We start from the raw sequence: 144,179 nt of genomic DNA, 5'->3' as shown, positions 1-144,179 counted from the left end.
GACTTTAGCTGCATATGACTTGCCACTCCTGGTTGATTTAAGGCTCTTCTTGCCAAGATCAGTAATTGTCTTCCCACAGATAGAGATATCATATTCAAGCTCAAAGGTAGCTTCATCAACCATAGTTTGTAAGTATTCAATCTGTAACATCATCAGTTCTTCTCTGCCAGGCATCAATCCACCATAAGCTCTCCTTTTACTTTTAACTCTCTTCTTCAACTCTAGCACATCATGAGGAAGCATATTCTGTTGCACAATAGACAGAATATCAGTAGATCCATAAACATCAGTAATCTCATGCCTGGTAGCCATCTGGTGCAGACTAGACAATTTGTGTTGCACATTAATAGCCCAATTTCTCCTCTCAATATAACCTGTAGGACACCTACCAAACTCTTCAATTTCAGCAGCCTTCTGACTAAAGAGAATCTTTGGCTGACCATAAATTGACTCCAGCAACTCCATACATTCCAAATATGTTGTCAATCCAGCACAGGCTTCCTTTGGAGTTTTGTGCAAGCACTCAGTTGTTAGCTTCAGGTACTTCTCATGATCACTAAAATCTCCTTGACAATCAAAGTAATCATTCAGCTGAGCAGAGAATGTGAAGTAGTCATTTCCTTCCTTATAGTTGCCAGAGAATACAGGAACCTTGAACTTGATATCTGCCTTACTCTTAGTGCTTCCTGGTGTGATTCCAAGCTTCTTGGCTGCAGCCTTGAGAGCAGTTTTAGCATCCTGTTTAGCATTCTGAACTTCAACAGACTTCAGATCTAATCTATGAACAGCTTCTCTCTTACCAGCAGCAATAGCATGTTTAACAATGTCATCAATCTGATTCTTTACTTCCCTGGCTTCCATTTCAGCTGCCTCATAACTAGCCTCCATAGACTTATAGTTAGCCATTGTCTTGACAGATGTCTCCTTCACAGCTTTCAACTCTGCAAGGACATTATCAACCAATTTCAAGACTGGGGCTTCCAAAGCCAAGGCTCTTTCACCAGAAATCTCATCAGATATGGAGTTTGAAGAAGTGTTTAAGGAAGAGGAAGGTGTGGCATGCTCTGCTTCATTAGCTGCTTTGATAAAAGTAGAGAACTTCTTCCTCAGCAGGTTAGCTTCCTCTAATTTGTTTTCAAGGAACTGATCAGAAGGATTCTCATTGAAGAAAGTGATAACTTCTCTGGTCTTAGTTGCTTGGTCTCTTGCAATTTCAACCAAGCCACTTCTAGCAGCTGCTGTAATCTTAGTAGGATCAACATCCTCAAAGTCATCTTCCCAGACCATAGAGGCATCAAGCAGTTGGGTGAGATGCTTCTTAATTGTTTTTGCCATAGTTTTGGAGACTGTTTTCTTTACAACAACTGTATCTGTGTTTTGTAGAGAAAGAGCTGAGTTGTTGGTTGAGGGTACTGGAGTTGTAGGAGCACTAATATACCTTTCAAGATCCCTAATGGTAGCATTAGCTTCATCTTCCTCAGTACCATCAGTATCAGAGACAAAAGCTATTTGTAGAGGAACACTTGTTTTATTACCATAATTAACAGGAGGATCTTCAACAATATACTCAGTACCAGTAAGATCTATATCATAATCATCTAATCCTGAGGCACTTCCAACAGATGATTCTGGTTCTGTTTCAAGAGCTTCAATCCTTCTTGATAATTCCAGTGATATGTTGATTGCTGTTTCAGTTGATGATAGGCTAAATCCATGTGATTCAGAAGCATCAGATTCAGACATTGGCTTATAGTAACTGGTCCACTAGATTTACTATGTTTACTGTTCTGACCTGCATAGTATTTCAGCTTGACTGCCCACAGGTAGAATTTTAAAGTTTGTTTCTAGCCATTCTGTGTTGACTTCTGCAAATATTTGAACTTTATTTACACACAGTTTCTTATTCTTATTCAATAGTTTCTTACATCAATGGTGCGGTAAACCTAAAAAGAATAGACCATTAGACTAATCCAGATATCCTTTACAATAAATATATGCATTTGATTTAAAATTTAAAATGTTTAAAATTGATAAAAATAAAACTTTTGGAATGATTTTGAATTGAATATTTTTTAGTGACAGAAGGTCAAACTTTATCTGCTTTTGTAAAAGAAATTGATTGAATTTGAATTATTGAAGAAAGAAATTAAAATAAATTGGTTTACAATAATAATTAAACTTACATAGTCTTTCTCAAGCATCTTTTACTTCAACATTTCTTGGCTGTCAACATCAATAACTTCATCACTCATAGCTTCTTCATCATTACTTTCATCATCATCTTTGGTATCATCATCAACTATATCATCATCTTTGGTATCATCATCAACTATATCATCATCTTGATCAGATCATCAGCAATCAACTCTTATCTCATCCTCTAGTACTTCTTTGTCAATTGGTGCTCCTTGTCAGCTTGTGATTGTCAGCAGCTGCAGCTCTAAAAAAGATATACTTGAGGAGCTGGAAGATGATGATAATGAATCATCAGTTATTTTAAAGACTTGACTTAAGATTCTTTTGTTCAACACTATTAAAGATGACTTACAGGACTCAATTGCTGATATTTATGAAATTGCTAGTTTCAAGGCTCTTTAAATTTGACTCTTAAATGTATGTACCTTTTTCAAGTGGCAGTTTTGCTTGTAGGCCACTTCTTGCAGGGTTCCCTCTCTACTGGGCTGGCTCCACTCCAAGCCACTCCTAAAGATCATCAGATTAGGATTGAATGGATACATAATCATCAGACAATTTAAACTATTCAGTGCCAGATTCAATTTTAAGGAGATCAACTTTGCTTGCATGAATTTGATTGCTTTAAACATCAGATAGCATTAAATTAAACTTTACACACCTGCAAGCTTCCCAACCCAAGCTCAACCCTTGTTTGGTAGGGTGTTGGGGATTTGAGTGCCAGACATTTATCCACAGTTGACCAACTCTAGTGTTGCTTGATCCTCCTCTCTGAACTCTACCAGATCATCTCTGTCACCATCACCATCAGCAGCAACAGTCCTTAACAAGACAAGATCAGGATCAACATCAACAATGCCTCAGCCCCACCTCTCTTGGCTACTGAGCAAATTGTAAAAAAGAGTCAAAATTCTACCTTTTTAAATCTTTGGTTTCTTTCAGATTGTTTCATACATTCATTTTAAATAAAACACTTAGGATATCTGGAAATAAAATTAACAATTAATAAGGTCTATTCATAGATTATCTTTCCTGCCTATGACTGCTAATTTAAGTTAATTTAAGGGAATTAAATGCAGCAAAAGCAAAATCAAGAAAAGAATCATTTAGACTTTTACATTTACAGTTACATAGAATCATTAAGATTGGCATCCTATTTACATAAAGCCTTACTCAAGCTAAACAAGTTTAAATAATAATTTCATAACTAAATCTTCTTGATCTTTGGTGGAAATAATCATCTGGAGGATCCTCTTGACAATGGGGACTCTTCTGCCAATGATGATCTAGAAAATTCAGAAGATTAAGGTGAAATTCCATTTTGCTGCTCTAGATGTACATTCTGTACACTACGGTAAATAATACATTTACATAAGGCATTAGCAAATTTAATGTTCAATAGCTAACTATTTTAAATAATTTCTAATATGACACTAGGAGTTGAATGTTGGTTGGTTGAGAGAAAATATTGGTATTGTGAGTCAGGAACCTGTTCTCTTTGATTGTACAATTAAGGAAAATAATTGGATACAAGATTTGCAACATAGATATCCTTGTCAAAACTGGAATTTGCAATTTATTTCATCAAGCTTCAGCAGCTACGCCTTTATCCGCTCGGCTTCTGAGGAAGGCCACGGCTAAGTTTGGCTGCTGATGACTTTGGCCAAGTTTGTCCTAGACTGATTCGTCAAAGCTACTGCTGAAGCTTACGTCCAAGGGGGGGTAGGGGGTGGGTAAAAAAAACTTTAAAACTCCTTTTTTACCTCCATAAAAAAATAGATATTAGATTACTCACATCAAACCCCCCCCCCCCCCCTAACAATAAAAGCTTGAACGTCCCTGGGCTGATGGTGGCTATAGCTAAGGGTGGATTATGCTAGCTGAGTATAGCTGTAAAACGCGCGGCTAACGATAAAGCTTCTGTAAGCCATGCAACTGAAGCTCTGTTTTTTATACATTTTTTTATATCTAAGCATATTGAGTAGAATTACTAAAAGTGAATATTTTAGATGGGTTAACACACACATCTCTGTTAAAACGGCTGACATTATGTTGATATGCAATTACAACTGTTCATATCGACATCGATAACATGCTGTCATGTTAGCTACACATTTTTGCACAGGGGTCTATTAGCTTGACATGCTAAACTGGGTTTGATAGAGGTATATCAATCAATATATGATTACTTGGTTGTTGCATCAGATTTTTATGTAATCAGATAAAGTAATGCTTGCATTTAGCTAACAATATTACCCCCCATTACCTCCCCTCCTACTGGATGAACAAAGTGACAAAATAAGGTCCATATTAACAATCTAAAATGTTTGCCCCTGTCAATATATCCCCGAATATCCTATATTTTCCATTGATATATGAAATAAATGAATGTATCCATTATTTATAAAATTATTAGGAAAACATATTGTTTGGAAAACCTACAGCTACGGACGCAGAAATAGAACAAGCTTGCCGGGATGCTAATGCTCTGGATTTTATCAAAAAGTTGCCAAAAAAGCTTGAAACTATGGTTAGTATGTCTTTCATCATTTTCTACAGGAGCGAAGCTTTGCTGTATTAGTAGAATTTGGCTATTCGTCTGTCTGTAAAAGTTTATTAACCTATGATACTAGAAATAAGTTTTGAAATCATACTGAGATATAACATTGGGGAAATATTTTTTGACAAAACCTCACAACAGAATATTATATGAATCTAGTGACTATAAAAAATGACATACAAGAAAATTACCATTGGCAGGCCAGTATACATTTTAATTAACCAATGGTAGGCCAGCATGACGTCATTTGTTATAGGCACTATAAAAAGCTTCATATTATAACCATATATCTAATGTTTATAAAAAATTTTTTTGAAATTAGAATTATCATTTATTTCATTTGATCCCAAAATAGATGTTAATTAGAAATCATGATTTAAAGGGAGGGGGGGGGGGGGGGTCTTTGATTTTTTTTCTTTAGACAATTGGATTTTGGGATATAACTGTACTATTGAAGCATAAAATTCTGTTAAAATATTTAATTTGTACAGGTTGGTGAGCGTGGTGCCCAACTGTCGGGCGGTCAGAAGCAACGTATTGCCATTGCGCGTGCCCTCGTGAAAAACCCGCCAATTCTTTTGTTGGACGAAGCGACATCCGCCCTGGACAATGAGAGTGAGAGTATTGTGCAGGCAGCATTGGACAGGGCTAGGGCAGGCAGAACTACTATTGTTGTGGCACATAGACTCTCCACTGTCAGGACTGCGGATCTTATTGTGGCGTTCAATCAGGTAAATTAGTATGTAGGCATACATATTATTTTTCTCTAACGAAAGAAGTTGTATGTTTATGTTATTAACAGTAAAAGGACTATGCTGTTTAGATATTCAGAAAATGATAAGGAAAAATCATAAAGTAACCATAGCAAAAGAACAGTGTACATATTTTTTTGTAATTCTTATATAAAAGTAACAGGATCTGTGTTTGAAAGAATCTCTGTAACCGCTGAACCTATATGTTTTTCCATTACAGTGTAGATTCTTATAGATCCTAAGTTTGTATATATAGACATCTTTAATGATCCGTTTCAACAAAAAACTTTATCATTTAGGGTGTTGTTGAAGAACAAGGTACTCACAACGAACTGATGGCAACCAAAGGCCTGTACTATAGCCTGGTAATGCGACAGCTGACTGGAAACGAAGATGATGACACAAATAAGGTAAAACTGTTTTTTTTTTGTTAATTTTGATATGCGCAGCTACTCCAGAATAATCCTTATGCAATTCCTTTTATTACACTAAGGTAATAAGCTGTGAAATTCAATGATTTTATGGCATTTATGTCAAAACACACTATACTGTTTGTTCTAAACACAACTTGTTAGCCCATTTAATGCTGTGCTATGCTTTTGTTTTTATTTCGAGGTTAACATGAAACAAATTATAAATCTAGGTAAGTATTTTTAAATGTTCATAATAGATACGAATTACGAATTAATACTTATGGACATAATTGTCTTGTTTATTAACTTATTATAATAGATTTATTTTTACTTGGATCTTACATCAGATTATCATGTACTAAAGGTTGACTTGTAGCTGGCTAAAATACCCCCCCCCACACACACAAAAAAAGTCCATTTACACCATCCCCTCCCCTTTTACTAGATAATTAAGCTGACCATTGATTTCCATGTTAGCAACCTAAACTGACGACAGTTTTTTCCCTGTCATAATATCCACATATTCTATATCCATTTCAATTACTTCTTTATATTCCCTAGGATAAAGACCTGGATGAGCTGATGGAAGGTGAAGGCCTGCAAAGACAACTGTCCACCCAAATGAACAGAGAAAGAACAACCAGTGAGATGGTTGAGGTAAAACAAAAAAAACCCTACAGTGTATTTTAGCCAAGACACGTGACTTTTTTTAGTGTTATTTACTGATATATGAATTGATATCTACATTAGGTACAGATTTTTTGGGGAGAGGGTAGATTTTTGGAGTGTCCTTCACCATTCCAAGAAGTTAGCTTTAAACAATCTATATGATTATTACTTGGATGTTGTACCAGATTTGCATGTACTCTGATAAAGTGATGCTCGCAGCTGGCTACATATCTACGTATTTATCCATTTGCTTAAATAGTACTCCTATGTATTATGTATATTTTTGACATTGAAACTAATCTGATATTCAGGTCGACGAAGATGTACCAGAAGAGGAAATCAAAGAAAATATTAAATTCACAAGACTCGTCAAATCTAATTTGAAAGAGTGGCCTTATATTCTGATTGGTAAGTAAACACATATTTTTACCCTTATTCAACAATAATAATTAACGGAATGTCATTCTGACTGATATAAAGAACTAGTAAACCTAGAAATTTTATAGGATTTGGCTCAATTTTATTAGAAAATAAATATATATTCAGATTATCTTATTTTAAAGTTATCATTTCTTCTAACTAAATGGCATGTAGATAGTAAGAGGTTGAAATCAATTATGGAATTAGCGTGTACATCATTGAGATTCATAATAAAGACCAGTTATTTAGATTTTTCTTTTTCTCTACCAATGCCTTCATTTTCTAACCTCTTGGATAGACAATAAATGTATAAGTACAGATGCATAACCTAGACAACTACCTGGTTCTAGATTTGGGGCCCTTTTTCGTCTGTGCTAGATAATTACTTTCTGCTCTTTTGTAGTGACTTGACTGTGTTAATACTTCCGACGCTCTTGGCTGATTCTCAAAGATACAATCGAAAGTCAACACAGGGTCTACGGGTTGGGGATATACAGTTTAACACCATCCCCCTTTATTGTTTTACTCTATTCGCTATTCAGACAGATGATAAATTTTCTGTTTCTAGGTGTGTCATCATCCATAACCATGGGCGCAACAATGCCGCTGTTTTCTATTCTCTTTGGTGATGTTCTCTCTATCCTAGCTTATGAAGATTCTGATAAGGTGAGATTTTTGGAAAACCACTTTACCGAATTGGTTCTTATTTATAGGGAAGATATATGTCTTGGGGAGGTTTTATTTTGAGGAAGGGAAGGTGAAAAATTGAACCTTGCAAATAATATATTTTCGTGAAAGTGTTATCAAACCCTTTTACAACTATAAATTTCTACTTGTTCAGGCCCGAAGTGAGTCAGTGTTCTACGCCATTATGTTTTTGATTCTTGGCTTTGGCAGCTTTCTGGCTCAGTTCCTGCAGGGTTTTATGTTTGGACTTTCAGGTAAAAAGTGTTTTATCTAGTTTTCCCTTCAGTTAAAGATAATGGATTCTGTTACATATATCAATAGCGGTTACGCCCCCAGAGGCTTTTATGGAGGGGGGGGGGGGGGGGTGGCGATAAGTCGATCCTTTACTTTAATGTTATGGGTGTAAGTTTTTTCCAAGGGCGATTTCCCTCGAGACGGTAAATGTACACTCCACCAAGAAACCTAAAAACCTTCCCTTAAAGGAACCCTGCAAGAAATATCGCGCTTTAACTGCTTAAAGCCTGCCACGAGTAGACCCAATACCCAAAATTTGAAGCCTCCAGCTTCAATAACAAAAAAGTTACAGACATTTCAAAGCGATTCTTTTAGTACAATGGAAATTTTGAAAGATTTTCATTGTACTAAAAGAAAATTTCAACATTAAATTACGTCGTCTGGAAGCAAAATTAAAAGCTTATCTTTGTCAGAATTTTAGACTGCCAGTAACTGATAACATTATTGCAATAAAAACGCCCCTTTTTATAGTCAAAATGTCTTTTAAAAATTCGGTTTAAATTGCGTTTGAAAGCGTAAAATCATAGCGGGGAATATTAAACTAATGTAAGTAATACAGATGCTCAGCTGTGATTGGTTGTTCAGCGGACTTAGCGTGGACTCAGGCTTCTGATTGGCTGTAAATTCTAGAGGCTGGCATTCTCACGCTACAGTACTCTTAATAAAACGCAATATAAACTGAATTTTTTTTAATGATTTTGACTATAAAGAAGAGTGTTTTTATTGTATAAACGTTATCAGTTACTGGTATGCTAAGTTTCTGCCAAAAATAAGATTATAATTTTCTTTCTAGGCGACGTATTTTAATAATGAAAATTCTATTATTAGCAATGAAAAACTTTCAAAAGTTTCATAGTACTAAAAATGTGATTTTGAAATGTCTATAACTTTTTTGTTTTTGATGCTGGAGGCTTCAAATTTTGAGTATTTGTTCTACTCGTGGCAGTCTTTCAGCAGTTGAAGCGGTTTATTTCTTGCATGGTTCCTTTAAGTGCACAGTAGAGCCATATCGTTCCAGCGGTTAGCAATATCTTAAGGATAATATAACATTAATAACCATATTGTAAAGTTGCAATGCTCATGTTAATTTTATTTTTAGGAGAATCTTTGACCATGAGGCTCAGATCTCAGACCTTTGAATCCATGCTGAAACAAGATATTGGATGGTATGATAGAAAAGAAAACAATACAGGTAAACTTGCCTTTGATTATGGTAATCATTTAGATCCCCCCCCCCCCACCTCCTTAAATTCCGAACTATATTGGATGGTATGACAAAAAAGTAAACTTGCCTTAGATTACGGTAATCATTTAGATCTTCCCCCATCCCACTTACTACAAACAATACATGTACCCTAGATTACGCCAATGTTATAGAGTTTCTTACCCCTAACCCTTTACTACATTGGATTCTATGATAAAATAAACTAATAATAAACAGGGAGTAAGGGAGGGGACAATGGGCAATTAATTCAATTTAAGAGTTTTTGAAGAAAGGCCATGAAAACCAGAATAATCCCGAAAATATGGTGGAAATTGTAAAGTGATTGTTGATTAAATCTAGAAAACCATAAACTAAGAAAAAAGTTCCAAGAAAAAAAGCAATCATTTGAAAATAAGATTACCAGTATTACAGACTGACATAGCCATTCTGTAATTAATTACTAGAAATATCTCCCTGGATCTCTTTAGATGACAGGGAAAGAGAAAAGAGATTTGGGGGCAAGTGATGTGAACACGGAAAAAAAGGCAGGCAGGCGTGTAGCTGGATGGGCAAGTATAATGACCCGCACGCCTTCCTACCCCTTTTTATCCTGTTTATTTCCCCCACCTCCCTTCTCCATTTCCCTTTCTCGTCTACTTTTAAAAAGGAGGTGGGGATGAAGGGAGTGAAATATAGTATGGGAGGGGGGCCGTGTATTTATATTTGAACTACTCTCTGTCTGCAAAACTATATATATTCAAAACTAATATAGCGAGTAACGGCATTTCTTACGCAAGTCCCCAAACTCAGTCAGAAACTGCTAAATTCTTGCACATTCCCTTTAAGCCAGTCCACTATGTGCCCAGCCAATGCAAAAACTTCAAAATTCAAAAAAATGCACTTTTGAATATTGACCAATTTTAAAGTTTTAGGTTAATCTTTGTCATATTTGAGAAGGATTCCCAAAGCTAGAGGTGTAAATATCAATTACTTATAATTTTACAGCTTCGAGAAGTAGCCTACCTAGATATTTAGGATTTTGTAATAAAGCCTGACTATTTAAATTACATTTTATATGCAAACTTTAAATTATCGTCAAACTACCAAAAATTGAGCTACAGTAATATGTTATACCTTTTTTGAAAGCTTATTGAATATACTATACGATTTTAAATTAGTTTTTATAGGGTTACCTATAAAACTTATGAGAAAATTGATGTCAAAGCATTCCCCCTTAAAGAATCAGGAATTATAATATTTTGTAATGATACGCTCAACTTCAAATAGTTTGATCTTTTTTCAGCTAACGATGCCGCATATCAGACCTTTACACATGTTTAACCAAGACACTCAGTGAATGAATCCCGTTGGTTTCAATGGCGGCATCGTTAGCTGATTTTTTTTTTCGTATTTTTAAGTAGGAGCGGTCGGACTCATTTTATAGCAATTTTTACACAAAAACGACAAATTAAAATACCTTTTTTTTTACAAATCCTTTTATCGTGATATTTATAGTTCTTGATGCAATTTTTTGATACATCCCTTATTCTTATTGCTTAAAGTCTTTAAAGGATATCCTAGCCCCCCCCCTCACCCCGGAGTTTGGGGGGAGGCCCCCCATGCACACGCCTAGAAATATTCATTTAAGCTATGTAATCGAACCTATTGCTTCTAATCAATTACCATTCTTTTTAAATCAAATGAATAATATCTTAAATGTTTCAATTTGATAAAACTAAAACCTATTCCAACCCATATGCACGCCCTAAAGAATTAAAAGAGTAAAGCAAACTTGTAAAGAAACTAAAAGATTTAAGCACATTTGTTAATAAATGTATGAAGGCCTAGAGATCTAAAGGGATAATAGAATGGCAGATAAATTGATGTACATTACCAATAATGATACACAAACTTATCCTTCTGTAGATTACAATTATTGGTTGAAAAGTTATGACACTCAACTTAATAAACAAAATGTTATCATAAAACTTTGGGGACTAGAGTGATAAACAGCCCAATGTCCCCTTCCTTCCTGATAAAGGCCCTATTGCAGACAATCAATACTTTGATTGCAAGGCCTTTGGATTAAAGTTTAGTGTTTTTGGGGTGATGTGTGATATATTTGCTTTTATTTTTAAAACAAGGATTGCTTTGTCTATAAGTAGCGCAGCAATAATAACAGGTAAATTTTTTAATGAAAAAGAATTAACATGTTTCCTTGTTTATAGTTCTTAACTTCAACAAATCCTGGGATCTAAAGGGATAAGTTAATGGCCGATAAATTGATGAACTTATCCAACAATGATACACAAAATTACCCCTTCTGTAGATTACAATTAGTGGTTTAAACGTTTGGACACTTAACATTTCAAAAAAAAACAATTAAAATTCAGTAAAAGCCCCTAAAGTTGCTAAACCAATGGATAATAAAACGTTATTATAAAGCTTTGAGGACTAGTGTAATAAACAGCCCAATGGCCCATCCCTCCCTGAAACAAATCAATTGATATATAAGCAGCGTTTCGGAGCCAGAGCCGGGAGCAGCAACATTTTTAATGGAGCCTTAGCTGTATTTTTCGTTAAAAACGGCTCCGGCTCCAGATTAGCTAAAAATGATTTTTTAAAGTAATTGTGGTATTCGGCAACCGTGAGCCATGCCTATGGCACCCCTGATCTGGGGTTCGGTGGAGGGTCAACGGCCCTCCCCCGAGTCCTGGGGAAGGGGTCTAGTGACCCCCTCCCTACACTTAGAATTAATGATTGAATCTGTCATGTTTATTATGGTTAACTGTATTCTTAATTCTCCCCCACCCTTTCAGGGATGGGGGATCATTATTGCCCAAACTGACCATTGTATATGTATTATTTAGGCTTTTATGTTATGATTATTTATTCCTATCCATGTTATTATTGTTTGTTGTATATAGCTTCAGTATCTTTTAAACCTTCAATAAAGTGACAACTGAAATTAGATGTTGATCATTATCTAGTGAAAGCTAGAGAAGCGTAGCTTCTCTATAGTAAGGTGTCCACGTCTGTCACACTGCCGTAATCTAATTGAACTCCGGTGTCTGCCATTTATCCTCGGCGGATACCACAACTTTGGTGACAGCTGTGTGAGATTACGGCGAACCACAAGTGTAGAGCAGACGCGCATCTGAGGCTAAGGTACTCCCAGCAGTGAATCTGGCAAAACTGACGCAAGCAACCTGAATTACCCACCCTGGACAGCAAAGTTTAACTCTGCATCCGGCAGTTGTGGAAGCGAGACAGCGAAATTCGACGAATAACCGCGAGCAGCGCTGATATCTAACGGAGAATTGAGCGCCAAAAGGGCTGAAACAGGCCTGCGGACCGGCTGAAACAAGCCAAATAAGTGTAAACGGCTGGAAATAGGCCAACTTTACTGCAAGAAATAGCAGGATCCGAACCAGTGGCGCTAGCAGGACGGGACATTCCCTGCCGCCATCAGCCGGATTTGGATCAGCGGCGCTAGCAGGACGGGACATTCCCTGCCGCCGATAGGCTGAAACATGCCACATAGCTGCAAGCTGCGAGCTAACATACGAGTGTAGTGCACCAGAACAGAGAAAAACTACGTCAACTCCGAGTATCCTGAGAAGCTACAACGCAGCCACCCATCTAGAAAAACAGATATTATATCACATTTGCAGGGATTACCACCCTAGTGTGATGGCCAAACAATAGATTTATGAGCAAAGCTTGGCAAACAAATTGTTGTGTTGTGATAAATCTAAGAATAGAACAGGCTTGGATTATTGTGTATTGTGATAACAGCTAAAAATAGAACAGAGTTGGTAAACAAATCTGTTATGCAATTGTGATAAGGACAAAAATAGAAGCTAGATGTAATATAATAAAGACCCTGATATACAATCAAAACAATCTCAAGCCCACAGCACAACAACAATACACCCCTTATTCCAAGGGAAGGGGAGGGGCCCCTCTCCATTGAAGGCAAATACAATCAGGGTGATATAATAGATAAGCCTAGGATTAAGAAGAAAGGCCCTATTACACCAACACACAGTTACCCCCCCTCCCTCACAGCTTTATAATAACGTTTTATTATCCATTGGTTTAGCAACTTTAGGGGCTTTTACTGAATTTTAATTGTTTTTTTTTGAAATGTTAAGTGTCCAAACGTTTAAACCACTAATTGTAATCTACAGAAGGGGTAATTTTGTGTATCATTGTTGGATAAGTTCATCAATTTATCGGCCATTAACTTATCCCTTTAGATCCCAGGATTTGTTGAAGTTAAGAACTATAAACAAGGAAACATGTTAATTCTTTTTCATTAAAAAATTTACCTGTTATTATTGCTGCGCTACTTATAGACAAAGCAATCCTTGTTTTAAAAATAAAAGCAAATATATCACACATCACCCCAAAAACACTAAACTTTAATCCAAAGGCCTTGCAATCAAAGTATTGATTGTCTGCAATAGGGCCTTTATCAGGAAGGAAGGGGACATTGGGCTGTTTATCACTCTAGTCCCCAAAGTTTTATGATAACATTTTGTTTATTAAGTTGAGTGTCATAACTTTTCAACCAATAATTGTAATCTACAGAAGGATAAGTTTGTGTATCATTATTGGTAATGTACATCAATTTATCTGCCATTCTATTATCCCTTTAGATCTCTAGGCCTTCATACATTTATTAACAAATGTGCTTAAATCTTTTAGTTTCTTTACAAGTTTGCTTTACTCTTTTAATTCTTTAGGGCGTGCATATGGGTTGGAATAGGTTTTAGTTTTATCAAATTGAAACATTTAAGATATTATTCATTTGATTTAAAAAGAATGGTGCAGTTCGGGACTGTCCCAGCTAGGATCAACGTACTGGGCGGCGCGGCTGAACCCAACCGGGTTGGCCTAGGCTTCAGTCTTAACCATCTGGGGCCAGAGCTGATACAGCCCAACAACATAGCCGAGCCAGAGGTGCTGAGGCCCCAGCCTTTCAGCCTCAACATGATGGAACCTGCCCGACTGAGCCTACCCAGCAAGAGTGGAGGGGCGCTGCCCAGCGTCCCTGAGACGGTGTATGGGGAGGTCCTGGCAGCCGCCGAACGAGAGAGGCAGGAGGTGCTAGCCAGCACCTCTGCATCGATGTATGGGACGCCACCCGGCGTCGCCACCTGGGATGATGGGGGGGTGCTATCCAGCGCCTCCCACCTGGTGCCTGGGGCGACAACCGTCGCCGCCACCGAGATACCTGGATCCTGGAACGAGCCAGCCTCCAACCTGATGTCTGGGGCGACAACCGTCGCCGCCACCGAGAGACCTGAGTCCTGGAACGAGCCAGCGGTCCCAGAGGAAGGGGTGACACCCGTCACCCCCAGTCAGCCAGCGCCACCAGCCTGCAAGGAGAGCCCAGCTACATGCCAGCCAGCGCCACCAGCCTGCAGGGAGAGCCCAGCTACATGCCATCCAGAGCCCCCTGCCAGCCAAGGGAACCCAGCTGCTCAACATCAGGATAAGTTGAATTTGTTAAATGTGTTGTATCCAAAATATTGTAAACACCCAGCCTTGCCTGTGCCCCCTGCACCTGAGGCTGGGGAGATTGAAATTTGGGAAAATAAGGACTTGCCTGTGCCACATGCACCTGAGTTCCTAGGGCAGGGGAGGGCAGTGAGTAAGGGCGAGCCTGTGCCACATGCACTTCAGCCCCATGCCACTGGGCATGCTTTGGACAAGGGAAGGGAGCACTTAGGGCTAGGGGAGCCGACACCCAGGCAAGTGCCAGTCGCTTGCCAGTCTGTCATTGGGGAGGGTATCGGGGTGCCTCGGCCGCATACAGATAACGCTCAATGGAAACTTGTATCTAGCCAGGAGCAGCCCAGCCGTGTCCAGTCCCAAGAAGCAGCCGTGACCAGAGCTGAAGATCCCCAGCCGCGTGTACGAGGAAGATGGTTGCCTGGAAGCCTCTCCCATTGGTGGATGGTCCTGTGGGGCCTCCTGCTGGCAGCCGTGTGGCCTACAACCAGCTACGTCCTGGTGGGGTGGGACTGTGCCAACCCCACCCATGTCACGTCTTACAATAAAGAAAAGATGTGTAACACGGAGCCCCTACACCAAGAGGTGCCCCTGGGCCATGAAGTACACGTCCTGCAGCAAGTCAAGGTGAGGGAAACCACTGGGTACAGTTGTCAGCTCACCGTGTCCCAGTGGACATTCAGGTGTGGGGTATGGGGTCACCTCAAGGTGACCTCGGTCCCCACCCTCATGAGGCTAACCAAGATAGACCCAGAAGCGTGCCGAGACCTGGCCAGGAACCGAGTCTACACGTTGCCAGGCAAGACCCAGCCACTGACGTTCCAGCTGAACCACCCCCTGTTCTTCACCATCGACATGGTGGGCGCCCTCGTCAACAGCCCCGAGGGGGTGGGTTGTGAGGGGGAGGACGTCCACTTTGAGGGCCAGCTATACCGCAACGAATTAGTGCTCCAGGAGCGACGGCTGCTGGTCAAGGAGGAGACCTATGTGGTGGAGGATGGACGGGTGGAGTCCCAGTCTGACCACTTGACCCTAGAGTGTCCCCATTCTGAGCTGTCCTGCATCACTGGAGAAGCAACCTACGTGTGGGACCACCTGGGGAGAGATTGCCCCTTGAGGCTGATCCGCAGCCTCCAGCCCAGCCTGGTGATGGATGCATATCTGGTTGACCATCAGGCTCAGTTTTTCATCAACATGACCAACCCCACCTCGATTGTGAACTGCGACTTCGAGGCCCATGCCACAAACCATCCAGCGCTGTTCGTGGCAGCTGACCCAGCCGCGGCTGCGCTGCCCAGAGTGTCGGCCAGGGATGTTGACGTTCCCCTTCAAGCACAGATACATGCAGGTTATATTGGATTTACCCTGGAAACGCGCATGAAAAGCACCGCAGCAGAAGAAGTGGCGGCCAACTGCTGGAAGCTCCAGCAACTAGACCCGGCCCACCCGGTGCGTGTCCAGGGGAGCACGTTCTCGGTACTGAGGGGAGACATCCTGCTGCAGCTGACCTGCCAACGTCACAAGTACGTTGTCCGCGAACACAAGGAGTGTTGGGACAAAGTGCCAGTAGAGCCCACAGGTTTTGTAGACGCTGTGACACGGGTATACAGTGAACACGCCACCAAGATTCCCTGCTCCTCCACCTACCCCCTGACTGTGCACGCGGAGGAAGGCTGGATAGAGTTAACCCCTGCTCCCAAGAAGAGGCCACCCCCGCTGGATACGCCTAAGCAGTTGTTGACAGAACCCTTAGATGACTTCAGTTCAGGTGGCTTGTATTCGCAGGCTGAGTTGAACGACTGGCAACAACTGCTGGCGTTCCCAGCATACAAGAGTGCCATGCTGACCGGCCTATCCTATGGCTCCTGCGTTCAGCAAGGCAGCTGTTCGGCCACAGGAGACCATGGGATAGTGTCCTACAACATTGACCGACTGGCGGAGGAAGGAGAGGCAGCCCTGGATGTCTGGGCTGGATTTAGACAAGCCATCCACGAGTGGGGAGATGGCGCAGCCATACTGTGTTTGCTGTTGTTGATCCTCAAACTGCTGGGGGACCTAACCATCATCTCCCTGGCAGCAGCACAAGGAGGAGTCCGAGCAGCCCTGAATGCGATATCACAAGTGTTCCTGTACCATCCAGCTTTATATAGGAAAGCGCTGGCTAGAGCCAGGCTCAACCATGCCAAGTCCCGGGACTTTTCAGTGGACTGGGATGCCATTCCCATCGGCAGGGAAGCAGCAGAGGAAATGGTGTCTATGAAATCCACTGACAGCGGGCATGACCGCCCAGGCAGGCCAGGACCGCCCTCTGGCAGACCCCGCGGCCCCTCAGGAGGACAGGCCGCTGCTCAGACGATCAACCTGACAGCCAGTGCCCCAGCCGCTGCCAACAACAACCAGCAGGCCCCACTGCTGACTGTTCCAGCAACAACTGTGCCACCAGCAAACCTGATACCTGCCGGCGCTGACCAACGTGTCCAACCCAAGCCAGCCTCTGCCTTCTATCCCACATTGGGAGCCCACCAACCTTAAGAGGATACTCACCACTAGGATTCCATTGAATCATTATCGTTTGTATATATTTTAGCCCTAAGGAGCGGGCCGAAGGCCTCAACCACTGTCGGAAGTCTGGTAGGGAAACCCCCTCCCCGCCTTCCGAGGGGAGAGTTGTGGTATTCGGCAACCGTGAGCCATGCCTATGGCACCCCTGATCTGGGGTTCGGTGGAGGGTCAACGGCCCTCCCCCGAGTCCTGGGGAAGGGGTCTAGTGACCCCCTCCCTACACTTAGAATTAATGATTGAATCTGTCATGTTTATTATGGTTAACTGTATTCTTAATTCTCCCCCACCCTTTCAGGGATGGGGGATCATTATTGCCCAAACTGACCATTGTATATGTATTATTTAGGCTTTTATGTTATGATTATTTATTCCTATCCATGTTATTATTGTTTGTTGTATATAGCTTCAGTATCTTTTAAACCTTCAATAAAGTGACAACTGAAATTAGATGTTGATCATTATCTAGTGAAAGCTAGAGAAGCGTAGCTTCTCTATAGTAAGGTGTCCACGTCTGTCACACTGCCGTAATCTAATTGAACTCCGGTGTCTGCCATTTATCCTCGGCGGATACCACATAATATTATAATTTGGCAACAGTCTATTTCCATATAATAAACTGAAAAACTATTGTTACTTAACAAACAGACACACATGAACAAAAATTGATATATTAATTTTAAGGTAGGAGCCGGAGCCGTATTTCCAGATACGGCTCCGCGGAGTCGCATCAAATTAAACGGCTCCGACATTCTGCATATAAGTATTTCATTGATAATTTATTTAAGGGGGGGGGGGGGGTAAAATGTGGTGACTTGAAACACGACATACCAGCAATTTTATTTTGGGCGCTACTCCCTTAGTTTTAGAGATAATTGGGTAAAATCTTTTGTGTTGTGTCACCAATCACCCCAAGTTTTGGTATCTTTAAAAAAAACTGCGGCGGAACCGCCGTTCACGGACGTTTTCCGCCACCACACAAGTTTTTTTTTATTGCATTTCTCGCTGAATTAGGCAATTTGCAATCATTTGATACCGTGTTATTTTTTTAAAAATTTTTTCCCCTCATAACCAACCCTGTAGGGGACTTCATTTTCAAATTCTCATTTATCAAGGTATATCTTAAATTCAGCACTTTTAACAGTTATAAATCTATCTCAACCATAACATTTATAAATTAGTAACTACTGCTGCTTCATAACGAAATATACTTAAAAGAAAAAAATCTTCATTATCAATCGCATCTCTTAGTGAAGTGAATCAAGCAAATTTAGCTTGGTCAGTTAAATTCAGTGCTTCTCCTGTGCTTTTAAGATATTGGATCCAAATCGTTTTAGGGTGTCACTAATCATCCCAATTTTGGTATCTTTGAAAAAAATGGCGGCGGGCCCGCTGCTCCCGCCGTTTTCAGCCGCCGCCGCCAAATTTTTTTTTATGCATTTCTCGCCAAATTAGGCAATTTGGAATCATTTGAGATAATGTTATTTTTTGTTGGCGGAAAATGGCGGTTAACGGCGGGAGCGGCGATCCCGCCGCCGTTTTTTTTTTAAGATACCAAAACTTGGGGTAATTAGTGACCCAACCCAAAAGACTTTACCCAATATGAAGCAAAATTAACAGAACTATGAGTTTTTGTTTTATATTGGAATTCTGGGCACATAGTGCAGTCCCCAAAGTCTGAGACTCCTAAAGATTGAATATTCGATCCATTGTCCCCTCCCTTGCTCCCTGAATAATAAAGGATCATAGCTGCTTTAGATTACGGTAAGTGCAAGATCCCCCCCTCTCCCTCTAAGGTGAAGGGTATAATGGAAGCAAAACAATACATTGAGTATGAAGAATAATTTGAAGTAATTAAAAACACTTTTTCATATATATTTTATCTAATTACCTCACATTTATTATTAAAAACGCTTTTATCCCTAAGTAAGGATAATCAACATAAATCTTTTAAATATTTCTCTTAAAAATCATTAATTTCTAGATTTAGACTTTTAAATATATACACAAGTTTTTTGTTTTGTTTTATACAAAAGTAAAATGATGTCTCTCTGTGTGTAGCTAAATATTTCGCTAACGGCTTGACCGATTTAGTTCTCCCCTTTTAAAGTGAATCTTATCATATATGGGTCGAGCAAAGGTTTTGGAACACCCTTCATAAAAAATTTCTTCACTTTTTCTTTTCATACTGAAATTAAAATTGGAGGGTCGACTCTCCTTCCCCCCTTAAGATGTTAAACATAATCTATTTTTAATTTCAGGAGCTTTGTGTGCCCGTCTGTCTGGTGATGCCTCTAAGGTTCAGGGTGCTACTGGTGCCAGAATAGGATCTATCCTCCAGGGAATAGCAGGTAAATGTATAGATAGATACTATATGTGATGCCTCCAAAGTGCAGAAAGTGCCAGAATAGGATACATCCCTCCAGGGAATAGCAGGTAAATGTAAAGATAGTTTTAAATGTCATGCTCCAATCTCCAAGGATAAACTGGTGCCAGAATAGGATCTATCCTTAAGGGGAGAAGGTTTATAACAAATACACTTTTTATTGTTAATAATCCAATCATTAATATGAACTGTAACAACAAATCATAATTTCAGGAATGATAATCGCCATTGGCCTGGGTTTGGCCTACAATTGGAAACTTGGATTGGTTTGCTCCGCTTTCTTTCCTCTTCTCATCCTTGCTGTTATGACAGAAATGAAGTAAGCTATACATGGATATATTATTACTTGGATCTTACACCACATTTCCATGTTCTCTATAAAGTGAAACACGTAGCGGGTTAAAATAATTATTATCCCCTTCCACCCCTGTTATCCCATCTCCTCCTCTCATACTTAAGCAATAAATGAGTTACATGTTATGAAGTTAAATTGACGACAAATTTTCCCAAACATATCTACGTATATTCTGCACTACATACATTAAGCTATTAATCATAAGATTTACAACATCCATCAAAATGAAACTAAAACAGGCAAATAAACATGAAAAATAAAAGTAAATTGGAAGCTTTTGCTAAAACGATTTTTAAATCCAATAGGTAAGCTGTATTATTTTAAAATCTATTTAGTATGGACTGTACTAGCTTATTTTAAAAATCCTCTAAATCAATGTTTTCTAGGTTTACTCTTGGTACTCAGGGAAATCAGATGAAAGCTTTTGAACAATCTGCCAAATTAGCTGTTGAAGCTATTGTCAACATCAGAACTGTTGCAGGTAATTATTAGTGTATAGCCCCAGCATAATTTTCATGGGGGGGAGGGAAGGGGGGGGGGGGGGGGTGCGTAACATAGCTCTTGTAGACACGCCCCCCCATCCTAACCCACACAAGCAATATTCAGTTTGTCCCCTCCCCCCTGCAAGGTTATAAACAAAAGGGTTGGATGGGAGAGATTTTTTAGCACAATGAATAACTCTGTCTCCAATTATAAGACAAAATTCATTTAGAGTTTTGTAATATATTGTCCCAAAAAGAAATTAACTAAGATTAATATTACAAAAAAATGTATCAAGGATTGAGATGTGAGGACCGCTACTGCAACATGTACGCGGAGGTGTTGAAGGTTCCCCACCAACAAGGAATGAAGGGCGCACACAAGCATGGAATTCTATTTGGATTCTCACAGGCCGCCCAGTACTTTGGCTGGGGTATCACAACATACTATGGAGGATATTTGGTTGTCAAGGTACCTAAGCTGTTTTTTTATAACATTTTTATGTATATATTCATATAATTGTAATATAGATTAGTTTCCACGAAAAAGTTGGCCTCGATGGGTTAAGTAAAAGACCCAGTGCCAAAAAAACCATAAAACTATAACCAGTTTTGTTATCCTGTGCAATAGGCCCCTCGGGGCTAACAAATCTGGTTTTAAACTTTCATTAATTTTTCATTTTAATATCCACAGAAAGCTGTCTTTATTATGATGCGATAATTAACTATTCTTGTTCAGGAATGTATGGAGTATAGAAATGTGTATATAGTGACCAATGCTATTATTGGAGGCGCTGGAATGATTGGGTACTCATTTGCCTTTACTGCAGATTTTAATAAGGTATAACATAGTGCCTATTTATATTTTCTTTAAAACATATGTCTTTCATTCTCTATCTATTTATATTTTCAGTAAAGCTCGGCTGCCGCGCATAAGCCTTAAATTTAAAACCGCTAGTGACACAAAAAAATTCTAAAGATGGGTTGTCTGTTTAGGAGGATATTTAGACGTTCAGATGAATTTTTAAGTTACAATATGTCGATTTTTCTGAGGATACACGATGCTGCCGAGCCCTGATTTTCTGTTTCGGCGTATTCTGTTTTAAAATTAATGGCGTTTCTTTTATTAATTTGTCAGACACGTGACAGTATTAATCATATATATTAAACTTAGTTCATATAGAAAATATACAGTTTCAATCAGACATTAAAGTATAAGGGTATACTTATCTAATAGATAGGTTATAGGTCGCCAAAAAATTAGGTGGTAATTCATAGCGAAGGGGATTGGAGGTAGCATGAGACTCGGTACATATATTGCACGAGCTCGATGGCTATTCCATGACGAAATATCTTAATATACTTAAAATAAAACTCTATAGGTATGATTATTATTAGGCTATTGTGGCAGCTTCCCGAATCTTCAGCATTATTGACAGAAAACCTGAAATCGATGCTAATCCAGCTACAGGTAAAGTAATAGATATATGATATACGTGGATATTATGACAGGGCAAAAATTGTCGTAAATTTAGATTGCTAATATGGAGATCATTTAATGGCCAGAACGTTCACTTTATATAGGTAAAGATTAATCTGGTGTAAAATCCAAGTATTATTAAATCCATTGGTAACATGGCCATACTTAACAAAACAAAAGACTGTACAGAAGTACGGCAATAAAAGGACTTCTAAGACAATAATTGATTTCACATGAGAAAAATACACGTCTAAACTACTACTAACCTCAGTAAAAAACTGAATTGGTCAGCATTGCCGACAACCTGACGGACAAAGTAAATTTTATATTGGATGTGTATTGGTATGTGAAATATTCACAACAACTTTCATGAATAGCAGCCGAGAAAATCACGTTTTCTCCTTAAACGTGGCTGACAGACAGACATTTCAAATTTTAGTGTAACTTTTATATTTAAAACATCTGCTGTAGAAAGTGCTTTTGTATTCTATATTTCATTCGTAAAGTTCACAGAAAAAACATAATCATTACACTGTAAAATAATGTTCCAATTTACTTTTAATTTAGGTCTTCAGTTGAATAACATCCAGGGAAATATTAATCTCAAGAAGGTTCAGTTCTCATATCCCACGAGGCCAGGAGTTCAGGTGACTTATTACTTTTTTCATAGAAACTATTGATACCTTTCTCTCTGATAAAAAAAATCTTGAAGCTCTGTGAAATTTATCTTATACTTTGCAATAGTAGTATCTCATCCCTATACATTTTAATCATAGAGTCTTTGAAATTAATGTAGAAAGAATATACGTGACAGTATGACAGGGGGAAAATTGTCGTTAATTGAGGTTGCCAACATGGAACTTGTTTATTGGTCAGTTCGTTCATCCAGTATCAGGGGAGGGGATGGGGTGAATGTGGTGGAGGAAGGGAATCGTTAATTTAGCCCGCTGCAAGTTTAACTTAATCAGAGAAGATGAAAATCTGGGGTAAGATCCAAGTAATAATATATTCATTGAATTTAATAAATACAACTGTAGCACAGCTTTAAAGTAGGCCCACAAATTAAAGCCAACCATCTTACATAGCAGCAGTAGGAACCATACATTATTAATATATCTAGGTATTGAAAGAGTTGAATTTGAGCGTGCCAGCTGGACAGAAAATTGCTCTGGTTGGTTCATCAGGATGTGGTAAATCTACAGTTATTCAACTTATTCAAAGGTAAATTGTAATTGACTGTAAGGGAGTAAATCTTAACATTAATTTCAATAAATGTTTTCCTATTTCATCAATTCCAATTAGTAACCGCTAGATAAGAAAAATCATGTGTAACATCGTATTACAGACAATTTTAGAGGAAACAAAGGCTTAGGCTAACAAAACTTATTTTAATTTTCAAATAGTATATTTTAATAAGCGCAGAAAGCTGTCTACAATACGATACGATAAATAACTATTTTATATATTTATATTTGTTTGGTGAATTTTATGTAAACTGAAGATAAGCTAAAAAAAATTAAATAATATATTTCATAGCTTTCAATCTAAACGTTTAAGTTTAAAAATGACAAGTTCTCTAAACAAATGATTTAATATCTAGGTTTTACGATGTACAAGGAGGAAGCTTAGAGGTTGAGGGTATGGATATAAAATCTCTAAATTTGCCAAATGTCAGATCTGCCCTTGGTATAGTTTCACAGGTCAGGTTTGGATTATTTTTTCTTGATCTATCTGCAGTCCTTGTTTTGCCACCATTCATTTTTATGATAACTGTGGAAAGTTCTTAGTTTGGGCCTTAGGAAGAAGCAGTTTAGTATTTTCGACTCTTTCGAGTTACTATATCTTATAAATTAAAAATTAGAATTAAAAAAAAAACACAAACTATGATCAGATCATACTATCTTTTTGTACAGACTTTATTCAATGATCTAAAGGTATAAGACAATGGCCGGTAAATTTATGTACTTCCCCCCAATGATAATACACAAATTACCCTTTCTGCAGATAACAGTAAGTTGTTGAAACGTTTGGACACTCAACTTTGTGAACCAACCAATAATTTTTTTTTTTTATAAAAGTCATTAAAATTGTTGAGACAACGAATAAGAAATCATTATCATAAAACTTTGGGGACTAGTGTAATAATCAGTCCAATGTCCCCCCCCCCCCCTCCCTGATTTGTTCTATATATTAACCGTTATAGCTCTTTCTTTCCTTTTAACTCTTAGTTTTATTGTATTTGCATTTAGGAGCCAACACTATTTGACCGCACCATTGCTGAGAACATAATGTATGGAGACAACACCCGTGTGGTTACTATGGACGAGGTGGTTGAAGCTGCCAAGAAAGCAAATATCCATCAGTTTTGCTCCACTCTGCCAGAGGGTTATGAAACAAGGTTAAATATTTTCATTTCAATTTTGGTGGCGCAGGCGCTCTATTACTTTTGCTTGTCTTCAAAAGGAGAAAACCGGAAATGGGAATTTCAATTTTTCCGTTTATTGGCGGAACATGATAAAAAATTTAAACGGATATATCTAATGATCAAATGATTAATGTTTAGTGACTTTTTACTCAAGTTTAACAGTTTGTTAGAACTTACATTACAAACATGCTTCAACCTATTCTATTACACTCCATCCTAAATAAAGGATGGGGGGTAGGTGTTCCTTCCCCATTACATTAGTACATACACATTACACACATTAGCTATGGCTTACTACGTAACATAAATTCATATAAAAGTTTTTGGAAGGGGGTTGGGGATTCTGCCCTCCACTTTACATTTTAATTTTAAAAAGAATAATAAGTGGGTATTTTTTCCAGATGCGATTTTCTTTGACGGGTGAAGGTCATAATCCTTACCTAGACACATATGAGAAGCTCATTGTAATGGCAATATCGTTCCAGTGGTTTGCACCTTTAGTAAACATTGACAGACAGACAGACACACTCCAGTTACTTTAATATAAGGATTTCTATAAACATGGAATGATGTACAAACTATAACCAAAATTTAATTTATTTAGGGTTGGCAGTAAAGGAACCCAGCTATCAGGAGGTCAGAAACAGAGAGTAGCCATAGCCAGAGCCCTTGTTAGGAACCCCAAAATCTTGCTCCTGGACGAGGCTACATCAGCTTTGGATACTGAGAGTGAAAAAGTGGTTCAGGTTTGTGCGTTAAAATTGTAGTTATGCATACCCTGTTAAATCATGTTTTGTCTAAAACTTACGATTTCAGTAAGTTATGAACCTATTAAGTTTTCCATTTTTTGTGATAATAGGCTATTTTATTTATGGATCTAAGTTTTTCTCTGTTGTTCCCTTTCTCTTCGATTACAAAACCCTTCAAGTCGGTGCGTAGCCGCTAAAAATTATATAAAGAAGTCTTTTATTGAACAAAATTTTTATTACCCCTTTAAAACTACATAATACTTGATATTATTCACGAAGCAAAAAACCCTGGAAAAAAACATATCATCAAATGCTTTACTAAATTCAAAAGAACATTAATTACCCAACTTTGAAAATCTTTCCATTAACAAATGAATATTTATTTATCGCATAGTATTATAGACAGCTTTCTACGAATATAAAACTAGAAAAAATATGAGATTAAATCGGTTTTGTTTGTCCTGAGGGATTAACAAAATAACGTATTTTAAGCAAAATTGCATGATTTCTTCAAATAGTTTACATCTTGCATTTTAATAAGAGCTGCAATGCGTCATTGCGTATATCAGAAATCAAGAGGATTTTTTTTGTTTTGTAGTATTATATTCATTTTTTATTTTAGGACGCTTTGGACAACGCTATGACTGGTCGTACCTCCATAACCATCGCGCACAGACTCTCAACAATAAAGGACGCGGACAAAATATTTGTTTTCAAGAGCGGGGATATAGTGGAGAGCGGTACTCATGAAGGCCTTCTGGCAGCCGGTGGCATTTATTTTAAACTCTGGAATTCCTCTTCTAAATAGAGAATTTATCAATAATTTGCATTTTTTGTTTCAATTTCATACAACGATTCTATTTCTTTATTCCTTTCATGTATAAGAATATCTTAAATAAGAATTATATGGTAATTTTCATTCAGATTAGTAGATTTATTTATAGTACCTGCTATTTCTAATGATAAACAGATAGACTTGGAAAATAAAAAGCCATTTCTCAGTATTTTGTTTTAGAGAATCATAAATATTTCTTTATAATAAATAATAGTTTTTTTCGTATATGCATTACGATTATATTGTATTGCATATTCAAGTATTATTTTTATCATTTAATTTTGTGATATTTTATTCTTAAATTGCTCAAATGATTTTGTCAGTTATAAATTAAGTTCTTATAAAGATTATTTGACCATTTTTCTTTATTAATAAAAAATTATTTCTTTAGCAACGAATAGGAGTTAACTTTATTTAAAATGTTATGAGTTTTCCTAATTTTCTGTCATGATTCTTTTAAATGGAAGCCTGCAAGAAATACACTGCTCTAGCTGATGTAAGACTGCCACAAGTAGACCCAATACCCCATCTTTGAAGCCTTTTTACTTATTGTTATTAAACCTGGAGGCTCCAAGTTTGAAATGTTACTGTTGGGTCTACGTGTTGCGCAGTCTTTCAGCAGAGCAGTGTATTTCAAACAGGCTTTCTTTAATGTATTAAATAAAAATAATAACCAAGACCAAGTAAACGAACAATTGTGCCATGGTATGACTATTTCTATACGTGATTATATTTTCTATGTGCATGTTTATTTCAATGTTATAAATCATATTGCATATGCTCAGTAATTTACTCAAGAATATCTTTTTTATGTAATTTGGCGCAAGAGGTATAATTTATGATTTTTTTCAATAAAATTTAAATGTAGTTTTCTTTTAAACAATAAATCCCCCTTGGTAAAAATTTTAATATCTTATTATTAATTTTTTTACAAGATAATAACTTAAAATAGAGCCAGAATTACATATAAACTAAAATTATCTATATAATATATCGAAGAAAATTAATTTTTAATAATAAGCATATGCTTGGAACTAGTTCAGTCTAAATATAAAAATTGTTAATATACCGGTTTTTAAAAATGTTTGTATATTGTATAACCATAATTGTTTTTTCTGTATGTATCAAAATAAAAACTTTAAAAAAACCTTTTTATTTATTTATTATCCTTATATCCATGAAACAACTGAACATTAATTTCAAAAAAAAGATTTTGATAATGTCCACTATTTTGTTCTTGACAAAGCACAATAGAGGTTCACCTCTTAAAACAAGGACGCAAACATTCATAAGTAGCGCATTACAAGGAACATTGATTGACGACAAACGTAAAAAGATAAGCAAGAATATTTTCAATGGTGAAAATAAGGAAGAAAGATTAAGAGGGTCATACGAAAATAAGATTCTTAATAAAAATAGGGAGGGGGGGGGAATCTCATTCTCGAAACCTTCATGATTAAAATATTCATATTTTATCACAGTGCGTATGAAGGTGCTTTGACATTTGTGTCAGAACCTAAATTGGGACATAGTGCATTTCATTACCCTAGGTAAGGTAACTTCATTTCACTTTTCAATAAAATCTAAAATGCAGCCGTTTTTGAGAAAATTAGATTTGAAAATTTCAAGTTCAATTTTCATCCACTAGGAGTTACCGCATAATCATGACAAGAAAAGTAAAGATTATTTAAAATTTTAAACAAGTTTGCTTTTATAAAGTTCTTCATAAAACCACTCCTGAAGTGAGTTAATTATTGTCTTTTTTATCAGTTGCTTTGCTAAGGTCACGGAAATAAAATAAATCATATATAGAGAGTTTTATGACAGACTTTATAAAAGCAAAGTTGTTCAAAAATTCAAATAAATAACCTTTGCTTTTTTTGTCATGATTATGCGGTAACGCCTAGTGGATGAAAATTGAACTTGAAATTTTCAAATCTAATTTTCCCAAAAACGGCTGCATTTTAGATTTTATTGAAAAGTAAAATTAAGTTACCTAACCTAGGGTTATGAAATGCACTATGTCCCAATTTAGGTTCTGACACAAAAGTCAAAGCACCTTCATACTCACTGTGTCATATTTCTTTTATTGCATGATCCATGGACTGGCAGACAAAGTAAATTTTACACTGAATACTCTAAAGAAAATGAAACCTGCATGAAAAAATCAGCCATTTTTGTTCATGCAGCAGAGAAAATAAAAAAAAACAGACTAGACATAATGTGAAAATCATTAAATTAAAAATACAAGGAGGATTTAATAGCAGATGAGTAAATCTTATTTTATCAATTACGTTATGGACTGACAGAGAGTTAATGGCAGAATAGCTTCGCTACTAAAATTGTTGACCTAAAATTCTCTAGGTTGACCCCTATAGCTTATATCTTATCCCTGGCTGATACCAACAACGAAATTAATTCGGGAAAATTTACGAAACCTATAATACATTATTTTCAGCTGTCCTTGGGGGCAACATATAGTAAAAATAACAATCTTTTTATATCTACCCCCCCCCCAAAAAAAAAAAATTTACTTTTTAAAATTTTGCTTGACGGTTATACCTTATATACCTGAGGTCGATCGTTCCGCTTTCGTCCTGTAAATATTTCGATCATATTTTTTATTTATTTCCCCCACACAACATATAGTGATGAATTAAATAGTACAATTCGAAAATCAAAAATAAATAATTTAATATAAATAATAATATTTCTTAATTTAACTTAAATTTGCTTTATTTAAGAAATATTTGCCATTCAATGCAAATATCCAGAAAACGCGCCACAGTTTCTTGGTATTTGTTGTGCAATATGGTGGAATTTCAAAAAATACATTAAACGTGTCTCTAGGAGCATTTTGGCAAGCGGCCCAGGTCGTTCGGAATAAAACGTGGAAAGACAAGGATAAAAAGTTAATATGAGAAGTCTAAAGTAACACAGTTTGAGAGACCTTAAGCGAATTATGTGAAAAAATTCGCTCGTAGTATTAAATAAAAGTAGAATGGCTGATATAGAAAGCCTGGAGAGCTAGCAGACAGAAAAAATTAAATTAAACTTAGTTGTCAGCTACGGCCGTTAGATGGCGGTAGAGAGACGTAGTATAGAGGGAGTACCTCTTGCGGCGTATTCGTGCATTATAAATGATATACAGGCTATATGAAGCGGCAGGGGCCGACAATGATGTATAGGCACGTTTATATACTCTTAACTGAGTGTTAGTAGAGGAGGACTCTACGTATGGCGGTACAGGCCAGATAAGTTTCTCAATTGCGGTAGACAGATTGTGAGACGGAACGGTACAAGTTTAGATTAAAACCACGAGGGGTGGTTGTTGTCAAGCTGAGCGCGAAAGCAAGTAGTCATACACACACACACGCACACACACACTTACACTCGGACTACAGGGGCCGAGAGAAAGCTCGCTGTTTTACTTCATTCTTTATCTGACCATTGAACGAACAACATCTAAATACAAAAGTGAAAGAATAAAGAATAAAGGATAGTGAAACATAGATTTATGCTACAAAGTCGCTTGTGATATTAATCGTTTAAGTTTTTTCTAAAAATTTATTTTTTGTAGCGTCAGTTTCGCAATCCTTTATGAAACGATAATATTAATTGTATATGTAAAGTGAATTAATCTTTTTAAATGAGAAAGTAAATTTAAGTTTCGAGAATGGTTTTTTATAAGGATAAAATATTTCAGTTTAGATAGTGGTATGTAAATCAGAATTACCTAAGATTCAAAATTAAGCACGTTTTCGTAAAAAATCGACAAACGAACGTTTAAATTGTACGAATAAGCGTTCAACTGTGAATTTTTATCGAAAATTTTCTATCGAAAATGTGCTTATTTAAGATTGATGAACGAAAATTTGTAAACGATTCGAATGAAAGCACGTAAGACAAAGAACTTATTCTGTTCCTATAAATCCTTTAAATTTACCATTCTCGAAACTTCTGGGTTACTTTAGATGGAACAGATTTACTCGTTCCGAGTCTTTCCGCGTTTTATTTCGATCGAGCTTCGGACAATATGACAAAATTGAGTAGGTACACGTTCCAAACGGATTTTTCTGGAATTCAAGCTATGAAATAATAATGTGAGGTTTTCATTGAAGTATTTAAAACGAAAAAGAAAATTGGTATTTGTTGTGCAATATGGTGGAATTTCAAAAAATACATTAAACGTGTCTCTAGGAGCATTTTGGCAAGCGGCCCAGGTCGTTCGGAATAAAACGTGGAAAGACAAGGATAAAAAGTTAATATGAGAAGTCTAAAGTAACACAGTTTGAGAGACCTTAAGCGAATTATGTGAAAAAATTCGCTCGTAGTATTAAATAAAAGTAGAATGGCTGATATAGAAAGCCTGGAGAGCTAGCAGACAGAAAAAATTAAATTAAACTTAGTTGTCAGCTACGGCCGTTAGATGGCGGTAGAGAGACGTAGTATAGAGGGAGTACCTCTTGCGGCGTATTCGTGCATTATAAATGATATACAGGCTATATGAAGCGGCAGGGGCCGACAATGATGTATAGGCACGTTTATATACTCTTAACTGAGTGTTAGTAGAGGAGGACTCTACGTATGGCGGTACAGGCCAGATAAGTTTCTCAATTGCGGTAGACAGATTGTGAGACGGAACGGTACAAGTTTAGATTAAAACCACGAGGGGTGGTTGTTGTCAAGCTGAGCGCGAAAGCAAGTAGTCATACACACACACACGCACACACACACTTACACTCGGACTACAGGGGCCGAGAGAAAGCTCGCTGTTTTACTTCATTCTTTATCTGACCATTGAACGAACAACATCTAAATACAAAAGTGAAAGAATAAAGAATAAAGGATAGTGAAACATAGATTTATGCTACAAAGTCGCTTGTGATATTAATCGTTTAAGTTTTTTCTAAAAATTTATTTTTCCCTCCCTCCCACTCCCTTAAATTTTTCATCAGTATGTTTTAATTTTATAGCATTTTTTCTTTATATATTTTTCCCTTTCATAATTTGCCGGTTTTTTATGCACGTGGTTTTTGATAGGGCAATAATAGATAGTTTCATGATTCAAATTTCAAATTTCATGTTATAAGACTTAATTTTAAAATTTTTTATAGGGGTCATTTTTAATGTCGATTCGATTTATTTCTTTTAAATATTAATTTATCATTCATAATGCTTCGTTTATTTTTATATGAGTTCATTCTAGATTTTTTGATTTATATTTGATATAAATTTTTCAGATTTTTTATCATAAGCCTTTTTGTTTCTATCTCATACGGCGCATATTTACACATAAGATGGCCGACGGTGAGGATGAGATGCAGTTGCCACATTTGGGTGATATAGCCCAAGAATTGCCGGCATTTGAGGATGAAAACGGTTTCGAACCTGTATCTCCAGGTATTATTTTAATTGATAGACTATTGGTTATTAAGTATAGAGTTTTTCTTGTAATCACGTATCTTGATAAAGACCTATGGTTATATACGTTACATCAATTCTTGTTTTTTAAAAAAAAAAAAAAAAATTTTTTCGACTCGTGCATACACTTGTTTAAGGCACAATAATAGATAAATATACTTTAGCTGAATTGCAAATCTGTCGACTAAATTCATGGTTTTTCATGTCGGACATGTTTTGTTTAGTTTTAACCATTCAAAATAGCAGTTGCAATGTATAAATGAAAATCGATAATTGAAATAGTTTTTTAATTTTTAGCAGCGGACGTAGATGATGATCCTGCCGTTGATAGTGACGAAAGTGTCCATGATCAAGAGGATCAGATTGACGCCGCTCATGCGCAGTTCCATGAATCACAACCAGCTCCTATGATGGATGAAATTGCGGAGGCGGATCGAATGAATGATGGAAATGGAAGAGATCCAGCGGAATTGTTGGCCATGCTAGGTGATGATGCACCAATGGGAGCCAGACCGTTTCGGGCTTCCACACCTCTCATTCCAGCGCCTCAATCGTACATTCAACAAGAGAGGGCCAGATATGGTCAGCATGATCATATTAATAGAGTAGCACAGCATCACCCTCAGCATCTACCACAGTGTCGGCCTGGTCCAGTTCATTATCCATCTCAGAATCAGGCAATGAATTTTAGTAATGTTAACATAAATGCGGCACCATATATGGCAGGAGGCGCGGCAGCTAGGCCCCAACCGCAGCAAAACGGCGAACGCATACGCCATAGGTCGGAGGAACTACCCAGAGTGCCGACAAAATCAGCTCAGCCTGTCATGCCTCCACGTGGTACATGTCATGACCGAGGATCAGCGGCTGACAGGCCCTTGTCTGTCGATAATTCGGGCCAGGTACCAAACAGTGCTCTTATCGACGTAATTCGCATGCTAGTCAGCGACAGAAATCAGAAAAACCAGCAGAGCTCCAGTGCTTCTCAACCATCGACCAGCAATGGTGTTGGCGGTGTCCAGCAACAGCAAGTTCAGCAGCAGCAGAGGGCTGGCATGCAAGCGTCTCAAGCGGCCAATTTTCAACAGGCTACGCCGTTTCCCCAAGGTTGGCAGATGGTCGCGTTACCAAGCAGAAGACTTGTCGCAGGCGTGCCTACAAAAACGAAGCCGCCCGGTTTCTGCCTAGTACATTATGCCGTTACGCAACAAACCAGACTGGGAAAAATAACTGAGGTCAATGCGCAGAATTGCCGTGACTCCAGTTATTTGAGGTTGATGCAGAAGACTGGCCTCGATCTATTGTCTGTTCAGAATTATATCGAGGTAACATTATTACAATTATTCGACAAAGAGTATCGTTCACAGTTCTAGTCTTCTCTCTTTTTTACAGTTTTTTTTCGAGAAATTTTTTAATTTCACAAGTACTGTGGCAGTGAGACTTGTTGTTATCTTTAATACTATAGATCTTAATAAGCACTAGAGCGGTTTATCTAAACAATGTAATACTTGAGGTTTTTGTTGTATACCACCATATTTGATTTAAGTAACATTTAAGTGTTATAAGAATTTGTTACGATTTTAAACTATAATTTAGGATGCAGTTCGCGAGCTTTACAATTTGTATTTGCCTCCTGAGGCCCACGCCACCGTCCATCGCAGTATGGAGTTCTCGCTTATGGCCATCGAGCTGCTCAAGTTCATGAGTCTCTACATGAGCTTGACGTTTACAAACAGCCCCTCTGTGGTTGTCAAGTTTGCCTGCAACGATAATCGTGAAGTTCTGCAGGGTGAGAGGCTCACCAGATTAAATACTTTGCGCAAGGAGCATGAAGAAAGCGAGAAGCGCAGACGGGACAGAGAGCGAGAGGCTAGGCCATCTGCGAAACGCTTCACTGGCACGTGCCACAATTGGTAAGCGTTAAAATTTTTTAATATATCTTTTTTGCAGTCAGTTTAAATGTGTTGTAATGATAGTTGGATCTCGATTTTGCGCGGGCAACCAATGGATATACCAAATAGATAATCAAGAGGTTTTCCTTTTCAAAAAATACATAGTTTAGTTTTTTAAAAAAAGAAAAATATATATTCGCAATTTAACTTACTATTTAGCACAGAGTTTTTTAGTTGTTAAACTCAGCCAGTCTAATGTTAATTATATTTTCAGCCAGAAACAAGGCCATAGAGCCTCTCAGTGCACAGCTCCTAAGAAGAAGGATTGAAGCGAGGCTTCGAGTTCCCCGGCCATAGCGGCACTTCCATCTACCAAAGCCGAGGAGCTCCTCATTGACGATGTTATCGCCCCACTCGATAACGATAATGTAACTGACACAAAAACTATTGACTTTAACTCCAATGGTAATATTGAAAACGACGACAATACTTCTGTTAAAGTTGTTACCAGTGACTTAGTCGTAAGTTCTTTAAGTGACATATCTGACCAAGAATTTGCGGCTTTTATTGACAAAGAAATTGACCGGTTGCAAGGTCTGGGTTTCGGTCCAGTTGCAGGAGGGATCCATGATCCAAAGGCCCAGTTATTTTATAAACAGATTTTAAACGCCAGTGATTCAGTTTTAGATTTATTAAGAGACGGTTATAAGCCGGACATAGTTACTCCTCTTCCCGAGGCGACAGACCTTAGGAACAACATGAGCGCGTTGCAAAACATTCAATTCGTTCAGGCAAAGACAGACAAATGGGTTAAGGAGAACATTGTTAGGAAAGTTGATTATAAACCATATTTTGTCAACCCTTTGACAGTGGCGTCAAAGTTGGATAGTGAGGGTAACGTAAAATTACGTCAGTGTTTAGATTTGTCACGTACACTGAACGACTGTTTAAGAAAAGTTTCTATGAAAATGGAGGATATTTCCATGGTCCTTCCCAGAGTCACGCCCGGCTGCTGGATGTCCGTGTTGGACATCTCAGCAATGTATTGCCATTTGGCATTACATCCAGAGTTCCGTGGTTTATTCGGCTTTGCGGTTGTCAACGCCTCCGGCACGCGGGAGTTCTATGAGTTTTTAACACTGCCATTCGGCACAGGTTAGTTTTTGTTTTATTTCCTAATTCAATCAATGGCATTAGTTCGATGCGCAAGTGTTAAAACGCTTAAGGATAGCGATGCCTATTGTTTAATGAGTACATTATGAAGTGTATTTGATAACCTTATGCATACCAAAAACCTAAAAAACGAGTGTATAGTTTTTGTTTCTACGTTTTGGTAGTGTTTTTCTTAAGAAATGATTGAGCGTCGAATTTAAATTGTACATATTTTTTAAATTTGATCCATAAGAATGCAATATTTTTTGTCAGGACCAGCCACATACATAATGAATTCTCTGATAGTCCCCATACGAAGATTCTGCCACGCTCGAGGCATCGACTTATCAACATTCGTCGATGACTCGTTCAATTCAGCCTTGTCTAAAATTAAAGGATTGGCTAGCCTTAAATTCATAAAATTTGTGTTCGAAAGCACAGGCTGGACATTAAACTTATTAAAATGTGTCGGGCCTACTACCTCTTTGTGTTACCTGGGCTTTAATTTAGACTCAATTTCTATGAGAATCAGTGCCCCCCTAATGAAGATAATAATTCTCACAAATGACATTAACGCTGCTATTTCAAAGGCTGATAAGGTTGGCGTAGTATACGCCAAAGAATTAGCGCATATCCTTGGCGTATGTTGTCACCTTCTCCATTCTCATGGAAGTATAATGAGAGTGGTGACTAGAGCATGCCAGCAGACACTCGGATTGACTGTTCAGGAGAAAGGATGGTCCGGGTCTTTAGCTATAAACGATAGAATGTTACAAGAATTCGAAATGTTGAAGGTTTATTTAATAAGGTGTGTACATTCGAGTTTTTAGTTTTGAAACATTTTTTAAGAGATTTTCTAAAAAAAAAAAAAAAAAATTTTTGTTGCAAGATACAGGTTTGACTCAGTTATGCTTTATTTTTTCCCTGGCATTTTACGAATGTTTTGTTTAACTTCGGTTGCATCTTGACGTTCAGTTAAATATGAATATACACTTAAATATTCTTTGTTTTTATTTCAGTTTCAACGGACAACCTGTCAACAAGTGTAATGTTGTCATCAACATTATCCAACCTGCGAAGCAGGCAGTTTTGTTGGAAGCTGTAGATCCTTTAGACATCACACAGATAGAGTCCATCATGGTCTCTGATTCAAGTGAATCTAGAGCTTATGTATTTGAAGCGGAACAACTTCGTTTCATAAAGGAGTTTCCATTCGAATACGACGAAATGCAGCAGTCTAGTACACTGCGAGAGTTGTTGGCAGTTGTGAAAATGTTTGAACAGGAATCCTTTCTCCAGCAAAATAGACACAAAACAGTGGTTTGGTGTACGGACAATCGCGGTTTAGTTAGTATTTTGAACCGCGGCTCTAGAGTAGAAATTCTGCAGCGCCATGTGATAAATATCAAGTTAGTCCAGCTACAATTTGACATTATTCTTCTGCCAGTATGGCAAAGGAGGAGCACGTTGTTGCTAAAAATCGCTGACGAGGGATCTAAAGTAAGTAACACCGACGAGTGGTCGGTGGCTCTCGAGGATTATAATCTAATATGTGAAAAATTTGTGGTTATGCCGGAAATCGATCTCATGGCCAGCGCGGCCAATACAAAATGTTCGGCGTTTTATTCAAAGTTGCCGGATAAAACGGCATTAGGCACTGACTTTTTTATACAAGAATTGGATAATAAGCGTGTCATGTACATATGCCCTCCAGTTAAAGTTATAGTCCCAGCATTACATAAAATTTTGAGTATACCGTCCGCCACTATCGTTTTTGTTATTCCCTTATGGCAGTCTGCTTGTTTTTGGTCGCAGTTTATTGAAGCTGGAAAATTTAAGTCTTTCATAAAAAGAATTTTTGTGTTTAAGACCATTTTTACATCAGAAGCAACAGATTGTATGTTTAAAGGAATTTGTAATTTTTCTATGATCGCTTTATTAATTAAGACATGAGTTGTGTATTTATAGCTAATAGAAATGTTTCATTTATTGGGCCACGATATTTCTTCGACAAAATTTGAGTAAATATACAGATAAGACTTTATTAGATCATAGGGGGAGGTTAATTTCTATTCTCGCCATGACGAAAAAATGTAGTAAGATGTGAAGATATTTTCATTCGTACCCAATAAAATGATATCATTTCCTTGCAGACATAATTATTTTAATGTACGTATTAATCTGATTTGTAGATTTAAAGTTCTGTAATAGCCATACAAGTCCAGAAAAGCGTAGGAACATGAAAAGCATTTTTTATTTTTTCAAAATATTTATTTTAATTTAGACACATTATTCTAAATTCAGCTAGTTTGTTTGAGCAGATTAGATTATGTATACCTATAAGAGAAATACTGCTTGTTTTGGACTTTTTGGTTTGTTATAAGTATTTTTTATATCCATCCCTGTCTTTTTATGTGTTTTTTCAAACGTTCGGTCTTTCCACGAAAGTGCAATCTGAAAATTATTCTAGTCTGTGATACGCTCTGAAAATTTAATATATATTTGTTGGCTGTTCAAGAAATGGGTTTACAATTTTAACATTTGGCCTTTTTTAGTAATTGATTCCGAATGGATTTCATATTTGTGTATACTGATTTTTTACAAATTAAACGAGTTTTTCGGAGATTTGTTATTTGATTTCTCAATTTGTATACCCATTTCAGATTTTTTATTAGAGGAATCCGCGGCAATCAGTATAAAATGGGTCGCGTCGGATTTGATCCTGCTTATCGGGCCAGAGGGCAACAAAGACCTATGAGAGGCAAGTATATTGTTCATATGATACAAATCGGGTAGCAAGACAGGGATCAAACGCTTTTTCGGCCTTAGGATTGATAGCTTTTAATCTCAGATCTATGATGCAACAAACACAGAATTTTGTTAACGTACAGTGATCGGTTTCGACGCAGGTTTTTTCTTTGCATTCAATTGGATGAATAACTTTTTCCATAAGAGGTGTTTAACGCGTAAGAAGCTCGTTTTATTTAGATCTATGGTTAATTTAATCTATATTTTTAGTCGGAGAGGGTCTTCCTGCTCGGATTTCACAAAGGCCGGCTCTGAGAATCATGAGGGCAGCGCGAGGCCTGAATTTATCGCCGACAAAGAGTCGAGATGCCAAACTATACACGTCGTCCCGCGCCCAGTCTACCACGAGCGTACATTCACAGGTAGTGGAGGTATTTCTCGCCTACCTGCGTAAGAGGAATCTGCCTGCAACCACGTTCCAGGAGAGGGTGTTGCAGGACTTCATCCACTATCTTGAAGATATAAGGAAGCCTTACTCTTTTCTCAAACAGGTTTGTGGAAGTTTGAAGGCATGGTCATATATAATAGATCAGCCTGTTTCGGAGTTTTCACAACGTGTGTCGCGGCTGTTGGAAGGAGCAGTGAGAAGAGCAGCAACGGAACGCGCCCCCGTCAGAAAAGCCACGCCCATTCCTAAGGGTGTTCTCACGGCAATCATGCGCAAGATAGTTTACGACTATGACTCCATCTGGGACATTCCTCTGCCTTTTTTCCGAGCGACGGTGGCAATAATTTTGCAGTTCCACACATTCACTCGTCTCGCCGATCTTGATCAAGTGAGGGCTTGCCATATAAGCCAAGATCAAATAGGCGGGGTGGAAGTTCTGCGAGTGATCTACCCAAAGAGGAAGAATGATCAAGAACATGAAGGATGTACAAACCTGTTGGCTTCAGAGGGCGGAGATTTGTGTCCCGTGGTACTGATTAAGAAGTATTACCGCAGATGTGGATTCCAGTTTATGGGAGAAGGGATCCTGGATGAAAATTTCTTGTTCTGTAGAACTTCAACCATGTGGCTGCCAGGTGGTAGACAAATCGTGGCTGACGGCAGGTATCAACTTTCGCCACAGACTCTTTTGAACGATATTACGCAATTATGCCGTCAAGTAGGATATTTCGGCCCAGTGGGCAGAAAATCCTGCAAAATGTCTGGGGTTTCCGCAGCGTGCGAAGCCGGCTTGTCGGACGAGGCGTTGAGGGATAAGGGGAAGTGGCGGTCGATTGAAATGTCCCGTATGTACCGACAGATGACGGAGCCATATCAAATGGCTTTGTCGCGGTGCATTACAATGCAGGACGATCCACAAATAACGGATTTTGCGCGGAACTCCGGTCAACCAATTTATCGCGGGGCGCAAAATCCTAGGTCGATTTCCCATCCCCAAGTCTCGCGGCGCCCGTCCCCAAGCAGGCACGAGGACATTATGACACAGCGGCCCCAAGACAGGCCTATGTCGGCAGCCCAAAGATTATTCCCATGCCAGCCGGTGATAAACGGCCACACAAATAGAGCTGGGCTTTTTCACAATATTGTGATAAATTCTCCGTTCACAGGAGGACAGCGAACGGCGAGATTCGTCGACGACGGAATCGTCAACACACGTTTCACAAGAAACGCCGACGCTTTTCGTTCTTGGTTTTAGCCAAATCAATAATTTTTCCGTTGAGTTTTAATTATTATTTTATGTAAATATTCGACCTTATAGGTTACGTCCTTTGTGTTTTATCATGACTTTTCAAAGGTAGAATAGTAAGTTTGTTTTTTAACAAAAAATTCGGCGGCACTTAATGATATAATTCTGTTTTGAATGACATATTTCGGCCACAGTCGGAGCACGACATGTATCGACGGATATTTTTCGTCGACAAACTGTCGGTTTTTTCTATTTTAAATTAACGATATTACCATGAAAGAAACAAAGGACCATAGCCATTGAAAATTCATACTGTGTTAAATCTAGTACCTGTTTTATCAGTTATGTCAGAAATCTGGAAACTTATTATATTCAAATCATGTACATTTTTGGATCCTTGGCAATAACCTATATCTTGATGATAATAGGCTTTTTACGAAAATTTCTTGTGATATAACGTACAATCCAGTATAGAAGCATTATTTTCAATCAGTAAGCGTTTTTTAAACAAGTTTTTATACCAGTGCAAAAACAATACAGTCATCACAGCCTTTTTATATATATCATAGTCATCCCAATACTTGTAATAATTTATTTATGTTTTTCATGTTCAAGAAAATTAATATAAGTGAAAACAAGAATGAGTTAGTCATTTATTTTATGAAATTTTTTCATAGTAAAATTTATAGATTTTTCTCGGGAAATAATTCGACGTTTTTCATGACCAGTTTTCCGCGGGTTTCGGTATCAATTTCAGCAATATTTGGAAAATACACTCTGGAAGTGAAGTGCTGCCTTAGACTAGCTACTTTAGCAGCAACCTTGATATGTTTCTCGTTCATAAACGACTGTGGGGTGATCCGTTCACGCATCCAATGACACATCCTAAATATTCATGTTATAACGGCAGTTTTTTAAATCATTACATTTATATTTCATTAGATTATTGAGATATTACTTCTTTTCCGGCCGTTATAGCTTCTGTTCAGATAATTTATTTATCCCTTTTTCCCTGTAACTAAACGTGGTCTTTAGAAGAAAATTATATGGTTGAATAGTTAAGCCGTGTTTGCCCGTGGTGCTTGACTGTTTGTTCGCCACACCTAGTTGAGGAAACTAGTTTTACCTGCCAAGTAGGGAGTTAGATATATACTGCTCACTAGTACACAGTTAAAATGTCATTCACCGCCAACGAGGAGTTATACAATGCCTTGCAAAGTCGTTTGGATCTTATAAAGGAGGAAATGATCAGTAGGGCTACAAATACTGACGATATCGAGTTAAAGAGGGCACTGACCAGGTGCTTATACCACCATGGTTGGGTGGAGGGTAATCTGCGTCACTGTCGCCCTGTTGCTGAAAGGCCAGCTGCCGCACAGGCTGCCGAGCTGTCCACCATGCTTCAAGATATCAATCGACACGAGGAGGATTATCGTGCCATCTAGACGTGTCACTACGCGAATTATTAACTAGTATCAAAAAATATTTGATTACATTCCTAGTTTAATAAAGTTGTGAACCAGCCTACCTAAATAAATTGTTTATCTCTGTATTCAGAGTAGTTGAATGTGTGTCTGTAGATCTTAAAGCTATAATGTTTGTAGCCGTGTGTGATTTTCTAAAAAGTATTTTTCCATTTCAATTCGGAGATCTGTTCACATAGGCAAATAAAATATATTAGTCTTTGTTAATTGGTTTTACACCAAGCAAGGTGATGATGTTTGGTTATTTCAAGATCGTAATAATTCGACGTCCGCATATCAGTTGACGTTTTTTCGTGTGATTGTAAAAACCCATGAAAAACAAGACATCTTGAAGGTTGTTGGTCTCGTTTGAACACTCTGTTTTGAAGGTTGCGATACGATTCAGCCAATTTTCCGAAGTTTTCAATTTAGCAAATTTTGCGAATTTCTAGAATCAGAATGGAAAAGAAAATATAGAATATAAGAATTCGTGCGGTATGTAAATCAGAATTACCTAAGATTCAAAATTAAGCACGTTTTCGTAAAAAATCGACAAACGAACGTTTAAATTGTACGAATAAGCGTTCAACTGTGAATTTTTATCGAAAATTTTCTATCGAAAATGTGCTTATTTAAGATTGATGAACGAAAATTTGTAAACGATTCGAATGAAAGCACGTAAGACAAAGAACTTATTCTGTTCCTATAAATCCTTTAAATTTACCATTCTCGAAACTTCTGGGTTACTTTAGATGGAACAGATTTACTCGTTCCGAGTCTTTCCGCGTTTTATTTCGATCGAGCTTCGGACAATATGACAAAATTGAGTAGGTACACGTTCCAAACGGATTTTTCTGGAATTCAAGCTATGAAATAATAATGTGAGGTTTTCATTAAAGTATTTAAAACGAAAAAGAAAAGCATAAATATTTGTTTTGAACAGAGTAACCAAAAAGAGTTCTATAAAATTTATTTTTCTTAAATCATTAACTTTTGATTGTTAATTAGTATAGTAGATTAAAAACAAAAGGCACGAACCTAGTCTAGCAATGATACCGATTACCATTTAAGTAATTATTATTTTTGAAATAAATAAAAATCAATTTATCGAAAGTTGGCCTCTCTGTTTTTCATTTGTTTATTTTCGTGATGCTCAAGCTCGACGAAATATCTCCGAATGTCCGTCGTGACTCGTAACATTCTGTGGGGGTGGGGGAGTAGTTAATCTTATTTCATTAAGCAGAATTATTTAGTCCATCCCCCGTATGTCAGAAATTAAATAGACAAGAAAATAATCTTTGGATTAAAGATTAGAAGTATATTAATTAATCTTAGCGCCGTTGTCCGTTTTTTTATCTTACATAAGAGTAAGGTGGAACAAAGAATTATTGATACAGAGCACATTAACGATGTAAAAAAAAGTTATTTTTTAAGATGTAAAATACTTACAATAATGTCAGTATCTGGTTCCTACGTCTTTAATTTGTCAGGCCAACCACCAGAATTTATAAATTACTCCAGGTAAAATATATCCACATGTAAGTAGCGGGAGGTGGAGTAGTTTTTCTCAGCTTCTACCAATAACGAAATTAATTCGGGAAATAACTAAACCAATACATGTTTTTCAGCTGTCGTTGGGGGGCAACACATCGTAAAATTGACGACCTCTCCATTTGCCCCCCAAATATTATTTTATATTTATTTTGCTTGTTGGTTATACCTATTCCTGAGTTTTTCTATAACTTAGGTCAGGTTTGGCTATATAATACTGGGTAACGGGTTATCATCATAGAATTTGGACCCCGCAGTGTTAGAACTTAGGACCCCCTGCAGGTTTTTGATAAGAGGCTATTTTTTCTAAAGGCGAATCCCTCGTGGGATGTTACCCTTCCAAAAAATAGTTGTAAACCCTCCTTGGACCTTTGGAAGATTCATTGTAAAAAGAGATCCAATGAGGTTGGTGAGATACTTCGGTACAAACTGATAATGGCCAAACACTCTGTTACATTTGATTTCATTTAAATACTTTAACTTTAAATTTCTGAATGAGTGTAATGTTTGTAAATTAGCAGGTACACCGACAAACGACAACGTGGAATCTTGTTCGCATATTGTTCTCTTGAAATCTTATTACAGATTAACTTGTTTTGATAATTTCTACTGCTGCTATGCTAGGCGCTTAACTTTGATAATTTATTCTTGTTCATGTTTGTTTTTGTTTATTAGGTGCGAAGCTGTTCTATGATTAACTTTGTCTGTTCGTTAGTCCGTTCTTATCGCTATGGGAGAAATGCGATTTTGTCGGCTGCTGTTGAAGAAAAACGGCTGAATTTTTAGATAAAAATTTTCTGTAGGTATCAATGAACATCAAGTGTATAATTTACCTTGTCCATCTGTCTATCTATAGGTCTTGCATATAGACCTTAGATTTTTTTTATATTATTATTTCAAAAAGGTTTTGTGATTTTTATGATTTATTGCATTTTATCAATTTACAATCTTTTCTATGATTCATTTGTCTGTTGGTCCATCTATGAATTTGTATGTAATGTATTGCTTCGCTACTTATGGATGTTGTCATCCTTGTTTCAGTTTACTTGGAGAAATTGGCGTACCTCAAAAGCTAGTGGAAGAAAATATGAAATTAACCAATGTAAGTTACATGTAAAGGGGCGATAATTATATTAGGTTTAATCGTCTATCTAAGCTTTACGAAAATGAAAAATATTAAAATAAGCCTTTACAATCTAATGGAAATAATACAATGGCAGATAAATTGATGTATTTCTCTGCAATGACATAATACACAAAATTACCCCTTCTGTAGGTTTCAATTAGTGGTTAAATAGTTTTGGCAATATCAACCTAATGAACCAACAAATCAAATTTCTATAAAAGTCCTCAAAGTTGTTAAGCCAACGAATAAGAAAACTTTGGGGACATGTGTAACAAACAGCCTAACGTCCACTTCCTTTTTGCGTTAAAATACAATTAACAATACCACTAGCAAAATTCAAATTCGCAAATTTTGATTGAAACATTAATGCGGTTTTACCGTAAGGAGACTATTCACGAACGAGAGCTTGTGATGTTATGTTTATTTATTTGTTCAATTCAAATACAGGGTAAAAGTTTATAAAGTCGCCCTTTTTCAACATTAGCGACAGAAATACGAAGAAATTAAGTTATTTACTGCATACTCTTTGGTAAGGGGTATTTTCACCAAACAAATCAACATTTTATTCTTATTGCTAACAGATTTTGAGAGAACGGACAGACAGACCAGAAATATGTCCATAGTGATAATTTTATTGATATGTATGTAGGTAGAAATAATAGATACATCAGATGGAAGACTTATTTTAAACTTTGGAACACACCAAGGAGAAATTAAATGTGTTGAAAATATCAGGTAACAAAATTTATCATTACTTGGATTTTTTACCAGATTAATCATGCATCTTGTACTCCATAAAGTGAAACTCGTAGCTGGCTAAAATAAATATACCCCCCCCCCCTCCAATTAACCCCCTTTGTCCCGTCTCATTCGCTCCTTCTGGATGAACGAACCTAAATTGACGACAATTTTTCCCCTGTCAGAATATCCACGTATATTTTATATCAATTCATACTCCATAACTTAAGCAAAAAGGAAAGAATGCCGTTTTGAAATTAACATGTAAAAAATATATTTAAATTGAATTTAATAATAATACCAACCAAAAGGGGTAGCTTCCCGAAATGCATTTGAACTTAATTTAGTGAACAGCATATTTTTTGCTAGTTATTGGGTTAAACTATATTTATATGGCATATATTTGAAAGAATTTCAGTTTTCTACCACGTAGTTTTGAAAATATCAAGACATGAAAATCGTCTTTTTGTGATATATGCAATTTAAAAAGACGATTTTGAAGTCTTGATATTTTAGAAACTATGTGATAGAAAAGTGAATTTTTTTCAAATATATGCCATATAAATGTAGTTAAACAAATTAACCAGGGAAAACAATGCGGTTCACTAAATTAAGTTCAAATGCATTTCGTGAAACTACCCCTCTTGAAATACTAAACTTAAACTATGCAAAAAAAACCTTATTTTGTTATCATTGGTAACACAAATTTGGATGCAATCGCCATTTAACTGAATATTTCAGATGCGTTAATATTAAGAAAATGCTTAAAATAAAAATAAGTCATTTTCCAATTGCCGTAGGTATCCAACGAGCACCTTTTTTGAATCATATTAGCATTCATTTTTTTCTTTATTTAGGCCAGGAGAACCTTTTGAAGAGAAAAATTTTGATGGATATAGTTCAAATTATTGCATTTGGTATAGGTAAAATTTTTTTTTGTAAACCTTCTTTATTTGTCTAATTCGTTGATCTGTTAGTTTTATTGTATACAAATCAACTGCGATTTTAAAGTCAAACTATCATTAATATGTATTTTTGTGATAATGCAATTTAAAAAGACGATTTTCAAGTCTTGATATTTTACAAACTACGTGGTAGAAAATTGAAGTTCTTTCAAATATATGCTATATAAATGTAGTTTAACCAATTAACCAGGAAAATATATGCGGTTCACTAAATTAAGTTTAAATGCATTTCGTGCAACTACCCCTTTAATTGTATAACCGAGCCTAATAAACCTAGGACACTACAGACGTCCTCCTCCTGTCATTAGTATGCTCTTACGTCCGTCGAAGTAAAATGTGAGTTTTCGCGCTTCACTTTACTCACCTTCGCGAAAACAAAACTCTGATGCCCTTACAAAGGTAGTTAATGTTAACATGACTTCAATCTGTTTAAGGCATGGTAACACGTTGACGAAACATAGTAAACCAATGAAATCAGGCTCTGGAGTATTTTACACCATGGAGAGAGTATTCGTTGAAAGGAAACTTTGAAATATAAATATTTATTTAAATGGAATAAATTCAATTAAGATTTTTAATAACGCTATAGAATACATTTTAAAAATAAAAGTCATATTAAACACTTTTTTGGGGGGAGGGGGGAGAAAGATAAATGTTAAAATTGATTTCTTATTTAAAGATTGCATTGTTTGAGCATTTTGATCTGAGATTTTTTTTTAAAGCAAAGCATTTTCTATTAGGGGCGTAACGGATAAAATCGTCAATTCAAGTGTTTTATACTTGTCCTGTTTATTTTAATTTAACATTATGTTGTTTATGACAATATAGTTTTTTTTGGAAAAAATATTATGTAACAATATTTTCCTTAAGTTTTAGAATATTGACTATACGATTTTTATGGAATTTTCGGCTCTAAATAGCATATTGAATTTAAATGCATTGCTACTATATATCTGGCCTTAATATTTGTAGAGCTTCAATTTTATGAATTTTGTAATCATTGTTAGAAAACGATTAGGTAGATTTCGGATTAAAAATGTCAAAGTTGAAGTTATTTAGAAAAATGGTAACAACAATAACTTGCAAGAAGAAGAAAGCTGTTATAGTTTACTTTCGTGTTTAATCAGAAAAATACCCCTAGCCCCTAGTAGGAAAGTGCCAAAACAAAATTTTCAAAGTTTTATGGAAAAGATACATTTAAATGTGAGATTATGGAAAAAAGAATGACCTTTAAAATTGTGTAAGATTATTTTATTTTTTGTATGTGTACCAACTTCCCCCCTTACCCAAACTTCTTAACATTTTTTTTGATGGTAAAAGGTATATGTAACGTATTATTTATTTTCAGAATTATCTTAAATAGACAAATATTAATATGGCTGGAAAAGGTATGGGAAATATGAAAAGAAAATCTGACTGGTCTCAAGAAGGTTTGCTACTTATGCGTTATCGGCAAAATTAAAGTTTGATTGGTTAGCCATAGTTTCTTAGTTGATATGGAGTAGGTGGAGACAATTTAGTAAAAACACTTGGGCCAGCTCAATCTCCACATTCAAACACATTATGACTTTACCTGCTTGTTTTATGAAAGCACCTCATTTATATCTTTCCTCTTTGAGTATGGCAGGTAACCCAATTTATGTCAACGTTTGGTGGTTTAGCCTTTTGGTCCATAGCAAAAAGTTTAAAAGCCCGAACTAGTAACTTCAAAACACACTGTTTATGTTAAAGTGTACAAACTCAACCCCCTCCCCTCCCCCCCCTCCCTATCTGCTTAAGCGTTACTAGGGGGGGGAGGGGGGAGATTGTACACGACTTACAGGAAATAAAAATTCAGTATCAAATTTTGCCCTGGATGTTTCAACGTTTGGGCTTGTTTTTAGTTTGAATTTTGGGACTTTCCTTCTAGGGGCTAGTGGGGCAAAAGACCCACCCAAACACAAAAATTTTATGAGCTTATTTTTTAATGGGAAACTTTTATTACATAAATGAGTTGAATAGCCAACCCATTTTACACTTTACTTCTAGGGTCTTGTAAGCTCAAAACTTATAAATTTTGTATTTAGGGGGGTTGTTTTGACCCCAAAAGCCCCGAGAAGGATAGTGCGTAAATGAAATCTGTAGTTAATAGGTACTTTTTCAGTTTTTTGAAAATAGTTTCCAATAAAAAAATCAGCTTGATTTCTTTAAAGATAAGTTCAGTACTTAAAATTTTAGTGTTTGGAGGGGTCTTTTCCATAGAAGGAAAGTCCCAAGTTCAATTTTCGGTAATATCTTCTTAGAAAGACAGAACTATGAACTCTCTGGCCGCAGCGCTCGGCCCCCTTGCCTGCCTAGCCGCAGCGCTCGGCTTCCTATAGCATATAACCTAACCTAAAATTAAATTGTTCTCTGTCGTGGCCTCAAATTTTCAAAATTGAACAAAAAATTCTAAGAGGATAACGCCCAATTTTCAAAGTTTTACAGGTAGATCCAATCATATAGGTAAAAGAGTTAACAAAAAGAATTAAGTTGATAACTACAAAAACAAGGCCAAAACGTCCAGAGCAAGATTTGATACTGAATTTCCATTTCCTAAAAGAGTACAAACTCCCTTATTTTAGAAGAAGATATAAATCCTCCAAAAAAATTTAATGAGGATGATCTACAAAAAGATGTGGATTTGAAGGAAGAATCAGTGGTTGTTATAAAAGATAAATCAAATAAAGCAGAGGTAATAAGATTAATGTTTTACAACCGTGGAGAATGGAGATTTATTTCTCACTTTTTGAAAAGTGAAGATTTTGTATAATTAGGGTCGGTCCGTATTTCTGTACGTCTGAAACGTATATCTCTTTGAATTCTTAAAATTGTAATCATTTCCCTAAACAATATTTAAGTGGTTTTGCAATTTTCTTACAAAATATGCAATACCAATGCTGGAAATTGCTTCACTTGCTCTAATACGTGTATTGTTCCCTTTTTTTCAGATAGACGAATCTTGGAGCAACATATTAAGTCAGGTTAGGCTGATAGCAGACCAAAATAATCAGATCAGACAAACCAACAGAAAGTTCAGGAACAATTAAATTTGTTCACTTTATTTACAATTTAGAGGGTGTCAGGTACTAGGTTGCTTTAAAGAGGTGGGTGGGAGTGGTCGACCCACTCCTGTAAAGTTTAGTTGTAAAGGTTTTTGGGGGACATGATTTTTCTTTTGGAAGGGTGGAGTTTACCCGTGATCAATAAGAAATTTCGAAGTTAATTATATTTAAAATGGGTCAGTGGTGTTAATGGCTATTAAATCTTTTCAATTTCCTCGAAAAAATATACTTATTGAATTACAATTCTACTAGAATACTGATGAAAAATTTAAATTGTTGAACGCAGAAAAGAATATGAAGAGTACAAAGTATGGTTTACAAGAGTAAGATCAAGATTACATGCCGTTAGAAGAAAAGCAATTTATCCTTATCAGGTATAACTAGACAGGGCCGTGATTCAGCAAATTAATTTCATTTCAAGTTGCTAAATTTGGATATTTGTGTGGTTTAATGTTGAAATATTTGTCAGAATCCCTTTCTTTGTTCCTTGTTTACAACTTGCCAACTAATCAACTTACAATTTAAGTAAGACGAATGGTTAACGGACCCAACATGTAAAATCCTCAGAATGAGAAACTCAAGGCATCAAACTTTTAAATTACAATTTTTAGTAGCGAAGCTACTCTATAATTTGAAATGTCCGTCTGTCTGTCTGTCTGTCCGTATGTCTTAGTTTGGGGGAAACGTAATTTTCTCGGCTCCTATAAAAGAAAAGGCTGAAATTTTTTGAAAACATTCGCATTATAAAGGAGCACAATTAACTTTAAAACATCAATGGCGATAGGACGCCTGTTTAGCAGGTTTTAGGTTATTTTTGTATTTTTCACATTTTTCTCCATATCTTTCCAAAATTTTTTCAGTTATAGTATCAAAATTAAATTTCTTGTAGTTTCAAGAAAACAACTATGTCGGTCAGACTGCCTATAATCAGGTTTTAGGCTATTTTTGTATTTTTCACATTTTTCTCCATAACTTTGGTGTTTATGGTCCGATTTTTAAAATTTTTGTTGTTAAAAATATCAAATTAAATTTCCCGTTGTTTTGAGCATCTAGTTTGTAATTTTTTATTTTAACCGTCAGTCTGTTAGTCATAGTACTGAAATATAAATATTAAGAAATTAAAAACAAATGTTGAAAAGGTTTTGTGATTTTTTTTCTAATATACATGTTTTCGACAACTAATCTTTAAATTCTTATAAATATTTTTTGTGCTTCGCTACTTATGGATGTTGTCATCCTTGTTTTATTGCAATTTCTATGTCGACTAGTCACGATATCATAGACATAAAAAATGGTGCGTCTTTTATATTTCTTTAAATATTAGGTATGAATGATAACACTAATTTTTATTGTTCGATTTTGTTAATAGATAATTGCATGATTTTTCCACTATGGCTTCGAAACCAATATCCGCTGGATTATAACTGTTTTCAGAAAAACTGAAAAATAAGAGGGGGGAAGTTTTGACACATATTTGCGTAAACAGTAAGTAGGTATAGGCTTTATCTTTGGACTGAGAGGATAGGTTATTATGGATTAAATCATTCTCATATGATAAATTTTCCCAAGTTTTAAGATTTTTTGGATAGGCCTCCTGGTGGTCTCTGGACATTTAAAACAAAAATTAAATTTTTTTTGAAGAGTTAGAGGTCATTTCATATAACAAAATGTTAACATATTTTGTTAATGTTATTTACATATTTGAAGAAAACAGATGCATATGTTGTTTAATAAGTTACCTCTATCTATTCATAATTTTTTTTTTTTTTTTACCTCTCCAGAGACCATCTGTAGTCCTACAGCTCCTGAACCTGGAGGCCTGCAGCTCCTAAACCTGAAGACCTATCCAAAAAGTCTTAAATTCATCATATAAGAATGATTTTTTCTTTTATAATCTATCCTCTCAGTCCAAGGATAAAGCCTATACTCAAGGTTTGTGCAAATGTGCCAAAACTTCTCCCCCTCTTTATCATCGTATTACAAACAATTTCCACGAATATTAAAACGAAATTAATAGAATCAATATCAGATTTAGTTTAGGTTTAGGGCCTTCGAACCCTCAGGGCTTACAAAACTAATTATAGTGTTTTAATCTTTTATTTTAACATCCGCAGAAAACTGTCTATGATACGATGTTACAAATAACTATTCAAATATTATTTAGATTATTTTGTTGCAAAATTTGGATACAACCCTGTCAAAATTGAACGAGTTGCCAGAGCTTATAAGCTCGACTAAAACGTTATTGGCAGAACAGTGTGATAAAGTTGATACCATGGTATTCAGGTACAGCTAGGATCATCTCTTTAACTTTAAAAATGCTTCTTTTAAATGCACACCTAATTCTAATTTAAAAAACTACTACTTTATATAATAGGATACTAGTGGCTACATCCCGAAGAGGGGAGAGGGGGAAATGGAAAATATACACAACTGATTAGGACTATTTAAGTTTTAGGTTGCATTTTGTGCATCTTTATATTGAATAATAAGTTTTAGAGATTATTTTGTAGTACAAATATTCTGATTGAGGAAAGGAGAGGCCAATGGTGTTGTATGGTATTTATTTATACATTTTAAATACATTTTATTAGCAGCGCAGCTACTTCTTACTAATACTGTTTGTACGACCGTCCTCCGACCCAAAAATCAAAACAAATTGGATCGATTCTTTTTTGTGACTAACTTTCTTTTTAAAATACTATCTAGGGGATTTGTTGCTGTAGGAGCAAATTTATGTCTTGTCAGTTCGGCAGAATTTATATTTATACCAGTTTGGTTAGCCCAGACCTGGGGCCCATTAAAAAAAAACAGGTGTCATATTCATTTTACTATCCGCGGAAAGCTGTCTATAATACAATGCGATAAATAACTATTATTGGCTTTTAATGTTTTCACCTACAAAACTTCGTACAGCATTGCTACTAATTTACATTACGTAATCGTCCTTGTTATTTTTAGCATTTGACTGAAGATATGAAGAAAATAGCTGAAGATTTATTAAAGATATTGGACGCTGTGGTAAGACTTTCATTTAAGACTCATCCCGACCTAATCATTTCATATTTTTATCAACGAGAATTAAATAAGGAATTAATATTATGATATAAATCCTTTTGGGATGAATATTCTAATATGCATTCACACTAAGCACAGGTTTTTAGCGAAATTACACGTTCTCTAAATAAATAAAAAACACTTAAATTAATAAAAAAAATCTGTTTGTGAACAATATTTTCAGATGGATTTGTTTTACACTTTTAAGGGGGGGGGGGGGGTCTAATGCAACCATCTCGTAATCAATGATTTAAAATGGCACTTAGAATTCGAATTTCGAACTGAAATTTTGCTTGAATAATCCTTGGTAGGTCTATTTTCCCTAAATCGAACAAAAAGTTGGAGAAGTAACGGCTGGCGGCTCAGCCGTCCTGCCATTTTTTGGCTATCTTAAGAGCAAATTAGTCACGAAACCTATCTCCACATAATAATTTTTGTCACTCAAAAATCTTATTAAACGTTTCTAGCCGGTAGCTGTTGGTACTAGAAATTTTAAAAATGGTTATTGCTACCATTTAACATGAATTAATGATGAATTTGCCCTGAAAATAGGCAAAAAAAAACGGCTAAACAGCTGAGCCGCCAGCCGTTACTTTTCCAACTTTTTGTTTGATTTAGGGAAAATAGACCTACCAAGGATTACTCATGAAAAATTTCAGATCGAAATTCAAATTTTAACTGCCATTAAATCATTGATTACGAGATGGTTGCATTAACCCTTCCCCCCCTAGTGTAATCCAATATGATACATCCCTAAAAAATTGTACAATTCGGTTAGGAGAGGTTAGCGAAGCGGACACATACAAGCAGATAAAATTGTTACTTAAGTAGTAAATGTAAAAGTATAGATGTATAACCCTGACAACTACCTCACAAGTGGTGGCAAAGTTTCGTCTGCTAGCAAATTACTTCTGCTCTAATGAAGCGACTTGGCTGTATTCATATTTTTGACGCTATTGGCAGTTATTCAAAGACTCAATTGAAAGTTAGGACAGGGTCCCCACCCCGTGGGTAGAGTTATGTATAGCTCGTGCAACCCCCCTCTTTTCTTTTACTTAAGTATTTACAATTGTATTAATTACAGGACAAAGACAAGTTTAGAATGGAAACTGTCAAGTACTACCTGAAAGAAATCAACCAAATAATAACGGTCAATCCTGCAGAAGGGGGATGAAATCCATAACAAACATAAAATTAAAAATCAGAAGTCTAATGTTTCCTGTATTTAACCCCCTGAAGGCTCACATCCCCTGGCCAATGTATACATAAATTAAACTACTTGAGCTAAATAACTAAACCCTCTCAATTTTCAAACAATAAGTTTATGGACTCCCAGTGAATTTATTTCCACTTGTTTTTGTATAACCTTTGTATTTTGTTTTCATTGTTTTTGTACTAATTGACGTATTTTTATTTATGTAAACTATGGAATAAGAAAATTTTATTTGTGATTCTATATGTAAAAAATATTTTTGTTACAGAAAAGCTCAAAGTTTTTAACTAATAAAAGGTACAAAATTGTTGGTTCTATTTTTCGATTATAATTTAGACTCAAAAAATGTGGATTGCCCTGGGAATTTTATGGAACAGTCTTATTTGTATATTACACAGGTACAAGTGTTTGTAGTAGCTCAGCTTCTCAGTCCGCTTTATCCATCAGTCCGTCCGTCACGCAAAGGGTGAAATGGGATTTAATTAACTTGAATCTCAGCTAGAGCTCTGTTTCTTATTTGAGTTTTAAATAAACATTGGTGTGATTTCAAAGAAAATGATTGTACAGGGGTTCTGTTTAAATAAGAAAAAAGAATTCAAGAGATATGTCGAAATAGCATCAAAGTCAAACGCTTTGTTAATTTCAATGTATTCTAATATGGCTTAATAACATCAATCGTTATGAATGAAATATATTATCACACTTAGCATTTGATGATCTAGAATCGCTACTTCTCTTTTTTCTTTTAAAACCCTGGTCAACGAGAAGCCTTTTCGTGTATTCAACTACATTTAATCCAAGGCCAGGGTAGCTATTCTAACAATCAATTCTACAAAAAATCACGAAACCTTTTACAGGGGTGTATATTCTACATGGGATCCCCGGCTCAGGGGGGGGGGGAATAAAAAATAAGTGGTTGGAGGGGAAAAAAATGTAAAAATTAAGAAAACTGAAAACATTTTTTCCATTTTCCCCCCTCCTTGGTGGTAGGAGGGATAAAATAAATAAAATATAGAAATCTTTAAATTCCCCCCCCCCCTAATTGGTGAGAAAAAACTAGGGGGGGGGGGGGAAATATAAAATTTTGCAGCTGGGGAAAAAAAATAAATCTTGTGCAGAATATACACCCCTGACCTTTTAAGTAAGGTGGAAGTATATTTCGTTTTAATGCAATTGATGAGGGGTGGGTAATAATGGGAGGAAAAGGGTAATGGGGGGATGTGGGGAATTTTCCTTTAGAATTGTTTGTCAGAATACCATTCCCTTTTCCCTGCATTAAAAAAAAATATTAAGAAAAAATGCTTGAAATCAGTGCTGGATGGTGAGAAAATAGCATAAAACCACTACCTGGGCTTAATGCAGGCGGACACACACAATGCAACGTCTAAGCTCCCATCCTCCTAGGATCTGTAAAACGAGATTCACATAAACTTAGCTGCCACAGAAGTAAATATTAAAAACCCCAGGGCTTCTCTGGAATTACAAATGTTCATATCAGTAAGCATAATAAATGCAATAAGGCAGTTATCATAAAGGCACATAATAATCAAATATTTATACAGGATAAAATTGGTTTGGTTGTTGATGTAGTTGATGATCTTGTCCATCTCCTCCTCGGTATTGCTCCTAGATCATAAACATACATTTGACATGTTATTTTACGCATTCATTATATTTTAATCTTTTTGATCATCTTTTTCTTAACAGCTTAGTATCTTCTGGCACGTTTAGGCCCCTTGTTAAAAACCCTTGCTCTGTCTGCTATCTCTCGCCATTCTTCACAATCTACCTCCGCTCTAGCCAAATCCCTCCTTAGCTCTGAGACTAATCTTTCTTTCTCCTTTAGCTTGTCCTTCAGCCGATCAATCTCACGTTCAAATTCTTCATACTTGTCTTGCTTCTACTCCTTGCTCTCAGACTCTCCAACTTCAGTTTGCTAACCTCCAGGGTGAGTTGATGCTCCTTGTCTTCTTTTCTTTTCTTGTCTCTAGCTTCTAATCTTTCTTTACCGCTCTTCATTCCATTTTCTTTTCCTCCTTTCTTTGGCTGTTTTTCTTTCTCTCCCCTCTCTTCAAAATTGTCGCCGCATCTTGCCTTGCTCTCTTCTGCAAACTTTTTAGCAGTTGCCCTAGCCTTGTCCATCTTTTTCTGTAGGTCTGACCTGTTATCACCCATTGGCTTCACCGGTACCCTCAACCCTTTAGCCTTCATGATCTCCAACATCTTTTCATTACCTTTGTAACCTCTTGTATGGCACAGCGGAGCAGGAGACCCATCACCTCCAATGGCTCTGACCATCGGTCCTTGTTGTTCCTTGAAGCCTCCTTGATGAATATATTTGAGGAGGTAATTTTTGTATCTTGTGAGCCCCTCAAAATTTAAGGTGGCGCCTACCCCTGATGAATTCATCCGCTCAACCCAAACGTTGTATCTAACATAGCTCACTTTACCCTGGTTGAAGGAGTAAGTTAAACTTTTGTGCACATTGTTGGGGGTCATTCCCATGTCCAGATTGAGTAAACGCAAATGTTGGTTCAACATGGAAACCTTGTCCCATATCTTCTCCTCCTCAGGCACATGAAAGAAGGTACCTAGAGAAATCTTGTGAATTTTTGAATCCACTGCTGCTCTTGTTATCTTGGAAAGGTGTTTTTCAATTGTAGCACTATCATGAGTCGACAAGAATTGTTGATACGCCGTCACCGTTATCCATTTCAGATCTTTCCCCTTCAGTTCTGCCAGAATTTTATTGGTGACAGAGTCAATACTAACTCTAGGCGTTCCTATCCACTGTATTCCTACTTCTCTTGTGTCCAAAACTGATTGAGGCATGGAAAATGGCGCAATAATTATAATACTCGGCTCAATATTTATCTTGTCCGCAGTTTTCAGATTCTCTAGAGTCCCCGTTATCTGTTGCACGTCATCCTTGGTGCATACCTCCATTTCTCCTTCAATGCTTTCAGTTTGGCAACCCTTGTCTTCAACATAATACTCATCATCACCTGGCGGTGATAACTGCTCTTCCATTGACACATCCCCTTTCACCTCCTGAAAACTAGCCATTATTCTATTCTGAAAGAAAAAAAATAATTGGCAACTGTTTTCTGATATGTAAAAAAAATAACCCTAAAGAAAAATTTTTACAACAGAGCCTTTCTTCCATAGCTGTCTAGAAATAATAAATTTACGAATTCTAAATGTTTTAATAGAAATAGATAAAAAAATATATTGATTGTTAAGATAAAGAAATGCCTTGTAAAAAAAACATTCGATCGAGAAATGTCCTTGATTTCTGATAAGAATTAAAAAAATTGTATGCGTTAAATTTTTCTGATGCTATGCAACACAAAAATTTAAAACTTATATCTATCTGATTCCTAAAAAAATAATATTATCCACAATCGTGAACCAAACCATAACTAAAAAATAAATATGAATACGATATAATAGTTAAAAAATGAATAAAATAAGCGTTATACTAAGAAAAAACATGAATAAAATTTTTCGACACGTAACGAATAATCTAAAAAAATACTCGTTTCACTGTGAAAATTGTGTAAAATAGGCAATTTTTAACTTTCACATGCCTACGGCACGTTTCTCTGTTTACAATGCGCAGATCACTTCAAAAAATGCCGCGAATTTTTGTTTTCTGCTTCTGCCTTCTTTGGATTAGACGATGACTTTCTAATTATTTATGATTCAGGGATAAGGGATGATTTTCGTTGTATATAAAAAAAAACAATTTTTGCCTAATGTAAAAAAATAATTTTTAAACTTAAACTGAACTTTGCCAGTGAAATTTGTTTCCTAAAAAAAACAAAATTATTCAATTTTTGATGATGAGAGATACTTGATGATGTTATAACCTATTACTAAAAAAATAAGATAAGATAAGATAAGATAAGACAAACCAAAAAAAAAAACTTTTGTAGGTAATAACAAAAAAAAAAATGAAAAAAAAATAAGAATAAAATATATTTCTCCTAAAAATAAAATAAATAAAAAAAAAATTTTAGATTGATCTGATATAAATCTAAATTGAAGTAAAATAAGAATAAAATATATTTTTCCTAGAAATAAAAAAAAAAAAAAAACTTAGATTGTTCTGATATAAATCTAATTCATGCAGATGTTCAGTAGCTCTTGTTCAATTCTCCCTTGTTGCATGACATTGATCAGAGGCAGTGGATTTACCCCTCTCTTCGTCATCACATCCGCCAACATATGTTGTCCGCGCACCCATTTCACTTCTGACACTATCTTCTCTTGTCTTAGTTCTTTGATCATCGCAATTTCAGCTCTTAGTCTCCTTTCATCTACGCATGTTGATGAGTAAACTGCATCTCTGGTTGACTTGTTATCAACTATCGCTTTGATCTGCAGATCAATCTTTGCATTCGTTATCTCCAGTAGCATATCTCTTAATGCTATAGCTGCATCCAGCGCTGTTCCCAGACTAATTGCTTCTGCTGCTAATGTTGACGCTACTTTTCTCTTGATCTTGTTCGCTTTCCAATCTAAGGGTGAACATTTCCCTGTTTTGATGTTAACCAAGAGAATCACAAAACCTCCTGCCGAATCTTCTTTGTCATTTAGGTTCCTAAATGCTGAATCTGAAAAACACCATATCTGACAGTCTCTTATGTTCTGAACATTTGAGAATCTGACAGTTGCTAGATTCCTTTGTAGATTGGCCAAAGTCTTTTGAGCTTGGCACAAGTCCCTGACATATCCACCTTTGAATTTTGTAGATAGGTCTATCATTTCAAAGCATAAATCAGGACGTGTTGCTCTCACAGCCCAATTCAAAGAGCCTACCATTTGTCTCAACATTGAGAGCTCTTCTTGCGTCATCTCTTTGTCCTTTTCCTTCAGTCTTGATGCTTCAACACTTGGAATCTGAATATTCTTAACAAATCCAGATTGATCAAGAGTTATTCCTGAGTTATCCTGCTTGATATTGAACCCAGTATACATAAACTCTTTAATCTCACTCTTTCCAATCTTGAAGGACTTGAGTACTTCAGGCATTATATGCTTGTTAAAATACTCTGTGCCTCCTTGTAAGAAATCGTCTACATGAATCCCTATCATTCCTATAAGTTCACCTCCATGTATATAATAAAATAGACCAGGATCGTACTTGCTTTTCTTGAAACCTAATGCAAGTAACCTGTTTTCAATTTTATCATACCATTTTCTGCTTGCATCCTTGAGACCGTATAGGCATTTTAATAGCTTCCATAGCTTTCCGACTACATTTGCCTCTTTAGGTGGTTTGACATACACCTCACGATCTAGTTTGTTACCTTGGAGGAATGCACTAGCTACATCTATGGTCTGAATTACCCATCCAAACAGTGTTGTCAGTGTCAGCAGTAGTCTTAACGATGACTTCTGCATCGTAGGTGAATCTTTTGGGAATTCCTGTGTTTCCTCATACCCTCTAGCTGTCAACCTTGCTCTAATTTCATCACCTTTCTCGGTAAGAACCCATGTTGTGGTAATATGTTCTTGACCTTTGTCTGCTACTACTTTATAAGTATCAAAGCTTTTAAGCTTCTCCAGCTCAGCATCTTTTGCAGCCAGACATTCTGGAGTATTCCTTCTTTCTTTTGGTAACATTACAGCAAGGACTTCCTCATGAGCCCAATTGTACAGGACATCCTCTGGCAGCATTTTTCTGATCTTTTGATCTTCTACATGTGTTGAAAATGCTTTTGATCCATTGTCCAACTTTACTGTTACCCAATTTACCTCTTCAATTTGCCTCTCTCTTTCCTCTGTATTGTCTACTAGACCTTCTCCCATCTCTTCTTTCCTAATATGCTCATTATCCATTACATCTGTACTGAAAGGTTTTGTTCCATCATCCAATTGTATATTCATCCAATTAGCGACAGTTCCTGTTGCTTTGCCTGCTTTTCCTGTTACTATACCTGGGTACCATTTATCCCCGATCTTCCATTCTATCCTGTCATTTTTCTTGAAACCATGCTCTTGCGTCTTCTTTTCTTAGTGATTGTTCTACTCCTAGATTGTGTACGTGTAGGTATTGATGGTCTACTTGTTATCTGTTGCTCTTCATCCTCATCTGTTTCAGGAAACTCTGCTGTTCTCTTAGGAGTGCTTGTGTGATGATTTGTGTTCTCTTCCATTGTCTGTTCTCTTCTCTTTTCTCTTTTTGTTCTTTCTTCAGCATACAGTTCTGGAACATACTTTTGTTCAGCCTCATCCTTCTCTTTCACCTTATCTTTGTGAGTCTCTTTTTCTTTTGTCTCCTTCTTTGTTTTATCATCACTTTTCTCACTGGCTGTTCTTTCAACTGTGATTGAAAAATCTCCATTCTTTCGTTTTATCTTCTCTACCAGCTCATCCTTTGCTTTCACGAGTCTATTTGCACTTACTCTTATGCCAAAGCTTCCATGTCTAACATAGATAACTTTACCATCCTGAAACATCACTGTTGCCGGGCCCTTCCATCTGTCTTCGTTCTCCCTTTTGTAGTACACTATGTCACCATACTGATATACAGTGTCACTTGTTCTGATTCTGTGTTTCAACGCTTTCTTGATCTTTTCACAGCTCTCTGTCTTCATGAACTCCTTTCTTGTAGCATGAAGTGCAGTCAGATGTTCAGTCAATTTCTTGCTCATTGATTTGACTTCCCATGCTGGTGGTTGATCCTCAAGTATGTTGGGTAGCCTAGGATTCTTTCCTAACACAAGCTGATAGGGGCTGTATCCATAGACATTCGCTAGTGTGTTCTTTGCTGTACACGCCCAAGCTAAGGCTGTATCCAAAGGCATGTCAGGATGTTCATCTTTCACTCCACCTAGCATACCATCACATACATGGTGGTTCTTCTCACATGTGCCGTTCTGCCAACCGGCTTCTGCACCTGTGGTATAATGCGCTACTCCTAACAGACTTGTCACATCACTCATGAGATGCGACACAAATTCTCCCCCATTGTCAGAGATTATTCCTTCCATTATTCCAAAATACTTGATCCAATGTCGCATGATCTTATCTACAATCGTTTCAGGCTTCTTATCCTTGATCACTTCCCCTACTGTGAATCTTGTGAAGACATCAACCATATAGAGTATATACTTGTCTTCCCATACCTTCAAATCAATTGACACTACTTGGTTGAAATCGTTTGCCATATTCATTGCTACAACTGGTCTATCTGGAGTTTTTCGTCTTAACACACAACCCTCACATCCATCAATGATTTTATCAATGATCTTGGAAAAGCTATCATCCCACTTATCTGCTGCTTTTAGTAGATTGACAAAGGACTGCTTACTTCTATGTCCAAACTGGGCATGAAGCTTCTCAAGAACTTTCTTTTGTTCCTTTGAGTCAGCTCTTTTGATATCTACCATAAGGACTTGTTGCATGTCATATATTACCCCTTTGTCTAGTAAGTCTATGATATAATGTCCTGCAGATGTCGTGTTAACTACTAAGGGTTTATCGTTGATTGTCACTCTATCTCTTTTCATGTCAATACCTATCCCTAATCTTCTCATCTCGTTCTTAGATAGTAGTAGTGGAATATCTGAATCAATGATATCCACTTCTATCTTGTAATCTTCACCTCCAATCTTCACTGGAAGTCTATAGAAGCCAATAGATGACAACTCTCCTTGGTTTCCAAACCTAAAAGCTGTTTCACTCTTGTACGGTCCCTCTATTCTCTTTCTCATGCTGTCCGTCATTGAGTTTATGAATATATCTGTCCACTTCTTTCCAGCAACATTTGCCGTACAGCATGTGTCCATTGCAGCACAGTTTATTGTCTCTGCTGTAAACTTGCTTAGTTCAACTTTATTCGTGGTCAGATGAACCGATTGCGTGTTTCTGGACCTACGGCTTTCTCTTGAGCTATCCCTGTCATCCCTGTGTCTTCTTGGACTATCTTCGTATCTCCTATTATGTCCACGGCTTCTGTCTTCTTCTTCACTTCCACTTGATGACTCTACAAGAGATTCTTCTGATGATTCTTTCTTTCTCTCTGCCATGTAGGTATCCCTTGTCCCTGATCTTTTCTCTTTGTATCTCTTATTCTTCTTGTCATATTCCTTACCTCGTCTGTCTTGTCTATCATGTCTATCATTTCTATCTTGTCTATTCCTATTCTCATGCGAGTCTGGACAGTTGGCAAGCAAGTGCTTATTGCTTCCACAACGATGACATTTAAGCCTTGTACCTGTAGCACCTATTGGATTTAAATCTCTATCACGGCTGTTGTCCCTGCTAGGCAGTTTCTGGTATGATTTTCTATTGCCTTTCCTTGGTGGACGCCATCCGTTTGCTACTAGAACGTCATGGTCATGTGTAGATAGAAATGCATCATTCTGACTGCTAACATGTCCCATTGCATTACATAAAACGTCTGTCATTCTATCTTTAATCTCCTTGTAGAGTGTGTTTGCTTCGAAATTTTTCTTAATATTTACCCCTGTCATTACCATCTTGTAATCTATATCTGATAATTTTGCTTTCTTTAAAAGCATATAGGCTGTAACATTATCTTTAAATTCAATTTCATTTGCCGCCGCTAGTTGTATAACTTCCTCAAATCCTGAAATGTATTCTGATATAGACATACTTACTGTCTTTACATAATCATAGAATTGTGTGAATACTTCTAATTGTCTACAGTGCTCACTTTTACCAATCTTTTCTTCTAAGAAATCCATAATTTTCTTTACCCCCTCACTATCATTTGCTAAAGATGTTGGTTTTACTACTTTCATCAACTTCTTCCTTAAATTTCCCCCAAACTTTTTTGAATCAATCGGTATGGTTGAAAAAAGCATTGGAGCCCTACGATTTTCATCTATATCTGTACATAGTTCCCACAAATCTACTAGTTCCTTATACTCTTCAAATGTATCACAATCATCCAAGTATGGTATAGGCATGGACGTGTGATGTCTGGTTCGATGTTGATTATTCATCCTACTAAAAGACCTATACCTATCCTCCTCGTCGCTCATTTTTAGTTAATTGCCTGGGGTTTAATTTTTATCTGAATAAAAAATGACTCTAAAAAAACTTTTTGTTGTCTGAAAAAAAATACACAAAAGTACAATCTTTAAAATTGTTACTCTTGTTATCTGAAAAGAAAAAAATAAAAGAAACTAAAATAAATGAACACACATATTCTTTATTTTATTTATTTTTATCTGAATAGAAAATAATTTATTTATTCTGATTAAACAAAGCTGGTATAAGTTCAAACAGTATAAATTATGAACACACAAAAATATATATGACTTAGGCTGATATAAAGTCTTTATTTTTATGTTTCTATTTTTATGTTATAACTGGTATAAAACATAAATACACTATTCCGCCAGTGTAACTAATCTATATCCCGCTTATAGATTTACTGCTAACAAAAAAAATCCTGTATACTTTCCGCTAGTATACGTTTGCATATCTTCCACTTATGCTTGATTAGGTGTTGTATTGTGTGCTCCTACTTTTCCTTACTGATTAAATGGTCCATAGATCTTTTTCCCACTTTTGACAATGCTACCATTGAGAAAATAGCATAAAACCACTACCTGGGCTTAATGCAGGCGGACACACACAATGCAACGTCTAAGCTCCCATCCTCCTAGGATCTGTAAAACGAGATTCACATAAACTTAGCTGCCACAGAAGTAAATATTAAAAACCCCAGGGCTTCTCTGGAATTACAAATGTTCATATCAGTAAGCATAATAAATGCAATAAGGCAGTTATCATAAAGGCACATAATAATCAAATATTTATACAGGATAAAATTGGTTTGGTTGTTGATGTAGTTGATGATCTTGTCCATCTCCTCCTCGGTATTGCTCCTAGATCATAAACATACATTTGACATGTTATTTTACGCAGATGGTGCTTGGATCATTTTGCTCTCGTACGTGCATAGCAAATTAGTTTTAGCACATGCAAGTTGTGGATAAATGTTTTTTCAAGTATTAATTAATACTAAGCCAATTTCCAGCATGACTTTGAAACCGATCAATATCCGCTGGTTAGAACTGGTTCATCATGCATAATTTAGCATCGTATTACAGACAATTTTCCACGAAACCATTTTTTAGCATGGGACATTGGGGTAACAAATTTGGTTTTAATCTTAAAACTTTTCATAATAATATCCGCGGAAAGCGTTTACAATACGATAAATAATTAATACTTGATCTGATTTAGTGGTACCAGTGGACCGCCTGATGAACTCATAATATCCGGCTTTGCATGCCAGCTCAACAATCCTTCACCTGAATCTGGCAACAGCCCCCTACTAGATACTCTCGATTATTCAAATAGGAGGTTTTTAAATTTTATTTACAAAGGGCTTTGCTACAACATTTTTATGTTTTAAAAATCGTTTCTTTTGGTGAGAGGTACTTTTCGGTTAAGTGCACCTCCCCTTCCTGTATATACTTTATGGCTTAAAATCCTGTAAAGTTTCAATATAAAACTTCCCTGAATATAAGGGGGGGGGGGGAGTTCTGACACATTTGCGTAAACGGTGAGTATAGGCTTTATCTTTGGACTGAGAGGATAGGTTATTAGAGAAAAAAACATTCTTATATGATGAATTTTCCCCAGATTTAAGATTTTTTGGATAGGCCTCCAGGTTCCGGAGCTCCAGGCCTCCAGGTGGTCTCTGGACAGGTAAAAAAATAAAAAATTCGTATTTGAACAGTTAGAGGTAAGTTTATAAAAGACTATAATCTTCTTTTTATATATTATTTATATATTAGAAGAAAAAATTACAATCGGCCTCCAGGTTCAGGTGCTGCAGGCCTCCAGGTGGCCTCTGGACAGGTAAAAAATCAAAATTTCTTATTTGAACAGTTAGAGGTAAGTTTATAAAACAACATAAGCTTCTTTTTATATATTATTTATATATTTGAAGAAAAAATTACAATCGGCCTCCATGTTCAGGTGCTGCAGGCCTCCAGGTGGCCTCTGGACAGGTAAAAAATCCAAATTTCTTATTTGAACAGTTAAGAGGTAAGTTTTTAAAACACTATAATCTTCTTTTTATATATTATTTATATATTTGAAGAAAAAATTACAATCGGCCTCCATGTTCAGATGCTGCAGGCCTCCAGGTGGCCTCTGGACAGGTAAAAAATCAAAATTTCTTATTTTAACAGTTAGAGGTAAGTTTATAAAACAACATAAGCTTCTTTATATATATTATTCATATATTTGAAGAAAAAATTACATTCGGCCTCCATGTTCAGGTGCTGCAGGCCTCTAGGTGGCCTCTTGACAGGTAAAAAATCCAAATTTCTTATTTGAACAGTTAGAGGTTAGTTTATAAAACAACATAAGCTTCTTTTTATATATTATTTATATATTTGAAGAAAAAATTACAATCGGCCTCCAGGTTCAGGTGCTGCAGGCCTCCAGGTGGCCTCAGGGCAGGTAAAAAATCCAAATTTCTTATTTGAACAGTTAGAGGTAAGTTTATAAAACAACATAAGCTTCTTTATATATATTATTTACATATTTGAAGAAAAAATTACAATCGGCCTCCAGGTTCAGGTGCTGCAGGCCTCCAGGTGGCCTCTAGACAGGTATAAAATCCAAATTTCTTATTTGAACAGTTAGAGGTAAGTTTATAAAACAACATAAGCTTCTTTTTATATATTTTTTTACATATCTAAAGAAAAAATTACAATCAGCCTCCAGGTTCAGGTGTTGCAGGCCTCCAGGTGGTCTCTGGACAGCTAAAAAAATTTTAAAAAATCTTATTTGAACAGTTAGAGGTCAAGTTTACTTAAAAAAACAAAATGAGCTTATTTTTAGATGCTTTAAAGATATTTGAAGAATAATTTACAATTAGCCTCCAGGTTTAGGTGATGCAGGCCTCCAGGTGTACTCTGGACAGGTAAAATATCAATATTTCTTATTTCAACAGATGGCGGTAAAAAAATTAGCTTATATGTTATTTATATATTTGAAGACAATATTACAAATTGCCTCCAAAATAATATTATAAGTATAATTTTAAATTACAATTGGCCTCCAGGCTCAGGAGCTTCGGGCTTTGAACAGGTAAAAATAAAAAAAAAGATAATATCATTAACTCCTACAATTTAAACCTTTGAAGTCTCAATGTGTAGGACCTAATAATATTATATGTTGGCGTTATCCTCTAAAAATTTTTTTTCAATTTTGAAAATTTTGCTATCCCCCGACTTAACTATAAAACCTGGCAGCGGCACTTTTTTACAATTAGGTTTGGTTAGATTATAGGCTGGAGACTGATAGAAATTTTTTCTTTAAACATGTAAATAATATAGTAAAAGAAGCTTATGTTGTTTTATAAACTTACCTCTAACTGTTCAAATAAGAAATTTTGATTTTTTAGCTGTCCAGAGACCACCTGGAGGCCTGCAGCACCTGAACCTGGAGGCCGATTGTAATTTTTCTTCTAATATATAAATAATATATAAAAAAGAAGTTTATGTTGTGTTATAAACTTGACTTTTAACTGTTCAAATAAGATTTTTTTTTTAGCTGTCCAGAGACCACCTGGAGGCCTGCAGCACCTGAACCTGGAGGCCGATTGTAATTTTTTCTTCTAATATAAATAATATATAAAAAGAAGTTTATGTTGTTTTATAAACTTGACTTATAACTGTTCAAATAAGATTTTTTTTTTTTAGCTGTCCAGAGACCACCTGGAGGCCTGCAGCACCTGAACATGGCGGCCGATTGTAATTATTTCTTCTAATATAGAAATAGTATATTAAAAGAAGCTTATGTTGTTTTATAAACTTACCTCTAACTGTTCAAATAGGAAATTTTGATTTTTTACCTGTCAAGAGGCCACCTGGAGGCCTGCAGCACCTGAACCTGGAGGCCGATTGTAATTTTTACTTAAAATTTGTAAATAATATAGTAAAAGAAGGTTATGTTGTTTTATAAACTTACCTCTAACTGTTCAAATACGAAATTTTGATTTTTTAACTGTCCAGAGACCACCTGGAGGCCTGCAGCACCTGAACCTGGAGGCCGATTGTAATTTTTCTTCTAATATATAAATAATATATAAAAAGAAGTTTATGTTGTGTTATAAACTCGACTTATAACTGTTCAAATAAGATTTTTTTTTTAGCTGTCCAGAGACCACCTGGAGGCCTGCAGCACCTGAACCTGGAGGCCGATTGTAATTTTTTCTTCTAATATATAAATAATATATAAAAAGAAGTTTATGTTGTTTTATAAACTTGACTTTTAACTGTTCAAATAAGATTTTTTTCTTTTTTAGCTGTCCAGAGACCACCTGGAGGCCTGCAGCACCTGAACCTGGAGGCCGATTGTAATTTTTTCTTCTAATATATAAATAGTATATTAAAAGAAGCTTATGTTGTTTTATAAACTTACCTCTAACTGTTCAAATAAGAAATTTTGATTTTTTACCTGTCAAGAGGCCACCTGGAGGCCTGCAGCACCTGAACCTGGAGGCCGATTGTAATTTTTACTTAAAATATGTAAATAATATAGTAAAAGAAGGTTATGTTGTTTTATAAACTTACCTCTAACTGTTCAAATAAGAAATTTAGATTTTTTACCTGTCAAGAGGCCACCTGGAGGCCTGCAGCACCTGAACCTGGAGGCCGATTGTAATTTTTTCTTCAAATATATAAATAATATAGTAAAAGAAGGTTATGTTGTTTTATAAACTTACCTCTAACTGTTCAAATAAGGAATTTGGATTTTTTACCTGTCCAGAGGCCACCTGGAGGCCTGAAGCACCTGAACCTGGAGGCCAATTGTAATTTTTTCTTCAAATATATGAATAATATATAAAAAGAAGCTTATGTTGTTTTATAAACTTACCTGTAACTGTTCAAATAAGAAATTTTGATTTTTTACCTGTCCAGAGGCCACCTGGAGGCCTGCAGCACCTGAACCTTGAGGCCGATTGTAATTTTTTCTTCGAATATATGAATAATATATAAAAAGAAGCTTATGTTGTTTTATAAACTTACCTGTAACTGTTCAAATAAGAAATTTTGATTTTATACCTGTCCAGAGGCCACCTGGAGGCCTGCAGCACCTGAACCTGGAGGCCGATTGTAATTTTTTCTTCGAATATATAAATAATATATAAAAAGAAGATTATAGTCTTTTATAAACTTACCTCTAACTGTTCAAATACGAATTTTTTATTTTTTTACCTGTCCAGAGACCACCTGGAGGCCTGGAGCCCCGGAACCTGGAGGCCTATCCAAAAAATCTTAAATCTGGGGGAAATTCATCATATAAGAATGATTTTATCCCTAATAACCTATCCTCTCAGTCCAAAGATAAAGCCTATACTCACCGTTTACGCAAATGTGTCAGAACTCCCCCCCCCCCCTTGTTCACCTGTTTCCGAGATCTTTCTACATAGTTATCCGACTTCTTTGAGAAGGATAAATACAGGACAAATTTTTCTTTGGCTGAAGTATGTATATTAGTATAAGAATTAGTAGCAAGGCAATCGTCTTCGTTAGCACTTCTTAATAAAAAGAAACTAAAGTTTCCAGTATGGCTTCGAAACCGATTCATTATGAATCATTCATATCCAGTGGAGTGAAACCGATCTCATAAATACTGAAAATTTGTGTAAAGAATCGAATTACAGACATTTTTTAAAAACTAAGATAAAAATGGCGGAAAGCTATAATACGGTTTGATAAATTATAGCTTACTATTATTGTTGAATATTTCAATGTTTTTAATTATTTCTAGGGCTTGCAATGAAACGATTTCCGGAAAAACGATAACAGGAGAAAGGGATGAAAAAATTAAGGTTTCCGTATTTTTATTCTCTTCTACTTGAAATTAAAAATAATCAAACATTTAATCTTTATCAAGCAGTCTTTCTTTCTCTTTTCAATAATATACCTAAGACTTCTACAAAGCTGCTTAAAAAAATTGCATCTAGCTGTCTACATTTCAAAATCCTTTTTTAAGAATTTTATCTTGTTAGCGTTATTTATTGCCTAGGTATAATTTTTTTGAAAACACATATCTCATAAATAGTTCTGCAGAATTTTTCTAAAGGATTAGTTTTTGTTATTGCATTTATTTAGGAAGACCATGAGGCAACCGTGATCTGTAAACTTAAAAAAACTGAGCAATTAAATGAGGAACAAAAGTAAGTTTAATTATTAATAAGTTCACTTATTGTTTGAAGCGAATCTATTATATAATTTTGTTCTGTTCGCATGTACATTCACTTAAATCTTTAAAGTAACTTTCTTTCTCTTCGCTCTTGGTTTATGGTGGTAGATCCACTATTTTTAGACCCGACTATTTTTTTAGAATCGGGCGGGGGGGGGGGGGAGAACCTATAACCTTAGAATGACAACTAGTTATATTTCTTGAAAAAAAGACTCTCATTGGTCCAACGGCTAGGGATATCTTTTTTTTTGGGGGGGGGGGGGGTGTCCAATCTCCCAAGAAAACCACCACAGGACCAGTAGATATATCAGTCCAATCTGCTCAGCAGTTACCGAGATATTAAGCTCCAGACAGACAGACCTACATCGTTTATACTTTGTATTAAAGATTAAAGAAAATGTTTTATTGTCCAGGGAAAGTGACAATGATCTTGGTTCACCATTGCTGTATCTTACAAATCTACATAACAAGGTGTTTTATTTTTTTTTATCTTTTTAGAAATTGTTTTTAAAATTGATATTTTTCTCGTGATCATAAAAATGCTTTCGTTTAAGTACGTAACCTGGATGTTATTACATATTATTTCCTGTTTTCAGAGCTTCGTCTATTCTGAATTTAATTATTCTTGTGGTGAACTTGACTGGCTGGAGGATTATTTGATTCTAAATACTGTGATTATATGCCCAACTTGTCCAAATACTTCTTTTGTGGATAAAAGGTATGTAAGGTTCTTTTCCTCGCAATTAGTAGCATTTTTTCAATTTCATAATTAAAAATTAATAATTATAATAATTATAAAAACCGATGAACGAGCGGTGTCAAGTAATAAATAGCTTTAATAGCATCAGAGAAAATCCTGTTCCGTAAATCTAAAGTCTATTTTAATTTTTTTATATTTTATTTTAGATAAGCTACGCTTGCTCTTCATGTAACCGTTAATATCTACATAAATAGTATATACGTGTTAAAAGGGCTAACAATTCCCCCTTCGTACCCACTTTCCTTTAATTACAGAACAAAACAAGTTTTACGCCTTACACTAAAATATCCAAATTTTGAGCAATTTCAAATGAAATAAATTTGCTGAAACACATTCACAGCCCTTGTTTATATCTAGTAGTTAATATATTTTATCACATTTAATGTGAGAATGTTGCTATTATCATATTCAAAATAAATGCTGTAAAAAGCTTTAAAATATTTAAACACTAGTCTCTCATTGGACACAAAATGACGTCCAATAAGAAAAAGGGATAAAAAAATTGGAAAGAAAATTATTTTATTTCAAAATTAATTCTTGGCATTTTGGAATAAAAAATATAGGGGAAAGAAAATTATTTATTTCAAATTTATTTCTGGTCTTGAAATAATATTCATTATTTTATTTTAATTCGAGTGTCAACCAATAAGAAATAGACATGCTGTTTTTATTATTTTTTGTCAATTCCTTTTTAAGTTTTTTCAGAGTATAAAATGAGAATAAATTTTCCAACATCATTATTGATTTCTAATTTAACATTTCATACAGTGGGTAATATTTATTTCAACATTTTTTGTCATTCAAAATCAAGTGTCACAAAAATAATAATATTTAGGGTAAGGGGGGGGAAATTTCGGTTTTTTTTCGGTTTTTTTGAAAAAAAATGGGGTAAATATTAATATTTTCAAATGAAACCAAGACCAGTAGAAAGCTTACGGAAAGGAATATCAGGTCCTAAAAGGACATTATCCTAGGACTTTTAGAAGTTGGCCGAAATTGACCGCAAAAAAGTTACCGATATTTCCCCACCACCGGGGGAAATATCGGTAATTTTTTTCAACCTAAAAAAAATCGATGAAAAACGGCCAAACGGCCAGTCGAACATAAATAATCATAATTAGTATAGGTTACAGGGATTATCCACTAAAAATGTTTCATAATGATCGGACTATTCCTTCTATGTTAAAAATGAATTTTTTTGAAAGACGCGAATTTTCGATTTTTTTTTTCGAAAATTTTTTTTTTTAAAACTTAAAATTAATATAAGAAAAAAACGTATTTTATTACTTTTTAGGCCTGATCCTAAAAAAGCTCACATTGAACTATAGATTTAGCCCAAAAAACATGAAAATTGATTAAAAATTGACCTCAAAAATTGAATTTGAAGCAAAAGTGTCATCTTTGCAAAAAATCTTGACTACATTTTAACCTTAAAAAAATCGATGAAAAAAGGCCAAACGACCAAACAAGCGTAATAAATCATAATTAGTATAGGTGATTGGGATTAACCACAAAAAAATTCATAAAGATCGGACTATTCCTCCTATGTCAAAAATATTTTTTTTCAAAGGACCAGAAATTTTAATTTTTTTCCTCGCAAAATTTTGATTCAAAATATAAAATTATTTTTTTTTTGTTTTTTATGTGTTCTATTCATTTTTAGGCCTAATTCTTAAAAAGTCCATATGGAATAATAGATTTGACAAAAGAAAATATGAAAACATGACCATAAAAGTTGAATTTTAATTTCTTTTGAAATTACCGATTTTTCCCCCGGCGCCAACTTTGGTAATTTTTGAAAAAAATATTAACCCGATTTTAAAGCTCTCAACGGATTTGGAAAAAGCGGGCAATTTCTAGTTCAAAAAGTTTTTCAGATCAGCTCTAGGTCTTACCAATTTTTGTGTAGGTCGATCTTTACACACCTACTAAAAAATTTTTGGAAAAAAAAAATTTTTCGTCCGACTTTGAGACCCAATAAGTACCCTTAATCAGACATATGTCTACTTGAAATCTATTCAATAGATGTTTGACGATGGAAATTTGAAACTGTCGGGTCAATATTTCTTTAATATTCCCCCTATTTTCTAACTGTCCAAAGACGTTTATAATAATTAGGGAAAGGGTTGAATTTGGACAGGAAACCTAAATATTAAAATCTTTTCTAAATTTTTACGATCCTGAAAGTTAATATTTACTGATATTTTCCAATAAATTTTTTCGTTTCGTCAAAATTTGGAAAAATAGCCAATATGGCTGTCTAGAAAAAACACGAAACCTCTACACCTAATATTTTCTCAGTGTTTTTTTTTACTTTTTATACAATTTTTTTTAAAAATTAAATATTGATGAGTTTTTTATTTTTATAGAATGAATTATAAAAAAAATAATATTGGTTGATTGGTTTTTGCGATATCAGAACTCAGAACCATATCAGTTTTACTTTTAAACAATTCAATAAATATGAAAACTTTAAAAATTAAATATTGATGAGTTTTTTTTATTTTTTTAGAATGAATTATAAAAAAATAATATTGGTTGATTGGTTTTTGCGATATCAGAACCATATCAGTTTTACTTGTAAACAATTCAATAAATATGAAAACTTAGATATAAAATTTGTATAATAGATAAGACTTTTAAATAATTTATTCTCCCCTTTCTTTATTCCAAAAATCTCGATTTTTCTTTCATTGTCATATCCTAGTATTTATTATGTGTATTTGTATTGTCGTGTGAGTATGTGAGAGGGTTGTAAAGGATAGATAAATTACCACCCCCCCCCCTCTCCCTCACATAGCTGTTAAGACTTAAGATTTTTTGTTTCAGGCTTTCAGCGTATCTACTCTATAATAATCCACCTTCCAAAGATCCAACACCCTACATTATCCAACCCTCCACCCTGCTTACTGTCTACTACATTTCAACTCAACCATATATCAAACTTGCTAATATCATAAAGTGAAAGAAAAGTTAAAAAATAAACCACCAATAACCATTAAATAATGTATTAATCATTCTAACTCAAGTAATATGTACTAATTTATTATTTAACCTAACATACTAACAAAACAATAATCATAACTTTTTTTACTTTAATGAAATAAATAATCTAAATAAATAAATAAACTATGTTGACTTAAATAAAATGAAAATAAATATTTTTATTTTATTTGGATTGGAGTTAGTTTTGTAAATTGTAACGATTTGTCCTTGTTCTCTAAGGTCTCATATTTCCTGTATCATGAGTTGACCCTTAGCTTTATGCGGTCATAAATGTTCCCCCCCCCCCCCAAAAAAAAACGCTTTTATCAATATACCTTGTATATTGGGGAATATTAACAAGGATTAAAACATCCATAAAAACTAGTACTGAAACTTTATGACAAACGGATACAGGAAGCAAATGCCTACATTACCAGAAATGAAAAAAGCTATCCGCTTTCTTACGGAGATTGACCAGCCCTAATTATAAAAAAGCTATTGTTCTGTAAGATTAAAACGATTTCTGAAACTGTATAACAAACGGATAATAACACTTAAATAGTTCAGAATAGTCGACAAATAGTCGACGGACAAACTGACCCTAATTATAGAAAATTATTGTTCTGTATGAAGATCTCATATTTCTCATGTGAGTTCAGTTAAGTTGACCCTTCCAGTTTCCCTTCCTTAATCAGGTGACATAAATTTTTCCTCCCCGCCCCCCCCCCCCAAAAAAAAATATTGTACAGCGATTAAGCGAAGATATGTTAATTTTATTTACCATAAAAACGAGTACTTTTAAGTCAAGTTTTTATTTCTATATAATTACTGACCCAACGGTTTGAAATAGATATTTATCGCATTGTGCCGTATATGTAATTTAGAAGCCATATTGGAATAGATATTTATCCTATCATATTATAGACAACTGACATTATTCTTTTATTTTAGTAATTATGGGAAAATTGAAACAAATTTAAAATGCACGGAAAAATGTCTATAAAAATTTAAAAAAAATTAATTATGAATTAGCTTCGCTCCAAAACAAAAAAAATACTGAAGGGAAACAAACTAATCTAAAATCTTAAATATATATGAACATAGCTTTGTAAGTATGTCTGTCCAGGCGATAAATTTAATTCAAAAAATAGATATTTATCAAATTATCACATCGTATTATAAGCGTATGACCGGAAATTAAAAACGATTTCTTTCAACTGAAGTCCAAAAAAACCGTATATAGTTATTCCGAATTTTACGATTTGTATTTAATAAAAGATAGACAGACAAAAAGAAAGAACTAAAATTATTAAAGTGATTATCTAAATTTGGTTACTATCATCATATCTTTGTATAATTGGTCAAAAAGCCTTCATAAAACTAGGAAAGTACAGACGATATTTTTATTTACCATAAAAACGAGTACTTAAGTCAAGTTTTTATTTCTTTGTATGTAGATTTCTAGAATGATATCTATTTTTTTTAATAAAAAAAATTAAATCGACTTATATCGACAAATTACGGCTTTGTGAAAAAAAACTAAAGATATATTTTAAAAATTAAAATCCACGGAAAATGTCTATAATATGTTAAAAGTAAAAGTACTATAGAACCTATTTTTTTGAAGCGAAGCTATTTCTGATTTATTTACATAAATAAAAACGAAAATGTCTATAACATGTTAAAAGTAAAACTATAGAAACTAACTTTTGAAGCGAAGCTATTTCTGATTTATTTACATAAATAAAAACGAAAATGTCTATAATATGTTAAAAGTAAAACTATAGAAACTAACTTTTGAAGCGAAGCTATTTCTGATTTATTTACATAAATAAAAACGAAAATGTCTATAATATGTCTATAATACGATGCGATAAATATCTATTTTCTGAAGCAACATAAAATGATAAAAGATAGACAGACAAAAATCAAAATGTATTTCCGTGAGAAATTAAATCTTGTTGTTTATCTCCCTCCCCCACCCCTCCTTCTAACTAACCATTACTACCAGGCTAAACCAATCTAATGAAATTCTCCCCTCTTTTTATAAGGTTTTAATTTAACACCTGCATTTTTATAATATGTGTATGACCGGAAAGTAAAAACGATTTCTTACAGATTTTTCTTTCTCATAAATTTAAATGATTTCTATTTCAAATATTATTTTTTCAAGATTATATTAAAATAGTATTAAACACAATTTTACGGATATAGGATGTATGTACAATTATAATTTCTACTAAGAGTAAGAGTTATCAAATATAGTAAATTTAAATGATTTCTATTTCAATCAAATATTATTTTTTCAAGATTATATTAAAATAGTATTAAACACAATTTTACGGATATAGGATGTATGTACAATTATAATTTCTACTAAGAGTAAGAGTTATCAAAAATATAGTAAAGACTTATTTAAGCTTTAAGTGTATGACCGGAAAGTACTTAAAATCTTAAAACCACGTTAAAACCATCGCAAATACGTCGTATGATGACCGGAAGAAAAGGCCAAAGGGGGCGGAGATTTAGTATAAATATCTGAGTTCTGTTCAAATACAACTTAGTTTAATAAAATATAAGAAGCATTCAAGACCAAGGTCAACCAGTCAACAACACCAGTCATCTTATACAGTTTTCCACAGTCATCCCTATCAGTATCATCTTATTCTTATCATCATATTCCATCGCCATCGTCCTGTTCACCATCGCCATCGTCCTGTTCACCATCGCCATCATATTTATCATCAATTATTATTATCTGATTCTGTTAATAATGCCTTCAGTAACCAGGAGTATGGTACGTGCGGGGGTTGCGGCCCTTGAACCGGCTGTCCAGCCTGCCCGTGTCCAGCGTGCCCGTGTCCAGCGTGCCCCTGTCCAGCCCCAGCGTGCCCCTGTCCAGCGCGCCCATGTACGTGGTGCACCACGGCAGGCGGGAAATATAGGGCAAAACCTGATCATCATTGGTGATCAGGTTTTTAATGCTCCTGGAGTTGGACCTGCTGGTGTAGTACCACCGCCGCCAGTTGACCAGCCTGCCCCTGGTGCTCCTGCTCCTGGTCCTGCTCCTGGTCCTGCTCCTGGTCCTCAAGGTCCTCAAGGACCTCAAGGTCCTCAAGGTCCCAGGGGCCCTAGGGGCGCCGATGGCCCCCCTGGAGTGGGGAATAGGGTCAACAATACTTTCACCATTAATAATAATAATTATTATAATTATATTATTAATGGTGTAAGAGTCCCTATTCCTGTTCCTGAGCATCCTGGCCAACAGAACCAGATAAATATTCACATTCACCAGCACTATCATTAACCATCATCAATCAACTTGTCATAATCAGTTACCTGTTCACCATCGCCATCTGTATATATATTAATAATCCATCGCCATCTATTATTACCTGTTCACCATCGCCATCATATATTCATCTAATATTAACTAATTATTTAACTATTTGTTTTGTATGTATTGTAAATAGAAACTTAAATAACTATATTGAAATTGAATTGTAAATATTATAAAAATAACTTTTGCGTGATATTGTAAAAAATAAATGTGATAGAAACTCAAAATAATACACTTTTTATATTCATTTTTGGTGGATAGTCTTTAGATTTAATTTTATTAGACACTAACACTTTCAAAACAACACCAACCCCAATTTTAGGGGGTTACATGGGGGGGGGGGGCGCGCATTACCACTCCGCCCATATTCATAATGAGCGGTGAAAATGGACAAAAAAATTGTAAAATACGTGATAAAAAAAACATTTATAACAATCTTTTTCTATATATAACAATATAGTGTATTTCCGTAAAAAGACTCGGACGGAGGGACGTATGGACATACCTTAATTATAGAGTAACAAGGATTCTTATAATTTCATTTTCACTATGTTTATATATATGAGAGGGGGGGGGGGGTCACGATTAATTTTTAACTTGGGGAGTGGGTAAGATTATAATTTATTATACTAGTGTAGTCTCACCCCTCCCCTATTTGAAGGTTGACCGTTACATTACAACTTACGATACAAATATTGACCCCTCCCCCCCCCCCCCCTCCCCAAGAAATAAGTTAACAATTCAAAACATATGGAAAATAGGAATTAGCGAAGCTTTTCTATAATTTGTGTTGGTTATAAACGTCAGTTAGTATTACTATTTTATATAATTTATAGACAGAATACTTACTTTATAATTATACTTATGCATTTATGTTAATGTTCCCCCCCCCCCCAAGAAACAAAACAAAACAAAACATATGGAAAATTCAAAATACTAGGAATTAGCGAAGCTTTTCTATAATTTGTGTTGGTTATAGACGTCAGTATGTTAGTATTTATATAATTTATAGACAGAATACTTACTTATAATTTTGATTATACTAATGCATTTATGTTAATGTTTTGCTTTAATGGATATTGTCATCCTTGTTAAAAATAGTTCACACATCCCATTCCCAACACTTTATATTTGAAGATATCTAGAATATTATAAATCTTAATAATTTCTTGGAAACCAACAACAAAGAAAAATTTGTAGGGGGTAATTAATGATTCCTTGAAATTTCATTTGCTTACAGACCTTTGAAGTGACAACATTTGAACATTTGTTTTATTTTTGCTATCGTTATTAATATTATGGCGGAACAAGGACAGAGAGTCAGAGTTGGGCGCAGGCGCAAGCCGGTAGCGATGGATGACTTGGTTCCTTACTTCCCCCGTACACTTACCTGCACAGATCCAGAACCAAGTTTATACCCCGACCTGATGCCTGGATGGTACGCCCATTATCAGGTCCTTCACAGATCTTTTAAAGATATATCTAACCTGCTTTACAGGTCGGGGTTTCAGAGTGTTCGTAATATGCAGGCGATCAGACTATTTAGTGAAGGAATTGGTATATACCAATTCCTTCACCAAGCCCTTCCATGTTCTCAGCGTACACGCGAAGAAAATGAACTTGTTCTGCAGCAAATGGAAGCCAAATGCAACGGTTACCATGACGACGTTATCCAGGCGTTAGCTGTCTATGACCGTGCGATTAATTTAGATGGCACAGTAGATCTATCATCAGATGAAGACGAATATCCCGATATCTCCGGCGATGTAAATCCATCTTCCGATGATGACGATATTGACGCCATCCTGGAAGTTCTGGAAAACGAAGGTGGCGCGAGCGAAGGTGAAGGTGATGACTCTGATGAGTCAGTGATCATTATCGATTGATCATTGATGTTGCGTTGAGTTGAGATCGCATTCCTGTGAATATTTAGTTAGATTCCACATAAATAACTTGACATATATATGCTATAATAATAATTTAATAAAACTATGAAAAATAATTTTCTTATTTTTATTTAATTTAATTTGTAATTGCGATGCTGCTCTATAATTTGAATTATAATTGAAGAAGTAAGCTCTGTTTGTCTGTAGCTAAGGATCTCGCTAACCACTGAACCTATATGGTTCTCCTTTACAGTACAGCTTCGTATAGGTCCTTAGATGGTTTTATTTGTGTACTTATTTTAACTTTGAATTGAAGACATAAATTTAAAATTATCAATAGCTATAGTATTAACTTTAACAAACAAAAACATTTAAAGTGCCACTAGAGGCCTCTAGGGGCGTAGCCGCTAGTAAACTTATAAAGAAGTAAGCTCTGTTTGTCTGTAGCTAAGGATCTCGCTAACCACTGAACCTATATGGTTCTCCTTTACAGTACAGCTTCGTATAGGTCCTTAGATGGTTTTATTTGTGTACTTATTTTAACTTTGAATTGAAGACATAAATTTAAAATTATCAATAGCTATAGTATTAACTTTAACAAACAAAAACATTTAAAGTGCCACTAGAGGCCTCTAGGGGCGTAGCCGCTAGTAAACTTATAAAGAAGTAAGCTCTGTTTGTCTGTAGCTAAGGATCTCGCTAACCACTGAACCTATATGGTTCTCCTTTACAGTACAGCTTCGTATAGGTCCTTAGATGGTTTTAGGCTATTTTTCTGCCCTTTCATATCCCTTCGAATATAGAGCCTCTAAATGCTAGGGGCGCAGCCGTTTGTATCCAAGGAAGAGACTCGAGAGACGTTTGATATAGTTATTTGATATACTTAGGTAGGTAGGTAGGTAGGTTCGAATATAGAGCCTCTAAATGCTAGGGGCGCAGCCGTTTGTATCCAAGGAAGGAAGAGAGACGTTTGATATAGTTATTTGATAAAACTTAGGTAGGTTAGGTAAGCGTTCCACGTATTTAAAATTATCAATAGCTATTTCTTGCATCGTTAACGAATAAAAGCTAACTATCTCGGACGAAAAATCAACATGTTTAAAATGGACGTACGGACATTCTGGTAATGATTATAGAGTTGCTACGCTTTCTAAATCGGACGGACCGACCATAAGAATGAATAAAAAAGTGTATTATTTCGAGTTTCTTATCACATTTATTTTTATCACGAATATGAATATGAAATGAAATGAATGAAATACAAAATGAAAATGAAACAATGAAATTGAAAAACGAAAAAAAAACAGACAGACAGACAGACATATTTACATTTAGAAATATAAAGTAGATTTGCTACTAAAAAATGAAAATGAAACAATGAAATTGAAAAAAAAATTAAATGAAAATATTAAAACTAAAGAAAAGGGGTAGTTTCACGAAATGCATTTGAACTTAATTTAGTGAACCGCATATTTTATCCTGGTTAAATGGGTAAACTACATTTATATGGCATATATTTGAAATGAATTCAGTTTTCTACCACGTAGTTTTTAAAATATCAAGACCTTAAAATTGTCTTTTTTGTGATATATGCAATTTAAAAAGACGATTTTCAAGTCTTGACATTTTAAAAACTATGTGGTAGAAAATTGAAATTTTTTCAAATATATGCCATATAAATGTAGTTTAACCATTTAACCAGGATAAAATATGCGGTTCACTAAATTAAGTTTAAATGCATTTCGTGAAACTACCCCTTTAAAAAATCTGCAAATTTAGTAAATAAAGTATAAATATATCAAAAATAGTATATACAAAATTTGAAAATACAAAATAGATTTTTACAATTTTTATCCCCCCCCCCCACCAATAAAAATAACCGCGGGCGCTCGGCCCCCTAGCCATATAACCTAACCTAGCCTAACCTAATCCAGTCATTTAGTCGGGGGGGGGGGGGGGGGGGGTATAAATTTGAGAAAAGCCTAACCTAATCCAGTCATTTAGTCGGGGGGGGGGGGGGGGGATAACACCACAAAATAGAAAAATAGTTAAATAGTATATACAAATTGAAATAATATTGCAAAATTAACAATAATCAATTTGAATTCTATTATGAAATAATATTACAAAATTATAAATATTAATTTAAATAGAATTCAAATTGATTATTGTTGATATTGACTGTTGCGTGCGCACCTATGGTTAAATTAAAAATAGCCGGTACGACACGCTCACGACGCTCACGAGGTTCTTGCTGTGGGGGGGGCTGTTGGGGGGGCTGTTGGGGGGGCTCTTGGGGGGGCTCTTGGGGGGGGTTTGGAATGGCGTCTGGTTGTTGTGGGGGTTCCGGCTGTTGTTGCGGGGGCTGTGGTGCTTGATGGGGAGCCGGGCCCGGAGCAACACCAACATTATTGTGGTTCCCCATCTGGTAAACCTGTTGAGCATGACCTTAATAATAAATTAAATCAAAATTAAAATTAAAATCTCTCAGGAGGGTGGTCGATAGATCGATGTACATCCCCAGTGATTTTCCCTTCTGTAGATTACAATTAGTTCCATAAAAGCCAAAAAAAATACATTTTAATTAAAGAGCCAAAAAAAATACATTTTAATTAAAGATCCAGCTTAGATTTTTTGACGCATTTTTTTGGAGCTTCTCTTTTATGCATGTTTTCATCCTTGTTTTATAATAATCATGTAAGCAATTCTGTATGATATTTACTATTAATTTAAATGGTTAATTTTTCAAAATCATAAAATATCTCAACGCAGGAGTCCCAATTATATATAATACCTTGTCCTCTTGGAGCATTACGGCGTCCTCGACGATTCCCATCAGGCTGGGGTTCAACAGGAACGGCAGCCACACCTTAATGAATTAAATCTTATTTATTATTTCAAAGTAAGGGGACTGGACAAACGCAGGAGTCCCAAACGTCGGAGTGGACAAACGCAGGAGTGTTAAATTAAAATATTAATTTTAAGTATTTCTGTACAGGTTAGGTTAGGTTAATATGTACAAGATATATAAGACTTGGAATAGGTAATAATAAAAATATGATTATATATAATACCTTGTCCTCTTGGTTGAACAACCCGTCCATGGCCATCATCAACAGCAACAGGAGGAACAGCTGCCACACCTTAATAAATTAAATCTTATTTATTATTTCAAAGTCCCAAACGTCGGAGTGTACAAACGCAGGAGTCCCATTTATTAACTTAGTCCTATAGTTTATACAAACGGACAGTTTAACTTTAAAAAAGTTTAAACTTTACTACAGTAATATAATTAAACTAAAGAGTAGCTATACTTAAAACAACGATGACAACATCCATAAAAGCGAAGCACTGAAACGGTAGGACAAACGGACATTAACACTTGTATAGTGTCTGAAGTGAATAATTTAAATATAAAGTATAAGAGTCGAAGCAAAATTGTAAGTAAATTTATTGGAAAACTGCTTCATACAGGATAACCGATAATGTTTATGGTTATACTTACATTTCTAGGACTTAATTATAGAGTTGCTTGCTTCGCTTATAATATTATTCTTTGTTGTCCAAGGAATCAATATACCAAAAACCAGATCAAACGGATAATTAGATCACATAAAATTTTGTTGTTATAAAAGTAGAAAAATCAACATGTTTAAAAGGGATTTACGGACATTCTGGTAATGATTATAGAGTTGCTTCGCTTTCTAAATCGTACGTAACTACATCATGCAAAGTTTGAAAAAGTTAAAAGGTAAAAAGGAGAACCCGATCGGTTCATCGGTTAGCGAGATCCTTTGTATAAAGATTATTTATTCATTATATTACACTTGGAATAACTAAAAATAAATAGAATTCAATATATATTATACCTGGGTCAAGTCGTTGACGTCGTTCAAGTATTCGCTGGCTCCTTCGTTTCGTGCTGCTGGGTCTAGATTTCATTATTCGTTCGGATATTTATACTGAAATAAATTATTAAGGTAATAAATAATAATTTAATAATTAGTATTTTATTTTTCATAATGCAAATGCAGATATAATTAATTTCAATTTCAATTCAATTTCAAAACGTTCACAATATACGTATAAAAACACTGCAAAATCAAATATTAAAAAATAATTAACTTTATAAGTTTATTTTATGCGTATATAAAAACTAATTACGCATTAAAACAAAGAGAAAGGCGGTCAAAAGGTAGAGAAAGCCATTAAAATAAAGGGGTTGTATGCAAAAATGTAATTTCCTCATTACCTTCCGATAAGCCGCTGAAATTTATTTTGCCTTTTCTCGGCAGTTTTCGGCGGTTGCGCCGCCGTTTCTTCTCCCCTTAGTATCCAAGTAACTTGAAGTTGGCTGGCCCATCTCTCGTTCGTCGCCAACCTACAATTTAACTTTAAATTACAAATTTGTAAAATGTAAATTATCTTTATAAACCAACCTAATGCCGTAAAATCAATCTTCGAATAAACCAACCTAATGCCGTAAAATCAATCTTCGATATTTATTATTTAGAAAATGTTAAGATTTTTAATTTGTTAATACTAATAGTCTAATAGCATGAAAAAATTTTATCTTTACATACCCTTTAAAATAAGTGGCATCCGCATTTAGAGCCTAGAGGTCAATATCCAAACATATATGGGTGGGGGAAAAGGGTTTTACATGTAAGTAACAGTTAACACCTTTATAGTCCCCCCCCCCCCCCCAAAATAAAGGGAAGGGCAATGGGCTGTTTATTTTACACTAGTCTCCCCCCCCTCCCCTATTTAAGAAGGGTTGCTATATGAAAAGAAAGGGTTGAACTTGATTTTGAATATAACCCCCCCCCCCAAAAAAAATACAAAGAATAATCCCTTTATTTATTTAAATTTTCCTTTATAAAAATTTTCCATAATATATATATGACACCTTTATTATACATAGAATATATGAAAAGAAAGGGTTGAACTTGATTTTGAATATAACCCCCCCCCCCCCAAAAAAAAAAATACAATGAATAATCCCTTTATTTATTTAAATTTTCCTTTATAAAAATTTTCCACTAATGCTGGGTGACGGGAGAGAGTTTTTTTTTTAACTTTTAAGAAAGGTTTATATATATGACACCTTTATAAATTATAACCTTATATTATAATGGCCGATAAATTGATGTACACTCCCAATGATGATGCACAAAATTACCCCTTTTGTAAATAACAATTAATAGTTGAAACGTTTTTACACTCAACTTAATGAAGCAACCAAGTCCCAAAATTCCCCAAAATTGTTGAGCAAACCAAAAAGAAAACGTTGGTATAAAACTTTGTTTTTAAAAGATATGAAATGATACAGATATTCATCATATCATTATCATCAATCTATTCTATAATTGGCCAAAAAGCCTTCATAAAGTGACATCAAAGCTGACAATAAAAATGGTAATCCTTGAATGTTATGTAACTTCCAATATGTAACTATGAAGCAATTTTGTTTGTCTACATTACCGAATACTTTTTTAATTCTATTCATCTCAAATGTAACTTTTCTTAAAAATAGGTTTCTAAAACTTGAAATATAATTTTTAACTTTTCTTACCAATGTATGATGAAACTTAAGTATAAATTGAAAAACAATTTGAAATATCCAGCCTCTAACGGCTAATTTATTTACTAAAATTTCATCGTATTAAATCCAAATTAAATCTTGTTGGTTCCCCCCCCCCCCCCTCCTCCTAACCATTACGTTATGATGGGTGGAGAAAAAAAGATTACATATAATTATATTCAAATAAGAAGTGTTGAAAAAGGGGGGTGGGGCAGGTTTCAAATAATCTTTAATCTTTTAATCTTTAATCTTTTACGGAGGGTAAATTAAGTGTTAAATTACCCCTTCTGCAGATTAAGCATCAAATCCTCCCCCCTCCTCAAGGGGAAATTAGGAGAATTCTTAGTCTTACATGTCATATAAATATTTTCCAACACATCCCATGATTTCCCTCGTACTTCGGATTATAGTTATACCCCCCCCCCCCACACTTTCTTTTATGTGTGTTTATTTTATCCCTTACTATTCCCAAAAATAAAATTATGGGTGGAGTTACTGTTAAGTTGTTAACCCTTTTCTTCCCCCAATCATCCAATGTAAGCGGTAACCTGGCCATTCTCACCACCTTAGGCTTAAAGTCATAAAGTCATAATTAATATTAATCTTTTTTTTTAGTTTTAGTTCAGTTACAACATCGTTAGAGAATGGCTGAGCCTGACTCTAATAAAGTTATAGGTGACGATGATGACAGTGAGGTTGTCCAAGCTATGCCTGACTCTTCAGTTACGCGTACTCGTAGTTTGCGTGAACGTAAGACGATCGACGATGCAAGCATACCCGATATTTTGGATGAGGTTGACCTTGATATGTTGGAGGAAAAGGAGGGTTTGGGGTCCCCCCCCCAAAAAATAACCCCCAGTGATAACATTAGGTAATAATAATATTTTCATTTTATATTTAATAATGTTATAAAAAAATTAAAAGGGGTAGTTTCACGAAGTTTATTTATTAAGCTCAAATGCATTTCGTGAAACTACCCCTTATAAAATTAGTGGGTTTCGTCGTATTTTTACTTTTTATTTACTATTAAGCTCAAATGCATACCCCTAATAAAATTATAATAAATGGGATTATTTAATTTTCAGTTGCACTCCAGGGTCGGTAATGTTGGAGGAGAAGGAGGGGTTGGGGACCCCCACAAAAAAAATAACCCCCAGTGATAACATTAGGTAATAATAATATTTTCATTTTATATTTAATAATGTTATAAAAAAACTAAAAGGGGTAGTTTCACGAAGTGCATCTACCCATGCTAAAAAAAGTATAGAAATGGGATTTTTACAGTAACTTTTTATTTATTAAGCTCAAATGCATTTCGTGAAACTACCCCTTATAAAATTAGTGGGTTTCGTCGTATTTTTACTTTTTATTTACTATTAAGCTCAAATGCATACCCCTAATAAAATTATAATAAATGGGATTATGAAAAGTAGTGGGTTCCTTTGTATTTTTACAGTAACTTTTTATCTTAGGGTAGGTAAATGTTAAAAAAATATCCTTACTTACTTTTGGTCAGGTTAGGTTGGGTCGCATTGAGTAATCCATCCTCCGGGGCGCATTCCTTCCATGTTCAGCAACTCTCGGTGCTCTACACACCAAGAGAGGCCATTTTTTTTTAGAATATAATCCCAAATTTGGTAAATTTGGTGGGTTCTAAAAAGAACCAGAGAAATTGAAAATTTATTTATTTATTTAATTTCAGTTGCACTCCAGTCACTTCAAAAATAGCTGATCCACAACGGAAGCGAATAATAACAAAGTTGTGTTCACCTCCAAGGGTCAAGAAAAGAAGAACAGAGTCTTCTCCCCAATCGAGGTAAAAAAAACAAGTAGCCAAATAATTTTTTTTTTATTTTGTCCAGAGGGCAAGGGAAAAATAATATTAATTAATAATTAAAATAATAGGCTATTTTTTTAAGGTCAAAACCTGACAGCCCAGAACCTGAAAATCCAACTTCACCCCCCAAACCTTCTCCCCAATCGAGGTAAAAAAAACAAGTAGCCAAATAATTTTTATATTTTGTCCAGAGGGCAAGGGAAAAATAATATTAATTAATAATTAAAATAATAGGCTATTTTTTAAGGTCAAAACCTGACAGCCCAGAACCTGAAAATCCAACTTCACCCCCCAAACCTTCTCCCCAATCGAGGTAAAAAAAACAAGTAGCCAAATAATTTTTATATTTTGTCCAGAGGGCAAGGGAAAAATAATATTAATTAATTAATTAATTATTTTAAGGTCAAAACCAGCAAGCCCACAACCAGCTTCACAAACAACACCAGATACATCACCAATGCGCCCACTCAACGTAACGCCGCCGCCGTCTCCATCACCTACAAGTACAACAGCCACACCTAAAGCCGCAGCCACACCTAAAGCCGCAGCCACACCTACAACACCAGCTGGAGACACACCTTCTTCAGCACAGTCATCCCCAGCTGGAGAAAAGCCAAAAGGGAGAGGTGGCCGTACAAGTACAACAGCCACACCTAAAGCCGCAGCCACACCTAAAGCCGCAGCCACACCTACAACACCAGCTGGAGACACACCTTCTTCAGCACAGTCATCCCCAGCTGGAGAAAAGCCAAAAGGGAGAGGTGGCCGTACAAAAGGATCCAAGAATAAACCCAAGATGAACAGTGACAGTACGGAACATATGTTCATCAAAGGTAAGCTTAAATTAGTATAATTAATATCAATAACATAGGTAGTAACATTAAAAATTTAATTGACAGGATGTCTATTTGTCTGTACTTAAATAAAATACATTATATTATATTTATAATTAATAACTATACAATCTCAACCGTAAATACATAAATTTCTAGAATACTAGTTTGTTTTACTTTACCTATATATTAAATTAACTGTTCTATTGATTACCTAGACTGCGTGGGTACAGTACAAGGGGACACACACTCGCTCTATGACCGCCTTGATGGGAAGAGGATAACATATAGTAATGGTGATAAGGTACAAACATAAATACTAAAAATAATAATAAAATGTAGAGGGGGGGGGGGGGGCAATTCTTGATGGGAAGAGGATAACATATAGTAATGGTGATAAGGTACAAACATAAATACTAAAAATAATAATAAAATGTAGAGGGGGGGGGGGGGCAAAAGTGACACTTTTTGAAAGCAAAACTAAAAGTCAAGAAAGGAACACAACTAAAAAAAGAGTTACAGGTGTGAGATTATTAAATAAAATGTTTAATAAAATTAAAATTACTTCAGGTTTATGTCTACTTGGTTAAAGTGCTTGAAGATCATGCTTACATGATCCCCAACTACCCTGGAAAGGGTCAGAATAAGACCCCGTGGGGGCGGGGGTGCAAATACTGTAACTTCCATACCTGGGATGGCACATACCACGTGAAAGAATACCCCACAGAGGGAAAACCAAGAGAGAAATTTATACTGCAAGAAACTAACCTTCTTAGGTAATAATATTAAGTTGACATAAAATAACATGATGTATTAACGCAACGTGCCGGAGCCGTATAATTTTGATGCGGCTCCGGCTCCGGGGAGCCGTATTTGGAAATACGGCTCCCGGCTCCGGCTCCAGCTCCGGCTCCTACCTTAAAATTAATATATCAATTTTTTTCCATTATTGAATTTGATAAAATAAGATAAATAATATAAAATATTTTGCTTTTATTTGATTAAAGCTATATAAAAGTAGAAGGATGTGTGTCTATTTGTTAAGTAACAATAGTTTTTCAGTTTATTATATGGAAATAGACCGTTGCCAAATTATAATATTACTTTAAAAAATCATTTTTACCTAGTCCGGAGCCGGAGCCGTTTTTAACAAAAAATACGGCTCCGGATCCGGCTCCACAAAAAATGTTGCTGCTCCCGGCTCCAGAACACTGGTATTAAGTATTCATAAACATTGATTAAAAATATATACTGACAGACAAGGTGAATTATAGAGTAGCTTTGCTAAAAAAAATAATATTAATTGCTTACCTGTTTAGGAGGTTTACCCGTCACTGGATCATTGACCACAGAGATGTTTACCGAGAGTATAGGAAGGGAGTGAACCTGGCCAGCTTTCAGAGGAAGTTTCAACAGGCCCAGGCAGATGCTGAAGTTATCCATGAAGTCAAAATATACGTCACTGCCCTAGAAGCGCTGCGCCACATAACAGGAAAACTGGTTAATAATGAAAGTTTCCTTCGCTTTAAGGTAAATGTATGTTTAATATTTTTGATCATATTTGCTGTTATCTAATGTCTCATACCTATATTTTTTTAAACAAAATTAATTGAAAATGATTGCTAAAATCGAAATATATCTTCATGTCAGTTAGAATAGTGTATTTTTTAAAAATAGGTTGAAAAACATACTAACTTTAAAAAATTCGCTTTAAGGATAAGGATGCCAATGCCTTTGACCATATCATCGCCAAGCAGGTCGGTTTACTTGAGAAAGGCAAGAAGCAGGATGCACCCACCAGCAAACAGCTTCATAACTGGCTGCAGGGGCAGCACAAGTATTACATGGAATCCTTCAAGAAGATTTTAGAAAATAAAGGTATTAATAACTATTAACTATTAAGTATTATAATTTATAAACTAAAACATTACTAAATAATTTCAAAATCTGAAAGAAATAACAAATAATTAATTTAAATTATCTTCACTTCCGCGGGTGTGTACATTGCCGAAATCGAAGGAAAGGTGCACACCTGCGGAAAAAATGTTAATATTTAATTATTTTAAATAACAAATAATTATAATCAATATTATCTTTGTTTCCGCAGGTTTGCACCTTTCCTTCGACTTCGGCAATGTTCACCACACCGACTTCATTGCAGGTAACCTAAATAAAATAAATAAACTATTATTATTTATTAATGCAATTACAACTGCAGCAGCTACATAACCTGAATTAAATAAAGTAAAGTAAACTATTATGAATGAATAATATAAAAGAATTACTAATTTTTCAGTAACTGCAAACTATACCGATGCAGACGGTCCCAAAGAATTGTTGCTCGCCTGTGAACAGGTATAAGTTTAAAATTAATTCTTAGAAATTTAGAATGACCACAAATACCTAAATGATAATTTGATTAATTACTTATGTTTAGATGCCTAAACCCGATGCTTCCGGCCGCAGCATCTACGAATATTTCGAAGAACTGTTGAAAAGGTTTGGGCTTGAGCATTATCAACTTCTCAGCTCCACATCCGACTCGGCTGCCAACTGTGTAAAGGTAATGAAAAATTATAAATTATAATTATAAAATCATAACTATTTAATAGTTTTTTCTCGCATCGTATTTTAAATGGCTTTCCGCGGATGTAAAATGTACAATTGTAAGATAAAACCAGTTTTTTTAGATGAATATTTGAATGAATACGAGAATTAATATTATAAAACAATACCATTAGAAAGTAAATCATTAATTTATTTTTCATTCTTTAGTCCGTCAAGATACTCAATGAAGAGCACGGGAAAACCCCCACAGAGTATACAAGTTTCATGAACCATGAGGATGAAGATGAGGGAGTCAGTGATGATGATGATGATAGTGATAAGGAAGACACACCTGAGGCTGATAGTGAAGATGAAATCCCGTTGGATATGTTTATAGAAGATTTAGATGAGGTTGAGGATGGTGTTGTAGAAGCCGAAGGTGAGGGTCAGGATGGAGATGAAGAAACCCTGGCAGGAACAAGACAAGGCGATGGCGGCATATCAAGTGCGATTTTCTACAGGTCCATCGCCATCAAAGATCCACAACAAAGAGAGGGTAAGTAAAGTTAAATTAAATTCATTCCCAAAAAATTCAATGAATTACATTTAATGATTTACAGGGGTAGTTTCACGAAATGCATTTAACTAAATTATATTAATTTATTAAATTATTTCTTTTCAGCAATCACAAATTTCGGGAAACTAATAGAAGAGAACATCCAGAAAACAATGATATGTGATGAGCAGAAATGTGGACTTATAGTGGGAGGTGTTTGCCTCAACCACCAAGTGGAGTTGGCGTTGAAGCAGGCTGCCAAAGTTGTAAGTAAATTAATTAAATGATTAATAGAACCAACTAAATAACTTATACAGTAACTTAAAAAGTTAAATAATAAATTATACAAAAACGTGAAAATTAACAAATATTATATTTTTTTAGAAAGGGAAGGGGTACAACAGAACCATAATTAACCTGGCAAAGCTGGTCAGTAAAATTATGAATAACAAGAAGCTGCGTCGCATTTTGGTAGAGAGTGGACAACGTATGCTTACCAGATACGTGGAGACGAGATGGAGCTCCAGAATGAACATGATGAAGCGGTTCTTAGAGTTGTTTGACAACAAACAACTACTTCAGAAGGTGAAAAAATCCGTGCAGGATCAGAAAGGTAAACCCAAAAAAGTTAATTATAATTTAAACAACAATTTAAAACTAACAAAATTACCAACTTAAATTTCTCTCTGTCCCTTAATTAAACAAAAGAGAAAGGTAACAAATAGAAGTTTATTAAAATTTAAACTAAATAAATTATTTCTTCTCTCGTTCCCTTAATTAAAAATTAGAACTGTATATATCAATAGAATTAATTTTTAATTTTTAATTTTTATTTTAGTCAACAAGAAGTTTGACAATCTGTGGCCAACACCTGACCAGGTTCTTGCCCTCAGAGAAGTCCTGGAAGTGTTGGAGTGTGTGGATACCATGCTGACAATTCCTGCACAAGCCCATGAGGCCACAATCGTCCAGATGTTCACCATGCTGGATACGGTGTTCTTTACCCTACGGACAAGTATGCCTGGCAACTTATTCGCTAGACGTGTATTCAAGTTCCTTCACCTGAGAGTTAACAAGATTGTCCGTACTAATGCAGGCTGGCAAGTCTGTCTCTACCTACACCCCCTGTCACGCAGTCATTTGGAAATGATTGCGAGTGGCACACAAAGCTTTACGGTGACACAGGATGAAGCAAAAACAATTTTACAACAAGCACCCAAAAATTGTAGGTTGTTGGGTGAACGGCTACACCGAATCTCACTGAGAGCCAACCTAAGTCCTGAAGAAAAGGCAGATGAAGAGGCCGACCTGCGTAGAGCTAATGCGGATGCCGACAATGAGGATTCCGAAGCTGACGAGTACGAATCTCCAGAAACTGCACCTCCCACAGGTAAAGATATACAATATTAATTAAAATAGATAATAATAATAACATTAGTTAAATAATTCAATTATCATTTTTATTAATTATATTTATGTATTACAGGCATGATGACACCCATCCAAAAGATGTTTTGGAACAAACAACAAGAGTTCAAAGAAATTCAGGCTCAAGCAGCAGCCAAGAAGAAAAAGAAAGAACAACGTGACAAACAGAAGGATCCCCTGGACGTCATGAAGAAACACCTGAAAGCTGGGCTGAAGGATTGGAATAACATAGAAGAATCCAAGTTGCATGCCTTGACATACGGTTACCAACGTGAAGTCGCTAAGATAAAGGAGGAAATTGCGAAAGTCAAAAAATCTAAGTCCAAGGATTTTGATGTTGAAGAACGCCAGAAACTGTACAAACAAGGAGCAATGACTGCAAGCCACAGGATGCTTACTGCCAGGTATGAACATGTTGCAGAGAAGATATGTTATCCACCTGGACTTGTCAGTTTGATGACCAACTTCAACAACTTACCTGTTTCTAATGCGAGGTGTGAGAGAATTTTCTCACACCTCAAATTAGTTTACTCATCGAGGCGCTATAACCTAGAGAAAGAAACCATCCACGCCATCATGTTCTTGAAGATGAACAAGCTAGTCCCCAAGAAGTCCCAAGCATTTTGGGATAGGCAGGTAAAAGTTACCAAGAAGACAGCAACCAAGGAACTGGAAAAGTGAAATAATTTTTGTAAATATGTTTATCATATTAATTATGTTGGAAAGAAATAAAGTAGAAGTAAAGTAAAACAAATAATTTAATGAAATAATTTTGTGTTTTTTAAATATCTGTATCATTACCATTATAAAATAAATGTTGTAATAAAACCCAAAAAACTGTTTATTGATATATTTATTTTTTTTGCAGTATTGTTATTTAATTTAACAAGGATGAATAATCAATAAGTAGCGAAGCCAAAAACATTACTCAAATCATACTTGTCTTGTGTCTTTATGCGTGGATGGTCTCTTGCTCGAGGTTCTAGAGTAAATAAGTTGGACATCAAATGAAAGTAAATACTAAATATCCAAAAATAAATTTGAATTTCAATTAAAGGGTGATGGAAAAAAATAAAAATGCGTACTTGCCGCTTCGCTTATATTATTGTACATTCAAACATCAGTAAACCAAAAATCAGACCAATCGGATAATTAGGTCACATAAAAATTTGTTGTTAAAATGTAAAAAAAATACGGACATTAATGTCAGAACTGAATTATCAGAATGCGAATATATAAGAGTCTAAGCAAAATTGTAAGTAAATTTGTTTAAAAACAGCTTGATAATCAGGTTTAATATGAGCGTACATTTAAAACCGAGTTTCAACGCAAAAAAACGCGGAGCCGAATCTAGAAATACGGCTGCGGATGTGTGTATATTTGGTAACATATGGTTTTTAAGTTTAATTTAAGGAAATAGACCGTTAAATCATATTATTACTGTAAAAACTCACTTTTAACTAATGTGGAGCCGAGCCGTTCTGAACGACGTAAAAAAATGCACGGAAATTCTTTTCGAACACAGGGATTCAATATTTTTAGGTAAGACTTATCGATAAAACACACCCGATACTTTGTAATTTTGGAACGATATAAAAAAATAAAAAATAAACATAATTAAAAACAAAGTATGGAGCTTGCCGAATTATTCACAGTATAAAATCTGTGCGTTTAAAATTGAAATTACCAAAAGGCAAAATAAGAATAATTAAGTTATAACGAACAGACTTATCACTTTATATTTACAAATTATTACAAAATCCTTACCTTAATATACAGTAAATGATTATGTGTACTGCCTTCCGAAATAGAAAACATAGCCTATTATTTTGACGTGTATGTACTCTTATGACATTCACTCAAAACAATAGACTACAATAATTTTTTTCGGACGACAGTACAGAATTAGATCTTCTTGTGTTGACACTTGACTTTGTTTCTTTCTTCTTTTTTTTTATAACTATGCAAATAATATTTATCACTTTATTTTATTGTATTAATATAATTCCATTTGAAGTTTTCACATTGAAAATTAAATTTTTTATTATTTTTCACTTTTCTTTGTATCTAACTAACGCGTAGTATGACGTGTCAATACACTCTGAAATTCAAATAAGGACTGAAGAACTATGTGTGTGTGCACGAGGTGCACGAGGTAGAAATGTACATGGGTAATTAGAAACTTCAATATAATTTATTTCGTTATATTTACATTTTTTAAAATAAGATTTTTTAATATGTTTTGACCACGGTAAATAATAAAAATTTGTTGGAGGAATTTTTGTGTATATATTTATCCCTGATATAACAGCATACACCGGAAACGGATGATATCAAATAACAGGGAATCTATAAATATATTGTTACAAATACAATTACAAACTATTATAAGTTAACTTTAATATATTTCATTATCGTTATATACTTTTTTTACGTAATGCAAAATTATCCTTTTTTAATATTAGGAAGAATTTTTATTTTACCCTGTAAAAAAAGCAATGAAAAAAGTAAGACGTCTAAAATGTCGTATTCTTAACAGGTAGACTTTTTGGAGTAAGGAAATTATGTCATCACATTAATTTCATAGAAAGAACCTAAAAGTCTAATATATCTAGTAAATTTTATTTCGGAATTGTTTAACGAACATACTTAATTTAAGATTGCGTGATTTATTTCGAAATAGAAATATAAAACGTAAAAATTTATTATTTTTCAAAATCTTCTATTTATTTACCAAGTACTTCGTATATAAATATTAAGAAATTTGAATATTTAGAAAAATAGAAATAGGGATGTATTTTTGAACGAAGGGAGGGGGGAATAAATATCCTATTTTTGAAATAGAATTCTTGCACACGTATATAAATATTCCCCAATTTCAATATTTTCATATCTGTAAATTCCCTTCCAAATTTTCTCGAAATACGATACGTTTAGGGTTTAGAATAGTTAATATTTTAAATATCTAGTAGACACATCATTGCCCTTAATATTCATCTCACAAAAAATTCATTTTATACTTTTTTGTAGGCAATTTAATAAGGAACAAATTTGCTTTTATGTTTTTTTCTGTCATTTGAAAGGAACATGGAGAAAAAGGTCATTTAATGAAGGTAGGTCGAAATTACCGAGAATAGCCCCTTACCGAAACTTCCCCCCCCTTACCCTAACATAAAAAAGAAATTTTTAAAATAATTTTGTTTTCTTTATTTGTTGAAGATTTAAGCCCAAGCTTTTTCTGAGGGGGGAGACCCCCCTCAACCCCCCCTCTACTGAGGGGGGGAGACCCCCCTCGACCCCCCCCCCCTGACGCGTACGCTCTCTTCTTTAAATCTTTCATTATTTCTGTAATTTATTCTAACTATCTTATAAATTTCAAAACATGAGATAAAAAGAAAATAATTTGCTGTACATTATTAAAAAATTTAAAAATTGTAAAAAAAATTCCAACATGATTTTTAATTTTAAATACAAGAATATTTTTTCCTATATGATATGTTAAATTTAAATACAGGAATAATTTTGTACTGTGGAATTGAAGAAATAAATGCTGTACATTAGAGTGGCTTGATTTTCAATGATTTTCTAATTTTAAATGTGCTACATACACTTTCTGTCTGAACATCATATAAGAGACCAAAAAATGAAAAGAAAATATTTTGAATAATGGGGAGGCCCGCTGATGCATGTAAACTTTTAGAAAGACACTTGTGGGGAGAAATTTTTTTTTTTTTTGGGGGGGGGGGGCAATTATTTTTCTTTCAAAGTATAGCTTTATGCACCTTCCCAATTTTGTCTTGAAGAGTAGAATAAGAATAAAAAATCTGTTTTTAAAACTATTGATCCTAGCAAGAAAAATCCATAAATAAATTTAAAAACCAAGAGATTTTACATTTAATTTAAGATTTTTCATGCTTGGATGAATATTTTTTAAAACCAATTTGATATTCTTATATTAATCAACAAGACAAATTCAAAAAGATGCATAAAGCAATACTTTGAAAGAAAAAAAGTTGCACCTCCAGAATAAACTTCTAAAATTTTTAATGCATGGAAACACCTTCCCCCCATTTCCCCTCAAGGACAAAATCAATTTTTTATATTTAGGTTTCTTATATGACGTTTAAACTGTAGATGTTGATTACAAATTCAATGTCCAAAATTGATCCACTCTACTGTACATTGTTATAATTTAATATTTGATGTGGGTATAAACATTAGACATAGATGGTCAATCTGACCCCATTTTTTTCTTAAAAAGAAACCTTTGTTCACTTTTTGTTGTATATGAAATACAGCTCTATAGGCAACATTATTTGCAACTAAATTTTGCAATGATATAATTTTTAGAAAGATAACTTTATTATAAGAAATTAAATTATTTATAACTAACTTATTATACATATGTTGTGTCATACGCTTCACATTATATGATGGAAGAAATATTTTCTTCAAATATTTCACCCAAGGAAAGCTTTAACCTAAGATATTCAACAATTTATAGCTGATTTATTGTGCTGTCTCTAGGTTATCTCTATTGTTTATATGAACGTTCAAAAGAGGAGGAGAGAGAGAAGGAAATAGACAGAAAAGTGAGGGAGGGGGGAAGAAATATAGAGAAAAATAGACAGAGATATTTATTATTCACCCTTAGATGATGTAAATTTTTTGATAGACTTTTTTGAATTTAAGAAAAAGATAGAGAATGAGACAAAACCAAGTATCATATTTTATTAATATTGCTTATACAAGAAAGGTCATTCAAAATTATTTCACCAATATTAAGGTCAAGTGACAAAAATTTAAATTTCCACCTACTTCGCCCCCAGAGGGGGCAATAGTAGGAGGAAAATTCAAATTTTGATCACATGACCAAAATTGTTGAAATAATTTTAATATCCTTTCTAGCATTCACAATATTACGAAAATATGATAAATAACTATTTCATACTTTTTATTTTAGATCATGTACATTAGTAATTTCCATCAACAAACACAACTATAAAAGCAGGTAAAAAGATCTTTCTAAACATTATACGCATTTACAATAATATGGAATTTAGGTAATCGATTAAAACTTTTAAAAGCAATAAGACTCTGAGTCTGCAAGAACTAGCATTATTTGTTCTTAACAATCTTTAAGAAACAAAAAATGGGTCGGACAGACGTACTGACATTTCCTAGTAAGGAAGCTGCGCTACATTTAAACTATTAACGCCCTTGCAATAAGAGGTGATTTTTTTTTATATTGATAGCCCAGGAATGAAAGACAAGAAAATGTACGAAAGCAACTCTGCTCTAGCTGAAAGCAACCTTCTATTGAAATTATGTTTTCTCTTGGGTTTATTTTCCATCTTGTTCTTCAGAGAGCTTATTTGTCATTATCAGTCCAGGTAAAATTCTCATTACGGCTTCGAAACCGATTAATTTCCATTTAATTAGAACCGGTTATGAACCGTACTATAAAATTATGTACCATGTCGTATTTTTAGACAATTATAAAAAACTAGTGAGCCTCGATTCGTATCGATGGAAAAAATCCATCGATACGAGTCAAGGCTCACTGTTACTAAAGTAACAGGATGTTTGTCTGTCTGTGTGTCTGTCTGTGTGTACCGAAGGATCTCGCTAACCGCTGAACCGATCGGGTTCTCCTTAACAGGGTAGCTTCTCATAAGTCCCGGGAAGGTTTATAACTATTTTGGGGGAGGGTACCACCACCCTCCCAAGAGAAATGACAAAAAAATCGAAATTTTTTTAAATTTAGGGGAGACTTCAACGTCAAATAAGGTGGTATCGTACATAAAAAATTAACTTTAACAAACAAAAACATTTAAAGTGCCACTAGAGGCCTCTAGGGGCGTAGCCGCTAGTATTAGATAAATTGATGCCAGTTTTGTTGGCCCAGTCCTTCAACCCCTTCTGACCAATCCAACTGGAATTAATCTTTTTACTTTTACCCCCGCGGAAAGATATCTGTAATACTATATGACAAGCCAGCGGCTTCGCCCCTGGCCTCTAGGGGCTTTGCCCCAAGAGGAAATTTGAAAAAATATGTGAGTATGGGAATTACATCTTCTATTATCAGTTATCTATCCCAGCCGAAAAAATTGCGAATGAGTCGAATGGGGTATTTTTTGGTATATTCCCTGAAGAGTAGAATCCAATCGGTTCAGTGGTTAGCGAGATACTTCGCTACAGACAAAAAAAAGCTTATTACTTTATATAAAAGGATAACTACAATCCAACAAGGCCTTACTTCATTTTTTCCTAAAATCGTCTTTATAAATAGAATCTAGATACCATTTTAGATATCTGATTCCTTGCCATGAAAATCTATAAACTATCTAGTTTAGCCATCTTCATCCCCATCCCACCAACAACAAATGTTTTTGGATAGTTTCTAAGTAATGGCGTTATTGTTTTATTGATCCTGTCCAGGGACAGTGATTTAGCAAATTAACTCGTTTGAAATTGCTGAAAATTATGATATTTTTTGTCCCTGTCCCTGATCCTGTCTTATATTTAATTAGGCCAACAAGAATATTTGATGGAAGAAAGTTTGCGAGTCTTGGGCAGATTAATGTTGCAATTATCAGGTAATAAGCATTTTGAACTTTATAGTATGCGGGGTTCATAGTTTTAAGCTTGAAAATTTAATAGATATATCTTTGTTATGGTTCTTTTTTAAAGTGACGAGGTGCTTCACCCCAAACCTCTGAGAGCATCAATATCTTTCGAAACTTCGAGCAGAAATAGACACATTAGAGTAGCTTGTGTTTGGACCTGGGTGGATATTCCATTTAAAATGTGCAGCGTTTATAGAAGGGTTTTTCATCCTTAATTACTTAAGGTCAGGTTCAAGCTTCTCGAAGGGGTAAGGTATATATAGAATGGCACTTTTAATTGAGGGTTTTAGTGTTTCACTGGCACTTTAAGGGAAAGCACTAAATGCTCTATGAAATTAATCTTTAGATGGCTAACTATTGTGACTAATCCCGCGGAAATGAAACAAAGCCTGGACAATATTATTGAAGCATACAACTATATGTATCATGTTCACCAAGATCCTGATAACCAACCCAAGGTGCTATGTTGTTTTAAATCGAAGCTTTTCTAAAATTAGGGTCCGTCCGTACGTAACGTTTAGCTCTTTTTCTTAATTTAGAAATTTAAAATTATTATATTATATCTATATCAAACTTTGCCTGATGATTCCTATAACAGTAAGGTAAGATCTAAAGAAAGCGTATCAACTCTAATATCGTTACCAGAAAGTCTAAATGTTCAAGTATTGTGCGTTTATCCTTCCTTCTGATTTTAGAGCTTCGCTTTTATGGATGTTGTAATCCTTGTTTTAATTACAATCAATTCTGTAACCTTATTACGCTCAAGAAAAAGTTTAAATGAATTTCGGAAACACGAATATATCATTTTTTAGAAGCAACGTGAAAAGGTTTCCATCAAAAGTATTCAGAACGGAAACACACCTTCCAAGGTCGTTTTAGTAGCGAAGCTACTCTATAATACACTGTCTGTTCGTCAGTCCATCAGTAACGCTATAGGGGAAACATGATTTTCTCGGCTCCTATTCAAGATAGATAGCTGAAATATTTAGTGAAGATTCCTATGACATATGCCCATTTAGTCTATACATTGTTTTGTACATTTGTCTGTTATTTAGGGTGCTAGATTGATTCCTAGATTTTTAAGTTTTAGTGATTTTTCAATTCCAATTCATATTCTACAAATTACCTGAACATCTTGTTGATCGTAAATTCGAAGAACAAGTCATACGATGTTTTGTTTTCAGCAAGAAATGAAAAAATCCGTCTGTTTTGTTGGCGAAAATTCTACGTGCAATGAAGGTAAACTTAAGATTATTGAATGTTAAATTAATTTGAAGGAAAAAAGTTTTTGTAACTTGCTTAATAATGGGGGGGGGGGGGAATTATGAGTCCAATGGTTTTTAGATTAATCTTCCTCTTATTTCATAATAAACAAAATATGTCCATTGCCTTTATTAAAATGGATTTATTAATCTTATACAAGATTATCATGTACTATAAAAAGTTTAATCTTGTAGCTGGTCTAAAAAAAACGATCTCCCCATCCACCATCCCAATACCCCCTCACCTCCTACTGGATAAACTAACTGATCTTTAAGTTATGTCCATTCTAGCAACCTAAATTGACGCTAATTTTTTCTCCTGTCATAATATCCACGTATATTCTACATCCATTATTAAGATGGAGGGAACGAAGATGGTAACTGTTCCGACCTGGAAAATACTCGAATTCAACAAGAGCTAAGAGACAGGTAACATATAAAATCATTCTTTGAAATGTTTTTTGAGTGCTGGCTTTTTAATTTGGCAGTGTTTCTTTATTGTTCCACATTATTTATGCCCAATCGAAGCCATGAGACATCTCAGACTGCAATTCTTATTTTGTTGTGATTACTGTTTAATGTGATTTTTTACTAATTTTGCATCAAATATTTGGTTGAGTTCAATTTCTTAAATAAAGACCATGACAAAATATTATTAAATGCTTTAAAAAGCAGTAATACACTAATCCTACATACTGATTGTGTAATCAAAATGTATTACCTCTTTGGCAAAATGTTTCTTGTGTCTTAGTCAACTGTTTTTCTTCTTCAGGAGACAGACAGATGTTTTCATTCTTCAACATTCCTTCATTCAACCAGGTTAGTTTCTGGGAAGGGACATAAAACTTGAGATTTACAGTGTGTTTTTTTACGAGAAATTTTTTTAAAGCAATTTTACCCCACTTATAGTTATCAGATTGTAATGAATAGTGGCTTATTTTCTTCGTTTTTTATGACAATTTATAGAACATCAAAAAAAATATTTCAGTTTTTATTAAAAAAGTACAGTAATATTCAAAAATTCAAAACCTAGGTGTCAACATCTAAAAATGGTTTAAGCGCATTTTTCTCACGCTCAAATCTTCTACCCTTTGCAAGAATGGCTGCAAAACGCTTCAAAGCTGAGATACAGAGTTAAAAATTGATATAAATACTTTTGGGGACATATACAAGAACATATTAAAGGCCATATCTCAACCAGGGAGGGAGTACTGGCCCCACAAAGTGGACTACTGAAAATCCAATTTTTTTCTTGCAAAGGGTAGAAGATTTGAGCTTAAGAAAATGCGCCAAAACCTTTTTTAGATGTTGACACCTAAGTTTTAAATTTGATTTTACTGTACTTTTTAAATAACAAGGATGACAACATCCATAAAAGCGAAGCACTGAAACGGTAGGACAAACGGACATGAACACTTATATAGTGTCAGAACTGAATAATCAAAATATGAATAAGAGTCGAAGCAAAACTGTAAGTAAATTTGTTGAAAACTGCTTTATACAGGATAATGTTCATGGACATACTTACATATTTAGGACTTGATTATAGAGTTGCTTCGCTAACTACATTATACTTTGTTGTCCCAGGAATCAATATACCAAAAATCAGATCAATCGGATGATTAGATCACATAAAAATTTGTTAAAAAAGTAAAAAAATCAACATATTTAAAATGGACGTACGGACATTTTGGTAATGATTATAGAGTTGCTTCGCTTTCTAAATCGTACTTAACTACTACAGGAATCACCATGCAAAATTTGAAATCGATAGGACAATTCTTACATGCCTAAATTAACGAAAAAAGCTATCCGTTACGGACGGACGGACCGACCATAATTATAGAAAAGCTTCGCTTTTAAAAACTGAAATATTTTTGATGTTCTATAAATGGTTATAAAAAACGAAGAAAATAAGCCGTTAATCATTAAATTCTGATAACTATAAGTGGGGTAAAATTGCTTTCAAAAAAGTTCTCATAAAAAAAACACACTGTATAAATTATTATTGTCTTCCTACCATCCTATTAAATAAAGTAGTAAGCTTTTTTTGGCGGTAGCGAAGGATCTCGATAAACGCTGAACTTTTGTGGTTCTCCTTTATAGTGAAGCTTTATATAGGTCCAGAAATAGTTATTTCTTTCATCGTATTATAAACCGCTTTCCGCGGATATAGAATGTACAATTATAATATTAAAACCAGTTTTTTAGCCCCGAGGTGCCGAAGTCACGAGCTAAAAATACTGGTTTTAATCTTAGGATTGTACATTTTTATATTCGTAGAAAGCTGGATATAATACGATGCTAGAGATTTTTCGTATGGATGAGAACCGGTTCCTATCCACCGGATTCGAATGAATACGAGAAAGGTTTTTAAACATTTTTGTGGCGGGTATCACCACCAATTTTACTTTTTCAACTCAAATTGAAAATTAAGGGGGTGAGGAGTTGACTTTTTCCCCTCCAACCTAAAGTACTACTAGAGGCTTCTAGGGGAGATTCCGCTAGTTTTTATAAAAGCTAAAATACGAAGTGGCTACTAATACATTTATCTAAATTCATTTCAGGGTCCAAAATGGATCAAAACTTAGTTTTCTTTAATTGTTTGCTTTCAATTGAGGTTGCATGTGGAAGATACCCTTATAAAAGTAACAGCTGTTTGTACCGAAGAATCTCGCTAACCGATATGGTTTTCTTCTTCAGTGAAGTTTTTCATAGGTCCTGGGATAGTTTGGGAGAGTTCATACAATTACAGCCTCCCAAGAGAAATCGCACCTGGAAAAAAATGCCTTTCAATTATTTTTTTATCTTTTTAAAGCTAAAATGTAAAGTAAAGGGTAGACTCGACCCTCCCCCCCCCCCCACTCCTCTTCTTTCCCTAAAGCGTCTTAAGAGGCCTCTAGGTAAATAACAGCTAGTTTATATAAATAAGTTACTATTAATGCAACGAGTACTTAAGTTTCCTTGAATCTTTGAATAAATTTTTATGTTTTAAGGGAATGAAAATTCTAGCAGAACTGCAAGGCACAGGTGAATCATATTTAATCATAATTTAGCTAACCTTTAATTGAGTTTGTCCATGCATGATTAGGTTAAAGTAATCGGTTAATTAAAGGGTACTGCACGAACGAGAGCAAGTGATTCTAAGCACCTTTCAGCAGTGATTTAAATGTATTTTAGTGAATATACTGGGATTTTAGTGATTAATATCATTATATCATCAAATGTTTTGTTGAGTTCAAACTGCTGTGACACAAAACTAAACTGTTATTAGTATACTTTCGTAATTTACAGCATTAGATTATGTTTTGGCGAGTTATTTTATTTGATCCGTTAAACTCAACAAAACATTTTATGATATTTAATAAAAAAAATGCTTAATATTTCAAAGTTTTATTTATAGAAAACCATAGTGAAACTTGTTTTTTAAATTGATATAACGATATTAAACATAACCCTAGTAAATTCACCTAAATAACATTTAGAATTAATACTGGAAGGTGCTTAAAATCACTTGCTCTCTTTCGTGCATCCCTTTACTTTTTTTTACAAAGTAAACACTCTAATGTAAAACGTTTAAAATGGATTTAATGATTAGTATTTGATGTGATGGGTGGATACGACATTTTGTCACCCTTTTTATGCTCTTTTGAAAGAAAGGCATAAAAGTCTGTCTGTCCGTCTGGTTTCCATCCGTCCGCAACCATTTTTCCTGTATAACATTGTTGAAATTTGGAGTGCCTCAGGGTAGTTTATCTGGACTCGCGATTTATATTTTTGGTTTTTAATTTTATTTTAAAATTCTGCATTTAGATGTGGCAAATCAGCAAAGCTCCCCAGACCAATTCTCAAAAGAAGACAATAAATCCAGTGATGCACTTGCACGTAGTAAGATGAATCAGAATATAAATTACTAATGTTATTTGAGAATGGCCTCAAAACATAATCATATTTTTAAATCTAGGTTTCAATCCATATTTGGATACCTGTTATACCTAAATCCTTTTTTGCTAATCTTTTTACTAGTTACACTTCAAATACGTTTTGTACCAACAGTTTGGTTTGACTTTTTTTCTATGTAAATTTTTTTGTTTATGTAAATTTTTGTTATAATGTAAATATACACAGACATTTTTTAAAGATTTGTGTATTTAAAACAAGGATGACAACATCCATAAGTGGCGAATCACAAAGGTTATGGGATAGACATCGTGACAGAGTGAGTTAAAAAGCAGATTTTCAGTTCTCATGACACAGAAAAGAAAAAAAAGAATATACAAAAATCAAAGAAAAGGTTTACGTCTTTAAAACAATGACTGGTAGACGAACAGACAAACAAAGCATTTTAAAGAATAGATGCGCACATGTCCTAGGAATCGTTACTTTAAATTTCAGCTGTCTATCTTCAATGTCGGCTGAATAAAAATCTAAATTCCCCTATAGCGTTAAGGACAGACCAAGAGAATAATGGAGTAAATTAAAGTTCTGTTTGTATTTTAGAAATCATTCAGCGTAGCTATCCTATAATTTGTATGAGTCCGTTTGACGTGGTTTTTATTTAATTTTAAGAATCTTAGCATACATTATAAAATTAGGTTATAGCAATAGTTAATTACCAATTATAGTTAGGTATAGTTAATTATAAAAAGAAATAATTATTTGTTTCCTAATAATTAAAGGAATAAAACTAAAGTGAGTCTAATTTTAATAAGATTTATTTTAGCCGCATATTTCTACTTCTTTATACAATAAAACAACCTGAAATAATTTAAATGTAATTTTTAACAAAGGAAAAACAAGCATTAATAGCATAAATACATTTATAAAATACAAAGTAAGCCATAAATAAAAATAGCCAATCCAAGGTGTGATTTTTTATAGGCTTTGTAAAATAAATAGATTATGACAATAAACTCATAATTTAAAATACAATAAGTTATAAGAGTAATAACAATTAGCTTTTCATTATTACTGGACGACAAATTTTAAAACAAGGATGACAATATCCATAAGTAGCGAAGCTAAGAGATGATATGTTCAGTTGTCACAAAAAAGAAAAGAAAAACGGGTTGTCATAAATCTCAAAGAAAATCATGAAACCTTAAAATAAATATGGCTATGCCTTTTTAAACACGACAGAACAAAACAATATACAGTCTAGTGGCGCATGTCATAGAACTGAATATTCCAACTGTTTTCAATATCAGCCGAAAAAAAATACATATCCCTCAAAGCGTTACGGACGGACAGACGAAGTGAATTATAGAGTAGTTTAAATATGTATTTTTTCATAAAGATATAGGTTTATTTTTTATTTTGTTTGGAAGCGGCTCTTTTGATTCTGATTTCTACATGGTTCTTCAGAACTCTGAGGGCATCAACATCTCTCTCCTTCCTAGCCTCCGCTTCTGCTAGGCGAGCCTGATATTATTATCTGATTAGATACATTAGTTATCTATCGCATCGTATTATAAACAGATTTCCGTGGATATTGAAATGAATAATTTAAACGAGTTTTGTTAGCCCCAAGGGGTTGACGGTCCAGGTTAACAAACTGTTCTTGATTTTATAATTTTTATTTAATACTAGTGGAAAATTGTCTGGAATACGGTGTTATTTATTATTTTTCAGTATTGCTGAGAACTGGTTCTGATCCAGCGGATATTAATCGGTTTCGAAGCCATACTAAAATAAGTTAACGTTGTATGGTCACATTTCTTTTTCAAGTAGCAAAGATACTCACTGATTTACTTTGTCTGTCAGGCTGTAATGCTTTTTGGGAATTCAGAAAGTTACATTACCAACAATTTACCAACAAATGATGTACTTTTTGCAACTGTAGCCAAGAAAAATAGTGGTGTATATATTTAAAATATTTGGTGTACCTGTAGTAAACCAATTTCTTTCTTGTATTTTCTTTCTCTTTGTACTCTATCTTCCAAGCAGTATTGCTGGCCATTCATCTAGACAAATATTAAGGTACAATTATGCAAAAATATGTCCAGAAAAGAAAATACATACATATATGCAACACCAAATTTTCATGTTATCTAATAAAGTGAAACTTATAGCTAGCTAAAATAATAACCCAACCCCATTTTCCCCTCCCCTCCTACTGGTTAAACGAACTGGCCAATAAGTGATATAAATGTTAGCAACCTAAATCCCCTATCATAATACCCACGTACATTTTATATTCATTGCAATAGCAGATGTTCATTGAAAACTATAAAAAAAAATTTGTTTTTGAAGAATGAAAAATAATTCATCAAAACCAGGTCTAATCCAGCGAAAATTAATCAGAGCCATACATCAATTAAAGTAACCACTCACGAGTACAATTAAACATCCCTAAGGCAATAAAAATTTAATTGTTACGGGTAAAAAATGCATACGAACAGACGGACGGAACTACATCTGTTTTGGAGACCATCGTTTTAGATAAAGAACTAAAAAACTTACATTTTAAATTGGTGGAAAAAGTGAAAACTAAAGGCCTTTTTTCAAAAGGCATAAAAATCCTATTCTAACAACGAGCACATCTTTATAATGATTTGTACCTTTTTATCTGCAGCTTTCAGCTTATCATTGAGTGCATTGAGATGATTCTGGACGGTATTGTCTCTACTCTGGGCCCTTTTCAACTCTTGCTCACGTATCTCCAGTTTTCTTTGCATTTCGTCGGCCTAAAATTTAATTAGGAAGGGTAAAAACTATCATTATTTTTCTCGTATTCATTCGAATCCGGTGGATAGGAACCGGTTCTCATCCATACGAAAAAACTATGTCTAGCATCGTATTATATCCAGCTTTCTACGGATATAGAATGTACAATTATTAGATTAAAACTAGTTTTTTAGCCCCGAGGTGACGTTTATAATACGATGCGAGAAATAACTATTCCTGAATAAGATCAGTTCTTAGAAAGTACCAAACCTAGGTTAGCGATTTTTGCTGGTTCGTTTGATAAATCAATAACTAAAACTATTTTTTTATAAGCGGGAAGGGGGGGGGGTCAAATTTAGGGTATGTGGTCTGATTTCGGCAGTCTTTCATCAGTTAAAGCGGTATATTTCCTTCAGGCTACTTCTAAGCTACCTTATCTCCCTTTTACCAAAAGACGATTTCTGACGGGTGAACATAAAAAGAACAGGTATTGTACGCATAACTTACGGTTATTTGCAGCTGTCATATTCAATGCAAGGTCCAGCTGTTCTATTTACCTTCTGGTTTGTTGCAGCTGTTATAATTCAATGCAAGGTCCAGCTGTTCTATTTACCTTCTGGATAGTTGCAGTTGTCATAATTCAATGCAAGATCCAGCTGTTCTATTTACCTGAACTAGTTAGTTGCAGCTGTCATATTCATTGCAAGGTTCAGCTGTTCTATTTACCTTCTGGCTAGTTGGAGCTGTCATATCTAATGCAAGATCCAGCTGTTCTATTTACCTTCTGGTTAGTTGCAGCTGTCATATTCAATGCAAGGTCCAGCTGTTCTATTTACCTTCTGGTTAGTTGCAGCTGTCATATTCAATGCAAGGTCCAGCTGTTCTATTTACCTTCTGGTTAGTTGCAGCTGTCATATTCAATGCAAGGTCCAGCTGTTCCTCCAACTCTTCCACAGTTTGATCTGCTATCATGGCACGTAACTCGAGATTCTTCAGGTCACTTTAAATATTAGAGTAAAACACTAGACAGGGAAGGGGTTAAATAACTGTATCTCCCCATCGCAATGATCTTTTGCCGATTCTCAATTTGGTAATTGAAAATCAACCAATGGTTTTGGTAATATTAAAACAGCCAAGTAGCATAAAACAATTTGCTAGCAGACAAAAAAGGTCATTGGAAAAGGGAAGGAGGTAGTTTTCTTTATATATACATCTATACTATAGATCTGTTCTTAAAATTATGATAAAAGTATATAATGACAGGGAAAAATTTGTCATTATGGGGGGTATTGTTATTTAAGCCAGCTGCGAGTAGTGTTTATCAGAGTACATGAAAATCTGGTGTTACATCCAAGTAACAATATATCGATTATCATAATTGAACTGTTACTAGCGAAGCTACTTTATAATTTTCTTTCTGTCAGCTATGTTATGTATGATTTTCTCGGCTGCAATTCAAGATAACCAACTAACTTACCTTCTCAAAATTCAAAAAAAAAGAATGTATGAAGCAGTAATTTAAAGGAGAAGCAAATCAACAAATAAACAGAGAGACATCCATTTTTTAATCTTACCTGAGTTGTTTATCTGCATTTGCACTGATTTCAACAAGTTTATCACTAGTCATAGGCAGTGCAGTAGACACTCTTTCCAACTATAAATAATTATATATTACAGAGTTTCTAGGATACTGACACAGTTATTATTTCAACAAGATTATCACTAGTCATAGGCAGCGCAGTACTTACTCTTTCCAACTTTAAATAATTATATATTACAGAGTGTCTAGGATACTGACACAGTTATTATTTCAACAAGTTTATCACTAGTCATAGGCAGCGCAGTACTTACTCTTTCCAACTATAAATAATTATATATTACAGAGTGTCTAGGATACTGATGCAGTTATTATTTCAACAAGATTATCACTAGTCATAGGCAGCGCAGTACTTACTCTTTCCAACTATAAATAATTATATATTACAGAGCTAGGATACTGATGCAGTTATTATTTCTACAAGATTATTACTAGTCATAGGCAGCACAGTACTTACTCTTTCCAACTATAAATAATCATATATTACAGAGTGTCTAGGCTACTGATGCAGTTATTATTTCAACAAGATTATCACTAGTCATAGGCAGCGCAGTACTTACTCTTTCCAACTATAAATAATTATATATTACAGAGTGTCTAGGATACTGACATAGTTATTATTTCAACAAGATTATCACTAGTCATAGGCAGCGCAGTACTTACTCTTTCCAACTATAAATAATCCTTATAATAAAGTAACAGGATGTTTGTTATACATATATTACAGAGTGTCTAGGATACTGATACAGTTATTATTTCAACAAGTTTATCACTAGTCATAAGCAGCACAGTACTTACTCTTTCCAACTAAAAGTCTTTATACAGTAAAAGAAATAGTCGATTTCTTAAAATATTCAAGAATTGCAAATATTGCACGGTTTCGAGTTAGCTGAGATGTTGTTTTGAGGAAGAATAAGCTACTTTACGCCATAGCCACTCTAAGTTGCTTGCAGCCGCTCTCAGCCTAAGCCACCATCTGCTGCAGCAAGACTAAGCCACAAACGCCTAGTTTCAACCATGCATTGTATTATTTTACGGACAGACCATGTTAAAGAAAGCTGCTATTGAAAAGTACCTCATTCTTCAATTCCATTTCTCTGATAGTTAAATTCTGCATCTCTTCCTTGGCTGCTAGAAGGGCTTCCTAAATATTATATGTTTAAGTAAAAGAATAGATAAGGTGGGGCACGAGATAAATGTTACTCTATTCGCGGGATCGAAACACTGTGCTGACTTTCAATTGTGTCTTTGAATATCAACCATTAGCGTCGGAAATATAAATACAGCCAAGTATCTACACATTTGCAGAAAGGAATTTGCTAGCAAACTATAAGGTCTCCACCACTTGGGCCAGGGAGTTTTCTGAGTTATACATCTAGACTTATAAATTATTATTGCATGTACAGTAAATAAAGCTCTAAAGATTTTTGTAAAATTATTTTAAATCTTTTAAGCTCTATTTTGATTTATCTTTTTAAATAAATTCACCTCTTTCCTTCTACAAGCTTTGTGGTTCTTTTGATACTGATCGTTCTTGTAATCTGCCTGGATTTTTCTGTAATAATAAATAATATTCAGTAAGTATGTGTATGCAATGGATAAAAGAATATACGTTAACAGAGGAAAAATTGTCGTCAATTTAGGTTGCTTTAATGAACATCATTTATTGATCAGTTCGTTCATCCAGTAGAGGAGGAGGGGATGTGGTAAAAAGAGTGAATTGGGGGACAGTCATTTTAGCCAGTTAAAAGTTTCAATTTATTAGAATACATGATAAGATCTGAGTAACAATAAATCATTGTGTGAACACCAGTCTGAGAGTTGGAACTAATATATGTGCTGTGCACGGTTGCATACATACACAGCAAAAATAAACAGTCAACCTACTGTTATAAACGCAGTAATTTGACTGTCATAAACACAGTAAGTTGACTGTCACAATCACAGTAATTTGACTGTCATAGAAACAGTTTTATTGGCAAATTCACAACTGAATTTTTAAGGAATATGACTAAAATACAGCCAAGGTTAAGTCACGGAAAACCAACCCTTTGATTGCACGACCATTGTCTGGAAGTTCTAACTATGCATGTTAATGAGCTGAGTCTGATTTTTTGGCTAAGGCATTCCCCATAAACTCTTACTATTAGTGTCACGTGTCGGACGTAGCAGTAGTGGGCAGTAGTATGACAGTGTGGCACAGACTCGAACCCGATACCTACTCGACAGCAAACAGGTGTGCTATCATTTACGCAAATGTCACGGGTTATAGCACTTACATTTGCTGGATCTTTTTGCCCTGTTCTCTGATTTTCTCTTCAGCAGCTTTTATTCTAGCCTCAGCCTCTTCTTTGGCCTACAAAATGTAAATTTTTTATATATTTGATCAATATCATAACTCTGTCAAAAATGCTTAAATAACAGACCTTTTTTTGACTTAAGATACTGAAACAGTTTCTTTATAAGCCCAAGTAATCAGTTTTGAGATACGGTTTCATTATTTTAAAAGAATATAATAGTTATTTCTCGTATCGTATTATAAACGGCTTTCCGCGGATATAGAATGTACAATTATAAGATTAAAACTAGTTTTTTTAGCCTTGTGGTGCCGAAGGCACCGGCTAAAAAAACTAGTTTTAATCTTGTGATTGTACATTTCTATATTCGTAGAAAACTGGATATAATACGATGCTAGACATAGTTTTTTCGTATGGATGAGAACCGGTTCCTATCCACCGGATTCGAATGAATACGAGAAAAATAATTCCCATAGCTATTGAATAAAAAGTGTGCTCAGCATTAAAGAAGGCATTTAATTTTAGCAGAATTGTTATTCATCGCATTGCATTATAGACAAATGGAGTAAATTTGCTGAATCCCGACCCCCTGATTGATCTATATAAAATCCTGCAATATTAAAAACAAACCTTTTCGGCAGCTGCCATTTTTACCATAGCGTCACTGTTATCCCTTAAACATGAAAAATAATATAAATATATAAAATTTTTAAGTCATATTTAAATTCCTGAAGATTTAGTCATATCTAACTCTTTGGGGTAGGGTTTTAAATATAATTAACCTACATACGAATTTTACAAACAAATCACCTTTCAATGCCTCGTTGATGTATCTTATAGTAAAATATCCCCCCAATAACTTTTCATTTCAATGAACAGAACTATTTTTTTTAAACTTCCAAAGGGGTGGAGACCCTGAGCCGACTTTCAATTGGGTCCTAATATCAGCTCATAGCGTCGGAAGTATAAACACAGTCAAAGCGTTACAAAACAGCAAGAGAAAGCAATTTGCTAGCAGACGGAAATTGTCCCCACCAAAGGGCAAAGTAGTTGTCTGTGTTATACATCTATACTTATACATTTATTACCTGGTTAATAAACCGATCTTCATTTTCAGCGTGTCCATAGCATCACCGCCCCAACTGGCGGGCGCCTCTTTTGGCGGTACGGCGGAAGAAATTGGTGGCACAGGCGGGAATGGCGGTTTCAACTTTCCCAACATTTTGTTAGTCTTGAAAACGATTTTTTCTTATTTTCTTTTATTTATAGTAATTAAAATTTCTGTACTAGAACATGGATATCAATTAACGCCTTATCCTATTGAATAAAGTAGTAGGCTTTTTTTTTGTCTGTAGCGAAGGATATCGCTAAGCGCTGAAACGATATGGTTCTCTTTTAAAGTAAAGCTTCTTATAGATTAACGTAAGATTTTAAACTATTTTTGGGGAGGGTGTCTTCACCCCCCGTCCTCAATATAAATTACCAACCATTCCAAAAAAAAATATTTTATTCTTTTTCTTTATAAATTTTAAATTAAAATTGGTGGGTGGATCAACTTCTCCCCCTCCCCTAAGTGCCCTTAGAGTCTTCTAGGGGCGAACTCGCTAGCATAAGTAAAAGCACAAAAGAAACATGGATTGACAAACGAACAAAGAGAATCAAGCATATGTTCATAGTCATGAAAAGAGGAAAGAGAAAGAAGGACATGAAAACAGAAAAATTAAGAACAATAAAATTCACGAAACCTTCCTCGTAAATAATAAGTCTATTATTGCATAACCCATGGATTGAGACAATTTAAGTTGTATACTGGATGCTTATTGGAAAAGGAAACGTTTATTAGAACAAGAGAAAATCAAAAATAATTGAAAAATTAAGAAATAAAGCTACTTGTTTTTTTCATTTTTGAACAAAATAATCCCTTATAATGACGGGAAATTTAATTTTTATACTATAACTACACACAAAAACTTTAAAAATCGGAACAAAAACATCGGTGATAAGTAAAATTGAGTAAAAAAACGGCTAAAAGGATGATTCAAAGCTGTCGGACTGCTATGGATGTTATATACTAAAATATGCCCCATAATGATGTTGATTTTGACAAAAATCAGAGGTCTAAGTTTAATAGCAGCTGACTAAATCTGATTCCTCCCATAGTATTACGGACAGACAGACAAATTGAATTAATTACTGAGTAGCTTCGCGACTTAAAACTAAAGAATTATAATCTACATACTAAAATGAATACTAATGTAGTTATTGAATATTGATAGCATCTTATTATAGACAGCTTTCCGCGGAAATAAAAATAAAATATATGATTTTTATTTTATTCATGGCAAATTGTCTGTATTACGATACGATACAGGATTTTTCAGCATGGTTAGTTATAATCCAGGCGGGTATTCGGTTTCAAAGCATTAATGAAATAGTTCATTATCGCAACATATTGTAGACAGCTTTCTGCGGATATCAAATGAAAAGATTTAAGGCTAAAACCAGTTTTGTTAGCCCCGGTTATAATCCAGTGGATATAAATCGGTTTCAAAGTCATAATGGAAAATGATGAAAAAAATCCACGGCATCATTGCTAATATTAAGTAGAAAATTCGTTATTATCACAATTTGCAAAAAATCACATACGATTATAAAATAATAATAAAACTAGTTTTAGCTCATTTCTATAAGAGAAAGTTAAAGATGAAAGATTAAGTGTGTTTATATATTTACTTGTGTGTGTGTGTGTGTGTGTGTGTGTGTGTGTGTGTGTGTGTGTGTGTGTGTGTGTGTGTATGTGTATGATGTCAGAAAGGGAGTGCCTCGACCGGCCTCGCTAGCTCAGGCGAAAAATTCCCCAACACCCTTTCCCCAAAGAGAAGCTACTTCTGAGGTTATTATATCTGAAGAATCACAATATGATTTGAACCTTATTTAGCATGAGACTGATGTTACTAAATATAGTAATTTAGATATTCTTTTAATTTCCCCTTATCTTTGCCTTTCTTATCCTTACGCGAAAAAGTGTATTTTAATTTATAATAATAAATTTTAAAAAATCCTTTAATATATCCTGATATATAAAGTTTTTTTTGTCTATAGCTAAATAAAAATACTATTCTATGTGTGTTTCACAGCTTTCGTTGGGGGGTCAGCACATTGTAGAATTGACAACCTTTACATCTGCCCCTCAAATATTATTTAAGATTTATTTCGCTTGTTAGTTATACCTTATTCCTGAATTAATTTACGTCTTGTGGTGGTTTAATGCTATTTTCCTGCTGTTGATCCTTTCCTTCGCATAAAGATTCCCTAGATACTAGGGGCACATCCGCCTGTAATTTCTTAAAGATACAAACATTTCATAATATTCACTAAGCCTAAATAAGTTCTCATCAGGAGTAAGGGATTCTATGTACATGACTTTGTCTTTATTTTAATCCGTCCCTCCGTAACGGTTAGCTATTTTAGGTAATTTAGATAAGTTAAAACTGTTCTATCGATTTCAAACTTATTCCTACAACAGTTAGGTATGATATAGAAGGCATAGCAACTCTGTAATCGTTATCAGAAAGCATTTAAAATTTAACATGCTGATTTTTTACTTTTTTGACAACTTTTTTTGAATATCCTATTTATCTGATTTTTGGAATAATGATGTCTAGGACAACAAGGTATAATATTATAAGCGCGGCAACTATATTATAAAATCCTAAAAATGAAAGTAAATCCACTTTTTGTATCTTGTATTTACGAAAATTTATTTACAGTTTTGTTAAGACTTTCAAATTGAGTTCTGCGTATTAAGCTTTGACACTCTACAAGAGTTATTGTACTTCCGTATGATTTAAGAGCTTTTATAGATGTTGTCATCCTTGTTCACTATATATTCAGTGCTGTTATCCCTTATCTGTGATGGTCACGATTGTAAAGATGATCGGCAGATATCAATACGACAAACAATTTTATATAATCATAATTTAACTCTTACTTTACAGCAAAAAAAATTTCAATTTTTAAAAGCGAAGCTTTTCTATTATTAGGGTCATATAGGTCTTATTGTTAATTTAGGCATGTTAGAGTTGTCCTATGGAGTTTGAACTTGCAATGATGATTCCTGTAACAGTTAGGTAGAAACTTTATAAAAGATACCAGATACAAAATAAACTCTTAATAATGTAACTTCTACAGCTTTGGAGCTTCCATGTTATGGATGTTGACAGCCTTGTTAAAAAAGTTATTTTCATTAATTTAGACATGTTAAAATTGACCTATCGATTTAAAACTTTAAATTTTGACGTTGCTGTATTGTATGCAGATAGATCAAAGTTATTAATGACAATCATTGTTGACAAATCTGACAACATTTGTTGGATTTGAATATTTATATACGCGTCGATTATACATAAATCTCTCAAAATTAACAAATGCGCAAATAAATATTATAGAATAAGTGAATATAATATAAATACACCGTCCATTTAGGTTGCTAAAATGGACCTCATTTATTGGTCAGTTTGTTCATACGATAAAAGGCGATGGGATGGGGATAAAGAAGATGGATATTATTATTTTAGCCAGCTGCGGTATCACTTTATTAGAGTAGATAAAATCTGATGCAACATCCAAGAAATAATATAGCAATTAATATGCATTTAGTCTTTTCATTGTTTTGTTTGTCTTTCTTTCGGTCAAGTTTTATTCGTTCCCCAGAATTTTTGTATGCTTGACATCACACCCAGACTGCAAGGGATCTAGACTCAGAGGGATAAGACAATCACCGATAAATTTATGTACATCCCTAATGATAATACACAAATATCATAGCTTTTCTGTTAATTACAATTAGTGGTTGAAACGTTTGGATACTCAACTTTTTGCACCAACCAATTATAATTCAATAAAAGTCCCCAAAGTATTGAAACCAACAATAATAATGTTGGGGATTAGTGTAATTTACAGCCCCTTGTCCCAGGCCTCCCTGAACAAATGCGCATCTAGTCTATTCATTGTTTTGTCCGTCTGTTTGTCGGTTGGGTCACCTCCGGGTTCCAGGGACAAATGTAATCCTTTGTCACTACTTCACAGGACTACAATCTCTCACCAATGTCTCCTTTCCAGATCAGCGACGCATTAATCCCTGTTTGTCAAGTATATCTAACCTTAGAATGGTGGTATTATTTTACACCGATCCTAAACCCAAATACACTTAAGAGATAGTCTTTTGTCTGTAAGCCCTATTCCGAAAATGGTACTAAGACATTACTGATAACTTTATACTGTTATTTAGTCTAAGAATTTTTTATTCCTAGGTAACTAACTTTGCCAACACTTTTGGACTGAAAGTATCTACTGTGACTCCGAAGAGAATCATGCGAACATGACCACAATATTCCGTTCTTGCTGCCTGTATCCCCGTGAGGCGTGAAGTTCTTTGTTAGGTACCTTTGACAGGTAAGAAAATCACTAGACTAGCTCCGAACCGATCTCCCAGAGTATTAGCAAAGTAAAACTACCTTTAAGACGTGAACTTATTCAGAGTTCTAATCCGAAAATGTTAAATTGTCCGAATAGATAACGATCTCCAACTTTCCTGGACTTCAGAAGCATGGGGAGGATCCGGTTGTTAGTATCGGCCGTCAGATAGCAAGCTATAATCAACCGTTGGTAGCAGAGCCACCACCGTATCTCCCTATGTTATCCCTATTTAGCCCCGTAGTGACTTGCGACTTATGGTGGTACACGCGCTATAGGAGTTCTCTTCAGAACAAAACTTGGAGATAACTATCCGTCCGGATGCCTAAGCTTTTAGGCCCTAAGAAGGCCTTACCCTTAAATTTATCTCAATTGACCAACATCAAAATGATATTCTATAATTTATTTAACAAAGTATTATGAATTTTATCTAACAAAACTTTTTATTTTTTAGGTATGTTTTAAATGAAAAATCCTAAATTTGAGCCGCCAGGACCCTCCAGAAATTCCAAAGCAAGAGAAGGGAGTCTTCCCTTAAATTTTAGAATTTTTGAAAAGAGTCAGTGTGATATAGTAATTCCGTATAACGACTGACTGTTTCTCTCTTCCAGGTTTACTTTTATAGGCCTGAAGCCTAAGGAGAAAAGAGAGACAAAAAGGATGATTTTGATTTTTATGTTGATTTTTATGTTTTATCAGGAATTGGCGACCTAATTTTTAAGATTTTGCATTTAATGGTGTGTGTATATCTCAACTAAATTACAATATTCATTTCATAAATTAGTAAGATCACATTTTATTTATTTTACATCAAGAATACATTAAACTATTGGTTTCAAATTAGTTTTTCTAGTAATGATTTTACAATATCCTCTTTAATTTTTACAAATTTTCATTCTTTTAATTTAGTTTTTTTATCACGAAACCTCTAATTTTATGATTCTTGTGTTGTTTTACTAATGTTAATTTGTACTGACAATATTTGCTAATAATTTTTTAGCTGTACTATGACCATTCTATTAAAAAGGGTTATTGTCTCTAACATTACATTTTAGGGTCTTCGTTTTATAAAATCTTATTTCCCCATTTTAATAAATAGGTCTTTATACATGCTTTTTTACTTAAAAATTATATTAAATTGTTTTAATTTGTCTAATTTTGATAATATTTTTATAGTCTTTTATTTTCATTAGAATAAATACATAATTTAAAGTATGGGTTGGATTTTTCCCCAGTAAAGCTACTCTACAAGTTATTCATAGAATCGGTTTAAGGGAAAAAGACGATCCATGTACCCCCCTCAAAAAGAAAAGCTCGATTATAACACGTTCAAGAGGCTAAAAATGACTCGTGTTTCATACAGCCTTGTTTTTGAGGTGTTTTAAATCATAGAATATTATTTGTTTACTATTTTAATAATTTTTTTTGTGTTTTTTGGCACAGACGAATTTTTTATATAATATTATGGCTTTAAGACATGATTTTAAGTTATTTTTCAATTAATATCTTTATGTACTACATTAAAAGTTGAAGGCTCTTAAAAACTTATACCAAAACATTAATGTCGTCTTACCTACATTGGTGAGCGCACTAATTTATGGATGCCGCGCTAAAATTTGAGTAGTTCTTATTTACCGCATGGCGACACTGTATAGGTTTTAGACTACAAGCTAAAAACATTTTTTAACATAAAATAAGGAAATATACGAGTTAAAAGTTGCTTCTTTATGCTCACTTTAAAGTGAGAAATAGTAATAAGAAAAGCTAGATCATTTGTTGCTATAATTTGTCATTTTCCCTAAAAATTGGTGATAAATTTTAATAAGAGCCTTCGTGATATGATAAATATGAAAATCTTAGTTTAATATAAACATTGTGAATATTTTAGATCTATCTTGCTTTATGTCGGGTGTTGCCATGGTGAAAATGTGCTTAGTTTTGAAATGATAAAGAATTGACTAAAGAAGAAATAAGCACACTATTACTGGTAAACTAAATTTTGTTTATGTTTTTTTTTTTTTAAAGCTATAATTTAATGTCTTTTCATGCGTCGACTATTTAGCAAGTTAAACCAAGAGGTTTTCATAGACAATGGACATTCGGCTTCGAAACCGATTAATATCCGCTGTATTTGAACCAGCTCTCACCCATTCTAAAAGTCATGAAATGCATCGTATTACAGACAACTTCCCACGAATATAAAAAAAAATTAATACCTTCAGCCCCTAGAGTTCAACAAAACTGGTTTTATACTTATATATTTTCATTTTAATGTAAGAGAAAACCTGTCTATAACACGATGCGATAAATTATTCTTACATCATTATATTATTTGTCTATATATTTTTTATCTCTTAGATATTAATCCACTCCTATCGGGAAGAGTTAAAAAATAGAAAGACATTCCATTAATTAATTATCTTTTATACAAATTTGGTCATTTTATTACTGTTTTATTCGAAAGTTCGTTTTTTAAGGTCATTAATCTTATGCTACGTTTTTATTATATAATATTTAGTCCTTCCTTTATCTCTCACTAAACAGATGTTTTTTAGACTAAATTTTATATGTATTTTTAAAGAAACAATATTTTTAAAATGTTGTTTTCCATAAAATTGCAATCATATTCCTGCATTATGACCTGAACATAATTATTTATCAATGATTGAATTTTATGTGTTTTAAAAATTGGATTTATTCTTTTTTGATTAGATCTAAAAATTGAATTTCTTATTTTTTCAGGCCCTTTTGCAGTAGTTTGGCTGTTTTTTGTTCTTGATTGTAGTCGTAGTTTGGGCTCTCAATTTTTGGTAAGTATCAAATTTGTAACTTTTTTATTTTTGACCTTTAAAACACTAGTTTTACTATATTGAACTAATGTCAAGTGGACAAATATGATAGCCTCGTCATATTCATCTCCTTTCTACTAGTTGTACATTATATAACATTATGTGTGTTGAAAAAAATATAAGGTCCACATCAACTTCTTGGGAAATTGTTTTAAAGAGCAGCTGGGTTGTTTCAGTTTATTTGTTATGGGCCAAATATTTTTCCAACAATTACTTTTGTTATTTTATTTTATTTCCATATCTAGTTATAGAGTAGTTTTATTTAAACTGTTATAGTTCTTTTTACGCGTTAGCAAAAGCTACATATTTTATTGATTTTATCCTATTTTATAAAGTAGTAAGCCTTTTTTGTCTGTAGCGAAAGATCTCGCTAACCGCTGAACCGATATGGTTCACCTTTACAATGAAGCTTCTTATATGTCTATGGAAGGTTGTAAACTATTATGGGTGAAAAGACCTCACACATTAATTGCCCCTAGAGGCTTCTAAGGGCGTAACCGCTAGTAGGTATATGAAGTATTTTACATTTATCTCATAGTCGGTTCTAATTTTGTAAAAATTACTTAGATCCTTTCAGATATAAATAATAAACTCTTAAAAAGTCCTTTTATAAAAAAAATAGCTAAAAACCCGACTATACAGTCAAAAAGACCCTAAAGTTAGTTGCTATTGCATAAATTTCAAGCAATATCATATTCCCAGTTTTGTTCTCACTTATTAGTTTCAATCTCTCGATGTCATGAGTCATCAGAAAGTTCCCAAAATAGACATTAAATATTGAGAGATTGTCATAGAGTCTTAATTCTTTTATTATTAATACAAGTATAAGTTTCCCTGGTAGCCATACTGTTTTATATTTAGGAGGAATCCAGTCAAATCACCCCACGAAGACTGAGAGAAGGCTTCCCTAACAAGACTAAAGTTTAATAATTTAAAATATGTCAAGGTAAAGTCACGCAACCTATTTCTTCACCACAGAGCAAAAATTAAGTGTCGGAAATAATGTTAATTACTTACAAAACTTAAATTTATACTAAAATGTAATTGTTTAATGCAAAAGCCATTTTTATTTTCAAATTCATTTTTAGCAAAGAATATTTAATTTTGTAGAAAATAAAAATGAGAAAAATATTATCCAATCTATATATGTGATTAACCTATGACGCGCAAAAGGTTCAAATCTCTATATTCGTTGTATCAGTCTAACGTCGCCCGTCGGCCATCTTACTAAAAGCAAGGGAAAACAGTCTACATAAAAACTTAAAGAAAATTGTTATTTTTTAGTACAGAATACGCATTTAAATCAATTCAAAGCATTTATAAAAACAATTTGAACTTTTTTATTTCCAATTTTAGTAGTTTTCAACAACTTATTTTGTTTCTTTTAAGAAAAGATTGGTTAAATTAACTATCGTGAAAAAGTTTTCAAAATGTAATATTAAACTGTCTCTGCGGAGATACAAGGTAAAACAAATATTAAAATAGTCAGTTCATTTACCCAGCGAAGCCGTACATGCAAAGATTTCATTTAAACCAAAATTGAAGATATGATTCCATTGAATTCACTGTTCCTATTTAATTGTAAAGAACCAATAAATGGGTACCGTAACAGCCTCCAAGTTAACTTTAAAAGCATTGTAGTCCATTAAAAGTTTGGGCTTAATTTGATATTATCAAGGCCTGGAATTAGCTGAACCTAAGAAGAGTGGATCTGCCCTCCCCATCTCTAGTGGAGAACTTTGTTGGTGCCCCTCGTGATGGATCAGAAGGAAAGCCTGAGCACGAAGAACCATAGGTAAAATGTTGTTGATTGGTTAGCTACCTAATGAAATTTGGAATCAAAGTTATAGTGTAGATTGCGGCCTATCCAAATATCACCTAATTATGTAAGTAAGTTTTTCATTCTTTGACTAATGAACCATTGGATTGTTTTAATGAAATGTACTATTCTGAAAAGCCCTAAATCGAAAAAAGACTTTAAAAAGAAATTAACAAAGCAATGCAAACTTTAGTATTTTATTTATGTATTATACTTTATTGTTTTATTTGTAGTTCATTTATAACAACCTAATTTTGTTATTTTATTTTAGGTTGTTTAGAACCGCTGTATTCCACCTGAATAAACGAGTATTGAAAGCTTCCCTGACTGCTCCACTGTCAGCTGTTCATTCTGGGACACCTGCCGCACTGCTACATCTCCAACTAGTGGGTTGTGGTACACATACAAAGTAAGTATATCATTGCATGTAATGGGTAAATTATGAATGGGAAATATATATTATTTGAGTGTTTTTCACCTAAATTTTTCAGCTCTCTGTTGAGTTTCCTATCCCTATTTCTCTGATAGTTGAAAAAAAGAAAGTTTTTTAATATTCTTTACAGGGGAGAAAAAAGTTGATTGAAGATATCGAAATTTTTAAATGCCGTCTTCTTTTTTGAATATTTTTGTTAGGAAGAGATAAAAATGGACCATTTCAAAATATTTGAAGTCTTTAGTAGTTTAGTCTTTAACAGTCATTCGTTGGTTTTTTGTCTCAAGTATGAGACTGATATGGTTCTCCATTTTCGGATCCTAGGAAATTGATGATTACTAGCTGTTTTTTCTGGTGTTATCCTATAATAAAAGAGTTAGAAACCTGAAATAAAATTATTAATTATTATTATTGTTTCAATCAAAGTAGTAGAGTGTGTATCTATCATAGCTTCACTTTTTTTTTTTTTTTTAAAAACATGGATATCTTGATTTAATTTAGGAGGTGGTGTGGTAGTGTTGTGGTCCAAAAAGCTGTTTTTTCTTCCAATTTTTAAAGATTATTGAGCAAAGAATAAAACGCTTTTTCAGATTTATGCACCGCACACCGATGACAACGTGATTAGACACCTTGCCAAATTTTTTACTTTATTCCTGGAATAAGAGCAACATTCTCTTCCACTTTTAAATTATAGCTTTTTTAATAATATAAGTAATAAATATATTGAGTATTAGACCGATACTTAAAAGATTGATTATTCTAAAGTTGTATAGCTATTTTAATATCTTTTAATTGTTCTTATTTTTCAGTTGATTTGCCGTTTTCTTAATGGGGAGGTTTTTAATGCAAACATCTCGCAATCAGTGAGCAAAATTTACTCAAGATAGCGGTTATGAGGTAATGATATTATCATTTAGTCTTATTTTAGATAGGTGTTAATTTAAAATATTTTAATTTGTTCGTAGTTTATGATATTATATAAGTTTTGATAAAAAAAAATGGTTTATATATTTATAATGGATTTTATGATGAGAAAAAAAGTATTCTGAACAAGAGTAGAACCAGAGGATAGTGCTAATAATTAGATCGTAAGATTTTTAGATGTAATTTCTAAGTTTAAATGTCTTTTGGCTTATTTTCTGTGTGCTTTTCTTTTTTAAATAATCTTATTTACAGCTTATATTTTGTAGAATATTTTTTAGCTTGATTTAATATTTATTTTTTCTGTTTTTTCAGTCATATCTACTCGGCTCCCAGTTTTAATACAACAACTGTGGTTCCAACATTGCATTGCTGATCAAGTAACTGGTGAAAGACCGCCCTATATTTGATTGCAGACGGAGTAGCCTGTACACTGATTTTCTAGGTAAGTGTTCCTTTTGCTTCTATTTTGGTCCTTTAGGGCCTATGGTGCTCCCATCCCTTTTTATAGGATTGTGAAGCTAAAAAAAGACCCCTTAATTATTTTTTGGGGGATAAGATACATGCATGCTTATTCTTATTTTAGGTGAAGCAAAAAGATTAGGCTTTGTTTAATGTAAACAGAATATGTGACTGATATATTTATAATTAGATAGTTATTTGCTTAGCAAAATAACTTCTCCCCCTTTGCAAAAAAATTTCGCTCAATTGGAGGGGTTTTAAAATAAGTTAGAGATAAATTTGAGAGTGATTTTTATTAGCTGCTTTATTTTTCAGTTCATTTTGTTGGGAGTTGGGAGGGTGGTTTATATTTTAAAAACTTAAATTTATTTTGTTAATATCATTCTGTATAAAACATATAAGGCATTATTTTCTGTCTTTCTATAGAGTAATTGACATAAGAGACATTGGCCTTTTGACTTATAGATTTAAGACAAGAGTGAAAGAAAGTGATAAAGAGAGGGGTCGAGAGAAAGAGAGAAAGAATTAATATCGCTTTTTTGTTTTATACTGATAGCTTTGGTGTTTTGTTTTTATTAAGGAGTGTCGTGTAAGGTGAAAAATCAAGGTGTGTGTAAAAAAAAATATTGATAAGTAAAGTTTTAGTTTATTTATGTTGATTTTATTTTTATGTTGTGTGAAATGTGCATGTGCCATCCAGCTTGTTTGATATTTTCTTAATTTAGAGTTTTTTGTAAGTTTGTTTTAATAGTGTTGTTTTATTTCAGCTGTTAGCTTTTTAGCTATCCAGGCTAGTGTATGTGTGTAACCGATTTGGTTAGAAGAAAAATAGGCAGCTGATTTCTGCTTTCTCATTTAATTTTTTCTCAGCTAAGTGGGCAGGTGTGTGCTTGTCGCTGTTTAGTCTGGTAGAGTGTACTCTACAGCTAAATAGGCTGTGTGTGTGTGTGCCTAGGCGGCATTAGTTTTGTGTGTCGCTTAGGGGCTTGGTAAAGTGTACTCTACAACTAGCTAGGCTGTGTGTGTGTGTGTGCCTAGGTGGCACTGGTTGTGCGTGTAGTTTAGTGGCCTAGCAAAGTGTACTCTACAGCTAACTAGGCTGTGTGTGTGTGTGCCTATTGTTAGATGTTGAATAATGTATTTTAGAGCTATATAGCCTGCGTGTGTGTTCCGCCTAAGTGGCTTGGGAAACAGCTGAGTTGTGGTGTGTAAAATTGCTGCTTTAAAACATATATGTGTAGTTTCCCATTTGTTTTTAAATGACCTTATATTTTTTTTGTTCATTTTAAAAGTTTAAAATTTTATGGCTTAGCAATTGTAACTTTTTATGTATAAATTTACAAGAAAGAAGATTTATAAGTGAAGTAAATATTTTAAATGTAGCAAAACAAGGATGACAACATCTATAAATAGCGAAACACAAAAAGGTCATTGATGGTAATATTTACAAGTAGATTTGTAGTGTATTTATTAATTGATTTATTGGGTAAAATAAACACTAAAACTTGTTTTTATTTATATAATGTTGTCGGTCAAAGTAACTTACATAAAGGATGCTCATAACTATGGGAAGAATTATTTTGATCATGATATCTTAAAGAGTTTTAAGACTGGTCCAAAAATACCAAAAATATGGGGGAAAATGTAAAAAATATAGAAATAGCCAAAAACCTGCAAAAAGGAAGTCTGATCGTCATGTCTGTTTTCTTTAAACAACAGGAAATTTTATTTTGCAACTAAAAAAAAATCTGGAAATCGTACCATAAACACTGAGGATATGTAAAGAAATGAAAAAATTACAAAAATAGCTTAAAACCTATTCTATTACGCAAAAATTTTGATTGTTTTTATGCGCACGAAAACGAATTTTTCCAATAATTGTCTATTATTTTGCCAAAAATTGACAGAAAAATTATTCGGCGTTTTTATCTTATTTTTAAGGCAAATCGATTTAAAAACTGCTTTCAAGAAATGTTAGAAAGTAATTTAAGATTAAGTTGTCCTAAATCTTAGAAATTGTTATTAATTTATCTTAGGCTTGCGTGTGTGTGTTTAAATATTGCAAGTTGTACTTTCAAAATACGCATTATTTAAATTAAAAACTAAAATAATTTTGATGAGGTCTGTTTTCTATCTTGACATGTGTCAACTTTTTTCAACACTATATTTATGCATTTACACAAAAATTTTAATTATATTATTTCGGAGCAAAGCATTTCCTTAATTTACTATCTATCAGTTTAATAATATTAGAACCCTCAGAAAAGTTTTTATCATATAAAGTTTTTTCAAATTTTACTATAAAAATTCAATTTACTTTCCATAAACAACTAATTTCAAAAAATAAACTGCATTTAGAAATATTCTTTGTTTAGGCTAAAAATATACAAAAAAAACTCGCCATTTTATCTACACATCCTAAGAAATACATGTTTCAAAGCATAAAGGCCCTATTCTTTACACAATGATACAACTATTGGCTGCGCCCCTATAAGAATATTCTTAGGGAAAAGCTTAAACTCATATTTAGGTTCTTAAAACCTTTTACAATGCCATAGATGCTTAGTGCTGTAAAAAGTATGAACAATATTTTAATTAGCTTATAGAAGAACGAAAGGTTGTTAATAGTTAATCATTTTAGCTTGCCACAATGCTATCTCTTATTTTAACATCGACTACAGCTATGATTTTTATCTCTAACACTACCCAACTATTGTAAAAATTTGGACAAGATTTGCTATAAGACTACTGATATCAATGTGTGAAAAATTAGGAAAAAGTATAAAATTAAGATATTTTTTACAAATCTGAATACAATGTAAACAAGGAGTTTGATACTTTTGCTTGTGATATTTTTCTACCGGGCGCGCGTGACCCCCGTTGTCAAAATCCTTAGCTCAAAAATGTAATGATTTACATTAAAATTATGTATTTTGATGGTGTTGTAGAGTTAGCAACAGTAAGGTGTTTACTGTTTAAGACCAGTGAGTTTCTTCAGGTTAATGCTGTAACAGGTTATGAGATCCGTAGCTTCTTATTAGGTATTTCTGGTATTATGGCTGTTGGTGAATATTCCAGTCCAAGTCAGGTGGAATCTTGCTAGGATACTGTGGATACACATCTGATAAACGTCTGATGACTTGTGTTGTATGATGCAAGGCTGGTTTCTTGACGTATTTGACTGTAAATCTACTGATTTTCAAGCTCAAGAGCAATGGTTGGCTGATTGTTTTTATCAGAATCAGCTACTTTGTTAGGAGCTAGTAGATGATGAATCTGGAACTCAAACTTGGGCATATTTATCCGCTTAGGTATTGACAAGGCTACGACATTTGGTTTTGTGAAAAAAAATCAGCAAGAAATCAGTTGCAAAAATATAAAAACTTGTATTCAAATTGGTCTTAAATATCTTTGCAAAAAGGAATTAAAAATAGAAAAACTTTTGTAGATTTTATTTGTTTTAACTTTTATTGGGTTTTAAATCTTAAATGTCATATTTTAATTTCGTATTATTGACAAAACTACCCCTCTATCTATAAAAGATGAAAATCAGAGATAGTGTAGCATGCTAATGTCCTTTTTATCAAAGCTAGGGTTATGTTTTTAAAATCGGTTTACAGTTAAGGAAAAAAAAATAACTGTCAAACAGTTTACTTTTTGTTTAACAATAGAAATCCACGTAGGAGATTTAAATTTGAGTCTTTGTCAGACAGTTTTAATTGAAATATTTCGCCTTTATTATTTAACAATTTTAACTATATATATGGGAGAGAAATGGGCCAATTTAACTTACTTGGACATTCCTGTTTTTTGAGTTTGTGGTACTGGAAATTAAATAATAATGTTGTTCATTCTTATACTTTTTCTAATTTGCATAAAAAAAGCAATTAATTGCAAATCCTTTGCATCTAGAAAAAATTTCATATCTTGGGTAATTAAGTAGAAAATTTCGTTTTTTAGTGAAATAAGAATTCTTTTTTCCCTATCTTTGGGATTATTCTTGAGATATTAAGGTTTGATAATCCGATGAGAAGTCCTTTATTTTAATGCTATAGAAATCCTTTATCCTGCCATACATAATCAAAAGGCCTTTATTTAAACATTTTCAGTTACATGCTACAAAAAAAATTAACATTTTATAGGTTCAGGGATAGCAGGATATGTAAAAATTGCTTTGAATCCAATTATTTCCCGATGGATTTTAACCGGTTCTCAGCCATGTTAAAGCTAGTATATAGCATCGAATTGTACATAATTTTCAACCAATACTTAATTAAAAATTAATTTAGCAATTTTTCATTTTAATGTCAGCGGGAAACTGTCTATAATACGATGCGACGAATAATATTTTTTCCTAGATTACTATATGAGGTTTGAGGATACTTGGAGATTATTTATTTTGTATTTTTTAGGAAAAAGTATAGGCAGAAAATATTTAAAAATTGCAAGATTATCAATTTAGAGATAGGATAGAGATAACTTTTTAGGGGTTAATTAGCGCTCGCCTAAACTACAAAATTCCCGCTGGGGACATACAATAAAAGAACTGAAACCTAAAATCATAGTAAAGCCTAAAAAAAAAGATAAAATCTTTAAGTCTAAAGTGAAACTTAAATCAAACTTATACCAGATAGAGAGCCTAATCAGTTCAGTTTTATAATGTTGTATAATTTGTAGTTGAAAATTCAAGATAATCAATTTAATGTATTTAAAAGTTTGTAAAAAGTTGAATTAAATGTATGTTTTGGAGCGATTTTTAACACACATGTCTAAAAATCAACACATGTGTTCAGAACTAGGTCATAGACCTCAGAATTTATAAATTCATTTTCATAAAAATTATTAGCTAAAATTAGGCTTATTTTCAGGGATCTTAAGGGATAAGACAATGGACGATATTTTGTTGGAAGTTTAAGACACATTAACTCATAATTAATGAAAATTGGATTTAATTATACAAGGATCTAAAGGGATAGGACAATGGATGATAAATTTGTTGGACTATTTTGCTACATAAACACATAATTTATGGAAATTGGATTTAGTTAGACTTTTCTTATGGAAATTTTTATTTCTTTTGGGATTAAGTTCATGCTTATTTAATAAGGTCTTGTAATTTTGGATGACACATTTCTGTTAGTAAGTTTTTGCCAATTATTATTTCAAAAGTACGGTGTCATTCTAATTTATTATTGTGTGGTGTTTTCTGATTATTACAAAAAAATTTAATAGCTTATTTATTTATTTGTTACTAATTCTTGTATTTTATTTTTAGGTATCATGCCTGTTCAATATCCTGTGGTTGGAGGATCGAGTTTTTGTTGAAGAAACAGTAGAACTGAAATTGGTTATTTGTGAAATTCCTCCCTTGGGACCTCCGCAGATTTTACCGGTTTTTGTCTGCAGATTTGTATCTTTTACCCTGCTGACTGAAAGAAATGTATCTCCGAAGTTAAGGAACCTGTTTTGACTTGGAGATGGGGAGTGGTGCTCGAGCTTAGCCAGCCACATATTTCCAAAAAGAGTGAAGGGCTTGAGGATACTAATGGAGGTATAGGCAGGTAGGAATTTATTGTTTTTTAAGCAAGAAAAATTTATCTCTAGGTTATATGTTTTCTGCAGTTTTGTGGGGAGTTATTTTATAATTTTGATTGTATGTTGCAGCTTGCTACATAACTAGATATGTCTGTACTTGATAAATACTAGAGAGCATATCTGCTCTAAAACTAGAATTGTCGTCTGTAATTATTTTTTAATTTTCTGCTGAATTTGTTCATTTTATTAAGCACACATAATTGCCCTACTTTATAGTTATAATCATGTCTATTCTTGTTCAACTCTTTTTATTATTTTTTCTCGTCTGTTATAAATGAAATTCTGCGCTTCATTGTATAGTTTTAAGAATGGGACCTGGCTGGACATTCTTAAAACGTTTGGATAATGACCATTTTACACGGTATTTTTTTCAACTAGATAAACTTTAGTGTAATTTAATACATTAATTATTTTATCTAGGGTAAGTTTTAATTAAACGGTTGCTTAATTTAGAGAAAACACTATTGTTTTTATTTATTTTCTTATGCTGCTCTTTAATTCTAGTGCTTTCTCCTATCACAGCAATCGATTTAATTGTCTTATTCTCTAGCTTTGTTTCAAGCTTATTCTTGTCAATTATGTCAGTCCTGCGCTCAGAAATTGCCCTGAGCAGACTCCTCACATTGGCCATGTTGACATAAAGCAAAATTAAGAATAACATGGCGTAGGTAGCAAGGAAGTGTCCCAGCAATAACGTTGCCAATATGACCAGCACAATTGTCATGAATTTATTTTGAGAAGGAAAGTCTTCAAAATATTGGAGCCAGGATAAAGCCTTTGTGGTTCTGGCTCTATTTTTTGTGCACACTGCATTTTTAAATTCTGATTTTCTTTTAATTTTATTATTTTCAGTTGTGTCAGTGTTGTTGTAAGAGGACTGCACAGTTTTGCTATAGTCACTTTTCTGCTCATCTAAATCCTCAGGGTAATTTTCTTTGTTTTCTATTTTACTGGTGTTTGGTTGTTCGTCTGTTTCCTTTTTTTCTATAGGAAGATTGTTAATTTCTTGCTTGTTAATATTTTCGTTCATTATTTGTACTTCTGGATATAACGATTGTTGAGACAAATTAACGGATATTTTATTGCTAGATAGTTTTTCAATATTTTGACTTATTTTTTGATCCGACGCGTAAATAGGGGGGTTACCAATACTATCCAATTTTGTATTAGACACATCCTCCTTTACACCGTTAATTACCGGCGGATCAGCCATATCTGTTGGTTTATTTATAATAATGTTTTCTATTATTTTTGAATCACCCTTTATAGACGAGCAGTTGGATGTTGAAGTATTAGATGTTTGACTCTCTATTAATAGACCTTCTATCAGATCATTAGTATTGTTATTTTCTACCCTATTTTGGGCATTATTATCTACATTATTTTGGGTAGTCAAACATTCTAGTACTTCAACATTCTTAATTTTTATATTTTCTGTTTGACAATCAATATTCTCTTTTTTCAGGTTTATCTGAATGGACAAAGAGATGTTGGTAATGGGATCAGTTTGATTTAAAGGTGAGGTTTTCCCTAGAATAGGGGTGCCGGGTATATCCCAAGAATCCGTAATTTGTTGTATTTTTACTTGTATTGGTATGTTTTTGATTTCTTGAGAAATACTCGGCTGCCCTACTAGTTTTTTTTCATTGTCGGCGGGAGTTTACACACCGACAATGGATGGTATAATCTTGATACACCATAATGTAAACAGCGTGGGCATTGCTCTTGGGAGGGGATGATATTAGGGAAAGTACAACATTCCTCACTAACATGGGTGTCAGAATTACACAATAAGCAAACTATTCTGTTGGCTAAGGCTTTTTCTTTATTCTTTTTATCCCACCATTCCACATTTGCTTTTCTAATTGATACATCTGGATGTTTTAGACAGTATTTCGAATAGTGAGACTTTTGGCAATGCTCACAAGTAGGTTTAGGTTGAAGTGAAACCTCTTGGGTAGGGTTTTTTTCCTTTTTCTTTTCTACCTGGTTTACATTTACATTTTTTTGTCTGTCTAATTTTCTTTTTCTCTCCACAGCTGACTGATAATAGCTGCGATTGTTACTAAACCAGTTTAGTATGGTTTCTTTAGTGCAATTTGGTACGTTAGTTGTCGCCAAAAATGCAGATTGTAAATATGGCGGTACCAGATAAAAGCACACTTTTTCTCTAAGTTTTGCCATTTGATTCTCATGGGAATTTCCCGTTTTTTGTAACATTGAGGCTAGATATATAACTGCTTTAATTGGTCTGTCTTCGTCCTCTGTCGTTATCCTATATGTGTGGAAGCGTCTTTCATAGTCCTGTGGCCCAAGTATTTCGGCACCTATGGTAGTTAAGATGGCTTTTACAAAATCCTGTGCACTTAGCACATTAGGATCTATTTCTAGCATGTCCATTTTGTTTCTTGATTCTGGATTAAAATAGTGGATTATTATGTTGTTGTAGGAACTATGGGTGAATGGTTTTATGTATGTTTCTAGATATTTAAAAGTGTTGAAAAAGGTGTATGGATTGGTTTGCTCCCCGTATAGGTTAGGTATTTTGCCAAGATATTTTATTTGGCGGAAAATGCGCTCATGCTCAGCGATACCCCATACTAGGTTGTTTGGGATAAGTTTCATAATTTTTTTAATGTTTAGATCTGTATGGCTGGGCGTGTCTTGGAGGAGGAGCCTCAACTTGTCCATCTGTTCAGAGGTTAGTTTATTTTCTAATAAGTCCATTTCGATTTTTTCTTCTCTATTTCTATTATCTCTATTGTTAGAGGGTGTTCGTCTGTTCCAATCTGATTCTGTATCAGATGAACTAGAACTAGAACTTGATGTTGGACTACTACTGTCTCTGCGTTTATTCATTCTTTTTGGTCTTAAGAAGTTTTTATCGTCTTTCCTTCTGTCCTCTCTGTCACTGTCGCTTTGTTTGTCTTTTTGTTTGTGACGATGTTCATGATGTTTATGATGTCGCCTATCCTCAAAGCCATGAGGATTGAGAGGATCATAGTGTCTGTATTTTTTATTTGCATGTTTTTTATTTTTTCGTTTTTCTGAATAATCGCTAGATTCAGATTCATATTCTGATGGATCTGATGTTGGTTTATTTTCTTTTTTAATCTTAGGCTTTGCGCCCGTTTGTTCTTGTTTTATTGTTTGTATATTTTGCTCTATCTCATTTTGGGGGTTGAAATGTAATTGTGGCCTATGCAAGATTCTATTTCTGCGTCTGTTATTTAAAACAAACATGGCTGGTATCGTATGAATCTCAGGCTCAGTTTGAATTCGAGGTATTTCCTCGATTTGATCATTTGTATTTTCTAAATGTAAATACTGATGTTCAATATGATCTAAGTTAGGTTGATAATCAGGGTTATATGGTGGAGGATTTAATATATCTTCGTCTATATTTTCAATAATATTATCTTCCATTTTCAGGACATATATCAGATACCAGAAGAGTATGATGTTAATTCTGTTTATGGATACCTAGCGGTAAGACTTATTTAGTGGCTTTGAGCCCTCTCCCTCCTAAAAGGAAAAAAAATTAAATCTTACCTGGGTTTATCCGGTAACGGAACCAATTTTATGGGTCACCTCCGGGTTCCAGGGACAAATGTAATCCTTTGTCACTACTTCACAGGACTACAATCTCTCACCAATGTCTTCTTTCCAGATCAGCGACGCATTAATCCCTGTTTGTCAAGTATATCTAACCTTAGAATGGTGGTATTATTTTACACCGATCCTAAACCCAAATACACTTAAGAGATAGTCTTTTGTCTGTAAGCCCTATTCCGAAAATGGTACTAAGACATTACTGATAACTTTATACTGTTATTTAGTCTAAGAATTTTTTATTCCTAGGTAACTAACTTTGCCAACACTTTTGGACTGAAAGTATCTACTGTGACTCCGAAGAGAATCATGCGAACATGACCACAATATTCCGTTCTTGCTGCCTGTATCCCCGTGAGGCGTGAAGTTCTTTGTTAGGTACCTTTGACAGGTAAGAAAATCACTAGACTAGCTCCGAACCGATCTCCCAGAGTATTAGCAAAGTAAAACTACCTTTAAGACGTGAACTTATTCAGAGTTCTAATCCGAAAATGTTAAATTGTCCGAATAGATAACGATCTCCAACTTTCCTGGACTTCAGAAGCATGGGGAGGATCCGGTTGTTAGTATCGGCCGTCAGATAGCAAGCTATAATCAACCGTTGGTAGCAGAGCCACCACCGTATCTCCCTATGTTATCCCTATTTAGCCCCGTAGTGACTTGCGACTTATGGTGGTACACGCGCTATAGGAGTTCTCTTCAGAACAAAACTTGGAGATAACTATCCGTCCGGATGCCTAAGCTTTTAGGCCCTAAGAAGGCCTTACCCTTAAATTTATCTCAATTGACCAACATCAAAATGATATTCTATAATTTATTTAACAAAGTATTATGAATTTTATCTAACAAAACTTTTTATTTTTTAGGTATGTTTTAAATGAAAAATCCTAAATTTGAGCCGCCAGGACCCTCCAGAAATTCCAAAGCAAGAGAAGGGAGTCTTCCCTTAAATTTTAGAATTTTTGAAAAGAGTCAGTGTGATATAGTAATTCCGTATAACGACTGACTGTTTCTCTCTTCCAGGTTTACTTTTATAGGCCTGAAGCCTAAGGAGAAAAGAGAGACAAAAAGGATGATTTTGATTTTTATGTTGATTTTTATGTTTTATCAGGAATTGGCGACCTAATTTTTAAGATTTTGCATTTAATGGTGTGTGTATATCTCAACTAAATTACAATATTCATTTCATAAATTAGTAAGATCACATTTTATTTATTTTACATCAAGAATACATTAAACTATTGGTTTCAAATTAGTTTTTCTAGTAATGATTTTACAATATCCTCTTTAATTTTTACAAATTTTCATTCTTTTAATTTAGTTTTTTTATCACGAAACCTCTAATTTTATGATTCTTGTGTTGTTTTACTAATGTTAATTTGTACTGACAATATTTGCTAATAATTTTTTAGCTGTACTATGACCATTCTATTAAAAAGGGTTATTGTCTCTAACATTACATTTTAGGGTCTTCGTTTTATAAAATCTTATTTCCCCATTTTAATAAATAGGTCTTTATACATGCTTTTTTACTTAAAAATTATATTAAATTGTTTTAATTTGTCTAATTTTGATAATATTTTTATAGTCTTTTATTTTCATTAGAATAAATACATAATTTAAAGTATGGGTTGGATTTTTCCCCAGTAAAGCTACTCTACAAGTTATTCATAGAATCGGTTTAAGGGAAAAAGACGATCCACGGTCATTTTTCTTTTAATTTAGCCACAGCCGCGCTCCTGATAAGTAGATTTATTTGTATTCAAGTTTGAATTGATTGAGATGTTATAACAAAGATTGAATCGTGCAATCCTGACTCTTTATTCTAAATCTATATACACACATTTCATGGTTTATACGTAAACATTTGCTATTTGGAAATTATAAAGATACCCTGGCATTTATTTGTTCAGATGAATAATTTGATTTTCAAAATCTGCTATATAGGCTTCATTGTGCATTAGATAATAAATTTGTAGGAATAAATGTATAACCCAGACAACTACCTTTTCCAAGTGGTGGGGATCCTTTTTGTCTGCTAGCAAATTAATTTGGCTGTGTTGATATTTCTGACACAATTAGGTGATATTAAAAGACCAAATTGAAAGTCGGAACAGGGTATCCACCCCTTTGGTAGAGTTACATATAGCTCGTGTCCCCTCTATTCTTTTACTTTAATTATTGATTGCTGTAACACAAGCATCTCTAAAAAAAGTGTTAACTAACTTTTAAAATATTAATGACAAAATGTATTTTGGAAAAATTACCAAACAAATATTTCTTCATATTTCCCTTTCATTGTATATTGTTTTACTTGTTAGATTTTCATACAATACTGTTTTCCTTGCGTATCTTTTTTAAAGCGAAGCTTTTCTATAATCTTTTCGTTAATTTATGCATATTAGAATTGACCTATCGGTTTCATATTGTTAGGTACGATTTAGGAAGCGTAGGAACTCCATAAGCGTTACAAGAAGGTCCTTACGTCCATTAAAATATGCTTATTTTTAACTTTTTTACAACTACTTTTTTTTATGAAATAATCATACTAATCATCTGAATTTAAGAATTATGATTCCTTGGACAACAAGGTACATTATAATCTCTGTGACCACATCCTAAAAATGAAAGTATGTAACATTTTGCAACAAATGCATGTACAATGTAGTTTAGACTTACAAATTAATGTTTTGCTTATTAAGTTCTGACATTCTACAAAGGTTACTTTTAGTCTATCTTTCCTTTTGAGTTCAGAGCCGGCCTCGCCTTTGTGGATGTTTTCATCCTTGTTTATAAAAAAACTTTACATACTTACATGTTTTTATTTCCGCATTCTTTCCATACATAGATGTCATTTTAGAATAATTTTGTTCAAGTCAAATTATTTAACAATTAAAAGAGCTCAACTGTAATTTTTATATTTAAATAAAAATTAAAATGTATAGTGATGAAATCTTTTAAAATTTACTATCCTATTAAATAAAGTAGCAATGTTTTTTGTCTGCAGGCTATTTTACTACTGAACTAATTGAGTTCTTATTTTTAGGGAAGCTTCCAAGGATAATTTTAAGCTACCTAATTATTAGATTTAAGACTTGTGGTTGTTTTCAGGGAGTAAGGGAGGGGACAATGGGCAATTAATTCAATTTAAGAGTTTTTGCTGAAAAGCAATGAAAACCAGATTTATCAAGAAAATTTGACCAAAATTGTAAAGGGATCATGGTAATATATTTTAGAACAAAATTAGTTCTAAGAAAAAAATCATTTACTAGAAAATTAAATTACCAATACATCACAATGTAGTAAACATTCTGTAATTAATCACTAGAAAAATCTTGTTTAGAACTTCGTCAACCCTTCTCATATATCTTAAACTGCCACCTAAATTCAAGGGGTTTAATACACAAATATCACAGTAGAATTTCTTTACATGAAATGACATTTTCTTGGGAAAAAATATTTGTTAAAACCAGCCATCAATAACAAATTTTTATGTCTGACTCTGCTATATTCAAAACTAACTCAGCTAGTTAGCGGGGCATTGATGCGCTAGTACCCAAAGTCAGTCAGAATCTGCTGAATTCGTACACATTCCCTTTAGGCCAGTACCCAAAGTCTGAGACTCTTAAAAATTGAATATTCGATCCATTGTCCCCTCCCTTACTCCCTGGGTTGTTTTAGACTATTTTATAGCCTTTTCTATTTTTCGCGGTAGATGCTACGCGCTCAGTCAAGTTAGTCATGTATAAAAAAGCGGCTACGCTTTTTTCATGCAATTTTATAACACTTTATTAGAGTACACGAAAACCTGGTGGTTAGACTATTGCAAGGTTTAGGCTGTTTGCAGGGTGTTATTGTTATTTCTAAGTAACCTATTTCGAGGCCTACAAACTTACACACAGATGACTGTTATAGAAGATACGCTACACCTACAACTACAACTACAACTGTGTGTGCAATTTCTCTGAAGGAAAATGACAAATCTTAAATCAAGTTTTGACCTTCATGGACATTTGTGAATGAAATGAATCAACAGAATCAATATAAAAATATAAAAATGAACAACAGCGCATGGCAGTTATCTAAATAGATAGATACACGGATAAAAATTAAGAATAGTTATTTATCGCATCTTATTATAAAGACAGCTTTTCGCGGATAGTGAAATGTGAAATTGTATGATTAATACTAGTTTTGTAAGCCCCGAGGGGCCAAAAACACGGGTTAACAAAACTAGTTAATTTCATAATTTATAATTTTATATTCGTGATTCAAAACAAAACTAGTATTATTTTTATAGTTGTTATTTTAATATTCGTAGAAAATTGTCTGTAATGATTTTTCCTTTTTCAAGGACGTGCAAATTCTAATTTTAAGGGGGTTTATTGACACCCTCCCCCTGCAACCACCTACAGCACGCAACTGCTTTAAATTCATTTTAGAATGGAAATCTCAATTTATAGTACAGAAATGCTGTTGCTTGTAAAAAAATTTCAAATAAAATATATGAAGAGATTAGTATTATAGACAACTTAACATAGATATTCAAATAAAAAGTATATTTTTTTTAGTCCGGGCCTTATTTCTATGATTTTAATATTTATGGAAAATTGTCTGTAATGCTATGCCATACATGAGAACCGGTTCTGATCCAGCGGATTTTAAGCGGTTTCGAAGTAATACTGAAAAAATTTCTAATATAAAAAGATAAATATGTAATCTAATTAATCATGCAAAGCTATGCTCACTTTAAAGTAATGACAGGAAATATGAAATAAAGAATACCGATATTTTATTTATTTGTCAGTAGTAACCAGGGAGTAAGGGAGGGGACAATGGGCAGTTAAATCAATTTTATAGTTGTGACCCTTTAAGGTTGAAAACCCAGATATTTCCAGATAAAACAAGTATTTGCAATATAGCAACATTTAGTGGAAATTTTTGACTTTTTGAATTGTTTTTAATCCGAAATGCACCATCCTTAAACTGATGCTATACCACAAGCCTTTGATTGTAGAGATCAAAACCCTTGTATACAATTCATTTCCATAATTGTTATTATTTAAACTTCGGAAAATTAAGGAAACAGACCATTTTACTTTTACAACTTCTTTTACCCAAATTTTTTTATTTTATTTATTAAAAAGCTTAGACATGAAAAAGCCTTTAAATAATTATATTACAAAACTTACTAAAACAATTACCTTCCTACAGAACTTTTAACTCAAGTTATTTCATTTAACGAAATAAAAATGAGATACCTTGCGTCAAAATTTCATACTACATAAATAAAATAGTTGAGAACATAAGTACATCTTAATTTTAAAGATCTTAAAGTTTAAGTAACATATCTTAGGATAACTGGTAGCTGCGCTCCTAGCATCCAGGACAGAAAAATAAAATAACACCATCTTGAGATTTTATTGATAAACAAACCTTGAACAACTCAGGACTTCGTGAATTTTCCCTAAAATTTTGAAATTAATCGGATCATTAATTACAGAAATATTAAGCTAAAGACAAAAAACTTTTGCCTTTACATTAAATCAATAAGAAACATCTAACATGTCTAAAGTAACGATAAGAGCTAATCGTTACGGACGTACAAATGTGCGGGACCTAATTATAGGAAGGCTTTGCTTATAATAACTAATAATCCTAATATAATTTCTTTATACAACGAACTAATCGGAATGAATTAACATTAAACAAGAATTAGATATAAAAAAATGTAATGATTCAATTTACAAAATAATTTTCAAAATCAAAATATTCTGTCTGCTTGTTATTGTTTATCTTTTTGTTGACGCGCTAGTTTGCCGCGAAATTATGCATGATTTTGCGTGACGTCATTCATAATTGGTCCCCAAGATTGGTTAGAAACTGCTAAATTCTTGCATGTTCCCTTTAAGCCAGTCCCCAAAGTCTAAGACTCCTAAAAATTGAATATTCGATCCATTGTCCCCTCCCTTACTCCCTGGTAGTAACATAAAATTAATGTGGATTAAGTCATTTAGGATTACATACCATTATAGCCGTTTATTTAGATTAATTTGCGAAGAATAATTTTTGCGCGCATATTAACGTTTGCCATTTAGTCTTATTTAATTCAGATTAAAAGTAGGCCTTGACATGCTAGTTATAGTTATGTGCGGACGCTGGCCTAAGAATTCGTTCTTTGTATTTCTGCCATGATCCTAGCATTTTTTGTTAAATAAAAAAACATTGGAAATATTATTACTTGGATCTTACACTACCAGGAAGGGAGGGGGGGGGGGGAATTGGGCTTTTTTTATACTAGTCCCAAAAGTTTTAAAATAACATTTTCTTTTGATTGAATTTTGATCTTTTTTTGATTAAGTTAAGTGTCAAAACATATCAACCACTAGTTGTAATATACAGAAGGAACATTTTTGTGTAACATCATTGGGGATGTACATCAATTTATCGGCCATTGTCCCTGAATGGCAACCATGTGGCATCTTTGCAACAATTGTGCCAATCTTTGCAACAATTGTTTGTGCCAATCTTTCAAATCATCCTTTAATCATTTTTCTTTCAATCAAATTCTATAACAAACAAGGATAAGGATGCTGCACATTACGCGTGGCAACAAATATCGGAGTATTTATGGTTGATATGATCAGTCGCCTTTCTTTTCCAGTAGCTGAAATAGTTCTTTGCAAGACGGTGACGAGGAGCCTAGTTATAGCATTGCCACGCTACTGAAACGGGAAGACAATATCAAAATTTAGATAATTTTATTTCTCGTATTCATTCGAATCCGGTGGATAGGAACCGGTTCTCATCCATACGAAAAAACTATGTCTAGCATCGTATTATATCCAGTTTTCTACGAATATAGAAATGTACAATCATAAGATTGAAACCAGTTTTTTTAGCCGGTGCCTCCGGCACCACGGGGCTAAAAAAACTAGTTTTAATCTTATAATTGTACATTCTATATCCGCGGAAAGCCGTTTATAATACGATACGAGAAATAACTATTCTCATTTTTCATTACAGACGGACCGAAATGGTTAGTTGTAGAGTAGATGCTCAACATAATCTTAATTAGAAAAATATATCTCACAGATGAAAATAAAAGTTTAGATTAAACTACACAGAATTTGAAAAAGTTTAGCGATAAAATATGCTTGAAATAGTGCACTTAATTTAATGCAAAAAAAAATAAATTAAAAATCAATTTGAAGGTTTTATTCAAATTGATTCTTATTCACTTTCTAAATTCCTAGATGTTTTTATCATTATAATGATAAACCCATTGCAAAGCAAAGAAAGCCCCACTACCACCCATGTAGATTCTGCTTTCCATGAGGTGTATATTTGAGTTTTTTTTATATTTCATTGACAGCCAAACACTTTTTTAGCCGCATTCAATTTTAAGCTGTTTAAAAGTTCTTTGACAGCTTTTAAATGTAGGTTAGCCTAAATATTAAAAATTGTAAAATATACGGAAGATGGGGCGATATTTCTGCTCCTGTATTTGCTATAAGGGAAACTTTAAGATTTGTATCAGTCGATCGAAGGTGCTTTAATTTGTATTAAGTAGGCTGCTTGGAATATTAATAAGCTACTTGACCATAGCACAACTTTTATACAAGTATAATTTGTCTTTACATATATTTAACGTTTTATAACTTCTAAATTATTCTAAGGTTGGCGTATTAAACTATGTTTGGTTCATAGACAAGGAACCTATTACAGCTTTGAATTTTGTTATGAAACTTGGCATTAGTAATCCTTGGTAGGTCCAACAAAAAGTTGGTTAAGTAACAAGGTTAAAACTTGTTCCCACAAAATTTTTGCGTTTTGAATATCCTAAAAATTCTTTTAAAAGACATTTTAGGTTAATTAAGTACTTAATAGTTATTGTGTATTTTTCTGCTCATAAAAATAGCTGAGTTCAATGTCCATAATTTAAACAAGGATGTAACCATTAGTTCTTTTAGTTTATTTAGAATTGTCCTACTGATTTCAAACTTTGCATGATAATATTTGGAATAATGATTCCTAGGATAACAAGATACAACGAGGCATCTCTGTAATAAAATCATAAAAAAATAAAAGTATCGTCTTTTGCAGCATCCTGTATTTACGCAATTTTGCAACTCTATGTACAATTTTGTTCTGCTTATTAAGTTCTGACACTCTACAATTTGTGCCTCCTTCTATTGTTAGAACTTAGCTTTTATGGATGTTGTCATCCTTGTTTAATGATAATTTTCTCCTAAAAGGTCATGGTCGGAAAATTACCCAATTTTTAAACTAAGCCATGAAAGTTAATTTTATGAGGTTAGAATATCTTTTAGGGCATTTTAATAGCAGTTGATGTTATAATTTAGAAAAATATGTAAATATTAAATTAATACAGAAAGGCTTTACTAAAATAAGTACATTTTGTCAAAATATCTAAAACTTAATTTGAAGAAAAATTATATTTAAAAAAAGGCTTTTTAATAAGAGCCATACTAAATTGTACCAAACTGCATCAGGAATCATCCTCAGAAATGACAAGACAATCAATTAACATACTCAAATTACTTGGCCCTAAGTATAGAAAATCTCTAAAACTATGAAATCTCAAAACAAGAACACAATTTTATCCTGTTTTACAGAAACCGATTAATATTCGCTGGATTAGAACCGGCTCATAGCAATACTGAAAAATCATGTATAGCGTCGTATTATAGACAGCTTTCCGTGGATATTAAAGATTGTAAAATTAATAGAGGTTTTCATTTTAATATTCGCGAAAAGCTGTCTAAAATACGACGCGATAAATAACTATTTAAGACATACAAATTTAAGTATAAATCAGTCAGATAAGTTAGGTTAATCTGCATAGCTACGAATATGCTTTATTTTTGAACTTAAGACACGACAAGCACATAGATATGTAATATTTATATTGTACAATTCTACCTTACTTATTCATATGATCCATTTTCTATAATTTTATGTATGTAAGTTTTTTATGTTTAAAGAAGGACATAAAATTAGCTAGGTAAATGTGTATGAATTAGTTGTTAAAACAGAAAATAGCAATAAACACCAAATTATTTTAAGAAGAAAAATTTAAGGGGTTGTAATTTAGTTCTAGAATTAATTTCTCTTGGAAGGGGGTTGGTTCTCTTCCTCAAAATAGCTAAAAACCTTTCCTGGACCTTGAAAAGCTTTACTGTTAAATTTGGTTCGCTACACACACACAGATAGACATCCTGTTACTTTTATACAAGTATATATCCCATTTTACACTTGGAAACCTACACAAAACACAAGATCCCAAAGCAATAAAACACTTTTTTAGTTTATGTGGCTGCAAAAAAAAATCATGGAATGCGAAAATTATGGAAATCTCATTTCTCCCGAGTCATGAATTCGTGTTAAATATTTTGCAATGTATACACAGATCAACAATTGTTGGCACTTATCAATTGTAGTTTTGTAGCGTAGCTTCTTTACGATTAGGCAAAATAATAATTTTGATTATTCGTTAGAGATCAACAACGCTATCTGATTCTTTTGAGACGTTTCATAGATTTTCCAGTATGGCTTCGAATATATCGAAATAATAATAATATTCCATTAAAATTAAAATAAAAATCATAAAATGAATACCAGTTTTGTTAGCCCGAGTCTTAAGCTAAACTGGTTTTAATCTAATAATTTTTCATTTTGATATTATGTATATATTTTTTTAACTAGAGGCCTCTAGAGCTTAGCCTTTAATTTGTTCAAAATACAACAGTACTTTTTAAAGAATTTGTGCCAAACTTTGGTCCACTTAATAAAACAAGGATGACAACATCCATAAAAGCGAAGCACTGAAACGGTAGGACAAACGGACATTAACACTTGTATAGTATCTGAACTGAATAATCAGAATTTAAAAGTATAAGAGCCAAAGCAAAATTGTAAGTAAATTTGTTGAAAAGCTGCTTGAAGCAGGATAATGTTTATGGACATACTTAAATTTTTTGACTTGATTATAGAGTTGCTTCGCTTATAATATTGTTCTTTGTTGTCCCAGGAATCAATATACCAAAAATCAGATCAAACGGATAATTAGAACACTTGAAAATTTGTTGTTAAAAAAGGAGAAAAATCAACATGTTTAAAATGGACGTACGGACATTCTGGTAATGATTATAGAGTTGCTACGCTTTCTAAATCGTACCCAACTACTACAGGAATCATCATGCAAAGTTTGAAATCGATAGGACAATTCTAACATGCCTAAATTAACGAACAAAAGCTATCTATCTCGGACGGACGTACGGACGGACGTACGGACGGACGGACGTACGGACGGACGGACGGACCGACCCTAATTATAGAAAAGCTTCGCTTTTAAAAAGTCTTATTGAGTGAATGTGTATGAAAAGGTGTAGGATTTAAAGGAATGGGTAAGTTAACTAAAAATTGTATGTAAAAAAATTAATATTCTATTATTGTTCACGTCAATACTGGAGCATTATTTAAACATACTTTTAAAATTAGTAATGATTTAATTGCATTTGATAAAAGTGGTTAAAACTGACATTCTTTAATGTTAACGAAAAAACGATATATTTTTACTAGGATGTTGCACCAGATTTTCATTTTCTCTAATAGAGTGATTTTTGCAGTTGGCTAAAACCCTCAACCAACTTTACATCAACCCCTCCCATTCTACTGGATGAAAGAACTGACCAATAAATGAGGCTTATATTAGGAATTCCACGTATTTCATATAAATTGTAACGAAGCTACTATAAAACTAACGTTTTGCATCATGTTTTCATATGATTTTATTTAGATTACTTGGTATAGTAGATTTATTTTCTTTATCCCAACTGTATAATAATATACACAGCTTTTTAATGTTTGTTTGTTCTACTGTGCTGTTATGAACATGCACGAAAATTATTTTTAAAATCACTTTATCATGTATAAAAAAAACTGTTTAATCCCCTATCTATTTCCCCCTGGTCAAGGTGCCTTTTTATCCTGGTGGCAAAAACGTGTCTTTTCATAATGCAAAAAGATTTGTTGAGTAATTACTATACAAAATGACACTTTTTATACGTTATTTTTGGTTTATTAATCCATGTTTTTTTTATTAAAAAAAGAAATAAACGTCAGATAACAGTAAAAAGGACTACCTATGATTTTCCAGTACGGCTTCAAAACCGATTAATATCCGCTGGATAAAAACTGGTTTCAGCCATACTGAAGAATCATATACAGCATCGTATTAAAGACAATTTACAACGAATATTATAATAAAAATCATTAGATTGATACCAGTTTTGTTAGACCAGCGGAAAACTTTCTTTAATACGAATGAATAACTATTTTAATTCCTTCATATAAAGTTTAAATTGCTTTTATGTTATTATTTATATTTTTTTCTTGCATTTAACTACGATATTGCACATAATTGCAATTCAAGAAAAAATCTACAAATCATCAAAATAAAATATTTGTAAAAAAAATCCTTGAAAAAAATTTATTAATTGATCGGAACTGCACTGTTTAGAATTTAATTTGTTATTACATGAATATTATTATATTATTGACAATCGTTGGTAAATAAACAACTTAAGTATTCAAACAATCGATATATTATTACTTGGATGTTGCACCAGATTTTCATGTACTCTGATAAAGTGATGCACATAGCTGACTAAAATAACGACCCCCCATCCAACCCCTTTTCCCGCTTTCTGCTACCCTCCAATTGGATGAACGAACTGACCAATAGATCAGATCCATATTTGCAAGCTAATTTTCACCTGTCTATATACCCACACATATCCTATATCCATTATTCAAACAAGAATTAAATGTAATATTTGAACAAGAAACATAACTTTTGTTGAAGAGAAAATAATAAGAGACTGTTAAATATCTATTAGTTGTCTATTGATAGATTTATTAATCCTAGGATCTTATACCAGATTTTCATGTTCTCTAATAAAGTGCAACTCGTAGTGGAATAATATACTCCATCCCCTCCTACTGAATGAACAAACTGACCAATAAGTAAGTTCCATGCTAGTAACCTATATTCCCTATATTATAATATCCAAGTATATTTTTATCCTTTAAAATAAACAAGAAAAATTGCTCTATTGCCGCCCATTTTAGAGGAGTAACGGCATATTTGTTTGAGCATTTAAAACTCTTTCAAACAATAAAAAATTTAGCGAGAATAAAATATAATAGAGAAGCAACGCATTTAAATGTTTAAATTTGTATAACATATGGCTTATAAACATCACCATTTAAAACTTGGTTTTGTGAATAATAAATAAGATTGGAAATTTTAGTAGTGCTTAATGATTAGGATTGTTAAGAAAGTCTATCAGTTCTTATTAAACATTTTTGCTTATTTTGTCAGTAGATTTTTAAAAACTAGCTGCTTTGCTCTAGCCTCTAGGTAGAAGAGGAAATTGGTGAGGAAAATAGTCTAAAACCTACCCAGGACATTCATAAAGATATCCAGATAATCTGAGCCGCCGTTAAAGATATATTTTGCATCAGATAACAAACCTTTCAGCTGCTTAATATATAAACTCATCACAGCTTTAAAGTTTTATAATTACGTTTTCTTATTCGTTGGCTTAACAACTTTGGGACTTCTATTGAATTTTGATTGGTTGGTTCATTAAGTTGAGTGTCCACACGTTTCAACAACTAATTGTAATCTACAGAAGTGGTCTTTTTATCATTATCATTGGGGATGTACATCAATTCATTGTTGTAGAAAAATTAGGTATTGCAAAACATAAAATTGTTGTATTTTAAAATGTATTTGATATTGCTCAAAATTAGTAAACTGTTACAAAGAGTCTAAAAATCATGAAGATGCAAAGAGTATGATAAGTTTTATTTTATTTCTTTATTTAATTTTTATCGTTTTTTATGTCTAATTTTAGTTTATTTAACATTTTTTATTAATTCTTTCATTATTTTTAGGTATAATAAGTCTATTTTAATTTGTTTTTTTTTATTAAAAATCGTTGTACATGTGTACAACAAAACCTGTTCATTCTCAAATGTAAACAAATGATTGGCTATATAAGCATAGGTCAGGGCATATTTCTTTAGTGTATTTTGATATTTCAATCACTCAACATTTACTTTTATCTATTTTTAGTTCTATATATTCATCATTTTATTTATTGTTTATGGGAACATTTTATTATTTTATCAATATTTATTCATGACCTATTGCAGTTCTGTGCATTATATTTAGTCATGTTTTATTGAATTTTATCTATGCCTGCAGTTCTTTGCAATTTCCATAGATTAAGTATTAAAGTTTTATTCCCATAATCAATATTTTATGTCTAATCCATATTTTATAGTAATAACAAGTTAACACTGGTGATCAGATCATAGTGCCAAGTACAGTTCTTGTTTTATCCCTGGATTAGCCAGCTTAAAAAGTAAGGATAATTATTTGATATTTATATTGATTCTAAGTTTATTTTATGTTATTTTCATTCATTTATAAACTTAATTATTTCAGTTCAACACTGTTAGAGTTTTGCTGTGTTGTCTGGAGAATTATTACCTATTTTATTTTTATTATACTATATATTTTATGCTCTTATTTGATGTTTCATGTTATTTTATGTAAATATATGTATTATTTTAAGTCTCTACTTAGTTCTTTACTCATTAGTTATCATGCACATTTTTGTTCTTGATGCTATTTAATTTTAGTCCTGTAGCTATTCCAGAGTCTTTAAATGAATTGAAATTAAGCTGTCCCCTTAATTTTGGTTCTACAACATTGAATTTTTAAGCTTGGCTTCGCCAGTGAATTTTGAAGCTTGGTTACTGTTGATTTTTTTGATAATGGATAAAGCTAGACTACATTTTTGCATCTTGAACCTATTAGCATGGTTGCTTCTTTTTAAAGACATGTGAGATTTTATTTTTATATATTTATATATTTAATGAAACTTCAGATCATATATCTGAGCATTATATTTTAGTATTATTATATTATATTAGTATTCAAAATGTCTACTAATGTTTTAACACCAGACTGGTGTACCTATTTCTATGAGTATAATTGTTTGAATGATAAAGAAAAGGATCTAGTTAAATTATATTTTACAGACAAATCTGAATTGTTGCGTAGAATTAGATCATGTATTAATATGGTAAATAATTCCACAAGATTTTTAAATCCTGACTTGGTCTTTCCAAAATACAAGGTTAGGGAATCAATTGTGGATAAATATATAAATACTCTAATGCATTGTTTAAGGCTTGAAAGATTCATTAATGCTCTTAAATACATTGTCCTAGAGACAGAAGTAGATGATGAATTTGAATGTCTGTATACAGATATTCAGGCTTTGGAAGTTGATTATATCATGTTCAAAATGAAATACAGACTATCAAGTTATATACAAGAATTTGATTCAGAGATTCTAGCAACGAATCTTGAATCTCATCCCAGAATCTTGAACAACATTGCTTGTGTAATTAAAAAGGACAATATTGTTGCTTGTTCTATAGATTGTACTGTCTCAGAAAACACTAGTATGAAGAATAGTACTATTGAGACTTCTGAAGGTTATGCTACCAATTATTCTATTCCTACAGACTGTAATGTGGCTTTTGTAGATGAAAAGAATACTTTTTCTGATACTTCATTGATTTCTAAGGAAAATGCTAGCTGTAATAGCAATTTACCTAGTATTAGCATTCCTGATCACAACTTGAAGGAGGCTGCTGTAAGTCTACCTGAAGTTGAGATTTTGGATACTGTTGCTGGCATGGATATGAATGGATTTACTAATCTTGTTTCTTCTACATTTGAAAATGTAGTTATTGATGAGAGTAATTGTCATTATGTTATTGATAACACTAATGACATTATTGATGATTCATCACAGATTCTAAATGTTCTTTGTTTATTAAAGCATTTTCAAGTAATTTGTATATCAAACATTATGAGCTTGATATCCAATCAAATAATTTTATTCTTGGATATTCCACAACCTACTGATAAACCACCACCTTCAATTATTTCTTAATGTTAGTAGTAGCTAACTAATCAAGTCTGCAAAATTATTATTTATTACTACAAGTCTAAGATAACAATCTCATTGATTGAAACCTATTATTCTAAGCCAGTTTTAAATCACATGTATATGTTTTTATATGGCTGATACCTATTGCAATGGTAAAATATTTTTAACTGATTTTAAATTTTGTTTGTACTAATTCTAATCTAGATGTTAGCAGTTTAATTATAGATGTATGCACAACAAGATCAGTGATCATGATTCAACATTTAAAACAGGATCTCATGATTTATTTTTAATATTAATTTTGGAAAGTTCCATATTTCAAAGTTGCTGATATTTACTATTTATTTTTTCAATTTTTGCTTAGTGCCTAATTTTAAAGACTAAATAATTTGAGGTCTAATGAATTGACATAAGCTGGATACTGTTTCTTAAC

At 33.8% G+C, this 144,179-nt stretch overlaps 9 protein-coding genes and 3 long non-coding RNA genes across 14 annotated transcripts in view; 9 read left to right on the top strand and 3 right to left on the bottom strand.

Moving 5' to 3' along the window:
• LOC145311985 (ATP-dependent translocase ABCB1-like) overlaps positions 1-27,130 on the top strand; it is a 516,884-nt gene extending 489,754 nt beyond the window's left edge. The window contains exons 16-36 of the mRNA XM_080151062.1: positions 3,633-3,713; positions 4,615-4,723; positions 5,245-5,484; positions 5,805-5,915; positions 6,480-6,575; positions 6,899-6,995; positions 7,576-7,673; positions 7,849-7,948; positions 9,088-9,180; positions 19,536-19,625; positions 19,874-19,979; positions 20,402-20,496; positions 20,794-20,966; positions 21,234-21,335; positions 21,893-21,965; positions 22,542-22,621; positions 23,095-23,195; positions 23,575-23,674; positions 24,224-24,372; positions 25,004-25,145; positions 25,771-27,130. Of these exons, the coding sequence (XP_080007188.1) occupies positions 3,633-3,713; positions 4,615-4,723; positions 5,245-5,484; positions 5,805-5,915; positions 6,480-6,575; positions 6,899-6,995; positions 7,576-7,673; positions 7,849-7,948; positions 9,088-9,180; positions 19,536-19,625; positions 19,874-19,979; positions 20,402-20,496; positions 20,794-20,966; positions 21,234-21,335; positions 21,893-21,965; positions 22,542-22,621; positions 23,095-23,195; positions 23,575-23,674; positions 24,224-24,372; positions 25,004-25,145; positions 25,771-25,956 (2,422 nt within the window). The 3' untranslated portion in view covers positions 25,957-27,130. The remainder of the gene's footprint in view (positions 1-3,632; positions 3,714-4,614; positions 4,724-5,244; positions 5,485-5,804; positions 5,916-6,479; positions 6,576-6,898; positions 6,996-7,575; positions 7,674-7,848; positions 7,949-9,087; positions 9,181-19,535; positions 19,626-19,873; positions 19,980-20,401; positions 20,497-20,793; positions 20,967-21,233; positions 21,336-21,892; positions 21,966-22,541; positions 22,622-23,094; positions 23,196-23,574; positions 23,675-24,223; positions 24,373-25,003; positions 25,146-25,770) is intronic.
• A 3,992-nt stretch (positions 27,131-31,122) lies between these two features.
• On the top strand, positions 31,123-32,806 carry LOC145311977 (uncharacterized). Its single transcript, XM_080151055.1, has 2 exons — positions 31,123-31,386; positions 31,705-32,806. Exons 1-2 carry the CDS (start codon positions 31,284-31,286, stop codon positions 32,778-32,780), a joined length of 1,179 nt encoding a protein of 392 aa, XP_080007181.1. The 5' UTR covers positions 31,123-31,283; the 3' UTR covers positions 32,781-32,806.
• Positions 32,807-41,691: 8,885 nt separating this feature from the next.
• Positions 41,692-45,314, top strand: LOC145311976 (uncharacterized). Its single transcript, XM_080151054.1, has 5 exons — positions 41,692-41,877; positions 42,949-43,009; positions 43,683-43,768; positions 44,629-44,694; positions 45,171-45,314. The coding sequence occupies exons 1-5, from the start codon at positions 41,810-41,812 to the stop codon at positions 45,265-45,267; spliced, it is 378 nt and encodes a 125-aa protein (XP_080007180.1). The 5' UTR covers positions 41,692-41,809; the 3' UTR covers positions 45,268-45,314.
• Positions 45,315-46,064: 750 nt separating this feature from the next.
• LOC145311975 (uncharacterized) lies at positions 46,065-52,426 on the top strand. Its single transcript, XM_080151053.1, has 8 exons — positions 46,065-46,166; positions 47,340-47,449; positions 47,706-47,794; positions 48,106-48,193; positions 49,984-50,105; positions 50,333-50,378; positions 50,781-50,840; positions 51,961-52,426. Exons 1-8 carry the CDS (start codon positions 46,112-46,114, stop codon positions 52,048-52,050), a joined length of 660 nt encoding a protein of 219 aa, XP_080007179.1. The 5' UTR covers positions 46,065-46,111; the 3' UTR covers positions 52,051-52,426.
• LOC145311973 (uncharacterized) lies at positions 52,337-101,097 on the top strand. 2 transcript variants are annotated; one of them, XM_080151049.1, is made up of 16 exons: positions 52,337-52,487; positions 62,323-62,442; positions 66,874-66,934; positions 67,218-67,282; positions 67,722-67,779; positions 67,905-68,026; positions 94,028-94,075; positions 94,320-94,457; positions 95,598-95,663; positions 96,040-96,151; positions 96,506-96,562; positions 96,878-96,932; positions 97,315-97,384; positions 97,728-97,774; positions 99,952-99,985; positions 100,769-101,097. In XM_080151049.1, the coding sequence occupies exons 1-16, from the start codon at positions 52,435-52,437 to the stop codon at positions 100,818-100,820; spliced, it is 1,158 nt and encodes a 385-aa protein (XP_080007175.1). In that variant the 5' UTR covers positions 52,337-52,434; the 3' UTR covers positions 100,821-101,097. The 2 variants fall into 2 exon arrangements, with proteins under 2 accessions (XP_080007175.1, XP_080007177.1); XM_080151051.1 differs by lacking the exon at positions 96,506-96,562.
• On the bottom strand, positions 78,644-80,961 carry LOC145312820 (uncharacterized). Its single transcript, XR_013877133.1, has 3 exons — positions 80,149-80,961; positions 79,354-79,422; positions 78,644-79,148 (listed from the first exon to the last, which is right to left on the bottom strand). It is a non-coding gene; the product is annotated as an uncharacterized LOC145312820 (long non-coding RNA).
• On the top strand, positions 83,972-86,510 carry LOC145311972 (uncharacterized). Its single transcript, XM_080151048.1, has 6 exons — positions 83,972-84,013; positions 84,103-84,533; positions 84,752-84,837; positions 85,104-85,309; positions 85,853-86,063; positions 86,249-86,510. Exons 2-6 carry the CDS (start codon positions 84,158-84,160, stop codon positions 86,426-86,428), a joined length of 1,059 nt encoding a protein of 352 aa, XP_080007174.1. The 5' UTR covers positions 83,972-84,013; positions 84,103-84,157; the 3' UTR covers positions 86,429-86,510.
• LOC145311971 (uncharacterized) lies at positions 86,849-88,334 on the top strand. The gene is made up of 5 exons (XM_080151047.1): positions 86,849-86,888; positions 86,971-87,096; positions 87,309-87,636; positions 87,763-87,902; positions 88,021-88,334. Exons 2-5 carry the CDS (start codon positions 86,971-86,973, stop codon positions 88,312-88,314), a joined length of 888 nt encoding a protein of 295 aa, XP_080007173.1. The 5' UTR covers positions 86,849-86,888; the 3' UTR covers positions 88,315-88,334.
• LOC145311969 (uncharacterized) lies at positions 88,358-91,080 on the top strand. The gene is made up of 2 exons (XM_080151046.1): positions 88,358-89,026; positions 89,123-91,080. The coding sequence occupies exons 1-2, from the start codon at positions 88,564-88,566 to the stop codon at positions 89,743-89,745; spliced, it is 1,086 nt and encodes a 361-aa protein (XP_080007172.1). The 5' UTR covers positions 88,358-88,563; the 3' UTR covers positions 89,746-91,080.
• A 557-nt stretch (positions 101,098-101,654) lies between the features above and the next one.
• LOC145311974 (uncharacterized) lies at positions 101,655-108,779 on the bottom strand. The gene is made up of 10 exons (XM_080151052.1): positions 108,604-108,779; positions 108,146-108,188; positions 107,498-107,574; positions 106,707-106,773; positions 106,294-106,362; positions 105,196-105,275; positions 104,513-104,621; positions 103,516-103,641; positions 102,841-102,918; positions 101,655-102,376 (listed from the first exon to the last, which is right to left on the bottom strand). The coding sequence occupies exons 1-10, from the start codon at positions 108,735-108,737 to the stop codon at positions 102,260-102,262; spliced, it is 900 nt and encodes a 299-aa protein (XP_080007178.1). The 5' UTR covers positions 108,738-108,779; the 3' UTR covers positions 101,655-102,259.
• A 5,716-nt stretch (positions 108,780-114,495) lies between these two features.
• LOC145311967 (uncharacterized) lies at positions 114,496-128,505 on the top strand. 2 transcript variants are annotated; one of them, XR_013876860.1, is made up of 9 exons: positions 114,496-114,977; positions 115,733-115,800; positions 116,701-116,785; positions 117,229-117,303; positions 117,518-117,634; positions 117,930-118,067; positions 118,901-118,988; positions 119,328-119,457; positions 124,750-128,505. It is a non-coding gene; the product is annotated as an uncharacterized LOC145311967 (long non-coding RNA). The 2 variants fall into 2 exon arrangements; XR_013876859.1 differs by lacking the exon at positions 117,229-117,303 and having other exon boundaries at positions 124,750-124,887.
• On the bottom strand, positions 116,849-117,932 carry LOC145311968 (uncharacterized). The gene is made up of 2 exons (XR_013876861.1): positions 117,662-117,932; positions 116,849-117,247 (listed from the first exon to the last, which is right to left on the bottom strand). It is a non-coding gene; the product is annotated as an uncharacterized LOC145311968 (long non-coding RNA).
• Positions 128,506-144,179: the final 15,674 nt, after the last annotated feature.

This window comes from Acartia tonsa, chromosome 2 (assembly GCF_053477335.1).
Source record: "Acartia tonsa isolate MP-2025a chromosome 2, ASM5347733v1, whole genome shotgun sequence".
Classification (NCBI taxonomy): domain Eukaryota; kingdom Metazoa; phylum Arthropoda; class Copepoda; order Calanoida; family Acartiidae; genus Acartia; species Acartia tonsa.
This window is presented reverse-complemented; position numbering and strand designations above follow the sequence as displayed.

Bases quoted from the DNA above. Each gene is read 5' to 3' on its own strand.
- LOC145311976 (XM_080151054.1), top strand. From the start codon at position 41,810: ATGTCAGTATCTGGTTCCTACGTCTTTAATTTGTCAGGCCAACCACCA. The intron at 43,769-44,628 runs GTAACAAAATTT...TTCTTTATTTAG, and splicing joins AAATGTGTTGAAAATATCAG to GCCAGGAGAACCTTTTGAAG. The intron at 44,695-45,170 runs GTAAAATTTTTT...AATCTGTTTAAG, and splicing joins AATTATTGCATTTGGTATAG to GCATGGTAACACGTTGACGA.
- LOC145311975 (XM_080151053.1), top strand. From the start codon at position 46,112: ATGGCTGGAAAAGGTATGGGAAATATGAAAAGAAAATCTGACTGGTCT. The intron at 46,167-47,339 runs GTTTGCTACTTA...CCCTTATTTTAG, and splicing joins ATCTGACTGGTCTCAAGAAG to AAGAAGATATAAATCCTCCA. The intron at 50,841-51,960 runs GTAAGACTTTCA...TATTAATTACAG, and splicing joins TAAAGATATTGGACGCTGTG to GACAAAGACAAGTTTAGAAT.
- LOC145311974 (XM_080151052.1), bottom strand. From the start codon at position 108,737: ATGTTGGGAAAGTTGAAACCGCCATTCCCGCCTGTGCCACCAATTTCT. The intron at 106,774-107,497 runs GTAAGTGCTATA...TTATTATTACAG, and splicing joins GGCAAAAAGATCCAGCAAAT to AAAAATCCAGGCAGATTACA. The intron at 105,276-106,293 runs GTACTTTTCAAT...AATTATTTATAG, and splicing joins AAATGGAATTGAAGAATGAG to TTGGAAAGAGTGTCTACTGC.
- LOC145311973 (XM_080151049.1), top strand. From the start codon at position 52,435: ATGTGGATTGCCCTGGGAATTTTATGGAACAGTCTTATTTGTATATTA. The intron at 95,664-96,039 runs GTAATAAGCATT...ATTAATCTTTAG, and splicing joins ATTAATGTTGCAATTATCAG to ATGGCTAACTATTGTGACTA. The intron at 96,563-96,877 runs GTCGTTTTAGTA...TTTTGTTTTCAG, and splicing joins ACGGAAACACACCTTCCAAG to CAAGAAATGAAAAAATCCGT.
- LOC145311969 (XM_080151046.1), top strand. From the start codon at position 88,564: ATGCTGACAATTCCTGCACAAGCCCATGAGGCCACAATCGTCCAGATG. The intron at 89,027-89,122 runs GTAAAGATATAC...TATGTATTACAG, and splicing joins AGAAACTGCACCTCCCACAG to GCATGATGACACCCATCCAA.
- LOC145311977 (XM_080151055.1), top strand. From the start codon at position 31,284: ATGGCCGACGGTGAGGATGAGATGCAGTTGCCACATTTGGGTGATATA. The intron at 31,387-31,704 runs GTATTATTTTAA...TTTAATTTTTAG, and splicing joins TTTCGAACCTGTATCTCCAG to CAGCGGACGTAGATGATGAT.
- LOC145311972 (XM_080151048.1), top strand. From the start codon at position 84,158: ATGCGCCCACTCAACGTAACGCCGCCGCCGTCTCCATCACCTACAAGT. The intron at 84,534-84,751 runs GTAAGCTTAAAT...TTGATTACCTAG, and splicing joins GGAACATATGTTCATCAAAG to ACTGCGTGGGTACAGTACAA. The intron at 85,310-85,852 runs GTAATAATATTA...TTACCTGTTTAG, and splicing joins CAAGAAACTAACCTTCTTAG to GAGGTTTACCCGTCACTGGA.
- LOC145311971 (XM_080151047.1), top strand. From the start codon at position 86,971: ATGCCTAAACCCGATGCTTCCGGCCGCAGCATCTACGAATATTTCGAA. The intron at 87,097-87,308 runs GTAATGAAAAAT...TTCATTCTTTAG, and splicing joins CGGCTGCCAACTGTGTAAAG to TCCGTCAAGATACTCAATGA. The intron at 87,637-87,762 runs GTAAGTAAAGTT...ATTTCTTTTCAG, and splicing joins AGATCCACAACAAAGAGAGG to CAATCACAAATTTCGGGAAA.